This window comes from Rana temporaria, chromosome 5, assembly GCF_905171775.1.
Source record: "Rana temporaria chromosome 5, aRanTem1.1, whole genome shotgun sequence".
Lineage (NCBI taxonomy): Eukaryota > Metazoa > Chordata > Amphibia > Anura > Ranidae > Rana > Rana temporaria.
This window is the reverse complement of record NC_053493.1, coordinates 414,501,258-414,617,750: the sequence shown is the minus strand read 5'-3', so window position 1 is coordinate 414,617,750 and position 116,493 is coordinate 414,501,258. Positions and strand designations below refer to the sequence as shown.

Sequence of the window (116,493 nt, the reverse complement as noted above, 5' to 3'; positions counted from 1 at the left end):
GTCGCTTTAACTGACATTTGCGCGGTCGTGCGACGTGGCTCCCAAACAAAATTGACGTCCTTTTTTCCCCACAAATAGAGCTTTCTTTTGGTGGTATTTGATCACCTCTGCGGTTTTTATTTTTTGCGCCATAAACAAAAAAAGAGCGACAATTTAAAAAATATATATATATTTTTTACTTGTTGCTATAATAAATATCCCAATTTTTTAAAAAAAAAAATATTTTTTTTTCTCAGTTAAGGCCGATACGTATTTTTCTACGTATTTTTGTAAAAAAAAAAAAATCGCAATAAGCGACTGGTTTGCGCAAAAGTTATAGCGCCTACAAAATAGGGGACAGAATTATGATTTTTTTTTAATTCTTTTTTTTTTTACTGGTAATGGCGGCGATCTGCAATTTTTATTGGGACTGCGATATTGCGGCGGACGTATCGGACACTTTTGACACAAATTTAGGACCATTCACATTTATACAGCGATCAGTGCTATAAATATGCACTAATTACTGTATAAATGTGACTGGCAGTGAAGGGGTTAACACCAGGGGGTGAGGAAGGGGTTAAATGTATTCCCTGGGTGTGTTCTAACTGTGTGGGGGGAGGGGACTGACTGGGGGAGGTGACCGATGCTGTGTCCCTATGTACAAGAGACACAGATCGGTCTCCTCTCCTCTGACAGCACGTGGAGCTCTGTCACCTGCTGTGTCACCGCCGATCGCGTGTACCCGGCGGACATCGCGGCCGCCAGGTACACGCATCGGCTCTTCAGCGATGCGCCGGGACAGTGTTTACCCGCTGCGCGCCACCCAGTGGCGCTCGCGGGTTATGCTTTTAAAAAGACGTCCAAAGACGTCCACTTGGCACTTGAGAGCCGCGCTGTTGACGTCTTTTGTCAATAGCGCGGGTCTGAAGTGGTTAAAGTATAACCAAAGGCAAATTTTTTTTTTTGGTGTTAAATTAGTAATGTGGGTGAATAGCCGTTCTGACATGGCACCACATCCCATAATGCAGAACATGTGAAAAAAAGGATGCGTTTTTCTGGATATTTTTGTTGTTATTTTGTCTCTCCGACCAATAAAATGATAGACTGATCGTTTCTTTGCCAGTGGGGCAAACGTACAAACTCAGCAGGGGATCGAAATACTTATTCCCCTCACTGTACATGCACGTTGATACATTTTGTACACCTTAAGGTGCATTTTTTATGATGTGTTTTTACATGCACTTTTCTGTATTTTTTATACATGTATTATTATGTCTCAGTCTTGTTGATTTTATGGAATAATCAAAATTAAAACCTTGTTGTCTCTTTCTGTTACTACATGCGATTTCCCTTTTGTAAAAACTGCTATATGTGCGTTTCTCTTCACTCCATTGGCCAGATTCACGTACGGCGGCTTAAAGTTGTGCGGGCGTAGCGTATGCAATTTACGTTACACCGCCGCAATTTAGAGAGGCAAGTGCTGTATTCACAAAGCACTTGCGTCCTAAGTTACGGCGGCGTAGCGTAAATGTGCCGGCGTAAGCGCGCCTAATTCAAATTGGGAAGAGGTGGGCGTGTTTTACGCCAATAAGGCATGACCCCACGTAATTGACGTTTTTGAACGTACGGCGCATGCGCCGTCCGTGGACGTAACCCAGTGCGCATTGCTCCAAATTACGCCGCAAAGACTCATTGGTTTCGACGTGAACGTAAATTACGCCCAGCCCCATTCACGGACGACTTACGCAAACGACGTAAAAATTTCAAAATTCGACGCGGTTCCGACGTCCATACTTAACATTGGCTGCGCCATCTTACGTAAACGGCGTATCTTTACTGCGACGGGCGAGCGTACGTTCGTGAATAGAGGCGTATCTCGCTGATTTACATATTCTAGGCGTAAATCGGCGTACACGCCCCTAGCGGCCAGCGTAAATAGACAGCTGAGATACGACGGCGTAGGAAGACTTACGGCACTCGTATCTTAGCAACATTTAAGTGTATCTCAGTTTGGGCATACGCTTAAATGTAGGACGGCGCGGATTCAGAGTTACGATGGCGTATCTACTGATACGCCAGCGTAAATATATATGAATCTGGCTATATTTGTGCAAGGGGTAGGGTGTGTGGGTAATAGTCACATGTTTCCCCATTAACCAGTTGACCTCTGGAAGATTTACCCCCCTTTATGACCAGGCCCAGGGCCGCCATCGGGGGGTACAGGCAGTACACCTGTAAGGGGCCCGGATGGCAACCCCCCCTTTTTTTTTTTATAATTTTTTTTATATATATATATATATATATATATATATATATTTATTAACCACTTAAGGACTGCTTAACGACAATATACGTTGGCAGAATGGCACCGCTGGGCACAATCACGTACCTGACTGTATAAAGTCCAGCGGTGGGTCGCAGGCCCGCGACCCGGTCCGAAGCTCCGTGACCTCGGCCGCGGGACTCGCGAACCCGATCGGCGCTAGAGTCCCGCGATCGGTCCCCGGAGCTGAAGAACGGGGAGAGGTGTGTGTAAACTCGGCTTCCCCGTTCTTCACTGTGGCGGCGTCATTGATCGTGTGATCCCTGATATAGGGACGCACAGTCAATGACGTCACACCTACAGCCCCGCCCCCCTACAGTTGTAAACACACATGAGGTCACACTTAACTCCTTCAGCGCCCCCTTGTGGTTAACTCCCAAACTGCAAATGTCATTTTCACAATAAACAATGCAATTTAAATGCATTTTTTGCTGTGAAAATGACAATGGTCCCAAAAATGTGTCAAGTGTCCGAAGTGTCCGCCATAATGTCGCAGTCATGAAAAAAAATCGCTGATCGCCACCATTAGTAGTAAAAAAAAAAAAAATTTATAAAAATGCCATAAAACTATCCCCTATTTTGTAAACGCTATAAATTTTGCGCAAACCAATCGATAAACGCTTATTGCGATTTTTTTTTTACCAAAAATAGGTAGAAGAATACGTATCGGCCTAAACTGAGGAAAAAAAATATGTTTTTATATATTTTTGGAGGATATTTATTATAGCAAAAAGTAAAAAATATAGAATTTTTTTCAAAATTGTCGCTCTATTTTTGTTTATAGCGCAAAAAATAAAAACCGCAGAGGTGATCAAATACCACCAAAAGAAAGCTCTATTTGCGGGGAAAAAAGGACGCCAATTTTGTTTGGGAGCCACGTCGCACGACCGCGCAATTGTTAGTTAAAGCGACGCAGTGCCGAATCGCAAAACCTGGCCTGGGCATTTAGCAACAAAATGGTCCGGGGCTTAAGTGGTTAAATGACCCCTCCGGCGTATTTTATGCTAAAAAACTACGCGTTTTGTCGGGGCAAATCGCGGGACAAAACGCCGCAATTTGTCGCGGCAAATCGCGGTACAATACGCCGCGTTCAGGTGTGAATGCAGCCTTAAGGTCAGGTTGCTTGGCTGGGTGTTGGCTGCCCGTGCAACGGAGTGAAGTGCGTGAGGCGACGTGCCAAAAAAATACCTGAAAGTGGGAGGAGTTTCCCACCCCTGCGTGAGTATGTCTGGCGCGGAAGAGTCTGGATTGCTTGATAGTGGAGAGAAGATCGGTTGCAGTCATGTCGGCGTATCCATCGCCATCGGAGAGGCTGAGGCCTACTATGTCTCGGGCTGGAGCTAGTGCGAATCCTGCACCCACCGGAGCCTTGTTGACGGATACAGGTATAAACTTTCTCTACTCTCATCCATCACCCTGGACGGCGAGGTAACATGCCGCCCAAAAATATCCAGCAGCTCCTTCGGGGGCAGTGCTACAAGTACATGGATTGAAAACTGGCTTCAAGGGCGAGTTCAGAGGGTGGTGATAAATGGGAAGTACTAGTTAGAGCGAGAGCAATAATTCTAGCCCTGGACCTCCTCTGTAACTCAAAACATGCAACCTGTAGAATTTTCTAAACGTCGCCTATGGAGATTTTAAAGGGTAAAAGTTTGACGCCATTCCACGAGCGGACGCAATTTTGAAGCGTGACATGTTGGGTATCAATTTACTCGGCGTAACATTTTTTTAATAATATTGGTAATATTCTTCTTCTGATCACTAATATTATTAAGCGCATTTATATTTATTATACTTTTAATAATATTGGTAATATTCTTCTTATTATTACTAATATTATTACGTGTATTCATATTTATTATAATTTTAATAATATTGGTGATATTCTTCTTCTTATCACTAATATTATTAAGTGCATTCATATTTATTATACTTTTAATAATATTGGTAATATTCTTCTAACATTAATATTATTATTATTATTAAGTGCATTTATATTTATTATACTTTTAATAATATTGGTAATATTCTTCTTCTTATTACTAATATTATTACGTGTATTAATATTTATTATAATTTTAATAATATTGGTAATATTCTTCTTATCACTATTATTAATAAGTGCATTTATATTTATTATACTTTTAATAATATTGGTAATATTCTTCTTCTGATCACTAATATTATTAAGCGCATTCATATTTATTATACTTTTAATAATATTGGTAATATTCTTCTAACATTACTATTATTATTATTATTATTATTATTATTATTATTATTATTAAGCACATTTATATTTATTATACTTTTAATAATATTGGTAATATTCTTCTTCTTATCACTAATATTATTAAGTGCATTCATATTTATTATACTTTTAATAATATTGGTAATATTCTTCTAACATTACTATTATTATTATTATTATTATTATTATTATTATTATTAAGTGTATTCATATTTATTATACTTTTAATAATATTGGTGATATTCTTATTATTATCACTAATATTATTAAGTGCATTCATATTTATTATACTTTTAATAATATTGATAATATTCTTCTTATTATTACTAATATTATTACGTGTATTCATATTTATTATAATTTTAATAATATTGGTAATATTCTTCTTCTTATCACTAATATTATTAAGTGCATTCATATTTATTATACTTTTAATAATATTGGTAATATTCTTCTTATCGCTAATATTATTACATGTATTCATATTTATTATACTTTTAATAATATTGGTAATATTCTTCTTATTATCACTAATATTATTAAGTGCATTCATATTTATTATACTTTTAATAATATTGGTAATATTCTTCTTATCACTATTATTATTAAGCGCATCCATATTTATTATACTTTTAATAATATTCTTCTTATTATCACTAATATTATTAAGTGCATTCATATCTATTATACTTTTAATAATATTGGTAATATTCTTCTTATTATTACTAATATTATTACGTGTATTCATACTTAGTATAATTTTAATAATATTGGTAATATTCTTCTTCTTATCACTAATATTATTAAGTGCATTCATATTTATTATACTTTTAATAATATTGGTAATATTCTTCTTATCACTATTATCAATAAGTGCATTTATATTTATTATACTTTTAATAATATTGGTAATATTCTTCTTCTCATCACTAATATTATTAAGTGTATTCATATTTAATATAATAATAATAATAATTATAATAATATAATTCATATTCATTTATAATATTAAATAAAAATAAAACGAATCAAACATACAGAATTATTACATGTTATTAATATTATACTAAATATAAAATACAGCATTATCTATGAATAACCATAATGACCATAATAACCATAATGAATTTAAATACAGATTGAAGCAGCTGCAAGCACAGACACAATTTTCTCAGTGCTGGTCATGTGACCTGCAGTCTCAAAATAGTAAACAAGCACTATGATGTCACTGTGGTAACATGACCTGCAGCTGGTAAATAGCAGTGCAGGGGGAGGAGCTGTCAGTTGACATTTGGTCTTCACAGCAGAAGCATCTCTCTTGCAGAGCTCCTGACTGATAGATTCGTATTTCATCACATTATCTCCAGTGATTGGAATTGAGAGTCGATTGATTGATTGGCATTAATTGTCTGATCTATTATCAGTAATTGACATTTCCTGTCAGTTATTTTCTTCAAGCAAAAATGAGGAACGAAATCCTCGCCGTGTTTTTTTTTCTGTTGGTTCCTTGGGAACTAAACAGAAGAAATACCGTCATACAATCCCAAGAGGTCCGCATGGATCAGGAGGAGGGGATTGTGGAACCAACACAGAAGCCAGCGGAGATTCCGCTGATTTTTAAAATCCTTTACCCATGGGCTGTACCCAGAGATGTCGTCAGAGGGGCCCCAGAGACCCGCATGGAGGAGCACAGAAATTTAATCGGAGGGTCCCCAGAGACCCGCATGGAGGAGGAGGAAGAGATTGTGGAAACAACACCACAGCCAGCAAAGATTTCCCTGATATTTAGAATCTTGTACCCATGGGCTGTCCCCAGAGATGTCGTCAGAGGGGCCCCAGAGACCCGCATGGAGGAGGAGAACATGAAGAGGACGGTGCAGCCAGTGGAGGAAATGGTAAGAGGAATTGAAAACGACCGTCCAGAACCCATCAGCTGGTTTTTATTCCTGACCCGTCCTCCATTCTGGTTTAGCTGGGCAGTCCTGATCTGTGCTCTCATTCTGAAGTACGCCCTGCGCCAAAATTACCCGGCCAGAATATTAGGACGCTATTTGATGTTCCTGCAGCTGAGCGGATTCGTTTATCTACTGATCGATATCTGGAACAGCAGGGGGACATCCTTTGAGAATCTAATCCTACCCCTGCTTATAAATGCAGGTGATTGGTACCAATGGGTGGTCGCCGGGCTCTGGTCAGTCTGGTCCAAGGGGTGGGTGGCCTTAGAGAACACAGTCCCACCCCTGCTTATCGATATTGTTACTGAGCACCAGTTAGAATGCTTTCTGGGGCTTATCACCATGCTGGTGGTACTGCTCCTAATATTTTTCAAGCCATTCTACCGACTGCTCCGACCAACAAGTGAGAATGTGGAGAGCACCATGGAGGATCACATCAGTGCTTACCAATGGGATTTCTGCCGGCCAGTGAAGAAGCGCAGGCAAACCAATTACCTATGTGCCCTGCTACAGCGGCGAATGAAGAGAAGTAAACCACGAATGGCGGTCGAGCGCAAAAATATATTTTTAGAAAAGCGTGCCATCATCCCATCAAATGCCGCAATCATTCCACCAACAAGTGACGTCATTCTACCAGCAAATGCCGCCATCATTCCACCAACAAGTGATCTCACTCTACCAGCAAATGCCGCAATCATTCCACCAACACGTGACGTCACTCTACCAGCAAATGCCACCATCATTCCACCAACAAGTGACGTCATTCTACCAGCAAATGCCGCCATCATTCCACCAACACGTGATCTCACTCTACCAGCAAATGCCACCATCATTCCACCAACAAGTGATCTCACTCTACCAGCAAATGCCGCCATCATTCCACCAACAAGTGACGTCACTCTACCAGCAAATGCCGCCGTCATTCCACCAACACGTGACGTCACTCTACCAGCAAATGCCGCCATCATTCCACCAAAGAGCAAAAATGGAGAGAGTGCTATGGAGGTGACCGGCTCTTCCATTCCCAGAGTCGCACCTCATAGGGTTAACATCTGGGATAGCATACGGGCTTCATGCCGGCCAATGAAAAAGCGCAGGCCGACCAAAGTGTTTAGGGATAGGGACATCATTCCAACAGGTGTCACACCTCCTCAGGATTGCCTACGTGCCCCGCTACGCCGGCAAATGAAGAGATGTAAACCACCAATGGTGGTCATGCGCAAATTTTTCTTCCCAGGAAAGAGGAAGCGCAGGCCAACCAAAATGTTCAAAGATGGCGACATAATCCCAACGAGCGATGACATCCTTCCAACAAGAGAAAATGCAGAGAGCACCATGGAGGAGACGGACTTTCCTATTCCCAGAGTCGCACCTCCTAGGGATCACATCCGTGCTCACATACGGGATTTATGCCGGCCAATGAAGACGCGCAGGCCAACCAAAGCGTCTAGGGATAGCATCATATTCCCACCGAGCGATGACATCCTTCCAACAAGTGAAAATGTGGACAGCTCTATGGAAGAGACTGACGTTCCTGTTTCCAGAGTCGCACCTCCTCGAGCTTCCTTTCGTGCTAGGCTAAGCCAGCGAATAAAGAAGCTCAAAACAAAAATGGTGGCCGGGCAGAAGAAAATCTTCCCACGAAAGAGTGACATCACCCCACCGAGTGATGTCATCATTCCACCAACAAGCAAAAATGCAGCGAGCGCTACGGAGAAGACGGCATTCCCCATTCCCAGCGTCGCACCTACTAGGAATAACACTAGGCCCTGTAGTGATGAGGTCCTTCCAACCAAATACAGAGTGGACAGAGCTACAGAAGAGACCGACGTTCCCATTCCCAGTGTCGCGCCTCCTCGGGATCACAGCAACGTCATCCCACAGAATGGTGGTCGCCTCTCATTACCGAGTTCCCTTATGTCACCAGTGACTGATGACATCAATATGCTATTGGATTCCAGCATTAGTCAACAAAAGGCAACACTGGCTGTTGATCCCAATGTGGAAACTCGTAGTAATCAGACCCGTCTTCACCTACGGGAATTATTCCGGCTAGTGAAGAAGCGCAAGGCAACCAAGGAGGACCGCCAGGAGTCTTAAACCGGATCTTTACTTTTCATTGCCTCTCGGGGGATCAGGAAGGAATTTTTTTCCCCCTGCTGTAGCAAATTGGATCATGCTCTGCTGTTTTTTTTTGCCTTCCTCTGGATCAACTGTGGGTATAGAATTGGGTATATAGGATTGTACGATATTTTTTTATCTTATTTTTTTATGGTTGAACTGGGTGGACTTGTGTCTTTTTTCAACCTGACTAACTATGTAACTATAGCGCTCCAGCGCTATGGTGTCCTGGAGCCACTGCCAGCTTTGGTCAAGTGGCTTCCAGGTACCAATCTCTGGCCGATTTAATTGGCTGGGCCAACATGACGTCAGACGTGGGAGTTCAGATGTCTCGGCATTGCCGGAGTTGTGTGTTATATTATAAATGGTGCAGTGTTAGTATAGTGTGTTATTATAGTGTGTTATTGTAGTGCAGTGTTAGTATAGTGTGTTATTGTAGTGCAGTGTTATTACATTGTTAGTCGAAAAAGGACACAAAACCATCCAGTTCAACCATAAAAAAAAATTATTGTACAATCCCATATACCCAATTCCATACCCACAGTTGATCAAGAGGAAGGCAACAAAAAAAAACCAGCAGAGCATGATCCAATTTGCTACAGCAGGGGAAAAAATTCCTTCCTGATCCCCCGAGAGGCAACCAGATTTTCCCCGGATGAACTTTATCTATAAATGTCAGTACTCAGTTATATTCTGTACATTTAGGAAAGTATCCAGGCCTTTCTTAAAGCAATCTACTGATCTGGCCAGAACCACCTCTGGAGGGAGTCTGTTCCACATTTTCACAGCTCTTACTGTAAGGAAACCTTTCCGTATTTGGAGATGAAATCTCTTTTCCTCTAGACGTAAAGAGTGCCCCCTTGTCCTCAGTGTTGACCGGAAAGTGAATAACTGAACACCAAGTACACTGTATGGACCTCTTATATATTTGTACATGATGATCATATCCCCCCTAATTCTCCTCTTCTCAAGAGTGAATAGATTTAGTTCTTCTAATCTTTCCTCATAGCTGAGCTCCTCCATGCCTCTTATCAGTTTGGTTGCCCTTCTCTGCACTTTCTCCAGTTCTCCGATATCCTTTCTGAGAACTGGAGCCCAAAACTGAACTGCATATTCCAGATGAGGTCTTACTAATGATTTGTACAGGGGGGGGGGGGCAAAATTATATCTCTGTCTCTGGAGTCCATACCTCTCTTAATACAAGAAAGGACTTTGCTCGCTTTGGAAACCGCAGCTTGGCATTGCATGTTATTATTGAGCTTATGATCTACCAAAACCCCCAGATCCTTCTCCACTACGGATCCCCCCAGATCCTTCTCCACTACGGATCCCCTCAGATCCTTCTCCACCATGGATTCCTCAGATCCTTCTCCACTATGGATCCCCCCAGATCCTTCTCCACTACGGATCCCCCCAGATCCTTCTCCACTACGGATCCCCTCAGATCCTTCTCCACTACGGATTCCCCCAGATCCTTCTCCACCATTGATTCCCCCAAATCCTTCTCCACTACGGATCCCCCCAGATCCTTCTCCACTACGGATCCCCCCAGATCCTTCACCACTACGGATCCCCCCAGATCCTTCTTGACTACGGATCCCTCCAGATCCTTCTCCACTACGGATCCCCCCAGATCCTTCTTGACTACGGATCCCTCCAGATCCTTCTCCACTACAGATCCCCCCATATCCTTCTCCACTACGGATCCCCCAGATCCTTCTCCACTACGGATCCCCCCAGTTGTACTTCCCGCTAGTATGTATGATGCATATTCTTAGCCCCCAAGTGCATAACTTTACATTCATCCACATTAAACCTCATCTGCCACTTAGTCGCCCAATTAGACAGAGCATTGAGGTCGGCTTGTAAATTGGCGACATCCTGTAAAGACGTTCTTCCACTGCATAGCTTGGTGTCATCTGCAAAGACAGAAATGTTACTTTTGATCTCAGACCCAATATCATTTATAAATATATTGAAAAGTAAGGGTCCCAGCACTGAACCTTGGAGTACACCGCTGATAACATTGGACCATTCAGAGTAAGAATCATTAACCACGACTCTCTGAATTCTGTCTTTCAGCCAGTTTTCTATCCATTAGTATAGTGTGTCTTTCTTTCTTTTTCTTTCCTTCTCTCTCTCTCCTTTCATCTCTTTCTTTTATTTATTTCTCTTTCTTTCTCTCTCTTTCTCCACCCCTCTATTTCTTTCCTTCTTTTTTTTTTTTTTTTTTCATTTCTTCCTTTCTTTATCCCCCACCCATTTCTCCCTTCTTTCTCTTTTTTTCTTTCTCTTTCTTTCTCTCCCTCCATATTTCTTTCTTTCTCCCTCCATCTCCCTCTTCCTTTATTTATTCATTTATTTTTTCTCTCTCTCTCTCTCTCTCTCTCTCTCTCTCTCTCTCTCTCTCTCTCCCCCCATCCATCAATCTTTCTTTCTTTCTTTGTTTTTTCCTCCATCTCTCTATTTCTTTCTGTCTGTCTTTCTCCCTTCATCTCTTTTTCTTTCTCCCTCCATCTCTCTCTTTTTCATTCTCCCTCCATCCTTTTTTTCTCCCTATTTCTTTCTCCCCCTATCTCTCTCTTTCACCCCCATCTTTTTTCTTTCTTTCTTCCTCCATCTTTCTTTTTTTTCTGTCTCCATCTCTTTCTCCTTCCATCTCTGTATTTCTCCCTCCATCTCTCTCTCTTTCTTTCTTTCCCCCTCCATCCATCTCTCTCTCTCTCTTTCTTTCCCCCTCCATCCACCTCTCTCTCTTTCTTTCCCCCTCCATCCATCTCTCTCTTTCTTTCCCCCTCCATCTCTCTTTCTTTCCCCCTCCATCTCTCTTTCTTTCCCCCTCCATCTCTTTCTTCCTTACTCCCTCCATCCCTCTTTCTCTCTCCATCTCTTTCTTCCTCCACCTCTTTTTTTTTTCTTTCTCCCTCCATCTCTCTTTTTCTTTCTCCCTCTTTTTTTTTCTCCTTCCATCATTCTTTCTTTCTCCATCTCTCTCTTTCACCCCGTCTCTTTTTTCGCTCTCCCCCTATCCCTCTTTCTTTCCTTCTTTTTCTCTTTCTTACTTTCCTTATTTACCTCCCTCTCTCTTTCTTTTTTCCTTCCCTCTCTCTCCCTCCATCTTTCTTACTTTTTTTCCTTCCCTATCTCCCTCCATCCCCTTCTCTTTTTCTTTCTTTCTTACTTTTTTTCCCCTCCATGCTTTATTTTTTTTCTATTTCCTTCTCTCTCTATCTTTATTTCCATCATCTCTGAGCTCTGTTGGACATCACTGATGTACCCCGATCAGCGGGGGCGGGCCTTATAGAACAGAGGCCGTATTTGGGCAGCAAAGAGGCTTAGTGGTTAGCCTTGCAGCACTGGGGACCTTGGTTCCAATCCTGACCAGGACACTATCTCCATGGAGTTTGCATGTTCTCCCTTTGCTTGCGTGGGTTTCCTCCGGGTTCTCCGGTTTCCTCCCACACTATAAAAGACATGCTACTCTCTCTCTCCCTTTCTTTCTTTCCATCATCTTTGAGCTCTATTGGACATCACTGATGTACCCCGCTCCGTGGGGGCGGGCCCTTTTGAACAGAGGCCGCATATGGGCAGCACAGAGGCTCAGTGGTTAGCCTTGCAGCACTGGGGTCCTTGGGTCAAATCTGCATGGAGTTTGCATGTTCTCCCTGTGCTTGCGTGGGTTTCCTCCGGGTTCTCCGGTTTCCTCCCACACTATAAAAGACATGCTACTTTTTGCGTTGGTGGTGCAGTGGTGAGCATAGCTGCTTTCTAAGCAGAAGACTCGGGTTCGATTCCCGGCCAACGCCATCCCCAAGAGATCTGCCTCACCTGCTAAGTGTATTGAGTTCCCAGGGAGGAAGTGCTATAAAAATTAAGTGTTAAGTATATATGAACGGTGAATTTTTTTTTTAACAACTTAAGGACCGCCTACCGCCGATATACGTTGGCAGAATGGCACGGCTACCTGTACTTGATTGTTAAATGCCCAGCCGTGGCCCGCAACCCGGTCCGAAGCTCCGTGACTGCGGCCGCGGGACCCGCGGACCTGATCGCCGCCGGAGTCCCGCGATCAGTCCCCGGAGCTGAAGAACAAACCTTCCCCGTTCTTCACAGTGGCGCTGTCATTGATCGTCTGTTCCCTGATATAGGGAACGACGATCAGTGACGTCACACGTCCAGCCACGCCCCCCCTACAGTTAGAAACACATATGAGGTCACACTTAACCCCTTCAGCGCCCCCTAGTGGTTAACTCCTAAACTGCAATTGTAATTTTCACAGTAAACAATGCATTTTTATAGCACTTTTTGCTGTGAAAATGACAATGGTCCCAAAAATGTGTCAAAATTGTCCGATGTGTCCGCCATAATGTCGCAGTCACGGAAAAAATTGCTGATCGCCGCCATTAGTAGTAATTAGTAGTAAAAAAAAAATTATTAATAAAAATGCAATAAAACTATACCCTATTTTGTAAACGCTATAAATTTTGCGCAAACCAATCGATAAACGCTTATTGCGATTTTTTTTTTTATACCAAAAATAGGTAGAAGAATACGTATCGGCCTAAACTGAGGAAGAAAAAGGTTTTTAGATATTTTTGGGGGATATTTATTATAGCAAAAAGTAAAAAATATTGCATTTTTTTCAAAATTGTCGCTCTATTTTTGTTTATAGCGCAAAAAATAAAAACCGCAGAGGTGATCAAATACCACCAAAAGAAAGCTCTATTTGTGGGGAAAAAAAGGACGCCAATTTTGTTTCGCAGAAACGTTGCACGACCGCGCAATTGTCAGTTAAAGTGATGCAGTGCCGAATCGCAAAAAGGGGCAAGGTCTTTTACCTGCATATTGGTCCGGGTCTTAAGTGGTTAAACCAAAACAAATGAAGTGAATGTGTCATATGTTTGTATGGATTTAATTAAACATTTTTTGAATAACAGATTTATTACACGTGGATGTGATTGTTTTGTGGTCCCCTTTTCAGCCAGTAGGTGGAGCACTCGGCTCCTTTTCAGGTATTTTCTAGGCTCTCCTTCACTTCTCCCAGCTTCCTACCACCCTGTCATCCTTATCCTCCTGTACCGAACTGCCAGCTTCCTACCACCCCATCCATCATCTTCATCCCCTGCTGTACCCTTCTGCCAGCTTCCTACCACCCCTGTCATCTTCATCCCCCCCTGTACCCCACTGCTTCTTACCACCCCACCCCTATCATCTTCATCCCCTGTACCCCACCATCTTCACCTCCCTGTACTCCACTATCAGCTTCTTACCACCCCACCTCTGTCATCTTCATCCCCTGTACCCCACTGCCAGCTTCCTACCACCCCACAACTGTCATCTTCATCGCCCGTACCCCACTGTCAGCTTCCTACCACCCCACCCCTGTCATCTTCATCCTCCCATACCCCTCTGCCAGCTTCTTACCACCCCACCCCTGCCATCTTCACCCCCGAACTCCACTGCCAGCTTCCTACCACCCCACCTCTTCACCCCCCGTACCCCTCTGCCAGCTTCCTACCACCCCACCCCTGTCATCTTCATCCCCTGTACCCCTGCAATCTTCACCTCCCTGTACTCCACTATCAGCTTCCTACCACCCCACCCTTGTCATCTTCATCCCCCGTACCCCACTGTCAGATTCCTACCACCCCACTCCTGTCATCTTCATTCACCCCATACCCCTCTGCCAGCTTCCTACCACACCACCCCTGCCATCTTCACCCCCCCATTCCCCTCTGCCAGCTTCCTACCATCCCACCCCTGCCATCTTCACTGCCCTGTACTCTGCCAGCTTCCTACCACCCCACCCCTGCCATCTTCACCCTCCTGTACTCCACTGCCAGCTTCTTACCACCCCTGTCATCTTCATCCCCCCCCCACATACCCCTCTGCCAGCTTACCACCCCACCCCTGCCATCTTCACCCCCCCTCGTACTCCCCTGCCAGCTTCCTACCACCCCACCTCTTCATCTTCATTCCCCCGTACCCCTCTGCCAGCTTCCTACCACCCCATCCCTGTCAGTCATCCCCCCTGTACCCCTCTGCCAGCTTCCTACCACCCCACAGTTTGAAATTGTGCAATTTCAGCTGAACTCCCACAGTTTCTAACCCACATTCAGTGTGAACGAGGGCTCAAGCCTGATAGCCGAATGGTTTCTATGCAGAGGCTGCACCAGATTTTGCACTCTCCAGTAAAAAAAAACCCACAGAGACGTTCTAAAATCTTGTGGAAAGCCTTCCTAAATGGGGGCCATTATAGATGCAAGTCGGGGGGGGGGGGGAGCATTAACATTAATGGCTGTGGCTTTAGAATGGAAAGTCCATAGAGGTGTGATGGAGGGGTGTTCACAAACTTTTGGCCCTATAGTGTAATTTCTGTATTTAAAAAAAAAAAGTAAAAATAAAAGTGCAAGCAGAGCGGCTGCGCCCGCATTTTTGCTACATTCCGTTTTGTCATACATACCCTTAATAAACTCTTTTTTTTTTGCTATATTGAAATCTTTGTGCAATTTCCCTATTGTATTTTATTTCTTTCAGTTTTTAATAAAAAATATATATAAAATAAGGAAATCGCACAAAGATTTCAATATATCATGCCGTTACATAATCCAATTATTTTCTGAAAAATCTCGGCCTTAAAAAAAAAAAAAAAAGTTTATATGTTGTGTAACCATGTGCAGGGCCGCCATCAGGGGGGTACAGGCAGTACACCTGTAAGGGGCCCGGAGGTCCCCAGGGGCCCGGATGGCAACCCCCTTTAAAGGTCCGGAGGTTCCCAGGGGCCCGGAGGCCCACAGGGCCCCAGATGGCAACCCCCTTTTTTTTAATTTATTTTTTATAAAAATATATATATATATATATTTTTAATATTTTTATTTAATTTTTTATTAAAAGGGACATGTTTTATTTTTATAGGGGTCCGGAGGTTCCCAGGGCCCGGATGGCAACCCCCTTTTTTTTTTTTTTTTTTTATATAATTATTTTTTTTTTTTTTTTTTTTTTGTTAAAGGGCCAATATTTTTTTTTTTCGGGGGCTGGAGATCCCCAGGGCCCCGGATGAACACCCCCCTTTTTTTTATAAAAAAAAAACTTTTTTTTATATATCTTTATATTTCTTTTATTTTTTTATTTTTGTATATATATTTTTTTATAAATGTTTATTTTTTTTTTATATATTTTTTTTTTTATCAAAGGGCCCAGAGGTTTCTTTTTTTTTATTAAAGGGCCCAGATGGCAACCCCCCTTTTTAAAAATAAATAAATATATATATTTTATATATTTTTTATTTCTTTTTTTCTTTTTATTAAAGGGCCCAGAGGCCCCTTTTTTTAATATATATTTTTATTTCTTCTCTTTTTGTAAAGGGTCCCCCCGCTTCTTAATTCGCGGCAGCCCCCCCTTCTGAATTTCAGGCGGCAGCACCCCTCCCCCCCCCCCCCCCCCGGTTCTCTGCTCCAGGAGGGCCCATGCCTGATGGCGGCCCTGACCATGTGGCTTGTTCTGATTTTGAAATATATTAGGCTTGTCACAGTCTACAACTTCAAAAATGTTACAAATGATTTTACCTTTTAATTGGTTGAAAAGATTAGATAAATAAAACATTGTGAGACTCAAAAAAAAAATTAAAAATAAAAGTGCAAATAAAGACAAGACAAATGGCGATTTTTTTTTTACCAGTTTTATTATAAAACAAAATCTTAACATTCTACAAAAAGGTGTGCAATGTATATTCACATCAGAATTCTTTTGTATAGAGGAACCTGGCTATAGAGACAGGCAGGATAGTCACCGGAGGACCGCGGTCTCTCCCCATTGGATTGGCTGCTCTGCTGTGTTGCGTTTAAAACTGAAACACTTTAACCACTTTAAGTGTCTCTTTAAGGCCCAGCCGTAGGGTACGAAGACCCGCGGACCCGATTATGCAGGTTAAGAACCTTGCCCCTTTTTGCAATTCAGCACTGCGCCGCTTTAACCGACAATTGCGCGGTCGTGCGACGTGGCTCCCAAACAAAATTGGCGTCCTTTTTTCCCCACAAATAGAGCTTTCTTTTGGTGGTATTTGATCACCTCTGCGGTTTTTATTTTTTGCGCTATAAACAAGGGACACTATTCCTCCCACTGACACCAATGATGTGGCACAATTCTTTCCACTGATACCAATGAAGGGACACTATTCCTCCCACTGATACCAATGATGGGGACACTATTCTTCCCACCGACACCAATGATGGGGCACAATTCTTTCCACTGACACCAATGATGGGGACACTATTCCTCCCACTGACACCAATGATGGGACACTATTCCTCCCACTGACACCAAGGATAGGGCACTATTCCTCCTACTGACACCAATGATGGGGCACTATTCCTCCCACTGACACCAATGATGGGGACACTATTCTTCCCACCGACACCAATGATGGGGCACAATTCTTTCCACTGACACCAATGATGGGGACACTATTCCTCCCACTGACACCAATGATGGGACACTATTCCTCCCACTGACACCAAGGATAGGGCACTATTCCTCCTACTGACACCAATGATGGGGCACTTATTCCTCCCACTGAAACCAAGGATAGGGCACTTATTCCTCCCACTGATACCAATGATGGGGCACAATCCCTCCCACTGATACCAATGAAGGGACACAATCCCTCCCACTGATACCAATGATGGGGACACTATTCCTCCCACTGACACCAATGATGGGACACTATTCCTCCCACCGACACCAATGATGGGGCACAATTCTTTCCACTGACACCAATGATGGGACACTATTCCCCCCACTGACACCAATGATGGGACACTATTCCTCCCACTGACACCAATGATGGGGCACAATTCTTTCCACTGACACCAATGATGGGACACTATTCCTCCCACTGACACCAATGATGGGACACTATTCCTCCCACTGACACCAAGGATAGGGCACTATTCCTCCTACTGTCACCAATGATGGGGTACTTCTTCCTCCCACTGAAACCAAGGATAGGGCACTTATTCCTCCCAATGACACCAATGATGGGGCACTTATTCCTCCCACTGACACCAATGATGGGGCATTGTTTTTTCCCCCCACCGATGTTGGAACCTTTCCTACTCTCTATAACCACAGTCCAGCCCCCCCCCCCTAAAGTCTGAAGATCCGTAAACTGTCTCTTTTTGGTTTTTGAAAGTTTGGAGACCCCCAATATAGAAGATTTGCCATTTTTAAAATGAACTGGTCACCAACCTGGTCAACTCAGATCCTGCATAGGATAGAAATATACAAAGTGGAGCTCATCACCGATCACCGAGGACCTATTCTCCCTATACGGTGCAATTGTGAATGGACGTGGCATGCATGCTTCTGTAGTCACCATTCTTTATTCCATAAAAGATCAGCTGTAGGGAGACCACAGGCAAGAGTGGTTACTAATTATTTGCCCCCTGTCTGGCTTTTTTGGGCAGAGTTCAGTTAGTGCGGGGGTATCTTCAGACTTTAGGGGGACAAGAGTGGCATCAATAGTATAAGTGGGAGAAATGCTGCCCCACCACTGGCGTCAGTTGAGGATGGAACGGTGCCCCACCACTGGTCATCAGTCGCAGATGGAACGGTGCCCCACCACTGGTCGTCAGTCGAGGATGGAATGGTGCCCCACCACTGGAGCCAGTTGAGGATGCAACGGTGCCCCACCACTGACATTAGTTGAGGATGGAACGGTGTCCCACCACTGGTCGTCAGTTGAGGACGGAACGGAGCCTCACCACTGGCGTCAGTCGAGGATAGAACGGTGCCCCACCACTGGTCGTCAGTCGAGGATGGAATGGTGCCCCACCACTGGAGCCAGTCGAGGATGCAACGGTGCCCCACCACTGACATTAGTTGAGGATGGAACGGTGTCCCACCACTGGAGCCAGTCGTGGATGCAACAGTGCCCCACCACTGACATTAGTTGAGGATGGAACGGTGTCCCACCACTGGTCGTCAGTTGAGGATGGAACGGAGCCTCACCACTGGCGTCAGTTGAGGATAGAACGGTGCCCCACCACTGGTGTCAGTTGAGGATGGAACGGTGTCCCACCACTGGTGTCAGTTGAGGGTGGAACGGTGTCCCACCACTAGTCGTCAGTTGAGGATGGAATGTGCCCCACCACTGGCATCAGTCGAGGATGGAACGGTGCCCCACCACTGGCGTCAGCCCGTCATCTACTTCAAAAAAGCCCTCTCCCATGTCCTAGCCCTCTCCTTATGCGGGGGTGTCCAACAGCCCATTACCACCCTAGATAAACATTTCTGTAGCTGCTGGAGAACAGGGAAGGGGAATACTATAGAACAGGGGTTCCCCAACCCCCAGCGGCAGGCAGAGCAAGCAAAACCTGCACTACCACCCTCCAACCAGATGGTGGGCAAACCCCCCCCCCCCCCCCCACATTCTCTTTATTCCTACTGGCTCCCTACTACAAAGTTCTCAGAACAAGACAAATTCAGATACTTAGACTGATTTATTTGAAAAAAAATACATTTAATAAATGTTTAATTAATACAGAGCTGCAATAGTTGGGGTTGCTTTAATACCTGCTCCTGGAGTTAAGCTTTAAACAAGAAAAAATAAATAAAAAAAAATTATATTATATACTCAGCACTTTGTCCTGATTTTATGTTTGTGGATTAGGGCCAACATGGGTGACTGCACACCCCCATCTCTACCGCTATCCGACTACGCTGTTCTGAAGTAGAATTGATGAGAGGCGATTAATAGTGTTTTCAGCACCAGGCGATTGCCCAAGGCCTGTGCCGCCACAATAAGTGCACAGGGAGGGGGCGTGTCACAGCAGAGCGGGGGCAGAACTAATCTCAAGTTGAGCTCCACTATAAAACGTGCGGTCAATAAACATGGAGGGGGCAGAACTAACCTCAAGCTGAGCTCCACTATAAAACGTGCGGTCAATAAACATGGAGGGGTCGTGTCACAGCAGAGCAGGGGAGTGTCACAGTGAAGGTGATTGATGGAAGCAAGTTCGCTCAGTCTGAGCGCCACAATAAATGTGCTGTCAAACATGGAGTGGGCGTGTCACAGCAGAGCAGGGGGGTGTCACAGTACAGCGGGGGAAGAACTCATCTCGGTCTGAGCTCCGCAATAAATGTGCTGTCAAACATGGAGGGGGCATGTCATAGCAGAGCGGGGGAAGAACTCATGGTTTGAGCTCCACAATAAATGTGGAGGGGGCGTGTCCCCTCAGAGCGGGGGAGTGTCTCAGTGGAGGCGATTAATGGAAGCAGGTCTGCTCAGGCTGAGCTCCACAATAAATGTGCTGTGAAACATGGAGTGGGTGTGTCACAGCAGAGCGGGGGCATCACAGTGTCCCATCTGGACAGAATTTCCTTCTGTAACACTCGCGTATGAAATTGCGCATATGGGACGTCAACTGCCTTTGGGATGTCAACTGCCGCACCGCAGCCCGAAGGGTCTGCAACTTCTCCACAGGGAGAAAAACTTTTGCCTCAGAATCAACCCCAGATACACTAGGCGTTGAGTCGGTACCATTACTGACTTCTGAGTGTTCAGTACCCAACCAAAGTGTCGGGGGGTTTAAAAAGGTTATAGACACGCTCACCTCTAATTCTGAGCTTGAAGTGGCCCTCAGAAGAAGATCGTCCAAGTAGCCCACGATAGCGATGCCACGTTGTCTTAGTAGGGCCAAAATTGGGGCAAGCACCTTGGTGAACACCCTTGGATGCCGATGCCAGGCCAAAGGGGAGAGCCACAAATTGATAGTGGTCTTCCCCGACCGCAAAATGCAGACATCTCTGATGCCTGGTGCATATGGGGACATGCAAATAGGCGATCTCCAAGGATGCCAGAAAGTCCCCCGGCTGGACGGCAGTAACGAAATACCGAACCGATTCCATCCGGAATCTTTGTACCTTCACAAAGCAATTGAGGGCCCAGAGGTCCAGGATTGGACGAACGCCCTCCTTCTTTGGTACTATGAACAGATTCGAGTAAAACCTCTGAAACCGTTCCTGTACTGGGACAGGAATAACCACCCCGCGTTTCAGCAGGTCTTGAACTGCCCCAAGTAGGGCTTCCCAAAGAGTCGGCTGTAGCTGGAGGTTGGAGGGGAAAAATCTGTTTGGTGGGCAAGATAGAATTCCTGTCTTGTACCCTGAAGAAATGACTTCGCAAACCCACCGGTCGGGGACCTGAGATGTCCATTGTGTCGCGAATTTGCAAAGACGTCCCCCCACCCGAGAGATGGGTGGGGGCAGACCTTCATGCAGACGTAGATTTGCGAAACCGGGGACGTCTCTGTCCCTGACCAGGCCCTTTATCGGCCTGTGGTCTTTTACCTGCCGCACTGGGCGCGGTGAAGAAGGGTCCTTGCCTACGACATGGCTCCTTCTCCTTTTTGGATTGTGGGAGCAACGTGCTCTTACCTCCTGTGGCATCTTTACTAATGTCATCCAGGGAAGCTCCAAAAAGTCTGTCGCCCTTAAAGGGCCAATCCATCAGGGCTTTCTTGGAAGATTGGTCGGCAGACCAATTTTTTAACCAAAGCAGACGGCGTAACACCACCGCATAGCTTAAGGCTCTGGCCAGCAGAGGAATAGTGTCCAAGGCTGATTCGCAAACAAATTTTAGGCCCTGTACCAGTTAGTCAGCTAGAACTACCTCGTCCGGAGAAGCCTGACGTGCTTTAAACCCATTGTGCAGCATCTTTGTCCATTCAGTGAGTGTCTGAGACACCAGGGCCCCAACTATCGTTGGAAGCACAGCCGAACCCACTACTGTGTACAGGTTGCGGGTGACCGCCTCAGCCTTCTTGTCTGCAGGGTCCTTGAAGCCAGGCGCCCCCTCCACCGGTATAGTGGTTAGCTTGTTTAGTCTGGTCACAGGAGGGTCCACTATCGGGGGCGAGGCCCATTTTTTCAAGAAACTCTCTTCAAGAGGGTAACGCACCGCTAGATTGTTAGGGACTGAAAAAACCTTCTGTGGTCTGTCCCACCCCTTGTATAAAAGTTTGTCTATGTAAGACACACAAGGAAACACCTTAGCAGTGCGGGTCCGCCTTACAGAACCCAAAAGGGACCGGCTCTTCTGTTGCTTCTGCAGACCCCTCTATTTTTAGAGTGTCTCGCACTGCGGTGATAAGGTCACCCCAGTGATAAGGTCACTGCTGTGATAAGGTCACACCCGAGACCTTGTAACACTAACGAGTCACATGACACCGGGGAGGGAAAATTGCTAATTGGGACCCAATTTTGACATTTTCACTTAGGGGTGTACTCACTTTACTTGGCAGTAGTTTAGACATTAATGGCTGTGTGTTGATTTATTTTGAGGGGACAGCAAATTGACACTGTTATACAAGCTGTGCACTCACTACACAACATTGTAGCAAAGTGTCATTTCTTCAGTGTTGTGTGTCACATGAAAAGACAGAAGAAAATATTTCCAAAAATGTGAGTGTGGGGTGTACTTACTTTTGTGAGATACTCGGCCCAGATTCACAGAGAGCAAGGCGCACATTACGTCGCCGTAGGGCAAACACTGTACGCTACGCCAACGTAGCGCGGAGAGGCAAGCATTGCATTCAGCAAGCCAGTGCTCCCAACGCTGCACCAGCGTGGCGTGGGTTTCGAAGTCGCACGCCGGCGTAGGTTGAAGTGGGCGTGAACCCATGCAAATGAGGCGTGACCCCATGCAAATGATGGGCCGAGCGCCAGACAGGTACGTATCACAAACTGCGCATGCGCCGTGACGTGGACGCAAGCACAGCACCCCCATGCGCTTGCTCACAGCCACGCCGGCACAACTGCCTAAGCTACGCCGGATCACTGCGTACGGCGTGAACATAACGTACGCCCAGCCAGACACACGTCCAACGCACAATACGCCGGCATGTGTTCCCTGGTGCAGACCTGTGCATGTCTGTTACTAGGTTGCACCTCCTTTATGGGGAATAACTTTACACCGGACGTACAACTTACGCGCATCTCGCGTAGCATGCGATGGGCACACGCACGTTCGTGAATCGCCGTATTACCCTCATTTGCATGTTTGAATGGCTAATCAATGGGAGCAGTCCCATGCGTCCAGCCTAAATGTGCGCCCACCCTACGCCGGCGTGTGCAAGCTACGTCGGCGGGGTGTAGCCTGTTTTTAGGCGCATATTAGTTTGTGGGTCTGGTGCACACATACGCCGGCGCACATTTGCACTTACATCGGCGTAACGTGTTATACGTCGGCGTAAGTGCTTTGTGAATCTGGGCCTATATGTATAAGAATGCTCTTCATATGATATACCCAAAGCGATTACCAATATTAACCGAATGTATAGGTACATACATCTCCTGTGGTATGGCTCTTTGTTAACATGTGTCAGGAGAGGGTTAATATCAAATGGAACCCTGCCGAAATTTTGGCGATTGGCCCCACCTAGTGAAGCTAGTGGTCTCTGCGTCATACCGCTATAAAAAAATTATTGTAACAAGTTGGATCAGCTCTGATGAAGGGGACTTGTCTCTGGAAACGCGTCAACTTTCCAACTACAGTGATTTGGATATCCACCATGCTGGGGTTGTGATTTGATATGCTTTGATCTTCTCATGTTTTGGGCTTTTTAATAAATTAAAGAAGGTGTTGGAGGTAATGCACTAGGTGTTTGCACCCACCTTTGTTTTTAGTTTTTTCCAGTGCTTTGGTGTTTCACCGCTCAAGGAGAGCAGCATCGTTCTAAACATTACCAATGTACCATTGGATGTGAGACGGAATGAGCGGTGAGGCTTAATTTGAACCACTTTGTATATATATATATATATATATATATATATATATATATACACAAAATTGAAATATTTATCCATTTAACCACTTGCCGCCCCCGCTATAAAGACAGCTACAGCGTGGGCTTAAATTGCCGGCAGAGCGCCCATGTACGTCCTCCCGTTCTCACGTCAAGAAAAAACAGTAACCAGCATCTGTTTACTTCTGTCACTGACTTATAGCTAAGCACATGGTAAAGGGCCTGCTGTGATTGGCCCTTTGTCCGATCTATGATTAGCCGAGTCTCATTAACACCATCCCGAATCTTGCCCGAGTCTCATGGGCTTGGCGATCACAGAGCACGCGGGAGGCGTGAGAACGGGAGGACGTACATGGGCGCTCTGCCGGGAATTTAAGCCCACGCTGTAGCCGTCTTTATAGCAGGGGGGCGGCAAGTGGTTAAATGGATAAATATTTCAATTTTATATATTTATATAAGTGGTTAAATATTTAAATGTTATATATATATATGTATACAAAGTGGTTCAAATTAAGCCTCAATGCTCATTCCATCTCACATCCAAAGTTGCGGCTTGTGTTAGAGGGACATCTTAGCTCCCGAATTTGCTGCAAATCAGTGCCACCTATCAGAGCCACTTATTAGTGCCCATCAGTGCCTCATCATCAGTGCTCATCAGTGCCCATCAGTGCCACCTATCAGTGGCCATCAGTGCCATCTATCAGTGCTGCCTAATAATGCCACCTATCAGTACCGCCTAATAGTGCCTATCAGTGCAGTATGTCAATTTACCAGCCTCTTCCTTTCCTGAATTAACACAGTTACCCAGATTCAGAAAGACTGGCTTAACTTTGAGGCGGCGTAGCGTATCGCATATACGCTACGCCGCCGTAAGTCAGAGAGGCAAGTGCTGTATTCACAAAGCACTTGCCTCCTAAGTTACGGCGGCGTAGCGTAAATGGGCCGGCGTAAGCGCGCCAAATTCAAATGATGAACAGGGGGGCGTGTTTTATGTTAATGACTAGTGACCCGACGTGATTGACGTTTTAAACGAACGGCACATAAAAATTTCAAAATTCGACGCGGGAACGACGTCCATACTTAAAGCGGGAGTTCAGTTTTTTACATTAGATTGATGCTCATTTTGTCAAGGGGAATCAGGTGGGTTTTTTTTAATCGAAGCAGTACTTACCGTTTTAGAGATACATCTTCTCCGCCGCTTCCGGGTATGGGTCTTCGGGAGCGGGCGTTCCTATTTGATTGACAGCCTTCCGACAGGCTTCCGACGGTCGCATACATCGCGTCACGAGTAGCCGAAAGAAGCCAAACGTGGGTGCGGCTCTATACGGCGCCTGCGCACCGACGTTTGGCTACTTTCGGAAAATCGTGACGCGCTGTATGCGACCGTCGGAAGCCTGTCAATCGCTTAAATTTACGATGGCGTAGATTCAGAGTTACGCCAGCGTATCTACTGATGCGCCGGCGTAACTCTACGTGAATCTAGCTAATAGACTGATCGCTACCAATCACACATTGTGATTATTTGGGGGTAGGCTGTCAGGTTGGCTGTATGAGGCCCTGGGCCAGATTCACAAAGAGATACGACGATGTATCTACAGATACACCATCGTATCTCTGACTTACACTGGTCCTATCTATGCGCCTGATTCATAGAATCAGTTACGCATAGATAGGACTAAGATCTGACAGTGTTACACTGTCGGATCTTTTTTTCAATTTAAAAATGGCGCCGGGGGCGTTCCCGCTGATTTACGATAAATAATATGTAAATCAGCGAGATACGCAAATTCACGAACGTACACGGACCCGTCGCAGTGTTCTTACGTCGTTTCCGTAGCGGTTTTCCCGTCGTATACTTACCCCTGTTTTTAGCAGGCGCAGCCAATGTTAAGTATAGCTGGCGTTCCCGCGTTGAATTTGAATTTTCCGACGTCGTTTGCGTACGCCGATTCACGAACACGCGCGTCGCAAGTCCCGCTCACGTCGAAACCACTGACGTCCTAGTGACGTCAGTGGGAGCAATGCACGCCGGGAAATTCCCCGGACGGCGCATGCGCATTTAAATCGGCGCGGGAACGCACCTGATTTAAATAGTACACTCCCCTAGCCGCGGAATTTGAATTCCGCCGGGGGATTTAGGATCCGCCGTCGCAAGTTTGGAGGTAAGTGGTTTGTGAATTAGCCACTTGCCTCCTAAACTTGCGGGAGCGGATCTTAATTCACGTAGATCGAGCGGATCTATAGATCCGCTGAGCTACGTGAATCTGGCCCCCTGTGTTTTTTTTAACAGCAGCCCTGTTCTGTTGGGAAGGTTTTTCCTCACTTCCTGTCAAGAATAACAGGGAAATCTCTCCAGCTGGGTTCACACTACTACACTACTTTCATCCTACTTTGCTCTGTGTTCAATGTTTCCCTATGAGAGCGTCTTGTAGCGTCCTACACAAGTCGGTCCGACTTTGAAAATGCTCCCTGTACTACTTTTGGTCCTACATTGATCCTACTTCAGGGCCATTGAGTATCATTGAAGTCGGACCAAAGTAGTATCCTGTTCATGAAAGTAGGATGGATGTAGGACCAATGTAGGATCAATGTAGGACCAATGTAGCAGAGCAAAGTAGGATGAAAGTAGTGTAGTAGTGTGAACCCAGCCTCCAACAGCAACACAAATTCATTGGGGTTGATTAACTAAAGCTGGAGGGTGCAAAATCTGGTGCATCTCTGCATAGAAACCAATCACCTTCCAGCTTTTTTTGTCAAAGCTTAATTGAACAAGCTGATGCTAGAAGCTAATTGGCTACCAGGCTCAGCTGCACCAGATTTTTCCATCTCCAGAGTTAGTAAATCGACCCCAGCGCAGGGTATGTACTGACAATGTTTTCATTGCTGTCTGTGCCCTCCTGTCCCGGTGACACCCTGTTGGAAGGCAACATGAGTTAATATAACAGTTGTGGAATTTCGCTTCCTGGTTCATACAGCCAGATGGCCCCAAGTTGTAAGGACATTCAAAGCTTTGAAACATATCAGAATCTGCATAGCAAGAGGGCATGGCTCCAGCCCACCTGGTGTGATGATACAAGCTTCAAAGAGAGCAGTGATGATGATGATTGATGACAAAGTTGGCCCAGGGCTCATGGAGATGATATGGGCAATACTGCCACCTAGAGGCTAATGCAATATATTACAAGGACTATCTTTGGCAAATACCTCATTGGACAAGATGCAAGTGGGGGTGGTTATGAGTGGGAGTGTGTGTTCGAGTAAAAAGCACACAAATAGCCAGATTCAGAAAGACTTAGGCTGGCGTATCAGTAGTAAATACGCCAGCCTAAGTCTGAATGTGCGCCGGCGCTAATTTAAGCGTATTCTAGTAACCAGACACGCTTAAATTAGGCTCAGATACGAGCGGCGTAAGTGTCTTACACCCTCGTATCCTAAAGTGTAATTTTTAGGCTGACCGCTAGGTGGCGCTTCCATTGCGGTCGGCGTAGAATATGTAAATCACTAGATAAGCCTATTCACAAACGTACGCCCGGCCGACTGGGCAGCACAGTGGTGCAGTGAGTAGCACTTTCACCTAGCAGCAAAAGGGTTGCTGGTTCGAATCCTGACCACGACACCATCTGCCTGGAGTTTGCATGTTCTCCCTGTGCCTGCGTGGGTTTCCTCCCACACTCCAAAGACATGCTGGTAGGTAAATTGGATCTTGTCCAAATTGGCCCAGTATATATATGTATATCTGTGTGTATGACTGTATGTCCCTAGCGTGTCACGATCCTATGGGGTAAAATGACCGCACCAGCCAAACAGACTCTGGCTGGAAAAAGCGCCCAGAGGTGATTCAGTTCGCATGAGTAGCGCTATACAAGTCATTCATTCAGATACGCCGTTTACGTAACGCATTATCAGGCCTGTAGTTATTCCATCAAATAGCTGGAATAGTAATGTTAAGTATGGCCGCCGTTCCCGCGTCGAAATTTTAAAATTTTACGTTGTTTGCGTAAGTCGTCCGTGAATAGGGATTTACATCATTTACGTCCACGTCAAAATCAATAGGACCGTGCGGCATACTTAGCCGCAATGCACACTGGGATATGTAGGCGGACGGCGCATGCGCCGTTCCAAAAAAACGTCAATCACGTCAGGTCAAACAAAATTAACATAAAACACGCCCCCTCAGCCTATTTTGAATTAGGCGCGCTTGCGCCCGCCCCATTTACGCTACACCGCCGTAACTTAGCAGGCAAGTACTTTGTGAATCAGGTAACTTACGGCGGCGTAGTGTAAATGCCATACGCTACACCGCCGCAACTATGCGCTCGCTATCCTGAATCTAGCTAATAGAATGAGTTCTGCCTCTTCCATTGCAGGCCTGTGCATGAGCCTGATAGCTCTCTCTTTCTATCATCTTGAGGCCTTGCTCTGGATGCTAGCTCGGGCCTAAACCATGAGGCCCAGACTCTCCTGCCATCTTGAGCTCAGCCCATGGGGAGTCTACCTAGAGGAGGCGATAAGTATCTTTGATGATTGTTGTTATTCAGAGTGTCGTGGTTAATGATTCATACTCTGAATGGTCTAAGGTTATCAGTAGTGTACTCCAAGGTTCAGTGTTGGGACCCTTATGCCCTGTACACACGATCGGTTCGTCTGATGAAAATGGACCGTTTTCATCGGACGAACCGATCGTGTGTGGGCCCCATCAGTTTTTTTCCCATCGGTGAAAAAAAATAGAACCTGTTTTAAAATTTTCGTATGGTTAAAAAACCGATAGAAAAAAACGATCGTCTGTGGGGAAATCCATCGGTCAAAAATCCACGCATGCTCAGAATCAATTCGACGCATGCTCGGAAGCATTGAACTTCATTTTTCTCGTCACGTCGTGTTTTACGTCACCGCGTTGGACACCATCGGATTTTTAACCGATGGTGTGTAGGCAAGACTGATGAAAGTCAGCTTCATCGGATATCTGATGAAAAAATCCATCGGTTCGTTTTCATCAGACGAACCGATCGTGTGTACAGGGCATTACTTTTTAATATCTTTATAAATGATATCAGGGATTAGATGAAAAGTACCATTTCTGTCTTTGCAGATGACACCAAGCTATGCAGTGGAATAACGTCCTTACAGGATGTCTCCAATTTACAAGCCGACCTCAATGCTCTGTCTAATTGGGCGACTATGTGGCAGATGAGTTTTAATGTTGATAAATGTAAAGTTCTGCACTTGGGGTCTAAGAATATACATCATACATACTAGGGGGAGTACAACTGGGGGGATCCGTAGTGGAGAAGGATCTGGGGGTTTTGGTAGATCATAAGCTCAATAATAACATGCAATGCCAAGCTGCGGTTTCCAAAGCGAGCAAAGTCCTTTCTTGTTTTAAGAGAGGTATGGACTCCAGAGAGAGAGATATAATTTTGCCCCCCCCTGTACAAATCATTAGTAAGACCTCATCTGGAACATGCAGTTTTGGGCCCCAGTTCTCACAAAGGATATTGGGGAACTCTAGAAAGTGCAGAGAAGGGCAACCAAACTGATAAGAGGCATGGAGGAGCTCAGCTATGAGGAAAGATTAGAGGAACTGAATTTATTCTCTCCTGAGAAGAGGAGAATAAGGGGGGATATGATCAACATGTACAAATATATAAGGGGTCCATATCGTGAACTTGGTGTTGAGTTATTCACTTTACAGTCAACACAGAGGACAAGGGGGCACTCTTTACGTCTAGAGGAAAGTAAGAGCTGTGAAAATGTGGAACAGACTCCCTCCAGAGGTGGTTCTGACCAGCTCAGTAGATTGCTTTAAGAAAGGCCTGGATTATTTCCAAAATGTACAGAATATAACTGGGTACTAACATTTATGGGTAAAGTTGATCTGGGGAACATCCGATTGCCTCTCGGGGGATCAGGAAATAATTTTTTCCCCTGCTGTAGCAAATTGGGTTTTTCGCCTTCCTCTGGATCAACTGTGGGTATAGAATTGAGTATATGGGATTGTATGACATTATTATTGTTATTATTTTTATGGTTGAACTGGATGGACTTGTGTCTTTGTTCAACCTAACTATGTAACTATACATGTTGTAGATATCTGCTGTTTAGTGTGTGATATTCCTATTTTCTTGGGAAATAAATGTAACATTGCTTACTAAGCAGCTGTGTTTGTTATATCATTGTGCTTATCTGACTCTTTAGATTAGCCAAGTTATAGGGATAGGCAATTAATACTTATAGCTATATAGGTTACAGTAGAGTGTATATTCTTGCGTATTTACTTAACACCCCCATCCACTTTTTCTTTTATGGGTGTCACACGGACAGGAAGTGAGGTTAAAAAGAGGGTTATGTTTTGCCCCTTTATACAAACGCTGCTTAGTAATAATCATAAAAACTAGTGCATAACAAAACTCACAAATAAAACTTCACTTTAGAAAAGTCAAGAGTTTATTAATATTAAAGTAGATAAAAAAAGTAACAAGAGACAGTATAGAAAATATTGCGTTGTACAGTGTTAGGTGGCTGACACATTGATGAGCTCTACTTTCTAAAATTTCCGTTTTTTAACCTCAACAATGCCACTAAAATAAAAACCGTTGAAGTTTTTTTTTTTTTGTCATTCAGAGTATCAGACCTAACACAACACAGATTGTGGATGGAATAACCTGACCACGTTGGAAGATTAAGAGCATCCTACAATAATTACACACAGGGGTTGATTTACTAAAACTGGAGAGTGCAAAATCTGGTGCAGCTCTGCACAGAAAGCTTCAGCTTCCATTTTTTTTTATTATTGAACAAGCTGAAGTTAGAAGCTGATTGGCTTCCATGCATAGCTTCCCCAGATTTTGCACTCTCCAGTTTTAGTAAATCAACCCCAAAGTTTGGATCTGGCTGGTACATAGTGCAGAACAAATGTTTATTAGAGATCAGACCCAGCTGACCTTTTGCAAGCTCAAGTAATCCGCTAATTATGTATTTTCTGAATATAAAATGGCTCCACAATATTAATTTACTATGACCCTTCCAGTAGACATGTGCACACTGAAATATTTTGTTTCGGAATTTCCTTTTCGTCCAAAAAATAAATGTATTTTGTTACTTCCGAAATTCGTTTTTATTTATTTTGTTTTGTTAAAAAAATGCATTGGTTCAAAAATCCGAATGAATTAAGGTCGAATCTGTCAATTGAAGGCTTATGGTGTCTGTCGAATGTTCTAAGAAGATTTGATGAAGCAGCTGTACAACGCCGCAATCGTACATTTCCAGTTGAATGCTCCGCCCACAAGCTATAGTAGAATTCTAATGTTGTATGACGAGTAATAATTATATTTATTAATTATTATTACTAGTCAACCAACATGAGAATTCTTCTATAGCCTGTGGGGGGAGCATTTGACCATAAATGTCCGTTTGCCGCGATCGTATGTTTTTAGCTGCTTCGCAGAATATTCATGTCTCTATAATGTCGAATCTTTTCTCTCTATGTAGAATAATCTTGGACTAATAGAGTTAGGTTAGGCACATTCGACCACAGGTTCGATAGACACAGATCGATATTGTCACTGTCATGTCGAATCGTCTATCTATATCGAACTGTTGTCGCAACGAAACAAAAATAAAGCATTTTTTATGTCGGATTTTTCGGATTTCGGATTCTGCACGTAGTTATCGTTTTGTTAAAACGAAGGCAAAAATCCCCGAAATTCGGACGAAAACTAATGCACATGTCTACCTGCCAGTTCCAATTGTGACCCTGAAGAAAATGCGTATTGAGGTATTAGAGGAGACAAGTCCATCAGCTGGTATAATTGCACTTAAAGAAACCCTAACGGAACCCAAAGGGACATGGACAAAGTTAAGTAAAACCCCAGAAATCGAATCTTCCCCACAGAGATTCCGAGAGATGACATGCACATGCTTTAGGGCACCACCATTCATTAGACCGAGTCACTGCTTCGAACAGCTTCAAGCGTTAAACTTGATGTTCCGGGATTTTTCCTCTGTCTCTTTTATGATGGTGGTAATTTTTTCGAAGATTTGTTCCCAAGTTATGGTGCCAGATTCGTACTGCTGAATAAGCTCCTTTCTTTTCTCTTCTGTGATGTACTCTGAATGAAGGAGCTCCCACAGAGAATGCGATTCACCTTCTAGTTTGAATCCTCCAATGTTTACCTGGACTCTTACAGATTTCAGGAAGGTAGCCGTGTCTGGTTTTTGGGAAACTACAGTAACAGTTTTAGACGATGAACCACTCAGCGTTGCAATAATTCCGTTAATGGTGAGAAAGTACTTCTTGAGGAGCTCTAGACGCATAGCTTTGGTGATGCTTTTGGATTGAAGTAGGTCCCACAATGGAATGCTTTCTCCTGTAAATTCGCTGCTGGAAATGGAGACAGTAAATGCCTGAAGTGACTTTGTAACTGGTTCTGGAATGGACTCAAGGCTTAATTGTTCGGTTTTTAGTGTGACCTTTTGGCGACTTGCGATCTGGACACTGGTTTTCTCAGCTTCCATGAGAAGTTGCATTATCCTCTTCATGAGATCTTGAAGCCCACTGGCACCAGTCTCATACCCTCCTATGAGTTCATTCCTGGTATCGCCGGTTATGTATGAAGAGTGCAGAAGATCCCAAAGGGAATATGTCTTACTTGGCTGTTGACCCACTGTCACATCGACTTCTACTGACTGGAGTAAATTTTGGGTCTCTGCACCTTTGTTGGCTTGTGCAGATTCTTGGCTGGTTGAGGAGCTCTCGAGACTTTGGGCAATGGAGACTTCTGTTGCATTTCCCTTGACAATGTTGGTGCAAACGCTCATGACTTCTCTAACAGAAAACTTGTAAGTTTGTAGCAGCATGTTTCTAGTCTCCGCAGGTAAATTTTGGCTATGCAAGAAATCCCATAAAGAAATACTGCCTGCTTCAGATGGATGTCTTGATAGGTTACTTGGAATCACTTTTAATGCTTTTTGTAGCTGGTCTTCTGAAGGCCAATGTGATGTCTCATCTGAAACTGATAGTACCGTGTGCTCCTGAACAATCATTGTCTTCCTTGATTGCATCTCTGTTTTTTGTATCAAGCCTAAAACAATATTGATAATTTCTTCGATCGTCAGTGTTTGGGACTTGAACTTTTCAATCAATTCTTCTCTTTTATCTTCAGGAATATATTTGGAATGGAGCAGGTCCCAGAGTGACATCGCTTTTTCATGAAAGTCCCCGATGGAGATTTCTATTTTTACAGACAGGAAAGATTTTCTAATGGCTTTAATTTCTGGCGATAGTTTTTCTTCTTTCTCTGTATTATCTGTCTCAGTAATTATGGTAACAAGAATGGTAATAAGTTCCTCAATAGTCAAGGTGCCAGCACGGTATTTTTTCAGGAGCTCTTGTTGCTTTTCTACTAAAATATACCGAGAGTAAAGAAGATCCCAGACAGAAATGTTTTTCCCTTGAAATTCCCCAACTGAAATTTGAACAGCTTTAGCCTGAAGAGCTGATTTGATTTTTAGATCTTCCTTTATAGCAGAGGCATCTTTTACATCTAGCATATACAGTCCTGTCTCTGGATCTTGGACACATCTTTGGATTAGCTGCAGATAAGTGAGGTTCTCATGAGTGTTGGGATCAAAGAATCCCTTTGTATCATCAGACGGATCTGAGAGGATCTGGTTCATTTCTTCATCAAAGTACCCACGTTTGTATGCAACCCCCACGGGTACACGATGGCTGTGTATGGGATCGATAATTCCACCAGTGGCAATCTGGGCTTCCAGGAGACGTATGCCATGATCCTTAACAATTAGATCTTTCTTCATGGCCTGGAAGAGAGAGATCTTCCCATCAGTGTAGGGGTCATTATAGCCAGTGACTCCTCTTTCTGCAGACAGAAGTTTTCCATGTACGTCATGCCCAATCAGTCCTGCAGCTAAGGCCTCATCTACAGAAAGCTTTTTGTTCTGAATAGGATCAATCACATATCCTGTAGCAGCCTGTGCTTCAAGCAGTATCAAAGCTGTTCCGGGTCTCAGTATACGTTTCAACATGGCATTGTAGATGCTCAGCTTTTCTTTTTTGGAAGGATCAGTCTTTGATGTAATAAACACTCCAGCAATGCTACTAGATCCTTCAAGATATTTTTTCACAGAGTCCATCTGAGTGACCTCTTCTACAGTCTTGTTGCCCTGAGTCAGTTCATCCAGAGTTTTCTGGTCTATGATTTCTGATTGATGCAGTTCAGAGGCCGTCACCTGCCGACGGAGACCCTTAAACTTTAATTCACGTCTCTTTTCTGTCTCTTCGATTATTGTGATAATGATTTTTAAAATCTCATCGGCTGTTAAGGTTCTCAATTTGTATTTTTCAAGTAGTTCATTTCGTTTCTCCTCAGTGATATACTTTGAATAGAGAAGGAACCAGACAGAAACATTTTGACCTTTGAATTCTCCAACTGTGACCTCCGTGAGCTTCAGCTCCAACTCCTGTTGTATCTCTTTCTCTCTTTTGATTCTAAGACTCTCTTCAGTTTCCTCGATTATTGTAATAATTATTCTTATAATCTCTTCCTCTGTTAAAGACCCCAGTTTGAATTTTTTAAGCAGTTCAGTTCTTTTTTCCTCTGTGATGTACTTAGAGTATAGAAGGAACCATAAAGAAACATTCTGCCCTTTGAATTCTCCAACATTGACTTTAGTGAACTTCAGTTCAAATTTCTGTTGAATTTCTCTCTCTGCTTGTATTTGCTGGGTGTGTTCAGTCTCTTCGATTATCGTGATAATTATTCTAAAAATCTCATCCTCTGTTAAGGACCCGAGTTTGTATTTCTCAAGTAGTTCAATTCTTTTTTCCTCTGTAATGTACTTAGAGTAGAGGAGGAACCATAAAGAAACATTCTGTCCTTTGAATTCTCCAACATTGACTTCATTGAGCTTCAGTTCCAGTTTCTGTTGAATTTCTTTCTTGGCTTGTATTTGCTGGGTCTGTTCAGTCTCTTCAATTATTGTAATAATTATTCTTAAAAACTCTTCCTCTGTTAAGGACCCCAGTTTGTATTTCTGGAGTAGTTCGGTTCTTTTTTCTTCTGTGATGTACTTGGAGTAGAGGAGGAACCATAGAGAAACATTCTGTCCTTTGAATTCTCCAACATTGACCTCAGTGAGCCTCAATTCCAACTTTCTTTGAATTTCTCTCTCTGCTTGTATTTGCTGGGTCTGTTCAGTCTCTTCAATTATTGTAATAATTATTCTTAAAAACTCTTCCTCTGTTAAGGACCCCAGTTTGTATTTCTGGAGTAGTTCGCTTCTTTTTTCTTCTGTGATGTACTTGGAGTAGAGGAGGAACCATAGAGAAACATTCTGTCCTTTGAATTCTCCAACATTGACCTCAGTGAGCCTCAATTCCAACTTTCGTTGAATTTCTCTCTCTGCTTGTATTTGCTGGGTCTGTTCAGTCTCTTCAATTATTGTGATAATTATTTTTAAAATTTCTTCATTTGTTAAGGTTCCAGATGCATACTTTTCCAGAAGTTCCCTTCGCTTCTCCTCAGTGACATATTTTGAATGGAGAAGGAACCACACTGAAACATTCTGTCCTTTGAATTCTCCAACACTGACCTCCGTCAGTTTCACTTCCAATTTCTTTTCAACTTCTTTATCTGCTTTTATTTTTTCTGACTGTTCAGTCTCTTCAATTATTGTAATAATTATTCTTAAAAACTCTTCCTCAGTTAAGGACCCCAATTTGTATTTCTGGAGTAGTTCAGTTCTTTTTTCCTCTGTGATGTACTTAGAGTAGAGGAGGGACCACAAAGATACATTCTGTCCTTTGAATTCTCCAACGTTGACCTCAGTGAGCCTTACTTCCAATTTCTGTTTAATTTCTCTTTCTGCTTGTATTTGCTGGGCTTGTTCAGTCTCTTTAATGATTGTAATAATTACTCTTAAAAACTCTTCCTCAGTTAAGGACCCCTTTTTGTATTTCTCAAGTAGTTCAGTTCTTTTTTCCTCTGTGATGTATTTGGAGTGGAGGAGGAACCACAAACAAACATTCTGCCCTTTGAATTCTCCAGTACTGACCTCAATGAGCCTCTTTTCCAATTTTTGTTGAATTTCTCTCACTGATTGTATTTTCTGGGGCTGTTCAGTGAGCTTAACATCTAATGCTTGTTGAATTTCAGTGTCTTTATTGGTCTCTGATTCATCAATTAAGGAAGCAATTGTTTGCTTTAAATTTTCCACAATGAACTTATGTTTGGTAAGCTGGTCATTACGCATGTCCTCAGGGAGATAATTGGAATGGAGTGCACCCCAAAGTGAAATTTTCTGCTCTTGTTGTTGGCTGGTTTTAATATTGACCACAATTGCATTTAAGGCTTTTTCAAGTTCATCTGTGGCTATTATTGACGTTTCTCCTGGCTTTGGAATGGTGGCCTGATTAATGGTGACTGTGATGATTCTAACTATCTCTTCTAGTGTCAAGACACCTGAGAAATACTTCTGTAAGATGTCTTCCTTTTTGGTTACTTCTATATGCTCAGAGTTGAGAAGGTCCCACACAGAGACCTTCTGACCCTGGAGTTTGCCCTTGGTAATCTCCACAAGCTCAGACTGGAGAAGGCTCTTCTTCTTATTTTCTCCTGTAATATCATGGACTGCTTCTTCTAGGCTAAATCCATTTACATTCTGGCTACTATGCTGTTTTTCCCATTCTTCAATGGCTGATTGAATACTTGAAATAAATTCCTCTACTGTTATAGTCTTTGAGTTATACTTATTCAGAAGTAGCTGTCTCTTTTCTTCTGTGAAATACTTGGAGTAGAGAAGTTCCCAGGAGGACACAGTTTGTCCTTTATATTGCCCAACTTTAATTAGAATAGTTAGTGACTGCAGACTAGTCTTTTCAGCTAAGGCAGCTTGTTTGTCTTTCATGGTCAGCATGTACAATCCTGTATCTGGCTCTTGAACACATCGGCCAAGTAACTGCAAGTAGGTGAGGTTTTCGTGAGTGTTGGGATCAAAGAATCCCTTTGTGTCATCAGTTGGATCCGAAAGTACCTGGTTCATCTGTTTATCAAAGTAACCCCGTTTATATGCCACTTCCACTGGGACTCTGTGACTGTGTACTGGGTCAATGATGCCCCCGGTGGCAATCTGGGCCTCCAACAAACGGATACCATGATCTTTTACAATAAGGTCTTTCTGAATGGCTTGGAAAAGGGAAATTTTTTCACTAGTATATGGGTCATTGTAGCCAGTTACTGCTCTTTCTGCAGATAGAAGTTTTGCATGAAGTTCCTGGCCTATTAAACCAGCAGCTGCAGCTTCGTCTACTGACAGTTTTTTGTTGCTCACAGGGTCAAGAATAAATCCAGTGGCAGCCTGAGCTTCCAGAAGAACGAGAGCTGTTCCTGGTCTTAGGATGTTCTTCAACATAGCATCATAAATGCTCATCTTATTTTTCTTTGAAGGATCTTTAGGGGATGGAACCAGTACTCCAGCTATACAGCTTGTTCCCTCCAAGTATCTTTTCACACTTTCCATTTGAGTCACCTCCTCTACGGTCTTCTGTCCTTGAGCCAACTCTCTTAGCGTATTCTGGTCAATAATTTTTGACGAAAGCAGTTCAGATGCAGAAACTTGTCTTCTGAGGCCCTTAAATTGCAAACTCTTACTGTGTTCCTCTGTCTCTTGTATTATTGTTGTGATAATCTTGATAAGCTCATCAATGTTGATTGCGCCAGATTTAAACTTCTCAAGCAGCTCACATCTTTTCTCGTCTGAAAAGTACTTGGAAGTTAGTAGGGTCCACACTGAGTATTTTTGACCTTTGAACTCGCCTTCTGTTACTTCAATCTGGGTGGTCGCCACAGTGCTAAACATTTCATCCGTCAAATTGCAGTCTATTACAACGTGAGATGGGATGCCCCTATAATCACCGTATTCAATGGTCTGAATAACAAGTTGTATTATGTCTTTAAGAGTTAGCTTGTAGTTCCCGAGCAGCTCTTGTCTTTTTTCATCTGAGATGTATCTGGAGTGTAAAAGGTCCCACACAGAAACCTCCCGCCCAGCATACTCTCCTTTTCTAACATGGATATTGATGCTTTGCAAAGCTTTCTGAATCTCATCTTCTTGTAATGAAGGTTCAGGCTGTATCTGCTGCTGTACTGATATGACTGAACGTTGAGAGGCCCCTTCAGTTTTAGATTCAGTAATGGTTGTAATGAGAATCCTTATCATTTCTTGTATGGTCAGAGTTCCATTGTTATATTTTTCCAACATTTCCCTTTGCTTCTCTTCGGTGATATAATGAGAATTCAGAAGCTCCCACACAGATGCATATTCTTTAAAGTCTCCTATAGACACGTCCACCTTTTCTGATTTCAGCAAAGTCTCTTTATCTGCTGATGCTGTTGTCAATGGTATGGTTCCAGTAATAAGTTTGATAATGATAGTAATAAGTTCATCAACAGATACGGTTTCTGAACTGTACTTTTTCAACAGCTCTTCTCGTTTCTCTGTGGAAATAAACATGGAATTCAGATGCTCCCAGATGGAAATGTTTTTGTCTTGCATGGGAGTCTGTTGGACCCTAATATGTTTTGTTCTTAGAATAGTCTCTTTCCCAGTCTGGGTAGATGGAACTTTATTTACATTCACATCCAGCAAATACAGTCCAGTCTCTGGATCCTGGGCACATCTTTGGAGCAACTGCAGATAAGTGAGGTTCTCATGAGTGTTGGGATCAAAGAATCCCTTTGTGTCATCAGAGGGATCTGAGAGGATCTGGTTCATTTCTTCATCAAAGTATCCACGTTTATATGCAACCTCCACGGGTACACGATGACTGTGTACAGGATCAATAATTCCACCAGTGGCAATTTGGGCTTCCAGGAGACGTACGCCATGATCCTTAACAATGAGATCTTTCTTCATGGCCTGGAAGAGAGAGATCTTCTCACCAGTGTAGGGGTCCTTATAGCCAGTGACTCCTCTTTCTGCAGACAGAAGTTTATCATATATGTCATGCCCAATCAGTCCTGCAGCTAAGGCTTTCTCTACAGAAAGCTTTTTGTTCTGAATAGGATCAATCACAAATCCCGTAGCAGCCTGTGCTTCAAGAAGTATCAAAGCTGTTCCGGGTCTCAGTATACGTTTCAACATGGCATCGTAGATGGTCAGCTTTTCTCTTTGGGAAGGATTAGTCTTAGATGTAACAAACACTCCTGCAATGCTGCTGGATCCTCCAAGATATTTCTTCACAGAGTCCATCTGAGTGACCTCCTCTACGGTCTTGCTGCCCTGAGTCAGGTCATCCAAAGTTTTCTGGTCTATGATTCCCGACTGGAGCAGTTCAGAGGCCGTCACCTGCTGACGGAGACCCATAAACTTTAATTCAGACCTCTTTTCTGTCTCTTCGATTATTGTGATAATGACTTTTAACATCTCATCAGCCGTTAAGGTTCCTGATTTGTATTTTTCAAGCAGCTCATTTCGCTTTTCCTCAGTGATGTACTTGGAGTAGAGCAGCGACCACAAAGAAACATTCTGTCCTTTGAAGGTTCCTGTGTTGATCTCCGCAGACTTTAATTCCAATTGTTGTTGGATTCCTGTTCCAGCTTTAATTTCAACATTCTCAATTAATCCAAGGATTCTCTGTTTAAGTTTTTCTATGGCAGCTTGGTGTTTTTGTAGCTGGGTGTTGCGGCTATCATCTGAAACATATTTAGATTGGAGCACTTCCCAGAGAGACACTCGTTTACTCTGAAACTCTTCTGCCTGTACGTGAACAGTAAAAACTGTTAAGGCTTTGTGGTCTTCATCTGTATCTGGTTCTACATATTGTTTTAGTTTAGGAACAAAGCCAATATCATAAACTTCTTTTTTCTCTATGGTCACATCTCTCTTAATTTCTTCGGTAATATCTTGGACTGCCACTTGCAGGCTAGCACCATCCACAGTTTGGCTACTGCTCCGTTGTTCCCATTCTTCAATGGCTGATTGAATACCTGAAATAAGTTCCTCAACTGTTATAGTCTTTGATTTATACTTATTCAGAAGTAACTGTCTCTTTTCTTCTGTAAAATACTTGGAGTGGAGAAGCTCCCAGGAGGACGGAGTCTGCCCTTGATACTGTCCAACTTTAACTTGAATAGTTAGTGACTGCAGACTAGTTTCAAAGGTCTTTTCTGCTAAGATAGCTTGTTTGTCTTTCATGGTCAGCATGTACAATCCTGTATCTGGCTCCTGAACACATCGGCTAAGTAACTGCAAATAAGTGAGGTTTTCGTGAGTGTTGGGGTCAAAGAATCCTTTAGTGTCATCAGATGGATCTGAAAGTATCTGGTTCATCTCTTCATTAAAGAAGCCACGCTTATATGCCACTTCCACTGGGACTCTGTGGCTGTGTACTGGGTCAATGATACCCCCGGTGGCAATCTGGGCCTCCAGTAAGCGAATACCGTGATCTTTTACAATGAGGTCTTTTTGCATGGCTTGGAAGAGGGAGATCTTGTCACCAGTATATGGGTCTTTATAGCCAGTTACCGCTCTTTCTGCAGAAAGAAGTTTTGCATGAAGTTCATGGCCAATTAGACCAGCAGCAGCAGCTTCGTCTACTGACAGTTTTTTGTTGCTCACAGGATCAATGATAAATCCAGTGGCAGCCTGAGCTTCGAGAAGAACAAGAGCTGTCCCTGGCCTCAGGATGTTCTTCAACATAGCGTCATAAATGCTCATCTTATCACTCTTTGAAGGATCTTTAAGAGATGGAACCAGTACTCCAGCTAGACAGCTTGTTCCCACCAAGTATCTTTTCACACTGTCCATTTGAGTCACCTCCTCTACGGTCTTCTGTCCTTGAGCCAACTCTCTCAGTGTAGTTTGGTCAATAATTTCAGATGTAAGCAGTTCAGATGCTGTAATTTGTCTCCTAAGGCCTTTGAATTTCAATTTTTTGCTATGTTCTTCAGTCTCTGTTATAGTAGTGGTGATAATTTTGATAAGTTCATCTATACTTAGTGTGCCAGAATTAAACTTCTCGAGTAGCTCTCGTCTTTTCTCCTCTGAAAAGTATTTAGAGTTCAGAAGATACCATACAGAAAGGTGCTGACCCTTGAACTCTCCTTCAGTTACTTCAATCTGCACGGTCTGCACAACATTGTAAACTTCCACTTTCAAATTGTACTCAGTTTTGAATCTGCTCTGATCTACTCTGATAGAATGCACCACCAGTTCCATGATGTCTTGGACAGTCAGTTTGTATTCTTCTATAAATTCTTGTTTGGTATCTTCAGGAATATATTTGGAATTGAGCAGATCCCACACAGAAACTTCTTGTCCAGCATACTGACCTTTTGTGACTGGAATACTGATGTTTTGTAACGCCTTCTCAATCTCATCATCTTGTACAGAATGATCAAGTTCCACAGGCTTCCCATCCGGTACAGCTACACTCTTCTGGACCACCTTTGTTGTTTCTGTTTCTGTAATGATGGTGATGAGAATTGTGATAATTTCTTGTACGGTCAGAGTCCCAGACTGTATCCTTTCTAATATTTCCTTTCGTTTCTCTCCAGAGATATAACGAGAATTCAGGAGCTCCCAAACAGAAATGCTTTGTCCTTTGAAGTCGCCCACAGACACGTTCACCTTTTCCGACTGGAGCCAAGTCTGGGTTTTAGCTACTTGCTCAGCGGAGTCTGTGGTGTCAGCTTGAGACACTGTTGTACTGGCTTGAGATAATATTTGCTCTTTTTCATTAACGACTTTAATAGTTATGGCCAGAATTTCCTCGATGGTCAAAGTACCAGCTTCAAATTTCTTCAGTAGCTCCTCTCGCCTCTCAGCTGTGAAGTATTTCGAGTTGAAAAGCTCCCAGATGGAAACACTTTTTCCTTGAAACTCTCCGATGGCAATCTGAATAAAACTGGATTGTAATTTATTTTGGACCTGTGTTGGGGAGAACTTGCTGTCTTTAAGCTCCAGCATATACAATCCAGTGTCAGGGTCTTTGACGCATCTCTGGAGCAGTTGCAGGTAGGTGAGATTCTCGTGAGTATTTGGGTCAAAGAAACCTTTTGTGTCATCAGTGGGATCTGAAAGAATTTGGTTCAGTTCTTCATTAAAATAGCCCCTCTTATAAGCCACTTCCACGGGGACACGGTGGCTGTGTACCGGGTCTATTATGCCACCAGTAGCAATCTGGGCTTCCAGTAGGCGTATACCGTGCTCTTTTACAATTATATCTTTCTGCATGGCTTGGAACAAGGACATTTTTTCACCAGTGTAGGGATCATTGTAGCCTGTAACTCCTCTTTCTGCAGACAGAAGTTTCTCATAAATTTCATAGCCAATCACCCCAGCTGATAACGCTTCATCAACTGAAAGTCTACGGTTTTGTATGCTGTCAATAACAAATCCTGTAGCGGCCTGGGCTTCCAGAAGAACCAGTGCTGTTCCAGGCCTTAGAACACGCCTCAGCATGGCATCATAGATATTAACCTTTTCTTTTTTGGTGGGGTCAAGTTTTGAAGGGATAAGCACCCCTGCAATGCAGCTGGTGCCTTCAAGGTATCGTCTAATGGAATCTATTTTTGCTACTTCATTCACTGTCTGCAAGTCCTTCTTTAAACCATCAAGAGTCTCTTGGTTGATAATTTCAGCATCAAATAATTCTGCAGCGGTCACCTGCTTCCTCAGTCCCTGGAACCAGATGTCGTTTTGACCCTTATCATTTTCTTCAATGACTGATGTGATGACACTTACAATGTCTTTAAGTCCTGAAGAAATTTTGGTTTTATATAACTTGAGGATCTGCTTTCGTTGTTCTTCAGAGATATAGGTGGAGCTCAAAAGTTCCCAAAGGGAAATATCCTGACCTTTGAACTTGCCACTGTTCATTTTTACAGTGGTTTCTTGCAGGAGCTTCTTGGTTGGCTCATCAATGTAGAAGTAATCATCACGCTTTTCAGTCAGTGGAAGCAAATAAAGTCCAGTTTTTTTGTCTTTGACACATCTTTCGAGCAAGTTTTTATATGTAATTCTTTCATGTGTGTTGGGGTCTACAAATTCTTTCTTTCCAGAATCTGAGATGAGAAGGTAAAAGTCTTCATCCAGATAAGCCCTCTGGTATGCTATATGCAATGGAATTCTATGGCTTAAAACTGGGTCTACAACCCCTCCAGTCGCCAGTTGGACGTCAAGGAGAGAAATTCCTAGCCCTTTGGGCACAATTTCTTTCTTGATGGCTTGGAAAAGAGAAATGATTTTCCCAGATTCTTTATCTGTATATCCAGTAACTGCCTTTTCAGCAATTTCAAGCTGTTCTTGAACATCAGAGTTAACTAGACCTTGGGACACTGCATTGGGAAGGGAAAGCACTTGATTTTTGATGGGGTCAATAAGATGGCCAGTGGCAGCTTGGGCTTGAAGAAGAATCAAACCAATGTCTCTAGATAGGATTCCTCTACTTACAGCTTCATAGATACTTAGTGTTTCATTGGTAGGTAGAGATAAAACTCCAGCAATGCAACTTGTTCCTTTCAAGTATCTTCTAACAGAATCCAGTTCGGAGACAGCTTCCACAGATATTTTGCCTTCTTTCAGGTCACTTAAGGTTTTTCGGTCAATTATGTCTGCATTGAACAAATCAGTGGCACTTACTTCTCCACGAATTCCTTTCAGTTTTAGGCTACTGCTCGAAAATTCATATTCTTCTATAACTGTAGTGATGCTGGAGATTAGCTGCTCTACGGTGAGTACCCCCAAGATGTACAGTCTAACAAGTTCTCTTCTTTTTAGGTCTGTGATATAATGAGAAGTGAGTATTTCCCAAATAGACACAGTTTGATTGGCATATCTTCCAAATTGAAGTCTAATGGTTCTTGACTGTAAGTCAGCTTTCATTTTGTCAGTGATATAGAAGTAGTTTTCACCTCTCTTTACAACCTGTAACAAATACAACCCAGTTTCGGGATCTTGGATACACCTTTCTACTAGCTGCAGATAAGTAAGGTTCTCGTGAGTATTGGGGTCAAAGAAACCTTTAGTATCATCGTTGGGATCTGACAGAATTTTGTTCATTTCCTCATCGAAGTAGCCTCGTTTGTAGGCTACTTCTACAGGGACTCTGTGGCTGTGGACTGGGTCAATAATGCCACCTGTGGCAATCTGAGCTTCCAGCAGACGAACACCATGGGTCTCAACTATGAGATTTTTTTGCATGGCTTGAAACAAGGAAATCTTCTCCCCACTAAATGGATCTTTATACCCCGTCACGGCTTGTTCTGCAGACAGCAACTTGGCATGTACTTCGGACCCTATTAGACCCTGAGCAAATGCTTCTTCAACTGACAGCTTCGCATTCTTAACTGGATCAATTATAAAGCCTGTGGCTGCCTGGGCTTCTAAGAGTACCAAGGCAGTACCAGGCCTCAAAATGCCTTTCAGCATTGCCTCATAAATACTCATCTTTTTGTTTGTGGCCTGAAGAAGAACACCAGCAATACTATTTGTTCCTACCAAGTAACGTTTAACAGCGTCCATTTCTGTCACTTCATCTATGGTCTTTTTTCCCAGGTTCAGCTCATCCAGAGTTTTCTTGTCTATGACGTCAGACTGGAACAGGTCACTTGCAGACACCTGCCTCCGAAGACCTTTGAACTTGATCTGTGTACTTGTTGCCTCAGTTTCCTCAAAGATGGTGGTGACCGTCTTTATGATTTCCTGTAAAGCTTCAGAGCTGCTGGTTTTGTATTTAAATAGGATTTCTTTTAATTTATCTGCACTGACGTACTCCGAATTTAGAAGCTCCCAGAGAGACACGGTTTGGCCTTTGAACCTTCCTGCATTGACAGTAACTGTAAATGATTTGAAAACATCAATGAAATGTCCTTCAGCATAAAAAGCTGCAGTCTCCGAAAGAGCCAGAAGCAGCGAGCCTGTCTCTGGGTCGGTGTAGCATCTCTGTTTTAGTTGCTCATAGCTCACTTTTTCTTTGGTGTTTGGATCAACGTAGACTTTCAGGTCTGCTGTTTGTTTGGATATTTCTTCGTCCAGAAAGCCCAATTTATATGCCAGCTGTATCGGTACAAAATTACAATGAAGAGGATCAATTATTCCACCTGCAGCCAACTGGGCTTGGAGGAGTGGAACACCTTCTTTCTCTGATATCAGTTTCTTCTGGATTGCCTGACCTAGAGATATTTTGTTTCCTGTGTAAGGGTCGGTGTATCCACTTACCGCACTTTCTGCGGTCAAGAGTTTTTCATGAAGTTCAGGGCCTACGACCCCAGTTTTCACTGCACTGTCAACTGTATACTTTTCATTCTTTACTGGATTTATAATAAATCCTGTTGCAGCTTGGGCTTCTAGAAGCCTTATGGCATTGGCAGGAAGAAGTAATTTTTTTTCCAATGCCTGATAAATGCTCAACTTTTCCTTTGTAGATGGCAGGAATACTCCAGAGATGGAACCGGTGCCCTCTAGACTTTTCTTCACTTCAGCTAACTGAGAAATCTCCTCAACAGACTTGAGGCCCTGAACAAGTTCATCAAATGTTTTCTGTGTAATAATACCTAAGTCTAAGAGCCATACAACTGGGACGGGACCTCTAAGTCCTTGAAAATTAATGTGAGTTGTCCTTTTTATTTCATGAATTCTGACTATTTGTAGGATTTCAGTGGTCAGTTCCTGAAGGCTTAGTTTCTTAGCTCTAAATTTTTCCAGGATTTCAAATTGCTGTTCTTCAGTAAAATATCCGGAATGAATCAGTTCCCAGACTGTGATGTTTCTCTCTTCGATCCTAGCAGTCTTCAAGAGCTGTCGGACTTCTTCATCAGAATATAAATTTATTACTGGAACCTCTGCAAAATCTTGGGGCAATGGAAGCAAATGGAGACCAGTTGATTCATCTTTTTGGGACCGACTGAGAAGTTCGGAGTAAGTGACTTTTTCTTTGGTAGTTGGGTCATAGAATGTTTTTATGTCATCTGTAGGGTGAGAGAGATCTTTAAGTAGCTCCTCGTTAATATAGCCATGCTTCTTGGCTACAGAATCTTTAAGGTGGAAGCCATGTATTGGATCAATGACTCCTCCAGTAGCTAGCTGGGCCTCGAGAAGCTGTTTGGCATGCTTTTCTTCAATAAAACCTCTCTTCATGGCTTGGAAAAGGGAGATTTTCTTCCCTGAAAAGGGATCTGTGTAACCTGTTACAGCTTCCTCTGCGTAAGCAAGTCTCTCATAAAACTGTGGATCGACAACAGCTGCTTTGAGAGCCTCATCAACTGAGAGTTTCAGGTTACTGACCGGGTCCACTATGTGTCCGGTAGCAGCCTGAGCCTCTAATAACGGCAAGATGGTGCTAGGCAGCAACATTTTATTTTTTATTGCTTCGTAAAAACTGAACTTCTGATTGGAGGGTTGGATAATGACTCCACCGAGGACACCAGACCCTTGCAAGCTCTTCTTAACTGTGTCGATTTTAAACACATCCTCCACTGTCACTTTTCCTTCTAGGATTTGCTCAAATAATTCTTTTTCAATGATCTCATATTCCAACAGCTCATGAATGTTCACTTGTCCCCTTAATGTGGGAACGCGGATTTCTGTCCATTTCTTTATTTCCTCTTCGATGATGATGATAATTTGTTCGAGGGTCAACTTTTTCAGTCTAAACTGCTCTAACAGCTCTCTCCTTCTCCACTCACTGAAGTACTCGGAGTTGATGAGGAACCATGCGTTTACTGTTTGCCCATGGAATCTTCCATATCTGACATAAATATCCACATTTCTGAAAGAATTCCTGATGTGGTCATTAATATTGAATTGTTGCTGCTTGCTAACCAAGGGTAGAAGACAAAGGTTAGTTGATGGCTCTGTAATGCATTTCTCTTTCAGCTGTAGATAGGTGAGGTTTTCATGTGTGTTTGGATCAAAGAATCCTTTTGTGTCATCGCTTGGATCTGAGAGTATTAGATTCATTTTTTTGTCAAAATAGCCTCGCTTGTAGGCAACTTCGACTGGGATTCTGAGGCTGTTTATTGGGTCGATAATGCCGCCAGTGCCAATCTGGGCTTCGAGAAGCCTAACGCCGTGTTCTTTGACAATTAAGCCCTTGTTCATTGCTTGAAACAGGGAAACTCTTTCACCTGTGTATGGATCTTTGTATCCGGTAACTGATTTTTCTGCTGACAAAAGTTTTTCGTAGTACTCAGGACCAATAATATTTGCCTTGAGGGCATCTTCCACTGAATACTGCTTGTTTTTCACTGGATCAATAATATAACCTGTTGCTGCTTGTGCTTCAAGGAGAATCAAGGAGGTCCCTGGTCTTAGGAAGCCTTTTCTCTTTGCTTGGTAGATGCTGATCTTTTCTTGGGTATCTGCTAGGATTAATCCACCGATGCTTCCAGTACCTTGCAGGTATTTCTTGACCGTGTCAATGCTTCCCACATCCTTTGCGGAAGCTTCACCTTGCTGCAGTTTATCAAACAAGTTCTTGTCAATAATTTCTGACTCCAGCAGTTGGCCGGGAGTTATGGATTCTCTAAGGCCTTTAAACGTGACTTTGGTGGAGGATACCACTTGCTTAATCTCTGCTTCGACTTTTTTAGACAGTTCTTCTACTGAAAGACTTCCAGCTTTATACAGGTTGATGAAAGATTGTCTTAATTCAAAGCTGAAATATTCTGAGAAAAGGATTTGCCACAGGGAAACAAGATGTCCTTTAAACTTGCCAAATGTAAGAGTCAGTTTTATTCCATCTAAAATCACTTTGGTTTTATAATCTATAAATGAATGTGCGGTTTTCTGTGCATCCTGTGTGTTATCAAATACAGGAGTCAGGTAGAGCCCAGAGTGAACATCGATAACGCTCCGTTCCAGCAGTTGTTCATAGGTAACATTTTCTTTTAAGTTTGGATCGAAAAATCCCTTAATGTCATTGGTTTGAGTGAGCAAAACTTTATTTGTATCTTCATCAAAGTGACCACGTGCGTAAGCCACCTCCACTGGAACACGGTGCTTTTTTGATGGATCAATGATTCCACCTGTGGCAAGCTGGGCGTTCAGAAGATGGATGCCATGATCTTTTGTAACAAAACCCCTCTTTATTGCCTGGAACAATGAAAGTTTCTCTCCAGAAGAGGGATCTTTGTAACCTGTGGCTGCCTTTTCAGCGAACAGAAGTTTTTCATAAAGCTCAGGTCCTAGCAAGCCATTTTTCACTGCATCGTGCACAGAAAATTTCAAGTTCTTGACAGGGTCTATCAAATATCCAGTGGCGGCCTGGGCCTCAAGGAGAGCTATGGACGTTCCTGGCATGAGAAGATGTTCCTTGAATGCTTGGTAAATGCTTATTATTTTATTGGCTGAAATATCTGCCACTCCAGCAATTAAGCCAGTTCCCTGAAGATAGCGCTTCACGCTCTCCTGTTCAGCAACATCTTGGACGGATAGTTTTCCTTGCTGGAGGCTTTCAAATGTTGCCTGGTCAATGATATTAGAGTTCAGTAACTCATTGCTTGTAACCTTTCCCCTTATACCATGGAAGGCAAGTTTCAAAGGAAAGAAGTATGCGTTTGAGTCTGGATCAAATGTGGCTCTCGATCTAAGTTCCTGATAAGTAACCCAGTCATTAGTGTTGGGATCCAGGAAACCACGATTTATGGATAACAGTTGTGCCGTATCTTCATCCAATAAACCTCGTTTATAGGCGGTTTCCAAAGGGACATGAAAACTGTGGAATGGATCAATAATGCCTCCTGTTGCAAGCTGGACTTGAAGAAGATTAAGGCCCAAGTTTCGATCAATCAGCTCTTTTTTTATTGCTTGAAAGAGGGAAATGTTTTTCCCAGTGTATAGATCGTTAAACCCAATGACCGCTCGTTCAGCAATCAGTAGCTTCTCCTTGAGGTCAAATCCCACCACTCCTTCTTGAACAGCTTCGGTGACAGTGAAAGTTTTTTTCTTCTCTGGATCTATGATGAAGCCTGATGCTGCTTGAGCTTCCAACAAAGCAACTGCATAATCAATTGGAAGAAAGTTTCTCTTCAAAGCCTGATATATACTGATTTTCTCCTTTGTGCTTTCTACGTGTACTCCTCCTAGGCTCGGCAACCCATTTAGATACTGCCGGACCTCTTGCAGTTCTCCCAACTTATGTATGGTTTGTTTGCCTTCTCTGATTTCATCATACTGAACCTGAGTAATTATGTTGGCTTTGAACAATTGCTCCAAATTGACGGACTTTCTCAGACCCTGTAGACTTTCCTGTAGAGGGAGAAGTACCAGTCCAGTCTCTGAATCTGTGAAGCTTTTAGATAGAAGCTCCTGAAAGCTAGAGCCTTCCTTTGTATTGGGATCAGCATAACAGCTTGATAACTCTGATGGCCCAGTAAGCGTTTTGAACAAACTTTCGTCTATGTAGTTAAGTTTCAAGGCTTCGGAAATTGGTACTCTGCTTCCAGTCACGTAATTGATGATTCCACCAGTTGCTATTTGGGCTTGTAGAAATCGCACTGCGTCCTTTTTCTCAACCAGACCTTTTTTAAATGCTTGAAAGAGAGATATTGTTTCTTCTTTGTATTTGTAGCCTGTGGCTGCACTATTTGCCAGCAGCAGCTTTTGTTGATACTCCGGCCCCACAATGCCTTGTTGAATAGCTGCTTCTACAGTCAGTTTTTGATTGTTCAATGGATCGATGATATGGCCAGTAGCAGCTTGGGCTTCCAACAGAGCCAAAGCCACCTCCTCGGAAAGAAGATTTTTCTGTAGGGCTTGGTAAATGCCCATTTTTTCCTTTGTCAGAGACACGGAGAAGTCACCAGTGCTTGGAGTGACTTTAATGGGTTCAGTATCTTTATCCTGGTGGCATACAGCCTTGTGGTGGCCTACAGACCCATGAATGTGACTGGTGGCATGGTGGCCTACAGAACCATGAATGTGAGTGATAGCTTGGTGGACCTCGGCTCCACCGATGTGGCCGGTGACTTTGATTTGTTCATCAGCTTTCCCCTGGTGGCATACAGCCTTGTGGTGGCCTACAGCCCCATGAATGTGAGGGGTGGTGTGGTGGCCTACAGCCCCATTAATTTGAGTGGTGGCATGGTGGCCATCGGCTCCACCGATTTGGCTGGTGACTTTGATGGGTTCATCAGCTTTCTCCTGGTGGCATACAGTCTTGTGGTGGCCTACAGCCCCATGAATGTGAGGGGTGTCGTGGTGGACTACAGATCCATGAACATGAGTGATGGCATGGTGGACTTCGACTGCACCGATGGGGGCGGTGACTTTGATGGGTTCATCAGCTTTCTCCTGGTGGCATACAGCCTTGTGGTGGCCAACAGCCCCATGAATGTGAGGGGTGGCGTGGTGGCCCTCGGCTCCACCAATGTGGGCGGTGACTTTGATGGGTTCATCGGCTGTCTCCTGGTGGCATACAGCCTCGTGGTGACCTACAGCCCCATGAATGTGAGGGGTGGCATGGTGGCCCTCGGCTCCACCGATGTGGCCGGTGACTTTGATGGTTTCATTGGCTTTCTCCTGGTGGCAAACAGCCTTGTGTTGGCCTACAGCCCCATGAATGTGAGTGACACCGTGGTGGCCCTCGGCTGCACTGATGTGACCAGTGACATGAAGACCCCCGGACGCATGATGGCCATGAGAACTGGACTCTTGATGGCTGTGAGAACTGGATGAATGTGAGAACTGCTGAAAACCTTGTAAAAAGTGAGTTTCAACCTTGCCGACCGTCTCTTTCACTGTGTGAGAAACCTTGTTCTGCTTCTCGTGTGCGTGATGACCTTTGCGCTCCATTATTGTGGCCTGTGACAACTTTAATCCACACTCTTGCCAGACTTTTTTTCAGATTCTGTTAAAAAAACAAGAAAAAGAAAAAAGAATAAAGATTAGCTTTGTGTATAGCAGGTGTACACTGCAACAATAAATATTCATCTGCATCCTACCAGATAATTGTCACACAGTTTTAGCACGCCACCCCGTGGCAAACTGGATACTGTGATCCTTGGCAGAGGTAAATTGCAATAAATTATATTTATAGTCTTGAGATTTGCATTATATTTACATAGGAAGCAAAGCCCGATAAAGGAAATAAAAGGAAAAAAAGGAAGGGAAAGAAAAAAAACATGAAAAGGAAAGAAAAAGAAAAAAACATAAATAGAAAGGAAAGGAAAGAAAAAAAAATGAAAGGTTAAGGAAAGGATAGGAAAAAGGAATGGAAATGATTTGAAAGGAAAAAACTGAAATGAAATGAAAGAAAAAAAAAACACGAAAAGGAAAGGAAAGAGAAAAGAAAAGGAAACGATAGAAAAAAATGAAAAGGAAAGGAAATAATAATAAAAAAAAAACATAGAAAGGAAAAAAAAAGGTAAGAAAAGGAAAAAAAAGGAAAGAAATGAAAAGGAAAGGAAGGACGAAAAAATGAAAAAGAAAGGAATGAAAGGAAAGGAAAGGAAATGATAGAAAAAATATGAAAAGGAAAGGAAATGAAAGAAAAAAAACATGACAAGGAAAGGAAAAAAGGAAAGAAATGGAAAAAAAGGAAAGGGAAGAAAAAAATGAAAAGAAAATGGAAAGGAAAGAAGAAAAAATGAAAAAGAAAGGAATGAAAGGAAAGTAAAGGAAAGGAAATGATAAAAAAAATTAAAAGGAAAGGAATGGAAAGGAAATGAAAGAAAAAAAAACATGACAAGGAAAGGAAAAAAAAAAGGACAGAAGAGGAAAGAAAGGAAAGAAATGAAAAGGAAAGGAAAAGAAAGGAAATAAAAAAAAATGAAAAGAAAAAGGAAAGGAAAGAAAAAAAACGAAAAGGAAAGGAATGGAAAGAAAAGGAAATTAAAAAAAAAAACATGAAAAGAAAAGGAAAGAAAAGGTGAGAAAAGGAAAAAAAGGGAAGGAATTAAAAGGAAAGGAAAAGAAAGGAAAGAAGAAAAATTAAAAGAAAAGGAGAAAGGAAAAAAAACATGGAAAGGAATTATTATTATTATTATACAGGATTTATATACTGGAAAAAACATAAAAAGGAAAGGAAAGAAAAAAAAGAAGATTAAAGGAAATAAAAATAAATAAAATGAAAAGGAAAGGAATTGGAAGGAAAGGTAATTACAGTAAAGAAAAAAAAACATGAAGAGGAAAGAAAAGAAAAAAGAAGATTAAAAGAAATAAAAAAAATGAAAAGGAAAGGAAAGTAAAAAAATGAAAAGGAAAGGAAAGTAAAAAAATGTTGGGGAAAAAAATGTATAAAGAGAAAAAAAAAGAAAAAATAATTAAAAAGAGAAGAAATAAAAGAAAAAAAAAACATGAAAAGGAAAGGAAAAAGAAAATGAAAGGAAAGATAAAAAAATGAAAAGGAAAGGAAAAAGAAAAGGAAAGGAAAAAAAAAAATGAAATGAAAATAAGCCCAAGAAATAAACACACATCGCCTCGATTTATAAAACTTTACAAAAAACGTATTAGTATATGAGTTAAAAGCATTCCAAAAAATCAAATGTATAAATATCATCCCTGAAAAGGCGCTATTTCCTGCTAAGCCCCATTAATCATATACATACGATATGTTGCACGTGTTCAAAAAAGTTATTATCATCTGTGTGGAATATTGTTATAGGGTAGAGCAAAAACGCAGGAGGATAATAGTAGGTTCCAACGCGTTTCACAATTTTAATGCTTCATCAGGAGACCAACAAACATAATATATTATGGTGCGTGTAGAGACACATCCAAATAACAGGGGGGGGGGTCTGGTATTTCGCAGGGACAGGGCTTAGGAAAGTCATTGTCAATGGAAAACCAAAACTCTGCTCTGTTTGATTGGACGTCTATATCTTATTGCAGGATTAAGCTGCCTGTGGACGGTGCCAAGTCAGCAGGTGACCATATTGCCCAGACAGGCTGAGTCTGGGGGGTGGCATCTAAAATAGAACACTGTGAATGAACGATCAAGTGACAAACAGATCAAAGAGCAGCGGAAGCATATAGACAGCTGCTGGATATCCAATCAGATGCAGCAGCTGTTTGGATGTTCTGACAGCGGCCGACGCTGCTTCCAAATCACAATAGCCTAGCAGGGGGGGCATTCATCCATCCACGTTGTATGGCATGGAGGAATCTGTTAGATTTCATTTACTCTGCCCGCCGGCTGAACAAAATAATTATATCACTATTAGATTGTAAGCTCATATGACCAGGACCCTCTTAACCACTTGCCGACCGCCGCACGAACATTTACGTCGGCAGAATGGCGCGGACAGCCAAATGGGCGTACCGGTACATCCCTTTAAATGTGCCACCTTGTGGGCGCACGCGCGCCCCTGCCGCGAGCTCCGTGACCGTGCCCGCAGACTCAATGTCCGCCGGTGTCCCGCGATCGTGTCACGGAGCTGAAGAACTAGGGGATGCCTGTGCAAACAAGACATCTCCCTGTTCTGCCTAGTGACAGGACACTGATATACTGTTCCCTGTCATCGGGAGCAGCGATCAGTGTCATGTGAAAGTAAGCCCCGCCCCCACACAGTTAGAGTCGCTCCCAAGGACACACTTAACCCCTTCCTAGCCCCCTAGTGGCTAACCCCTTCACTGCCAGTGTAATTTACACAGTAACCAGTGCATTTCTATAGCACTGATCGCTGTATAAATGTGAACGGTCCCAAAATAGCGTCAAAAGTGTGTCCGTCGCAATGTCGCAGTCACGATAAAAAACGCTGATCGCCGCCATTACTAGTAAAAAAAAATATTTATAAAAATGCCATAAAACTATCCGCTATTTTGTAGACACTATGGGCCAGATCCATGAAGACTTACGACGGGCGTATCAGTAGATACGCCGTCGTAAGTCCGAATCCCCGCCGTCGCAACTTTAAGCGTATTCTCAAACTGAGATACGCTTAAATGTTGCTAAGATACGGTCGTCATATCTTAACTGCATATTTACGCTGGCAGCTAAGGGCGTGTACGCTAATTTACACCTAGAATATCTAAATCAGCTAGATACGCCTATTCACTAACGTACGCCCGGCTGTCGCAGTTAAAATACGCCGTTTATGCAAGGGGTTTTCAGGCGTAAAGATAAACCACCAAAAACATGGCGCAGCCAATGTTAAGTATGGACGTCGGAACCGCGTCAAATTTTTCAAATTTGACATCGTTTGCGTAACTCGTCCGTGAATGGGGCTGGCCGTAATTTACGTTCACGTCGAAAGCATGACGATTTGCCGACGTCATTTGTAGCATGCGCACTGGGATACGTCCACGGACGGCGCATGCGCCGTTCGATCGAAATGTCATTTACGTGGGGGTCACAGTTAATATATATAAAACACGCCCACATCTTTGTCATTTGAATTCCGCGCCCTTACGCCGACACATTTACGCTACGCCGCCGTAACTTTAGACGCAAGGGCTTTGTGAATACAGCACTTGCCTCTCAAAGTAGCGGCGGCGTAGCGTAACTACGATACGCTACGCCTGCCTAAAAATACGTCGCGCTACGTGGATCTGGCCCTATAAATTTTGCGCAAACCAATCGATAAACGCTTATTGCGATTTTTTTTACCAAAAATAGGTAGAAGAATACGTATCGCCCTAAACTGAGGAAAAACTTTTTTTTAAAAGATTTTTTGGGGATATTTATTATAGCAAAAAGTAAAAAATATTGCTTTTTTTTCCACAATTGTCGCTCTATTTTTGTTTATAGCGCAAAAAATAAAAACCGCAGAGGTGATCAAATACCACCAAAAGAAAGCTCTATTTGTGGGGAAAAAAGGACGCCAATTTTGTTTTGGGAGCCACGTCGCACGACCGCGCAATTGTCAGTTAAAGCAACGCAGAAAGGGGCCCCGGTCATTGGGCAGCCAAATCCTTCGGGGCTGAAGTGATTAACCTTTGTATATTATTGTACTGTATTGTCTCCCTTTATATTGTAAAGCACTGCACACACTGATGACACTATATAAATCCTGTAGAATAATAATAATAATATCAGTGTAAGGCCAGCTTTGATCTGATGTAGTACTGTGAGTTGAGCACTGGGTGGCGCTGGCTGATCAATGTTGGATGGATGGCATTCCCATCCCTCTATTGGCATTCCTGTCTACAATAATAACGCGGATTTAAAGGCCAAGTCCACCCTTGTAATGAAATGCAATGTGCAAGGAAGACGCCGCGGTATAAAGACAATCACTGTGCAGCTTTAAAATGGGAAGTTTAATTTAAAGTGCGAAGCTTTAAAGTTTTTTTTTTTTTTTTAGTTTTGGACAGAGTGGAGGTGGATTAGAATATCGGATGGCCCGCCCACCAGCCCGCAATGTAGACGGGCAGCCCATGCATGCAAAGGCAAAGCTCTGTACTGGTGCGTCGTTGCCTGCTTCTGCGCACGCAAGACCCCCCCCCCCTCCCAACGCCGACACTTAGTCTGTAAGCAAGTCCCAGCCAGTGATTCATGGCCAGGACCTGCTGATCGGCTGTGTCCAATCGCAGCCCAGAGCTCTGTATTGACAATCACCACAGGGCTCTGTACAGAGAGGGAACGATTCCAAGAGCAACACCCGACATGTTTCGTCCTATTGGACATCATCGGGGGTATGATGATGTCTATTAGGACGAAACATGTCGGGTTATGCTCTTGGAATCGTTGTTTACACTCCACTTTAATTACAAGCTTGTTTTATCAAATTTGCTGTAAGTGTAAACCCCCATCAGCACCCATCAAATGCAGCCTCACCAGCGCCCATCAATGCAGCCTCACCAGCGCCCATCAATGCAGCCTCACCAGTGCCCATCAAATGCAGCCTCACCAGCACCCATCAAATGCAGCCTCACCAGCGCCCATCGAATGCAGCCTAACCAGCGCCCATCAAATGCAGTCTCACCAGCGCCCATCAAATGCAGTCTCACCAGCGCCCATTAAATGCAGTCTCACCAGCGCCCATCGAATGCAGCCTCACCAGCGCCCATCAAATGCAGCCTCACCAGCGCCCATCAAATGCAGCCTCACCAGCGCCCATCAAATGCAGTCTCACCAGCGCCCATTGAATGCATCTTCACCAGCGCCCATCAAATGCAGCCTCACCAGTACCTATCAATGCAGTCTCACCAGTACCCATCCATGCAGCCTCACCAGAGCCCATCAATGCAGCCTCACCAGTGCCCATCAATGCAGCCCCATCAGCACCCATCAATGCAACCTCACCAGCGTACACCGAATGCAGCCTGCCAGTGCCCATCAATGCAGCCTCACCAGCGCCCATCCATGCAGCCTCACCAGCTCCCATAAAATGTAGCCTCACCAGCGCCCATTCATGCAGCCTCACCAGCGCCCATCAAATGCAGCCTCACCAGCGCCCATCAAATACAGCCTGCCAGTGCCCATCAATGCAGCCTCAACAGGTGACACCCGCTAGAGGGATGACACCATCCCGTTTTTTTTTTTTAGCTGACATGCCCAGCCTACCCTGTGCCACCCCAGCCTGCTCTGTGCCACCCCAGCCTGCTCTGTGCCACCCCAGCCTGCAGTGTACCACCCCAGCCTGCTCTGTGCCACCCCAGCCTGCCCTGTATCACCCCAGCCTTCCCTGTACCACCCCAGCCTGCCCTGTACCACCCCAGCCTGCCCTGTATCACCCAGCCTGCCCTGTACCACCGCAGCCTGCCCTGTACCCCCCCAAACAGCCCTGTACCACCTCAGCCTGCCCTGTACCACCCCAAACAGCCCTATACCACCCCAGCCTGCCCTGTACCACCCCAGCCTGCCCTGTACCACCCCAGCCTGCCCTGTACCACCTCAAACTTTACCATGCCACCCCAACTTGCCCTGTGCCACCCTAACTTGCCCTGTACCACCCCAATCTGCCCTATGCCACCATAACTTGCCCTGTACCACCCCAACCTGCCCAATGCCACCCTAACTTGCCCTGTACCACCCCAACCTTTCCCATGCCATCCCAACTTGCCCTATGCAACCCTAACTTGCACTATACCATCCCAACCTGCCCTGTACCACCCCAACCTGCCATGTACCACCCTAACTTGCCCTATACCACCCCAACCTGCCCTATGCAACCCTAACTTGCCCTATACCACCCCAAACTACCCTATATCACCCCTACATGCCCTATACCACCTTAACCTGTCCTATACCACCCCACTACGCCAACCTGCCACTATACCACTCTATACTACCCTAACCTGCCACTATACTGCCCTATACTATCATTTACAGGGGCTGGTTTGGGGTGCGCCCCGTGCCCGTGCACTGCCTGCTTGGTGCTGGGCAGCCTAGACAGAGGGGGGGGGGGGTGACACCATGTTTTACCGCACCGGGTGACACCAACCCTAGTGACGCCACTGCTGGAAGACATCTATCTCGACACAGATGACAGATCTTCCGACTCTGATTCACCCCTCCAGCTCTGCCACGGTATATGTGAGTGATATTATCTCTGCGTCTCATTATACACAGGATGCCAGGCCTGGGCGGCGCCCCCATGAGCGGTTCAGTCATCGCCTCTTGTGACTCTATATATAGTAATAAGTTATGTAAATTACGAGGAGGACAGACGGTGTGATGAGCGGCGGTTGGGTGTGACGCGTCCGTTTCGCCGCCGTACGTGCGCAGCCGGGGGAAAGTGATCATGAGGATAACAGATATTTACATTTAATGAAAGCCCGGCTTCCCACAATGCACTTCTGCTTTTCATATTAAAAAAAAATTAAAATGACGCAACGCGGGGAGAATTGCGCCATCCTCTCAGGTCACGTACGCCGTACTTATCCAATCCAAGGGCGCCAGACTCGGAAGTCACACGCAGCATGCTTCCATGAGGTGCCTTCACATTAACATTGACTTGTGTGGGGAGGAGAAGCAGCCCAGAGATGAATGCCTGCCGGTTAGGCCTACAGACAGGGCTGCCGATAAGACAGTACAGCCGGCCCTCCTGTAGTGGGCCCGGGCCCTATCTGTTCAAAAGGGGGGGCCCTGGTCAGCTGCTGAGCAAGAGTGCCAGCTGTACTGTCTTTCTGCGGACACCGGTCCTCTTATGTCTCCCCCTGCAGCTCTGCCAGCTTCTCCCCCCCCCCCCCCTGCACTGCATGCGCGCCCCTTTCATCTGCTGCCCGGGCCCCCCCTGGTGTGCCCCTTTATCCCCACAACGCTCCCGGCTTCCCTCCTCTCCCGCTGGCAGCTGCTGCGGGCACACAGGTGAATGTCATTTACTAGACATTTTCTTTCCTGAATGAACACAGCGAGCGATTGGTATCAATCACCATTGTGCCCATTCATCACTGACGCATAGTAGACTGTGTTCACTATGCTTCAGTTTGTGAATGAGCAGGAAGCCTCCGAGCGCTTCCTATTCATTCATCTGAGCAGCTGAGGCTGAGAGAAAGGGACTGATAGATAAATCTATGTTCTCAGTCACTTTTCGGCCGGGGGGGGGCATATTAGGTAGGCTGCCCAGCACCACCAGAGAGAGAGCCACGCTGTTTAGTGTCATAGTGTCACCAGAGAGAGTCACGCTGCTCAGTGCCACCAGAGAGAGAGTCACGCTGCTCAGTGCCACCAGAGAGCCACACGCTCCGTGCCACCAGAGAGAGAGCCACGCTGCTCAGTGCCACCAGAGAGAGAGCAACGCTGCTCAGTGCCACCAGAGAGAGAGCGAAGCTGCTCAGTGCCACCAGAGAGAGAGCCACGCTGCTCAGTACCACCAGAGAGAAAGCCACGCTGCTCAGTGCCACCAGAGAGAGAGCCACGCTGCTCAGTGCCACCAGAGAGAGAGCGACGCTGCTCAGTGCCACCAGAGAGAGAGCAACGCTGCTCAGTACCACCAGAGAGAAAGCCACGCTGCTCAGTGCCACCAGAGAGAGAGCGACGCTGCTCAGTGCCACCAGAGAGAGAGCCACGCTGCTCAGTGCCACCAGAGAGAGAGCCACGCTACTCAGTGCCACCAGAGAGAGAGCGACGCTGCTCAGTGCCACCAGAGAGAGAGCCACGCTGCTCAGTGCCACCAGAGAGAGAGCGACGCTGCTCAGTGCCACCAGAGAGAAAGCCACGCTGCTCAGTGCCATCAGAGAGAGAGAGCCACGCTGCTCAGTGCCACCAGAGAGAGAGAGACACACTGCTCAGTAACAACAGAGAGAGAGTCATGCTGCCCAGCACCGCCAGAGAGAGAGGCACGAGGGCTCAGTGCCACCAGAGAGAAAGTCACACTGCTCAGTGCCACCAGAGAGAGAGAGAGCCATGCTTCTTAGTGCCACCAGAGAGAAAGCCACACTGCTCAGTGCCACCAGAGAGAGAGAGACACGCTTCTCAGTGCCACCGGAGAGAGAGTAACGCTGCCCAGCACCACCAGAGAGAGAGCCATGCTTCTTAGTGCCACCAGAGAGAAAGCCACGCTACTTAGTGCCCCCAGAGAGTCACGCTGCTCAGTGCCACCAGAGAGAGAGTCACGCTGCTCAGTGCCACCAGAGAGCCACACACTCCGTGCCACCAGAGAGAGAGCCACGCTGCTCAGTGCCACCAGAGAGAGAGCAACGCTGCTCAGTGCCACCAGAGAGAGAGCGAAGCTGCTCAGTGCCACCAGAGAGAGAGCCACGCTGCTCAGTACCACCAGAGAAAAAGCCACGCTGCTCAGTGCCACCAGAGAGAGAGCCACGCTGCTCAGTGCCACCAGAGAGAGAGCGACGCTGCTCAGTGCCACCAGAGAGAGAGCAACGCTGCTCAGTACCACCAGAGAGAAAGCCACGCTGCTCAGTGCCACCAGAGAGAGAGCGACGCTGCTCAGTGCCACCAGAGAGAGAGCCACGCTGCTCAGTGCCACCAGAGAGAGAGCCACGCTGCTCAGTGCCACCAGAGAGAGAGCGACGCTGCTCAGTGCCACCAGAGAGAGAGCCACGCTGCTCAGTGCCACCAGAGAGAGAGCGACGCTGCTCAGTGCCACCAGAGAGAAAGCCACGCTGCTCAGTGCCATCAGAGAGAGAGAGCCACGCTGCTCAGTGCCACCAGAGAGAGAGAGACACACTGCTCAGTAACAACAGAGAGAGAGTCATGCTGCCCAGCACCGCCAGAGAGAGAGCCATGCTTCTTAGTGCCACCAGAGAGAAAGCCACGCTACTTAGTGCCCCCAGAGAGTCACGCTGCTCAGTGCCACCAGAGAGAGAGTCACGCTGCTCAGTGCCACCAGAGAGCCACACACTCCGTGCCACCAGAGAGAGAGCCACGCTGCTCAGTGCCACCAGAGAGAGAGCAACGCTGCTCAGTGCCACCAGAGAGAGAGCGAAGCTGCTCAGTGCCACCAGAGAGAGAGCCACGCTGCTCAGTACCACCAGAGAAAAAGCCACGCTGCTCAGTGCCACCAGAGAGAGAGCCACGCTGCTCAGTGCCACCAGAGAGAGAGCGACGCTGCTCAGTGCCACCAGAGAGAGAGCAACGCTGCTCAGTACCACCAGAGAGAAAGCCACGCTGCTCAGTGCCACCAGAGAGAGAGCCACGCTGCTCAGTGCCACCAGAGAGAGAGCCACGCTACTCAGTGCCACCAGAGAGAGAGCGACGCTGCTCAGTGCCACCAGAGAGAGAGCCACGCTGCTCAGTGCCACCAGAGAGAGAGCGACGCTGCTCAGTGCCACCAGAGAGAAAGCCACGCTGCTCAGTGCCATCAGAGAGAGAGAGCCACGCTGCTCAGTGCCACCAGAGAGAGAGAGACACACTGCTCAGTAACAACAGAGAGAGAGTCATGCTGCCCAGCACCGCCAGAGAGAGAGGCACGAGGGCTCAGTGCCACCAGAGAGAAAGTCACACTGCTCAGTGCCACCAGAGAGAGAGAGAGCCATGCTTCTTAGTGCCACCAGAGAGAAAGCCACACTGCTCAGTGCCACCAGAGAGAGAGAGACACGCTTCTCAGTGCCACCGGAGAGAGAGTAACGCTGCCCAGCACCACCAGAGAGAGAGCCATGCTTCTTAGTGCCACCAGAGAGAAAGCCACGCTACTTAGTGCCCCCAGAGAGTCACGCTGCTCAGTGCCACCAGAGAGAGAGTCACGCTGCTCAGTGCCACCAGAGAGCCACACACTCCGTGCCACCAGAGAGAGAGCCACGCTGCTCAGTGCCACCAGAGAGAGAGCAACGCTGCTCAGTGCCACCAGAGAGAGAGCGAAGCTGCTCAGTGCCACCAGAGAGAGAGCCACGCTGCTCAGTACCACCAGAGAAAAAGCCACGCTGCTCAGTGCCACCAGAGAGAGAGCCACGCTGCTCAGTGCCACCAGAGAGAGAGCGACGCTGCTCAGTGCCACCAGAGAGAGAGCAACGCTGCTCAGTACCACCAGAGAGAAAGCCACGCTGCTCAGTGCCACCAGAGAGAGAGCGACGCTGCTCAGTGCCACCAGAGAGAGAGCCACGCTGCTCAGTGCCACCAGAGAGAGAGCCACGCTGCTCAGTGCCACCAGAGAGAGAGCGACGCTGCTCAGTGCCACCAGAGAGAGAGCCACGCTGCTCAGTGCCACCAGAGAGAGAGCGACGCTGCTCAGTGCCACCAGAGAGAAAGCCACGCTGCTCAGTGCCATCAGAGAGAGAGAGCCACGCTGCTCAGTGCCACCAGAGAGAGAGAGACACACTGCTCAGTAACAACAGAGAGAGAGTCATGCTGCCCAGCACCGCCAGAGAGAGAGGCACGAGGGCTCAGTGCCACCAGAGAGAAAGTCACACTGCTCAGTGCCACCAGAGAGAGAGAGAGCCATGCTTCTTAGTGCCACCAGAGAGAAAGCCACACTGCTCAGTGCCACCAGAGAGAGAGAGACACGCTTCTCAGTGCCACCGGAGAGAGAGTAACGCTGCCCAGCACCACCAGAGAGAGAGCCATGCTTCTTAGTGCCACCAGAGAGAAAGCCACGCTACTTAGTGCCCCCAGAGAGTCACGCTGCTCAGTGCCACCAGAGAGAGAGTCACGCTGCTCAGTGCCACCAGAGAGCCACACGCTCCGTGCCACCAGAGAGAGAGCCACGCTGCTCAGTGCCACCAGAGAGAGAGCAACGCTGCTCAGTGCCACCAGAGAGAGAGCGAAGCTGCTCAGTGCCACCAGAGAGAGAGCCACGCTGCTCAGTACCACCAGAGAGAAAGCCACGCTGCTCAGTGCCACCAGAGAGAGAGCCACGCTGCTCAGTGCCACCAGAGAGAGAGAGCGACGCTGCTCAGTGCCACCAGAGAGAGAGCAACGCTGCTCAGTACCACCAGAGAGAAAGCCACGCTGCTCAGTGCCACCAGAGAGAGAGCGACGCTGCTCAGTGCCACCAGAGAGAGAGCCCCGCTGCTCAGTGCCACCAGAGAGAGAGCCACGCTGCTCAGTGCCACCAGAGAGAGAGCGACGCTGCTCAGTGCCACCAGAGAGAGAGCCACGCTGCTCAGTGCCACCAGAGAGAGAGCGACGCTGCTCAGTGCCACCAGAGAGAAAGCCACGCTGCTCAGTGCCATCAGAGAGAGAGAGCCACGCTGCTCAGTGCCACCAGAGAGAGAGAGACACACTGCTCAGTAACAACAGAGAGAGAGTCATGCTGCCCAGCACCGCCAGAGAGAGAGGCACGAGGGCTCAGTGCCACCAGAGAGAAAGTCACACTGCTCAGTGCCACCAGAGAGAGAGAGAGCCATGCTTCTTAGTGCCACCAGAGAGAGAGCGACGCTGCTCAGTGCCACCAGAGAGAGAGCAACGCTGCTCAGTACCACCAGAGAGAAAGCCACGCTGCTCAGTGCCACCAGAGAGAGAGCGACGCTGCTCAGTGCCACCAGAGAGAGAGCCACGCTGCTCAGTGCCACCAGAGAGAGAGCCACGCTGCTCAGTGCCACCAGAGAGAGAGCGACGCTGCTCAGTGCCACCAGGAAGAGAGCCACGCTGCTCAGTGCCACCAGAGAGAGAGCGACGCTGCTCAGTGCCACCAGAGAGAAAGCCACGCTGCTCAGTGCCATCAGAGAGAGAGAGCCACGCTGCTCAGTGCCACCAGAGAGAGAGAGACACACTGCTCAGTAACAACAGAGAGAGAGTCATGCTGCCCAGCACCGCCAGAGAGAGAGGCACGAGGGCTCAGTGCCACCAGAGAGAAAGTCACACTGCTCAGTGCCACCAGAGAGAGAGAGAGCCATGCTTCTTAGTGCCACCAGAGAGAAAGCCACACTGCTCAGTGCCACCAGAGAGAGAGAGACACGCTTCTCAGTGCCACCGGAGAGAGAGTAACGCTGCCCAGCACCACCAGAGAGAGAGCCATGCTTCTTAGTGCCACCAGAGAGAAAGCCACGCTACTTAGTGCCCCCAGAGAGTCACGCTGCTCAGTGCCACCAGAGAGAGAGTCACGCTGCTCAGTGCCACCAGAGAGCCACACGCTCCGTGCCACCAGAGAGAGAGCCACGCTGCTCAGTGCCACCAGAGAGAGAGCAACGCTGCTCAGTGCCACCAGAGAGAGAGCGAAGCTGCTCAGTGCCACCAGAGAGAAAGCCACGCTGCTCAGTGCCACCAGAGAGAGAGCCACGCTGCTCAGTGCCACCAGAGAGAGAGCCACGCTGCTCAGTGCCACCAGAGAGAGAGCCACGCTGCTCAGTGCCACCAAAGATAGAGCGACGCTGTTCAGTGCCACCAGAGAGAGAGCCACGCTGCTCAGTGCCACCAGAGAGAGAGCGACGCTGCTCAGTGCCACCAGAGAGAAAGCCACGCTGCTCAGTGCCATCAGAGAGAGAGAGCCACGCTGCTCAGTGCCACCAGAGAGAGAGAGACACACTGCTCAGTAACAACAGAGAGAGAGTCATGCTGCCCAGCACCGCCAGAGAGAGAGGCACGAGGGCTCAGTGCCACCAGAGAGAAAGTCACACTGCTCAGTGCCACCAGAGAGAGAGAGAGCCATGCTTCTTAGTGCCACCAGAGAGAAAGCCACACTGCTCAGTGCCACCAGAGAGAGAGAGACACGCTTCTCAGTGCCACCGGAGAGAGAGTAACGCTGCCCAGCACCACCAGAGAGAGAGCCATGCTTCTTAGTGCCACCAGAGAGAAAGCCACGCTACTTAGTGCCCCCAGAGAGTCACGCTGCTCAGTGCCACCAGAGAGAGAGTCACGCTGCTCAGTGCCACCAGAGAGAGAGTCACGCTGCTCAGTGCCACCAGAGAGCCACACGCTCCGTGCCACCAGAGAGAGAGCCACGCTGCTCAGTGCCACCAGAGAGAGAGCAACGCTGCTCAGTGCCACCAGAGAGAGAGCGAAGCTGCTCAGTGCCACCAGAGAGAGAGCCACGCTGCTCAGTACCACCAGAGAGAAAGCCACGCTGCTCAGTGCCACCAGAGAGAGAGCCACGCTGCTCAGTGCCACCAGAGAGAGAGCGACGCTGCTCAGTGCCACCAGAGAGAGAGCAACGCTGCTCAGTACCACCAGAGAGAAAGCCACGCTGCTCAGTGCCACCAGAGAGAGAGCGACGCTGCTCAGTGCCACCAGAGAGAGAGCCACGCTGCTCAGTGCCACCAGAGAGAGAGCCACGCTGCTCAGTGCCACCAGAGAGAGAGCGACGCTGCTCAGTGCCACCAGAGAGAGAGCCACGCTGCTCAGTGCCACCAGAGAGAGAGCGACGCTGCTCAGTGCCACCAGAGAGAAAGCCACGCTGCTCAGTGCCATCAGAGAGAGAGAGCCACGCTGCTCAGTGCCACCAGAGAGAGAGAGACACACTGCTCAGTAACAACAGAGAGAGAGTCATGCTGCCCAGCACCGCCAGAGAGAGAGGCACGAGGGCTCAGTGCCACCAGAGAGAAAGCCACACTGCTCAGTGCCACCAGAGAGAGAGAGACACGCTTCTCAGTGCCACCAGAGAGAGAGCGACGCTGCTTAGTGCCCCCAGAGAGCCACGCTGCCCAGCACCACCAGAGAGAGAGCCACGCTACTTAGTGCCCCCAGAGAGAAAGCCACAGAAGGTTTTTCACCTTAATGCATAGAGAGAAGCTCCTTAGGTGATGACATTGTTTACCTTTCCCCTCCATCCATCCCAAAAGTCTGGGCTTCGGATTGAATCCTTTCAGCACCGGACTGTCCCGGGCGGCACAGCATTCTGTTACATTGTACACAGCCTGGATAATAAAGGGTTATACGGGGGTGGGGGGGGGGGCGGCACGCTCGCCACACTTTATTGGCAGGTGAAGGGTTACCCTGGCGTGTGATTGGCTTGCAGACTGGCAGAGAAGGGGTTACCCATCACATTTTGCTGCGAGGTTGGCGTTGTTGACTCTCGCCTGCATGACAGGTGACCGGGCGACATTCCTGGGCATCCATGGTGTGACAACGCCCACATAACTGACACGCTATGGATGGGGGTGGGGACAGCCGGGGCAGAAACGCAGCACAGCGCTTCTTACAGTGTGCAGTTTCTGGCTGGAAGACGTCCAGCATCATCTAACCCTTTCCTCCCCAGCCTGACGGTCCCTGGCCCCGCCCCTTTCATTTATTGGATTTCAGTTCTTTCAATCAGGGAGGCTCAGCATCACCTGTGGGTGTTACCTATGCCTGTCTAGGAACGCCCACTTCTCCAACTGACACCCGCCCACCAAGGCTTGATATTTGCATAACTCCTCCCAAGGGCTCTGCTAAAGAGTACGGGGGGAGGGGCTCTGATGTCATACAATGGCTGCAGATCGATCAGACCTCATACAATGGCTGCAGATCGTTTGGACCTCATACAATGGCTGCAGATCGATCAGACCTCATACAATGGCTGCAGATCGATCAGACCTCATACAATGGCTGCAGATCGTTTGGACCTCATACAATGGCTGCAGATCGATCAGACCTCATACAATGGCTGCAGATCGATCAGACCTCATACAATGGCTGCAGATCGATCACAGACCTCATACAATGGCTGCAGATCGATCAGACCTCATACAATGGCTGCAGATCGATCAGACCTCATACAATGGCTGCAGATCGATCAGACCTCATACAATGGCTGCAGATCGATCGGACCTCATACAATGGCTGCAGATTGATCACAGACCTCATACAATGGCTGCAGATCGATCGGACCTCATACAATGGCTGCAGATCGATCAGACCTCATACAATGGCTGCAGATCGATCAGACCTCATACAATGGCTGCAGATCGATCAGACCTCATACAATGGCTGCAGATCGATCACAGACCTCATACAATGGCTGCAGATCGATCAGACCCCATACAATGGCTGCAGATCGATCAGACCTCATACAATGGCTGCAGATCGATCACAGACCTCATACAATTGCTGCAGATCGATCAGACCTCATACAATGGCTGCAGATCGATCACAGACCTCATACAATGGCTGCAGATCGATCAGACCTCATACAATGGCTGCAGATCGATCAGACCCCATACAATGGCTGCAGATCGATCAGACCTCATACAATGGCTGCAGATCGATCACAGACCTCATACAATGGCTGCAGATCGATCAGACCTCATACAATGGCTGCAGATCGATCAGACCTCATACAATGGCTGCAGATCGATCAGACCTCATACAATGGCTGCAGATCGATCAGACCTCATACAATGGCTGCAGATCGATCAGACCTCATACAATGGCTGCAGATCGATCACAGACCTCATACAATGGCTGCAGATCGATCAGACCTCATACAATGGCTGCAGATCGATCAGACCTCATACAATGGCTGCAGATCGATCAGACCTCATACAATGGCTGCAGATCGATCAGACCTCATACAATGGCTGCAGATCGATCAGACCTCATACACTGGCTGCAGATCGATCGGACCTCATACAATGGCTGCAGATCGATCGGACCTCATACAATGGCTGCAGATCGATCGGACCTCATACAATGGCTGCAGATCGATCAGACCTCATACAATGGCTGCAGATCGATCACAGACCTCATACAATGGCTGCAGATCGATCAGACCCCATACAATGGCTGCAGATCGATCAGACCTCATACACTGGCTGCAGATCGATCGGACCTCATACAATGGCTGCAGATCGATTGGACCCCATACAATGGCTGCAGATCGATCAGACCTCATACAATGGCTGCAGATCGATCAGACCTCATACAATGGCTGCAGATCGATCAGACCTCATACAATGGCTGCAGATCGATCAGACCTCATACAATGGCTGCAGATCGATCAGACCCCATACAATGGCTGCAGATCGATCAGACCCCATACAATGGCAACAGATCGATTGGACCCCATACAATGGCTGCAGATCGATCAGACCTCATACAATGGCTGCAGATCGATCAGACCTCATACAATGGCTGCAGATCGATCAGACCTCATACAATGGCTGCAGATCGATCAGACCTCATACAATGGCTGCAGATCGATCAGACCTCATACAATGGCTGCAGATCGATCACAGACCTCATACAATGGCTGCAGATCGATCAGACCTCATACAATGGCTGCAGATCGATCAGACCCCATACAATGGCTGCAGATCGATCAGACCCCATTCAATGGTTGCAGATCGATCACAGACCTCATACAACGGCTGCAGATCGATCACAGAACTCATACAATGGCTGCAGATCGATCGGACCTCATACAATGGCTGCAGATCGATCGGACCCATACAATGGCTGCAGATCGGTCAGACCCCATACAATGGCTGCAGATCGATCAGACCTCATACAATGGCTGCAGATCGATTATACCCCATACAATGGCTGCAGATCGATCAGACCCCATACAATGGCTGCAGATCGATCAGACCTCATACAATGGCTGCAGATCGATTATACCCCATACAATGGCTGCAGATCGATCAGACCTCATACAATGGCTGTAGATCGATCAGACCTCATACAATGGCTGCAGATCGATCACAGACCTCATACAATGGCTGCAGATCGATCAGACCTCATACAATGGCTGCAGATCGATCAGACCTCATACAATGGCTGCAGATCGATCAGACCTCATACAATGGCTGCAGATCGACCAGACCTCATACAATGGCTGCAGATCGATCAGACCCCATACAATGGCTGCAGATCGATCAGACCCCATTCAATGGTTGCAGATCGATCACAGACCTCATACAACGGCTGCAGATCGATCACAGACCTCATACAATGGCTGCAGATCGATCACAGAACTCATACAATGGCTGCAGATCGATCGGACCTCATACAATGGCTGCAGATCGATCGGACCCATACAATGGCTGCAGATCGGTCAGACCCCATACAATGGCTGCAGATCGATCAGACCTCATACAATGGCTGCAGATCGATTATACCCCATACAATGGCTGCAGATCGATCAGACCCCATACAATGGCTGCAGATCGATCACAGACCTCATACAATGGCTGCAGATCGATCAGACCTCATACAATGGCTGCAGATCGATTATACCCCATACAATGGCTGCAGATCGATCAGACCTCATACAATGGCTGCAGATCGATCACAGACCTCATACAATGGCTGCAGATCGATCAGACCTCATACAATGGCTGCAGATCGATTATACCCCATACAATGGCTGCAGATCGGTCAGACCTCATACAATGGCTGCAGATCGACCAGACCCCATACAATGGCTGCAGATCGATCGGACCCCATACAATGGCTGCAGATCGATCAGACCTCATACAATGGCTGCAGATCGATCAGACCCCATACAATGGCTGCAGATCGATCAGACCTCATACAATGGCTGCAGATCGATCGGACCTCATACAATGGCTGCAGATCGATCAGACCTCATACAATGGCTGCAGATCGACCAGACCTCATACAATGGCTGCAGATCGATCAGACCTCATACAATGGCTGCAGATCGGTCACAGACCTCATACAATGGCTGCAGATCGATCAGACCTCATACAATGGCTGCAGATCGATCAGACCTCATACAATGGCTGCAGATCGACCGGACCCCATACAATGGCTGCAGATCGATCAGACCTCATACAATGGCTGCAGATCGATCAGACCTCATACAATGGCTGCAGATCGGTCAGACCTCATACAATGGCTGCAGATCGATCAGACCTCATACAATGGCTGCAGATCGATCACAGACCTCATACAATGGCTGCAGATCGGTCAGACCTCATACAATGGCTGCAGATCGATCAGACCTCATACAATGGCTGCGGATCGACCAGACCCCATACAATGGCTGCGGATCGATCAGACCTCATGCAATGGCTGCAGATCGATCAGACCTCATACAATGGCTGCAGATCGATCAGACCTCATACAATGGCTGCGCATCGATCAGACCTCATACAATGGCTGCAGATCGATCAGACCTCATACAATGGCTGCAGATCGATCAGACCTCATGCAATGGCTGCAGATCGATCGGACCTCATACAATGGCTGCAGATCGGTCAGACCTCATACAATGGCTGCAGATCGGTCAGACCTCATACAATGGCTGCAGATCGGTCACAGACCTCATACAATGGCTGCAGATCGATCAGACCTCATACAATGGCTGCAGATCGATCAGACCTCATACAATGGCTGCAGATCGACCGGACCCCATACAATGGCTGCAGATCGATCAGACCTCATACAATGGCTGCAGATCGATCAGACCTCATACAATGGCTGCAGATCGGTCAGACCTCATACAATGGCTGCAGATCGATCAGACCTCATACAATGGCTGCAGATCGATCAGACCTCATACAATGGCTGCAGATCGATCACAGACCTCATACAATGGCTGCAGATCGGTCAGACCTCATACAATGGCTGCAGATCGATCAGACCTCATACAATGGCTGCGGATCGACCAGACCTCATACAATGGCTGCGCATCGATCAGACCTCATACAATGGCTGCAGATCGATCAGACCTCATACAATGGCTGCAGATCGATCAGACCTCATGCAATGGCTGCAGATCGATCGGACCTCATACAATGGCTGCAGATCGGTCAGACCTCATACAATGGCTGCAGATCGGTCAGACCTCATACAATGGCTGCAGATCGATCAGACCTCATACAATGGCTGCAGATCGGTCACAGACCTCATACAATGGCTGCAGATCGATTATACCCCATACAATGGCTGCAGATCGATCAGACCTCATACAATGGCTGCAGATCGACCGGACCCCATACAATGGCTGCAGATCGATCAGACCTCATACAATGGCTGCAGATCGATCAGACCTCATACAATGGCTGCAGATCGGTCAGACCTCATACAATGGCTGCAGATCGATCAGACCTCATACAATGGCTGCAGATCGATCAGACCTCATACAATGGCTGCAGATCGATCACAGACCTCATACAATGGCTGCAGATCGGTCAGACCTCATACAATGGCTGCAGATCGATCAGACCTCATACAATGGCTGCAGATCGACCGGACCCCATACAATGGCTGCAGATCGATCAGACCTCATACAATGGCTGCAGATCGGTCAGACCTCATACAATGGCTGCAGATCGATCAGACCTCATACAATGGCTGCGCATCGATCAGACCTCATACAATGGCTGCAGATCGATCAGACCTCATACAATGGCTGCAGATCGATCAGACCTCATACAATGGCTGCAGATCGGTCAGACCTCATACAATGGCTGCAGATCGATCAGACCTCATACAATGGCTGCGCATCGATCAGACCTCATACAATGGCTGCAGATCGATCAGACCTCATACAATGGCTGCAGATCGATCAGACCTCATGCAATGGCTGCAGATCGATCGGACCTCATACAATGGCTGCAGATCGGTCAGACCTCATACAATGGCTGCAGATCGATCGGACCCCATACAATGGCTGCAGATCGATCAGACCTCATACAATGGCTGCAGATCGATCAGACCTCATACAATGGCTGCAGATCGATCAGACCTCATGCAATGGCTGCAGATCGATCGGACCTCATACAATGGCTGCAGATCGATCACAGGCCTCATACAATGGCTGCAGATCGATCAGACCTCATACAATGGCTGCAGATCGATCGGACCTCATACAATGGCTGCAGATCGATCACAGACCTCATACATAGGCCCGGAAAGGTAGAACATCTCTGATACATTCGTCGCCCGCCTGCTACATTCCACACACCAGCTGCAAAAACGATAAAAATCCCCGGTGACGGGCCGCTCCCCGCTGAGCTATGGAGAGCAGAGCAGAGCATGCTGGGACCTGCCCGGCAACACGCAGCCTAACCTGGACACGAGGAGGCCCATCTGATTGGTCAGGAAGATGGATGGTGAGATAACGAGGACACCGGAGTAATATCACTGGCCCGGATTCAGGTACATTTGCGCATTTTTTATACCCCCGCAAATTTACTGCGCTGCCCTCGATTCACGGAGCAGCAGCTCCGTAAATTGCGTGGGCGCGGCGGCAAAATTCCCCGGCGTAAGCGCGCGCAATTTAAACGATCCCGTAGGGGGGCGGGAATCATTTAAATTAGGCGCGTTCCCGCGCCGATCGTAGAGCGCATGCTCCGTCGGGAAACTTTTTCCGGCGTGCATTGGCGGCAAATGACGTCGCAAAGGACGTCATTTGCTTCAAAGTGAACGTGAATGGCGTCCAGCGCCATTCACGAATCACTTACGCAAACTACGTCAATTTGAAATTTCGCGACGCTGGAACGACGGGTATACGTAACATTGGCTGCTCCTGCCCCTGCTAATAGCAGGGGCAGCCTTACGCCAAAAACGCCGTACGGAAACGACGCAAACTGCGTACGCAGGGCTCGCGTAACGTTGTGAATCGGCGTTAGTATGCAATTTGCATACTATACACTGAGCACAACGGGAACGCCACCTAGCGGCCATCGCAAGAATGCAGCCTAAGATATGCGGGCATAAGAGCCTTATGCCGCGCATATCTTAGGCTGCAGTCGGCGTAACGAGGTTCCTGAATCAGGAGCATTCGTTACGCTGGCGCAAGTAAGCAATTGCGCTGCGTAACTTATGGTTACGCAGGCGCAATTGCTTCTTGAATCCGGGCCACTAAATATTAGTAAAAGAAGGAGTAGTAGATGCCTGGAATGGACTGTCAGCAGAGGTAGTGGGCGTGATAACAGTAAGGGCCCCTTCACCCCTGATTGGTCTAGTGACGCACGCACTTTACGTGACGTGATGACGTGCATTGCGTCAAGGCAGCCTATTCATTTGAATGCATTTTAAACCCGCCCCTGCTGGCTGCACACATATATAAGGAAACGCGGGGGCGGGCTTTAATGATGTGCCACCACCTACAGTTGCGCCTCCTTTTAAAAATACAATTAGGCCCAGATTCTTAAAGGGCTTACGACGGCGCCACGCCATGTTTGCCGTCGTAAGTCCTAATCTGGGCCGTCGTATCTACGCGACTGATTCTTAGAATCAGTTACGCATAGATAAGCATTAGATCCGACAGGCGTAAGGCTCTTACGCCGTCGGATCTTAACTGCATTTTTGTTTTTTGGCCGCTAGGTGTCACCACCGTTGTTTTCCCCATCGAGTATGCAAATTAGCTAGATACGCGAATTCCCGAACGTACGCGCGGCCGACGCAGTGAAGTTACAACGTTTATGTTAGGCTTGTCCCGGCGTTAAGTTGCCCCTGGGTATATGAGGCGCAGCCAATGTTAAGTATGGCCGTCGTTCACCGCGCCGAAACTTGTAAATTTACGTCGTTTGCGTAAGTCGTCCGTGAATGGGGCTGGACGCCATTTACATTCACGTCGAAACCAATGACGTCCTTGCGACGTCATTTGGAGCAATGCACCCTGGGATATTCTTCGGACGGCGCATGCGCAGTACATTCGGCGCCCCCTACCCGTACTCCACGCCCCCTACCCGGCTTATTTGAATTAGGCGGGCTTGCGCCGGGTGATTTACGTTACGCCGCCGCAACTTTACAGGCAAGTTCTTTGAGAATAAAGCACTTGCCTGTAAAACTTGCGGCGGAGTAACGTAAATCAGATACGCTACGCCCGCAGAGTTTAACGCGATTCTACGAGAATCTGGGCCTCTGTATCTGTGTATAAAAAGTCAATGAGATGGTCGGCTCTCACGTAGATGCACTGAGCATTCTAGAAACTGAGCCACGAGGAGCAGAAAAGAACTGTCAAAAGACCTGCGTAACAAGGTAATGAAAATGTATAAGGATTAAAAAGAGATATAAAAAGACATCCAAAGCCTTGAATATGCCAGTCAGTACTGTTCAATCATTTATTAACCACTTCAGCCCCCCGGACCATTTGGCTGGCCAAAGACCGGGCCACTTTTTTTAGCGATTCGGCACTGCGTCGCTTTAACTGACAATTGCGCGGTCGTGCGACGTGGCTCCCAATTTCCGAAATTTTCCCCCACACATAGAGATTTATTTTGGTGGTATTTGATCACCTCTGCGGTTTAAATTTTTTTACGCTATAAACAAAAACAGCGACAATTAAAAAAAAAATAACGCAATATTTTTTTACTTTTTGCTATAATAAATATCCCCCAAAATATATTAAAAAAAACATTTTTTTTCCTCAGTTTAGGCCGATACGTATTCTTCTACATATTTTTGGTAGAATAAAAAAAAAAACGCAAAAAGCGTTTATCGATTGGGGAGCCGAAAAGTGTCAAAAGACCTGCGTAACAAGGTAATGGAACTTTATAAAGATTAAAAAGGATATAAAAAGATATCCGAAGCCTTGAATATGCCAGTCAGTGGCAAGATCTTCATCTTGCCACTGACTGGCATATTCAAGGCTTCGGATATCTTTTTATATCTCAGAAAATACTGTCAGACAACTTCCATTCTTCTGCATGAAAGCTGCCCATTGGACGGTCCTTGATAATGACCCTAAGTACAAGGCCAAGTTGTCCCTCCAGTGGTGACAGCAGAAAAAAATTGAAGGTTCTGGAGTGGCCGCCACAGTCTCCTGACCCTAATATCATCTTTATAAAGTTCCATTACCTTGTCACGCAGGACTTTTGACAGTTCTTTTCTGCCTATAACGACAAGAATACCATCCCAACTGTGAAGCATGGTGGCGTCTTACTGAGGTTTTGGGGGATGTGTGAGCTCTAAAGGCATGGGGGGAATCTTGTGAAAATATACGGCAAGATGAAGGCAGCCTGTTCTCAGAAAATACTGGCAGACAATTTCCATTCTTCTGCATGAAAGCTGCACATGGGACGGTCTTGAACTTTCCACATGACAATGGCCCGGATTCAAGAATCAATTGCACCCGTGTAACCATAGTTACACAGCGCAATTGCTTACTTGCCCCGGCGTAACGAATACTCCTGATTCAGGAACCTCGTTACGCCGACAGCAGCCTAAAATATGCGCGGCATAAGGCTCTTATGCCCACATATCTTAGGCTGCATTCTTGCGATGACCGCTAGGTGGCGTTCCCGTTGTGCTCAGCGTATAGTATGCAAATTGCATACTAACGTCGATTCACAACGTTACGCTAGCCCTGCGTACGCAGTTTACGTCGTTTCCGTACGGCGTTTTTCGCGTAAGGCTGCCCCTGCTATTAGCAGGGCCAGCCAATGTTACGTATATACCCGTCGTTCCCGCGTTGCGAAATTTCAAATTTACGTAGTTTGCGTAAGTGAGTCCAGCGCCATTCACGTTCACTTTGAAGCAAATGACGTCCCTGCGACGTCATTTGCCGCAATGCACGTCGGGAAAGTTTCCCGACGGAGCATGCGCTCTACGATCGGCGCGGGAAAGCGCCTAATTTAAATGATTCCCGCCCCCTACGGGATCATTTAAATTGCGCGCGCTTACGCCGGGCATTTTGCCGGCGCGCCCACGCAATTTACGGAGCTACTGCTCCGTGAATCAAGGGCAGCTCAGTCAATTTGCAGGGGCGCAGGGCAAAAAACGTTGCCCTGCGCCTCCGGTAAAAAAAGCGCAATTGTACCTGAATCTAGCCCAATGACCCTAAGCACAAGGCCAAGTTGACCCTCCGGTGGTGAAAGGTGAAGGTTCTGGAGTGGCCATCGCACTTTGCAGAGCTCACTGAGAGCTGATTGGAGGGAAGAGACACACACACACACACCCCTTCTCACAGCACACAGGAACAGAGCTGAGGCTATCAATCATAGGCTGTGTGCTGGAGCTCCCTCTCCTTTTTTCACATCCCCAGGTTCTAAAGGGCGCTGTATAAAAAAAAGAGACTCTGTAACATACTCCATGCAGACCCCCCAGAGGCCCTGTACAGGCGGATCTCTACACTCACACACACCTCGTCACTCCCCAATAGCAGAGCACAGGGACTCCATTATGTGTTCCAGGAATGTGAAGTGGTTTTGGGTCCGGCCGCACTCCTCGCCGCCGTCCTAGACGCACAGACATACCATTGCACACCTATTGTATTATCACCTCCCTCCGCTCTCATACCTGTGTACAGGAGAGGAGACATTCTTCCAATCCTCCCTCTGGGCCCATTTATCTGCTGATAGTTGTGTCATCACATATCATAGAAGGCGAGGATAACTACAACTCTTCTGAAAAATGCTCCACCCCTTTCCCCGCCCAGTAATTTACTTTATTTTTAATTTTTTTTACAGTAAAATAATTATTTTTTAAAAACGAACACACTGATCAAATACACTCATCGGCCACTTTATTCAAATTAACCACTTCAGCCCCACGGAGGATTTGGCTGCCCAATGACCGGGCCATTTTTTTTTACGATTCGGCACTGCGTCGCTTTAACTGACAATTGCGCGGTCGTGCGACGTGGCACCCAAACAAAATTGGCGTCCTTTTTTCCCCACAGATAGAGCTTTCTTTTGGTGGTATTTGATCACCTCTGTGTTTTTTATTTTTTGCACTATAAACAAAAATAGCGCGACAATTTAAAAAAAAAAAATGCAATATTTCCCCCCAAAAATATATATAAAAAAATATTTCTCAGTTTAGGCCGATACGTATTCTTCTACCTATTTTTGGTTAAAAAAAACATACTGGGCTAGATTCACATAGATCCGCGTGATCTATGTGATTTAAGATCCGCCGCCGCAAGTTTGAGAGGCAAGTGGGTAATTCACAAAACACTTACCTCCAAACTTGCGGCGGCGGATCGTAATTCCCCCGGCGGAATTCAAATTCCGCGGCTAGGGGAGTGTACTATTTAAATCAGGCGCGTCCCGGCGCCGATTTAAATGCGCATGCGCCGTCCGCAAATTTTCCCGGCGTGCATTGCTCCCAATGACGTCGCTAGGACGTCAGTGGTTTCGGCGTGAGTGTAACTAGCGACGATCGGGTTTCTGAATCGGCGTACGCAAACGACGTAAAAAAAAAAAAATTTGACGCGGGAACGACGGCTATACTTAACATTGGCTGCGCCTCATAGAAGCAGTGGTAAGTATACGCCGGGAAAACCGCTACGTAAACGTTGTAACAAACTGCGTCGGGCCCGCGTACGTTCGTGAATTGGCGTATCTCGCTGATTTACATATTAATCAGCGAGAACAGCGGCCATTTTTAAATTGCAGTTAAGATCCGACGGTGTAACACAGTTACACCTGTCGGATCTTAGGCATATCTATGCGTAACTGATTCTATGAATCGGGCGCATAGATACGACCGGCCGGACTCAGAGATACGACGGTGTATCAGGAGATACGCCATCGTATCTCTCTCTGAATCTAGCCCAATAAGTGTTTATTGATTTTTTTATTTATTTTTTTATAAATATGTACAATTGTGAATAAAAAAATTTTTTACTCTCAATATCCTGTATATTTTGGAATACTATTAGTGCCTTAACCACTTAAGACCCGGACCTTTAGGCAGCTAAAGGACCCGGACAGTTTTTGCAATTCGGCACTGCGTCGCTTTAACTGACAATTGCGCGGTCGTGCGACGTGGCACCCAAACAAAATTGGCGTCCTTTTTTTCCCCCCACAAAGAGAGCTTTCTTTTGGTGGTATTTGATCACCTCTGCGGTTTTTATTTTTTGTGCTATAAACAAAAATAGAGCGACAATTTTGAAAAAATTATATATTTTTTACTTTTTTCTATACTAAATATCCCCCAAAAATATATAAGAAATTAATAAATTTTTGTCCTCAGTTTAGGCCGATGCGTATTCTTCTACATATTTTTGGTTAAAAAAAAAATCGCAATAAGCGTTTATTGAGATGGTTTGCGCAAAAGTCATAGGGCCAGATTCAGAAAGCTTTTACGCCGGCGTATCTATTGATAAGTTAAAAGATGCGCCGTATTCTGGAACCTAGATACGCCTGAAATCTGGCTTCAGCCGACCGACGTAAGTCTCCTACGCCGTCGCATCTTGGGTGCATATTTACGCTGGCCGCTAGGGGCGCTTCCATTGATTTACGCGTCAAATATGTAAATGACCTAGATACGCCGATTCACGAACGTACTTGCGCCCGTCGCAGTAATCTACGCCGTTTAGGTAAGGCGTACGTCCGGCGTAAAGTTATCCCACCTAAAACAGGGGTAAGTCATGTTAGGGTATGGATGTCGGAACAGCCGTTGTATTTTACGTCGTTTACGTAAGTCGTACGTGAATGGGGCTGGGCGTAGGTTACGTTCACGTCGTACGCATTGAGCCGTCGTTTCTTAGGGAGTATTTGCAACGTGATTCTGAGCATGCGCGCGCATGCGCCATTCGTTCGGCCATTCATTTACATGGGGTCACGGTTAATTTTATGAACTATGGCAAAGATACAGAAATATCCATTACAGCCAATGATATCCTATGGAAGTGATGGGGAACCTTGGTACCCCAGATGTTTTGGAACTACATTTCCCATGATGCTCAGGCACTCTGCAGTGTAGTAGAGCATCATGGGAAATGTAGTTCTGGGATGCCAAGGTTCCCCATCACTGCCCTAGTCATCATGGTATCAATGTCAGAATATTCACCATTGTATAATGATATGGAAACAAAAAATGGAGATAAATGGACAGCCGCACTCCAGGGAAACTTAAAAAAGTAGTATTTTATTCATAAAAACGGGACATGCAAATTAAAAAAATACAGTCACAAGAAGGGACAGCCGACGCGTTTCGCACACTGTTAGTGCTTAGCGGTGATCCCTCTTTCCCTTGTATAATGATATGGGTATGCCAATGAAATAAGACATATTCACTATGGAAGTGATACTGGATTATTCACCACATGGCAATGATATGGAAACATTTGCTATTGCAATTAAATGGATCAGTTCTCTATGGCAGTTATAAGAACGTATGTACCATTGGCGGTTATAGGCAGTGGCGGCTGGTGCTCAAAATTTTTTGGGGGAGCAAAAAAAAATCAATTGCCGCCACTGTGCCCATCAAACGCAGCCACTGTGCAAAAAAATTGTCGCCACTGTGCCATAAAATTGCTGCCACTGTGCCATGCCATCAAACACAGCCACTGTGCCATCAATTGTCGCCACTGTGCCATCAATTGTCACCACTGTGCCCATCAATTGTCACCAATGTGCCATGCCATTGTCGCCACTGTGCCATGCCTTTGTCTCCACTGTGCCCATCAATTGTCGCCAAAACGCAGCCACTGTGCCACGCCACTGTGTCTATCGATTGTCGCCACTGTGCCATGACAAACGCAGCTACTGTGCCATGCCAATGTTGCCACTGCACCCATCAATTGCCGGCCAGTTTCCACCTAAAATGCCGCCAGATTGCCCCAAAATACCGCCAGATTGCCCCCCACCCATAGGGATACATGTACCATGGAGGTGATAGGGATACATGTACTATGGGGGTGATAGGGATACATGTACCATGGTGGTGATAGGGATACATGTACCATGGTAGTGATAGGGATACATGTACCATGGTGGTGATAGGGATACATGTACCATGGCGGTGATAGGGATACATGTACCATGGCAGTGATAGGGATACATGTACCATGGTGGTGATAGGGATACATGTACCATGGTAGTGATAGGGATACATGTACTATGGTGGTGATAGGGATACATGTGCCATGGAGGTGATAGGGATACATGTACCATGGTGGTGATAGGGATACATGTACCATGGTAGTGATAGGGATACATGTACCATGGCAGTGATAGGGATACATGTACCATGGTGGTGATAGGGATACATGTACTATGGTGGTGATAGGGATACATGTACTATGGTGGTGATAGGGATACATGTACTATGGTGGTGATAGGGATACATGTACCATGGTGGTGATAGGGATACATGTACTATGGTGGTGATAGGGATACATGTACTATGGTAGTGATAGGGATACATGTACTATGGTGGTGATAGGGATACATGTACCATGGTAGTGATAGGGATACATGTACTATGGTGGTGATAGGGATACATGTACTATGGTAGTGATAGGGATACATGTACTATGGTGGTGATAGGGATACATGTACCATGGTGGTGATAGGGATACATGTACTATGGTGGTGATAGGGATACATGTACCATGGTGGTGATAGGGATACATGTACCATGGTGGTGATAGGGATACATGTACTATGGTGGTGATAGGGATACATGTACTATGGTGGTGATAGGGATACATGTACTATGGTGGTGATAGGGATACATGTACTATGGTGGTGATAGGGATACATGTACTATGGTGGTGATAGGGATACATGTACCATGGTGGTGATAGGGATACATGTACCATGGTAGTGATAGGGATACATGTACTATGGTGGTGATAGGGATACATGTACCATGGTAGTGATAGGGATACATGTACTATGGTGGTGATAGGGATACATGTACTATGGTAGTGATAGGGATACATGTACTATGGTGGTGATAGGGATACATGTACCATGGTGGTGATAGGGATACATGTACTATGGTGGTGATAGGGATACATGTACCATGGTGGTGATAGGGATACATGTACCATGGTGGTGATAGGGATACATGTACTATGGTGGTGATAGGGATACATGTACTATGGTGGTGATAGGGATACATGTACTATGGTGGTGATAGGGATACATGTACTATGGTGGTGATAGGGATACATGTACTATGGTGGTGATAGGGATACATGTACCATGGTGGTGATAGGGATACATGTACTATGGTGGTGATAGGGATACATGTACTATGGTGGTGATAGGGATACATGTACCATGGTGGTGATAGGGATACATGTACCATGGTGGTGATAGGGATACATGTACTATGGTAATGATAGGGATACATGTACTATGGTAGTGATAGGGATACATGTACCATGGCAGATATAGGGATACATGTACCATGGTGGTGATAGGGATACATGTACTATGGTAATGATAGGGATACATGTACTATGGTAGTGATAGGGATACATGTACCATGGCAGATATAGGGATACATGTACCATGGTGGTGATAGGGATACATGTACTATGGTAATGATAGGGATACATGTACTATGGTAGTGATAGGGATACATGTACCATGGCGGTGATAGGGATACATGTACCATGGCAGTGATAGGGATACATGTACCATGGTAGTGATAGGGATACATGTACTATGGTAGTGATAGGGATACATGTACTATGGTAGTAATAGGGATACATGTACTATGGTAGTGATAGGGATACATGTACCATGGTAGTGATAGGGATACATGTACCATGGTAGTGATAGGGATACATGTACCATGGTAGTGATAGGGATACATGTACTATGGTAGTAATAGGGATACATGTACTATGGTAGTGATAGGGATACATGTACTATGGTAGTGATAGGGATACATGTACTATGGTGGTGATAGGGATACATGTACCATGGTGGTGATAGGGATACATGTACTATGGTAGTGATAGGGATACATGTACTATGGTGGTGATAGGGATACATGTACCATGGTGGTGATAGGGATACATGTACTATGGTAGTGATAGGGATACATGTACCATGGAAGTGATAGGGATACATGTACTATGGTAGTGATAGGGATACATGTATCATGGTAGTGATAGGGATACATGTACTATGGTGGTGATAGGGATACATGTACCATGGTAGTGATAGGGATACATGTACTATGGTGGTGATAGGGATACATGTACCATGGCAGTGATAGGGATACATGTACCATGGTGGTGATAGGGATACATGTACTATGGTGGTGATAGGGATACATGTACCATGGTAGTGATAGGGATACATGTACTATGGTGGTGATAGGGATACATGTACCATGGTGGTGATAGGGATACATGTACCATGGTGGTGATAGGGATACATGTACCATGGCAGTGATAGGGATACATGTACCATGGCAGTGATAGGGATACATGTACTATGGTGGTGATAGGGATACATGTACCATGGCAGTGATAGGGATACATGTACTATGGTGGTGATAGGGATACATGTACCATGGTGGTGATAGGGATACATGTACTATGGTAGTGATAGGGATACATGTACTATGGTGGTGATAGGGATACATGTACCATGGTAGTGATAGGGATACATGTACCATGGTAGTGATAGGGATACATGTACTATGGTGGTGATAGGGATACATGTATCATGGTGGTGATAGGGATACATGTACTATGGCGGTGATAGGGATACATGTACCATGGTAGTGATAGGGATACATGTACTATGGTGGTGATAGGGATACATGTACTATGGTGGTGATAGGGATACATGTATCATGGTGGTGATAGGGATACATGTACTATGGCGGTGATAGGGATACATGTACCATGGTAGTGATAGGGATACATGTACCATGGTAGTGATAGGGATACATGTACCATGGTAGTGATAGGGATACATGTACCATGGCAGTGATAGGGATACATGTACCATGGTAGTGATAGGGATACATGTACTATGGTAGTGATAGGGATACATGTACCATGGTAGTGATAGGGATACATGTACTATGGTGGTCATAGGGATACATGTACTATGGTGGTGATAGGGATACATGTACCATGGTAGTGATAGGGATACATGTACCATGGCAGTGATAGGGATACATGTACCATGGTAGTGATAGGGATACATGTACCATGGTAGTGATAGGGATACATGTACTATGGTAGTGATAGGGATACATGTACCATGGTAGTGATAGGGATACATGTACTATGGTAGTGATAGGGATACATGTACTATGGTAGTAATAGGGATACATGTACTATGGTAGTGATAGGGATACATGTACTATGGTAGTGATAGGGATACATGTACCATGGTGGTGATAGGGATACATGTACTATGGTAGTGATAGGGATACATGTACTATGGTGGTGATAGGGATACATGTACCATGGTGGTGATAGGGATACATGTACTATGGTAGTGATAGGGATACATGTACCATGGAAGTGATAGGGATACATGTACTATGGTAGTGATAGGGATACATGTATCATGGTAGTGATAGGGATACATGTACTATGGTGGTGATAGGGATACATGTACCATGGTAGTGATAGGGATACATGTACTATGGTGGTGATAGGGATACATGTACCATGGCAGTGATAGGGATACATGTACTATGGTGGTGATAGGGATACATGTACCATGGTGGTGATAGGGATACATGTACTATGGTGGTGATAGGGATACATGTACCATGGCAGTGATAGGGATACATGTACTATGGTGGTGATAGGGATACATGTACCATGGTGGTGATAGGCATACATGTACCATGGTAGTGATAGGGATTCATGTACCATGGCAGTGATAGGCATACATGTACCATGGTAGTGATAGGGATACATGTATCATGGTGGTGATAGTGATACATGTACCATGGTGGTGATAGGGATACATGTACCATGGTAGTGATAGGGATACATGTACCATGGTGGTGATAGGGATACATGTACCATGGTGGTGATAGGGATACATGTACCATGGTGGTGATAGGGATACATGTACCATGGTAGTGATAGGGATACATGTACTATGGTAGTGATAGGGATACATGTACTATGGTGGTGATAGGGATACATGTACCATGGTGGTGATAGGGATACATGTACCATGGTAGTGATAGGGATACATGTACTATGGTAGTGATAGGGATACATGTACTATGGTGGTGATAGGGATACATGTACCATGGTAGTGATAGGGATACATGTACCATGGTGGTGATAGGGATACATGTACCATGGTAGTGATAGGGATACATGTACTATGGTGGTGATAGGGATACATGTACCATGGTGGTGATAGGGATACATGTACCGTGGTGGTGATAGGGATACATGTACCATGGTAGTGATAGGGATACATGTACTATGGTAGTGATAGGGATACATGTACTATGGTGGTGATAGGGATACATGTACCATGGTAGTGATAGGGATACATGTACCATGGTGGTGATAGGGATACATGTACCATGGTAGTGATAGGGATACATGTACTATGGTGGTGATAGGGATACATGTACTATGGTAGTGATAGGGATACATGTACCATGGCAGTGATAGGGATACATGTACTATGGTGGTGATAGGGATACATGTACCATGGTGGTGATAGGGATACATGTACTATGGTAGTGATAGGGATACATGTACTATGGTAGTGATAGGGATACATGTACCATGGCAGTGATAGGGATACATGTACCATGGTGGTGATAGGGATACATGTACCATGGCAGTGATAGGGATACATGTACCATGGCGGTGATAGGGATACATGTACCATGGCAGTGATAGGGATACATGTACTATGGTGGTGATAGGGATACATGTACCATGGTAGTGATAGGGATACATGTACCATGGTAGTGATAGGGATACATGTACCATGGCGGTGATAGGGATACATGTACCATGGTAGTGATAGGGATACATGTACTATGGTGGTGATAGGGATACATGTACTATGGTGGTGATAGGGATACATGTGCCATGGTAGTGATAGGGATACATGTACTATGGTGGTGATAGGGATACATGTACCATGGTAGTGATAGGGATACATGTACTATGGTGGTCATAGGGATACATGTACCATGGTGGTGATAGGGATACATGTACCATGGTAGTGATAGGGATACATGTACCATGGCAGTGATAGGGATACATGTACCATGGTAGTGATAGGGATACATGTACTATGGTAGTGATAGGGATACATGTACTATGGTGGTGATAGGGATACATGTACCATGGTAGTGATAGGGATACATGTACTATGGTGGTCATAGGGATACATGTACCATGGTGGTGATAGGGATACATGTACCATGGTAGTGATAGGGATACATGTACCATGGCAGTGATAGGGATACATGTACCATGGTAGTGATAGGGATACATGTGCCATGGTAGTGATAGGGATACATGTACCATGGTGGTGATAGGGATACATGTACCATGGTGGTGATAGGGATACATGTACCATGGTAGTGATAGGGATACATGTACCATGGTGGTGATAGGGATACATGTACTATGGTAGTGATAGGGATACATGTGCCATGGTAGTGATAGGGATACATGTACTATGGTGGTGATAGGGATACATGTACCATGGTGGTGATAGGGATACATGTACCATGGTAGTGATAGGGATACATGTACCATGGTGGTGATAGGGATACATGTACTATGGTAGTGATAGGGATACATGTACTATGGTAGTGATAGGGATACATGTACTATGGTGGTGATAGGGATACATGTACCATGGTGGTGATAGGGATACATGTACTATGGTAGTGATAGGGATACATGTACTATGGTGGTGATAGGGATACATGTACCATGGTGGTGATAGGGATACATGTACCATGGCAGTGATAGGGATACATGTACCATGGCAGTGATAGGGATACATGTACTATGGTGGTGATAGGGATACATGTACCATGGCAGTGATAGGGATACATGTACCATGGTGGTGATAGGGATACATGTACCATGGCAGTGATAGGGATACATGTACTATGGTGGTGATAGGGATACATGTACCATGGTAGTGATAGGGATTCATGTACCATGGCAGTGATAGGGATACATGTACTATGGTAGTGATAGGGATACATGTACTATGGTGGTGATAGGGATACATGTACCATGGTGGTGATAGGGATACATGTACCATGGCAGTGATAGGGATACATGTACCATGGCAGTGATAGGGATACATGTACTATGGTGGTGATAGGGATACATGTACCATGGCAGTGATAGGGATACATGTACCATGGTGGTGATAGGGATACATGTACCATGGCAGTGATAGGGATACATGTACTATGGTGGTGATAGGGATACATGTACCATGGTGGTGATAGGGATACATGTACTATGGTAGTGATAGGGATACATGTACTATGGTGGTGATAGGGATACATGTACCATGGTGGTGATAGGGATACATGTACCATGGTGGTGATAGGGATACATGTACCATGGCAGTGATAGGGATACATGTACCATGGTGGTGATAGGGATACATGTACCATGGTGGTGATAGGGATACATATACCATGGTGGTGATAGAGATACATGTACCATGGTGGTGATAGGGATACATGTACCATGGCAGTGATAGGGATACATGTACTATGGCGGTGATAGGCATACATGTACCATGGTAGTGATAGGGATACATGTACTATGGTGGTGATAGGGATATATGTACTATGGCAGTGATAGGGATACATGTACCATGGTGGTGATAGGGATACATTTACTATGGTGGTGATAGGGATACATGTACCATGGTGGTGATAGGGATACATGCACTATGGTGGTGATAGGGATACATGTACCATGGCAGTGATAGGGATACATGTACCATGGTGGTGATAGGGATACATGTACCATGGCAGTGATAGGGATACATGTACCGTGGCAGTGATAGGGATACATGTGCCATGGTAGTGATAGGGATACATGTACTATGGTGGTGATAGGGATACATGTACCATGGTAGTGATAGGGATACATGTACTATGGTGGTGATAGGGATACATGTACCATGGTGGTGATAGGCATACATGTACCATGGTAGTGATAGGGATTCATGTACCATGGCAGTGATAGGCATACATGTACCATGGTAGTGATAGGGATACATGTATCATGGTGGTGATAGGGATACATGTACTATGGTGGTGATAGGGATACATGTACCATGGTGGTGATAGGGATACATGCACCATGGTGGTGATAGGGATACATGTACCATGGCAGTGATAGGGATACATGTACCGTGGCAGTGATAGGGATACATGTGCCATGGTAGTGATAGGGATACATGTACTATGGTGGTGATAGGGATACATGTACCATGGTAGTGATAGGGATACATGTACTATGGTGGTGATAGGGATACATGTACCATGGTGGTGATAGGGATACATGTACCATGGCAGTGATAGGGATACATGTACCGTGGCAGTGATAGGGATACATGTGCCATGGTAGTGATAGGGATACATGTACTATGGTGGTGATAGGGATACATGTACCATGGTAGTGATAGGGATACATGTACTATGGTGGTGATAGGGATACATGTACCATGGTGGTGATAGGCATACATGTACCATGGTAGTGATAGGGATTCATGTACCATGGCAGTGATAGGCATACATGTACCATGGTAGTGATAGGGATACATGTATCATGGTGGTGATAGGGATACATGTACTATGGTGGTGATAGGGATACATGTACCATGGTAGTGATAGGGATACATGTACCATGGTGGTGATAGGGATACATGTACCATGGTGGTGATAGGGATACATGTACCATGGTGGTGATAGGGATACATGTACCATGGTAGTGATAGGGATACATGTACTATGGTGGTGATAGGGATACATGTACCATGGTAGTGATAGGGATACATGTACCATGGTGGTGATAGGGATACATGTACCATGGTGGTGATAGGGATACATGTACCATGGTAGTGATAGGGATACATGTACCATGGTAGTGATAGGGATACATGTACCATGGTGGTGATAGGGATACATGTACCATGGTGGTGATAGGGATACATGTACCATGGTAGTGATAGGGATACATGTACTATGGTAGTGATAGGGATACATGTACTATGGTGGTGATAGGGATACATGTACCATGGTAGTGATAGGGATACATGTACTATGGTGGTGATAGGGATACATGTACCATGGTAGTGATAGGGATACATGTACTATGGTGGTGATAGGGATACATGTACCATGGTAGTGATAGGGATACATGTACTATGGTGGTGATAGGGATACATGTACCATGGTAGTGATAGGGATACATGTACTATGGTGGTGATAGGGATACATGTACCATGGTAGTGATAGGGATACATGTACCATGGTGGTGATAGGGATACATGTACCATGGTAGTGATAGGGATACATGTACTATGGTGGTGATAGGGATACATGTACTATGGTAGTGATAGGGATACATGTACTATGGTAGTGATAGGGATACATGTACCATGGCAGTGATAGGGATACATGTACCATGGTGGTGATAGGGATACATGTACCATGGCAGTGATAGGGATACATGTACCATGGCGGTGATAGGGATACATGTACCATGGCAGTGATAGGGATACATGTACTATGGTGGTGATAGGGATACATGTACCATGGTAGTGATAGGGATACATGTACCATGGTAGTGATAGGGATACATGTACCATGGTGGTGATAGGGATACATGTACCATGGTGGTGATAGGGATACATGTACCATGGCAGATATAGGGATACATGTAGCATGGTAGTGATAGGGATACATGTACCATGGCGGTGATAGGGATACATGTACCATGGTGGTGATAGGGATACATGTACCATGGTGGTGATAGGGATACATGTACCATGGTGGTGATAGGGATACATGTACCATGGTAGTGATAGGGATACATGTACCATGGCAGTGATAGGGATACATGTACCATGGTAGTGATAGGGATACATGTACTATGGTGGTGATAGGGATACATGTACTATGGTGGTGATAGGGATACATGTACTATGGTGGTGATAGGGATACATGTACCATGGTGGTGATAGGGATACATGTACTATGGTGGTGATAGGGATACATGTGCCATGGCGGTGATAGGGATACATGTACTATGGTGGTGATAGGGATACATGTACCATGGCGCTGATTAGTGCCTATATATCCCTTACATAAAAAGGGTGTGGTCTTGTGTCTCAGTGCAGACATCTGTGCTGCCTCAGCGTTTGGATTGTAATAATAATAATAATAATAGCACATTGTGCAGTATTTATAGACAGACAAGTCTTAAAATGTTATAAGCAATGATGATGTCATGTCATCGGGCGGCAGTGCGGGCGCTCTGCTTTGAAATCACATGACTGCATTGTGGGCGATGACCTCATAGAGTCTTCACTCACTGTGACTGACATTGGCGCCCCAGGGTGCGATGGTTGCAACATTAGGTCACATGACCCTAAAAAAAAGGGAGTGCTGGCTTTCCATAGTGAGCAGACAGGTACATTTTGTTGTAATACCCCTCCGTCCTTTCCTTACTGCCCCTACCCCCTCTATAATAACCCTACCCTCATCTTTCATACATCTATTTCCTCCCTATTACCCCAACGTCTCCCTAATACTCCTACCAACTCTTGAATATCACCACCCCTAATAGTCTTACCCTCTTCTTAATACCCTACCCTCTACCTAATACCCCTACCTATTCTTTAATGTCCCTACTCGCTCCCTAATACCCCTTCACCCTCCTTAGCTTTTCTAATTACTACCTTATTACCCCTACCTCCTCCATAATGTCCCTACCGCTTTGTAATACCCCCTACTCCTCCCTAATACTCCTACCAACTCTTGAATACCCCCACCCCTAATACTCTTACCCCCTCCCTAATACCCTTACCCTCTCCATAATGTTCCTTGCCCCTTCTTCATACTCCTTCCCTCTTCCTAACACCTCTACTAATTCTTTGATGTCCCTACTCGCTCCCCAATACCCCTACACCCTCTTTAGTTTTCCTAATTTCTACCCCTACCTTCTCCATGATGCCCCTACCCCTATTTAATTCCCCCCTGCTCCCTCTCTATGCCTCATACCCTTTCCCTAATGTCCCTACCCTCTTAATAATAGCCCTCCAACCTCCTAATGTTCCACCCCTTTTTTTTTAACCTTTTCTTTCTACATGATACCCCTACCCCCTCCCTAATATCCCTTCTTGTTCCTTAATGTCCCAACTCTCTCTCCATTACCCCATACCCCTTCCTTGATGCTTCCTACTTCCTCCTTAGCACCCCTACATCCTCCATTATGTCCCTACCTTGATACCCCTACTCCATCTTTAATATCCCTATCCTCTCCCCAATATGGCTTCCCCCTCTTCAATGTCCCTCCCCTCTCCCTAATATCCCTCCACCTCCCTAATACACCTACTTTATCCCTAATTCTTCTCCACCTCCTTGTTACCCCTATGATCTCCCTATTGTTCCTACCCCCTCTATAATAGACCTAACTCTCTTATCAATAAATTCCTCTCTAGTACCCCTACCATCTTTCTAATTGTCTCTACCCCCTCCCTAACACCCCCAACATCCTTGCCTAATGTCCCCACCCACTTACTAATACCCTTTCCCTGATACCTTATTTCCTCCCTAATATCCCTACCATTTTCCTAATGTCTCAAATCCCTCTCTAACACCCCAACATCCTTCCCTAATGTCCCCATCCACTTCATAATAACCCCACCCTTTCCCTAATACCCTAATTCCTCCCCTTATACCCCTACCATCTTCCTATTATCTATACCCCATCCCTAACACCCCAACATCCTTCCCTAATGTCCCTACCCACTTACTAATACCCCCTACCCTTTCCCTACTACCCAATTCCCTCACTAATACCCCTACCATTTTCCTAATGTCTCTAAGCCCTCCATAACACCCCAACATCCTTCTCTAATGTCCTGTCAGGGCTGGGCTCTTAGCCCTCCCTTCTCAGTGCACAGGTTGCTCAGCTGTTGGATAATTGATAGCACTCATAGTTCCACAGTGGCTCACCTGGTGATCATTTCCTGCTCATCAGCCAGCCCCTTCTGGCTATTTAAACTGCCTGGTTCATTCCTTCCATGCCTTCGCCTTGGTCAAACATATCTGGAGACTCTCTGCTTTGTTCCTGTTGAAGACTTGCCTGGCTGACGTCCCTTCTTGTTCCTGATCCTGTCTGCTGCCTCCGACTAGGCTGATCTCTGGCTTCCTGATTTACTGGCTTGTTCTGACTACCCGCTTTGGCTACCGTACCCTGGCTATGTTTTGACTACGTTTACTATTTGTACCATTTTTTTAACATTATATTAAAAGGTGTGATTTTAACTGCATTTTCTGTTTCCGTCTGATTCATGATTCTTGACATGTTCCTATGCACTTTCTAATACCCCCTACCCTTTCCCTATTACCCTATTCCTTCCCTAATACCCCTACCATTTTCCTAATGTCTCTAAGCCCTCCCTAACACCCCAACATCCTTCCCTAATGTCCTGTCAGGGCTGTGCTCTTAGCCCTCCCTTCTCAGTGCACAGGTTGCTCAGCTGTTGGATAATTGATAGCACTCATAGTTCCACAGTGGCTCACCTGGTGATCATTTCCTGCTCATCAGCCAGCCCCTTCTGGCTATTTAAACTGCCTGGTTCATTCCTTCCATGCCTTCGCCTTGGTCAAACATATCTGGAGACTCTCTGCTTTGTTCCTGTTGAAGACTTGCCTGGCTGACGTCCCTTCTTGTTCCTGATCCTGTCTGCTGCCTCCGACTAGGCTGATCTCTGGCTTCCTGATTTACTGGCTTGTTCTGACTACCCGCTTTGGCTACCGTACCCTGGCTATGTTTTGACTACGTTTACTATTTGTACAATTTTTTTAACATTATATTAAAAGGTGTGATTTTAACTGCATTTTCTGTCTCTGTCTGATTCCTGATTCTTGACATGTTCCTATCCACTTTCTAATACCCCCTACCCTTTCCCTATTACCCTATTACTTCCCTAATACCCCTACCATTTTCCTAATGTCTCTAAGCCCTCCCTAACACCCCAACATCCTTCCCTAATGTCCTGTCAGGGCTGGGCTCTTAGCCCTCCCTTCTCAGTGCACAGGTTGCTCAGCTATTGGATAATTGATATTACTCATCGTTCCACAGTGGCTCACCTGGTGATCATTTCCTGCTCGTCAGCCAGCCCCTTCTGGCTATTTAAACTGCCTGGTTCATTCCTTCCATGCCTTCGCCTTGGTCAAACATATCTGGAGATTCTCTGCTTTGTTCCCGTTGACTTGCCTGGCTGATGTCCCTTCTGGTTCCTGATCCTGTCTGCTGCCTCCGACTAGGCTGATCTCTGGCTTCCTGATTTACTGGCTTGTTCTGACTACCCGCTTTGGCTACCGTACCCTGGCTATGCTTTGGCTATGTTTACTATTTGTACCATTTTTTTACCATTATATTAAAAGGTGTGATTTTAACTGCATTTTCTGTCTCCGTCTGGTTCATGATACCTGACATGTTCCTACCCACTTTCTAATACCCCCTACCCTTTCCCTATTACCCTATTCCTTCCCTAATACCCCTACCATTTTCCTAATGACTCTAAGCCCTCCATAACACCCCAACATCCTTCCCTAATGTCCTGTTAGGGCTGGGCTCTTAGCCCTCCCTTCTCAGTGCACAGGTTGCTCAGCTGTTGGATAATTGATAGCACTCATCGTTCCACAGTGGCTCACCTGGTGATCATTTCCTGCTCATCAGCCAGCCCCCTCTGGCTATTTAAACTGCCTGGTTCATTCCTTCCATGCCTTTGCCTTGGTCAAACATATCTGGAGACTCTCTGCTTTGTTCCCGTTGAAGACTTGACTGGCTGACGTCCCTTCTTGTTCCTGATCCTGTCTGCTGCCTCCAACTACGCTTATCTCTAGCTTCCTGATTTACTGGCTTGTTCTGACTACCCGCTTTGGCTACTGTACCCTGGCTATGTTTTGATTATGTTTACTATTTATACAATTTTTTACCATTATATTAAAAGGTGTGATTTTAACTGCATTTTCTGTCTCCGTCCTATTCACGGTTCCTGACATGTCCCTATCCACTTACTAATACCACCACCCTTTCCCTAATACTGGTTTAAAGTCATCCCGCATTTTCAGTTCTAGCTTTCTTTCTCTTCTTACAGAAGTTGCTATGAACACGGCCTCTCTGGAAGTACAGTGAGGTCACGGCTACTTTTCGATACCTAACTATAGGAAAACAGGTGTGAAATCTCTGGAGGGACGGGCGGAGGCGTCAGTTACATTTCACCATAAATCGATTACATCAGTGTAAAATATTCCTAGATCTGGGCCGGGCTACTGCCATTGCCAGAGGAGACTATTCACCTCTCAGAGCAAGAATCTATAATATGACAAGAATGAGATGACACAACATGAGATCAACAGCATGGAACATGAAACTCGAAAATCCAGATTGGAGCGGATCACACAGCGAAATGACACTGGTAATCCGCATCTTAATCATTTATTATAATCCAAGCCTGGGACCGAACCTTCAGCCTGACCCTGGCAGTTAAGCCTGACTCTTGCCCTTAACCCCGTCATTCAGAATAACACCTGACATTGACCTCAGGCTGTAACACCATCAGTACAACATCCCTTGAGATATGTACAGTGAGCTCAGTGACCTGCTTTGGCCTTATGCTTATCCATCCCAGCATTGATGTAGGACCCCCTTCCTTGGTCAGTGTTATAGGAGCCCTTATCTTTCACGACAAGAGGTCAGAAGAAAAAGACAACATGTTTCGGGGACCCAAAGCTCCCCCTTCATCAGAACTTGTGCTGGTAGTGACTGGATGGTTAGAACAGCTACCTAAATCCACATTACCTTATATCCTTACTAATATTGCCCAACATTATATCCAATCATTGCCAGCATAAGCCCTGATGAAGGGGAAATTTTGGGACCCCAAAACACATTGGATTTTCTGATTAAGGGGTATTGCCTCACTTGAAATGTTTAGAGTGTAGGGGTGGGTACCATCATCCCGTAGTTAGACAATGGAAAAAGGGGGCGGGTTAATAGGGGCCCAAGTATTGCCCAATAACACCTGTGATATTTGAAGGACTATCTCGGTACCCAGAAGATAAAACTGTAAACATTTATTAAGAAAAAATACGTAAAATACCAAATCAGCAAGACAATAGTAGCATTGTTGTAGGTAATTGTGTTACATAGAGAAACAAAGATCCCAACTGGTAGGTGGGAGCACAATGATGTAGGTAAAGACGTGGTCCTCAAATTGTTTCGCGACGTAAGTCGCTTCTTCAGGAGGAGTCAACCAAAACATCTAAAGAGAGATACAATCTCGTAGTTACAATATAAAAAAACTGATGAAAAACAGTATGTAGCCAAGCTAACAGTAAACCTTTGGTTTTGGAGTATTAAAAGCACTGGTGAGCTACGCTTGCTTTTAATACTCCAAAACCAAAGGATCGTTCTCTACCAACTGGGGGATCCTTTAGGCCTCCTAAGATAGTCTGGGGAATACGCAAAGGATGAGAATGCCACAAATCTGGAGTCCAGTAGACCTTTATTTTTCTTGACGAGAGGAAAAAGCCAACACGTTTCGGCACTGGTGAGCTTCGCTGGCTTTTAATACTCCAAAACCAAAGATTCATTTCCAATCAATTACATAGTTGGTCAGGTTGAAAAAAGACACAAGTCTATCCAGTTCAACCATAAAAAAAATAAAAAATATCGTACAATCCCATATACCCAATTCTATACCCACAGTTGATCCAATTGCCAGGCAAAGCCCTAATGAAGGGGGTTTGAACCCCCAAAATATGTTGGCTTTTTCTTATGAACAGAAAATCTATATTCCAGTCTTAAGAGCCTTCTCTCTATCAGCCAGAGGATCCCCGAGAGACACTGAAGTGGTCTAGAGATCATCCAAAGTTCGAGACACAAATCTGGAGTGAGTCCAGTAGAACCTTACTTTTCATGACGAAAGGGCAGAAGAAAAAGACAACGGGCCAGATTCACGTAGGGAGCGCGTATTTGTGAGCGGGCGTAACGTATCCTATTTACGCTACGCCTCCGCAACTTTGACAGGCAAGTGCAGTATTCTCAAAGCAAAGTTGCGGCGGCGTAGCGTAAATAGGCCGGCGTAAGCCCGCCTTATTCAAATATGGAACATGTGGGCGTGTTTTATGTTAATGTATTGTGACCCCATGTAAATGACGCTTTTTACGAACGGCGCATGCGCCGTCCGTGAAAGTATCCCAGTGCGCATGCTCCAAGTTAACCCGCAAAAAGCCAATGCTTTCGTCGTGAACGCAATGACGCACAGCCCTATTCGCGAACGACTTACGCAAACGACGTAATCGCCGGAGAATTCGACGCTGGCCCGACGTCCATACTTAACATTGGCTGCGCCTCATATAGCAGGGGTAACTTAAGCCTAACGTAAACGGCGTATCTGTAATGCGACGGCCGGGCGTACGTTCGTGAATTGGCGTATCTAGCTGATTTACATATTCTAGGCGTAAATCAGCGTACACGCCCCTAGCGGCCAGCGTAAATATGCAGTTAAGATACGACGGTGTAGGCGACTTACGCTGGTCGTATCTTACAAAAATTCGGGCGTATCTGATTCTTTGAATCAGGCGCCAAGATACGACGCCTCAGACTCAGAGATACGACGGCGTAGCTGGAGATACGCCGTCGTATCTCCTACGTCAGGGATAAGCAATTAGCGGACCTCCAGCTGTTGCCAAACTACAAGTCCCATCATGCCTCTGCCTCTGGGTGTCATGCTTGATGCTGTCAGAGTCTCGCTATGCCTCATGGGACTTTGGTAACAGCTGGAGGTCCGCTAATTGCATATCCCTGTCCTACGTGAATCTGGGCCAACATTTTTCAGGGGCACGAGTACTGTGTTGACAGTAATTGGAAAAAATATTGGACAATATTTGTATGAATATAAAATAGGGTAATGTTAAATAGGGTCGCCTAGTCACTGCCTGAGGAAGAGGGTTTTGAGGCCCTGAAACATGTTGGCTTTTTCTTCTGACCTCTTGTTATGAAAAGTAAAGTTCTACTGGACTCAGTATCATTTGCATACTCTGCAGAGGCCCTCAGGGATCCCTCAGTTGAATAAAAGTTGAATTTCAAATTTGACTTTCTTCTATTCCTGGGTTTAGTGTTTAGGGGTGAGTCCGATGTTCGAGTTGAACAAGCTGTGTCTGTGTGTGTTTTTTTTTTTACAATTTTTGACACTTTTTTTGTGAAATGGTAGGGGTACATTGTACCCCGTTACCAATTCACATAGGGGGGGCGGGATCTGGGGGTCCCCTTTGTTAAAGGGGGCTTCTAGATTCAGATAAGCCCCCCGCCCGCATACCCCCACAACCACCGGGCAAGGGTTGTAGGGATGAGGCCCTTGTCCCCATCAACATGGGGACATCCTCCCCATGTTGAGGGCATGTGGCCTGGTACGGTTCAGGGGAGGGCGCTTTCTCGTCCATCTCTCTTTTCCTGTGGCCTGCCAGGTTGCGTGCTCTGATAAGGGTCTGGTATGGATTTTTGGGGGGAACCCCAAGCCATTTTTCTTTTAATTTTGGCGCGGGGTTCCCATTAAAATCCGTACCAGACCTGAAGGGCCTGGTATGGAATTTGGGGGGACCCCCCACTCTATTCTTTTTTTTTATTTTGGTTCCGGGTTCCCATTAATATTTATACCAGAACCAAAGGGCCTGGTAATGAACCTGGGGGGGGGGGGAACCGTGCCGTTTTTTTCAATGACTTTTATTTGTATTGCCGGGACCCAACAATTCATTATAGCTGCGAGTAGTTTTTAAATGACTTTTTTTCCTTTAGAAATGTAATTTTGTGCAGGGACTGTTCTAAACACGGGAAACGTTTGCTACTTTACAGGCATACTATAGACACCCTCCCAGGTACAAAAGATTAAAGAAATATTTCACTTTTATTGTTTCACTTTAAGCATTATTAACCACTTAACCCCCGGACCATATTGCTGGTCAAAGACCAGAGCACTTTTTGCGATTCGGCACTGCGTCGTTTTAACTGACAATTGCGCGGTCATGCGACATGGCTCCCAAACAAAATTGGCGTCCTTTTTTCCCCACAAACAGAGCTTTCTTTTGGTGGTATTTGATCAAAATGAATATTTTTTACTTTTTGCTGTAATAAATATCCCCCAAAAATATATAAAAAAAAAATAAATTTCCTCAGTTTAGGCCGATACGTATTCTTCTACATATTTTTCGTAAAAAAAAAATCGCAATAAGCGTTTATTGATTGGTTTGCGCAAAAGTTATAGCGTTTACAAAATAGGGGGTAGTTTTGTGGCATTTTTATTATTATTATTATTTTTTTACTAGTAATGGCGGCGATCAGCGATTTTTATCGGTACTGCGACATTATGGCGGACACTTGGGACACTTTTGACACATTTTTGGGACCATTGGCATTTTTATAGCGATCAGTGCTATAAAAATGCATTGGATTACTATAAAAATGCCACTGGCAGTGAAGGGGTTAACACTAGGGGGCGGGGAAGGTTAAGTATGTTCCCTGGGTGTGTTCTAACTGTAGGGGGGGTGGAATCACTAGGGGAAATGACTGATCGCTGTTCATACATTGTATGAACAGAAGGGGCCAGATTCTCGTAGATTGGAGTAAAACTGTGCGGGCGTAACGTATCTCGTTTACGCTACGCGGCCGCAAGTTTTACGGGCAAGTGCTTGATTCACACAGCACTTGCCTGTAAAGTTGCGGCGGCGTAGCGTAAATTCTCCGGCGCAAGCCCGCCTAATTCAAATGATCCAGGTAGGGGGCGTGGATCATTTAAATTAGGCGCGTTCCCGCGCCGATCGTACTGCGCATGCGCCGTCCCTAAAATGTCCCGACGTGCATTGCGCTAAATGACGTCGCAAGGTTTCGATGTTAACATAGATGGCGTCCAGCGCCATTCACGGACGACTTACGCAAACAACTTACTTTTTTAAATTTCGGCGCGGGAACGACGGCCATACTTAACATTGGTTGCCCCTCATATAGCAGGGGCAACTTTACGCGTCGCAAAAGCTACGGAAACGTCGTAAATTCACTGCGTCGACCGTGCGTACGTTCAGGAATCTCGTGGAAATAGCTAATTTGCATAGACGACGGGGAAAACGACGTCGGCGACACCTAGCGGCGGGGAAAAAAAATGCATCTAAGATCTGACAGCGTAAGAGCCTTACGCCTGTCAGATCTAATGGATATCTATGCGTAACTGATTCTAAGAATCAGTCGCATAGATACGCCGTTGCGCCGTTGTAAGCCCTTTGAGAATCTGGCCCACGATCAGCATTTCTCTCCCTGACAGGACCGGGGGTGTTCGGCTCATCCCTATTAGTGTTCCATCCCATGTGATGTAGAGGAGGAATTTCCAGGCACCTTCCTGCAAACTCTCCAAGTTATTTCAAAGGTCTTTAGAGATCCCACAATTGATAGAGAGTTGCCTCCAAAAGTTGGATAGCAGATTCGATTTTTTTTTTCTATTCCTTGGAACAAGCTCCTCCCCAATGTATCAGGCCAATCAGATGCAAGCCTTCCTTGAAACGTTGAGTTTTCATTGGTGATGCCTCAAGTTGGCTACCATGGGGCCAATCTCACTCGCATTCCTCTGCTTAATGAAGAAAATTCTTCTTGTAGAATTGTAGCATTCTGCTTATCCTCATAATGGAAGAGGTCATGTCTGGTATTGGAGGTCACTGGGTGATGGAGACCTGCATGGGGGAGGAACACTTGGAGGTCCTCCAACCCTCATCTACCAACACCCACCCTGACTCCCTTTTGTGACGCAGAAAAATTCCACTCAGACGGAATTCCTGAGCTTCAAAAAAAAAAAAGAAAAAGCACTATAACCATAATGGAAGAGGTCATGTCTGGTGTTGGAGGTCACTGGGTGACGGAGACCTCCATGGGGTGGAAAACTTGAAGGTCCTCCAACCTTCATCCACCAACGCCCACCCTTGACTCTCCTTCGTGACACATAATGGAAGAGGTCATGTCTGGTCATGGGCGTCCGGCTGAAATTTTTTCAGGGGGTGGGGGGTGCTTCCGCAGCGGCCAAACACATTTAACTCTTTCTTCAAACACGAGCAGGGGTTAAAAGTGCCCCGCTAGCGCAGCTAAAACGATGGTAAAGCGTCACTTTTTAGCGGCGCATTACCGATAACGCGGCCAGTTGGCAGTCTCAAATAGCTCTTGAGATAATTCAGCTTCACTCCATGCCCATATAAATATAGCCTAGAGATTGTACAGACCCCCCTTAAGCACAGACCCCCCTTCAGCACAGACCACTGCATTCAGCACAGACCCCCCATTCGGCACAGACCACTCCATTCAGCACAGACCCCCCCCCCTTCAGCACAGACGGACCTCCCCTCCCCCCATCCCATTCAGTACCTCAGATCAGCCATCAGCACGGCCGAGTCACAGCAGGTTCCCTCCCCCCTGTGTACACAGAAACACTGGAGGGGGAGGCGACTTCACTCTGCTCGCTGTGTCTGTGTGACATTCGGCCCGGGACCGCTCAGACAGCCCGCGGCCGCAAGACTCTTCAACACCTTCTCGATTTTACAGAGGGAGGTCAATTGCCCCCCCTTGCCCTATGGAGCGGACGGCCATGTGTCTGGTGTTCGAGGTCACTGGGTGATGGAGACCTGCATTGGGGTGGAAAACTTGAAGGTCCTCCAACCTTCATCCACCAACACCCACCCTTGACTCTCCTTCGTGACACAGAAAAATTCCACTCAGACGGAATTCCTGAGCGACAAAGCACTACAAATCCCAGAAGACTGCTGAGGGTGCACTGTGAGCCTTGTAGTTCTCTGACGCTATACAATGGAATTTACACTCGGATTACGTAGAAGAGGAAGCCAAACTATTCAGCCTTCTTCAACCTAAAACGGCGACTACCACTAGCACTTGGCGGCGTGAGCGGCCCATGTGCTCTGTACAGCGCCAAGGAATCTGTTGGTGCCATAAAATGATACTAAGGAACAGAGAAATCTCACCCAGAGTCCCAATAAAGTCTCATTTTATGGCTCTACGTTGGTAAAGTCTGTTTGGCTGAGATATCTTAGATCTGATATGGTCAGCAGCTGGCAAGAGCGGTGAGGGGGGCTGTGTGCTCAGGGGGTGGTGGGCAGAGTTAAGGCCCCCGGGAGTAAAGAGCATCGCCCAGAGTCAGAGGTGGTCACATTTTTTGGGGAGCAAAAACAAACTAAAAAAAAAAAAACATCAATTGCCACCACTGTGCCCATTAAATGCCACCAGTTTGCCCCCCCCCCCAACCAATTGCAGCTAGTTTCCCCCCAGCCTGGCACTTACCTTCCTCGGGTCAGCGCCATCCTCCTCCACGCTCCCTCAATGTTTTCTCCCATCCTCGATGTCGCTTCAGCCAATCAGGTGACCGGTTACCAGACCCGGTGCACCCGATTGGCTGAGAGGCGGGTCAGTATTAGGGAAGCGGTTCCCTAACACAGCACGGTTTATACAGGGAACGCACGGCCTGTGCGCCCGCTGTTTAACCATTTGGAAGCCGATTAGAACCCACAGGTTCTAATCGGGGAGCCTATTGGAGCCGCTGGCTCTGATAGGCACTTCCAAAACACGCCCACCGCTGTTATTCAGATGGCCGGTGACTTGTCGTTAAGGTTCCCCTATCGAGATGGTTCCTGTAAGGACTGCGCAGGCGCAATCCTTGCCGACGGAAATCTCCGAACCTCGGCCGGCATCCAGGATCATTCCTTAACATCCCTGTGGATTGGAGGATGTTAAAAAAAGAGCCAGGAGGCGGAGCGAGCCGTCCGAGCAAAGCGAGGACGTGAGGCCGACTGGCCACTTTCCTCAAATTCCACGTCGCCCTGGAAGCCGGCCGAGGTTTGGAGATTTCCGTCGGCAAGGATTGCGCCTGCGCAGTCCTTATAGGAACCATCTCGATAGCCGGAACCGTATCGTCAGATCACCGGCGCTCAACAGGGGGCCGGACACCTGAATAGGGGGCGGCAGCGGCGACAATAGATAGATTCACGCAATGCATGAATCTATCTATTGTTGATTGACGGGTGCAGGAGAGAGGGGGGGGGCTGCGCTCCTGCGCCCGCTATGGACGCACCGCCACTGCCTAGAATAGAATAGAGGTGACACATTGGCGGTGCGTCTATAGAGGGCGCTGGAGCGCCGCCCCCTCTGGCTCTCGCACCGCCATTGAAAATAACATAGATTTATGCATTGCATGAATGTATGTTATTGTCGCCGCTGCCGCTGGCGGCCGGACATAGAGCGCCGGCCACCTGAATAACGGCAGCTGGTTGGCTGTGCGGAAGTGCCTATCAGAGCCAGCGGCTTTCCGAGTACAGCCCTCAGCATCCGGAAGTTTATCCAGGGAACGTACAGGGGGTGCGTTCCTTGGATAAGACTGACAGGCGTCTCAGCCAATCAGGTTCACCGGTTCTGGACAATGGTAACCTGATTGGCTTGAAGCGTCATCGAGGGCGGGAGAAGACATCGAGGGACGTGGATGGCTGACTCCAGTAAAGGTAAGTGCCGGGCGGGGGGGGCATTTTACAGGGCACAGCGGCGAGGAAGGGCACAGTGGGGACAATAGGCACAGTGGGGACAATTGCCACAGCGGCATGAATGGGCACAGTGGCGACAATGGGCACAGTGTTGACAATTAAAGGGCACAGTGACATCAATGGGCACAATTGGCACAGCGGCATGAATGGGCACAGTGGCGACAATGGTCACAGTGTTGACAATTAAAGGGCACAGCGACATCAATGGGCACAGTGGGGACAATTGGCACAGCGGCATGAATGGGCACAGTGGCGACAATGGGCACAGTGTTGACAATTAAAGGGCACCGCGACATCAATGGGCATAGTGGGGACAATTGGCACAGCGGCATGAATGGGCACAGTGGAGACATTTAAAGGGCACAGTGACATCAATAGGCACAGTGGGGACAATTGGCAGAGTGGGGACAATTGGCACAACGGCATGAATGGGCACAGTGGCAACAATGGGCACAGTGTTGACAATTAAAGGGCACAGTGACATCAATGGGCACAGTGGCGACAATTAAAGGGCACAGCGACATCAATGGGCACAGTGGGGACAATTGGCACAGCGGCATGAATGGGCACAGTGGAGACATTTAAAGGGCACAGTGACATCAATGGGCACAGTGGCAACAATGGGCACAGTGGCGACAATGGGCACAGTGGTGACAATTGATGGCACAGTGGCTGCGTTTGATGGCATGGCACAGTGGTGACAATTGATGGGCACAGTGAGGCTGCAACTTTTTTCTTTTTTTCGTTTGCACCCCCCCAAACATTTTGTGCACCAGCCACCACTGAGGTGACACCAGTGCACAAATCTATCACAGACAGTCTCGTGTTTCAGGACCCCACGCGAATATCTTCATAAAGAGACGTATTTCCTGTGTGATAATCGCTGAACAATTCTATTGCTACGTTTTTGTTTCATTAGTTTTTTATTTTCGGGTGCCGTGTTGTTGGCGGATCGGGTGGAGTCCTGGCACCCGGGCTGTTTTCGCTATGTTAGCGGTTTATTGCTGCGTGTTGATCTTGGCCGGGTGGAGGCGGCTGGCGAGTCTGCAATTTGCTTCTATCATTATTATTATTATTTTTATTGCCGTGTGTAAATATCACGCAGAGCCGCAGACAAAGAGCGTAGGGGAGTGGTAACATTCATGGGGGGGGGGGGGGGGGGGGGGGGGGGGGGCTGGGCTCCGGGAACGATCGGTGTGTCTCTCTTCCTTTCTTTGATCCCATAATATTTCCTTCCCTACATCCCATACATTGCCCCCCCCCCCCCCACTCTTCTACATTAAAGGCCAACTCCAGCCAGAATGGACGTTTTCTGAACATTGCTGGGAAGGGTTAGAACCTCTGTCGGGTTTTTATTGCCAGTTTTTACTTCATTGCAGAGATTTCCCCTTATGTGTCCCAGTGACACCAGGACTAGAAATTAGAGTGAAGGGGGGGGGCACCAGGACTAGAAGTGAGAGTGAAGGGGGGGGACACCAGGAGTAGAAATAAAAATGAAGGGGGGGTCACAGGGCTAGAAATGAGAGTGAAGGGGGGGACACCAGGACTAGAAATTAGAGTGAAAAAAGGGGGGGGGACACCAGGACTAGAAATGAGAGTGAAGGGGGGGGACACCAGGACTAGAAATGAGAGCTAAGGGCGGGGGACACCAGGACTAGAAATGAGAGCTAAGGGCGGGGGACACCAGGACTAGAAATGAGAGCTAAGGGCGGGGGACACCAGGACTAGAAATGAGAGTGAGGGGGGGGGGGGCACCAGGACTAGAAATGAGTGTGAAGGGGGGGACACCAGGACTAGAAATGAGAGTGAAGGGGGGGACACTAGGACTAGAAATGAGAGTGAAGGGGGGACACCAGGACTAGAAATGAGAGTGAAGGGGGGGGGGACGCCAGGACTAGAAATGAGAGTGAAGGGGGGACACCAGGACTAGAAATGAGAATGAAGGGGGGGACACCAGGACTAGAAATGAGAGTGAAGGGGGGACACCAGGACTAGAAATGAGAGTGAAGGGGGAGACACCAGGACTAGAAATGAGAGTGAAGGGGGGGACACCAGAACTAGAAATGAGAGTGAAGGGGGGGACACCAGGACTAGAAATGAGAGTGAAGGGGGGGGAGACACAAGGACTAGAAATGAGAGTGAAGGGGGGGGACCAGGACTAGAAATGAGAGCGAAGGGGGGGACACCAGGACTAGAAATGAGGTTGAAGGGGGGGACACCAGGACTAGAAATGAGAGTGAAGGGGGGGAGACACAAGGACTAGAAATGAGAGTGAAGGGGGGGACACCAGGACTAGAAATGAGAGTAAAGGGGGGGACACCAGGACTATAAATGAGAGTGAGGGGGGGGACACCATCACTAGAAATGAGAGTGAAGGGGGGGACACCAGGACTAGAAATAAGAGTGAAGGGGGGGACACCAGGACTAGAAATGAGAGTGAAGGGGGGGACACCAAGACTAGAAATGAGAGTGAAGGGGGGGGCACCAGGACTAGAAATGAGAGTGAAGGGGGGGACACCAAGACTAGAAATGAGAGTGAAGGGGGGGACACCAGGACTAGAAATGAGAGTGAAGGGTGAAGGGGGGGCATTACTGAAGGGGGGGGTGTGTGTGTAGGGGCAGAGGACATTATTGGGGGGGGTGAAGGGGACAGAGGACATTATTGGGGGGGATGAAGGGGGCAGAGGACATTATTGGGGGGGGGTGAAGGGGGCAGAGGACATTATTGGGGGGGATGAAGGGGGCAGAGGACATTATTGGGGGGAGGTGAAGGGGGCAGAGGACATTATTGGGGGGAGGTGAAGGGGCAGAGGACATTATTGGGGGGAGGTGAAGGGGCAGAGGACATTACTGGGGGGGGGGTGAAGGGGGCAGAGGACATTATTGGGGAGGTGAAGGGGGCAGAGGACATTATTGGGGGGGAGGTGAAGGGGGCAGAGGACATTATTGGGGGGGAGGTGAAGGGGGCAGAGGACATTATTGGGGGGGTGAAGGGGGCAGAGGACATTATTGGGGGGGAGGTGAAGGGGGCAGAGGACATTATTGGGGGAGGTGAAGGGGGCAGAGGACATTATTGGGGGGAGGTGAAGGGGCAGAGGACATTACTGGGGGGGGGGGTGAAGGGGGCAGAGGACATTATTGGGGAGGTGAAGGGGGCAGAGGACATTATTGGGGGGGAGGTGAAGGGGGCAGAGGACATTATTGGGGGGGAGGTGAAGGGGGCAGAGGACATTATTGGGGAGAGGTGAAGGGGGCAGAGGACATTATTGGGGAGAGGTGAAGGGGGCAGAGGACATTATTGGGGGGAGGTGAAGGGGGCAGAGGACATTATTGGGGGGGTGAAGGGGGCAGAGGACATTATTGGGGGGGAGGTGAAGGGGGCAGAGGACATTATTGGGGGGGTGAAGGGGGCAGAGGACATTATTGGGGAGGTGAAGGGGGCAGAGGACATTATTGGGGAGGTGAAAGGGGCAGAGGACATTATTGGGGGGGGGTGAAGGGGGCAGAGGACATTACTGGGAGGGGGGTGAAGGGGGCAGAGGACATTACTGGGAGGGGGGTGAAGGGGGCAGAGGACATTATTGGGGGGGGGGTGAAGGGGGCAGAGGACATTATTGGGGGGGAGGTGAAGGGGGCAGAGGACATTATTGGGGAGGTGAAGGGGGCAGAGGACATTATTGGGGGGAGGTGAAGGGGCGGGGGGGTGTTGTTCGGCTCATCCCTGTCGGTGACCAATGAGGAGGACAGAATTATGACCTCAGTTGGAGACAAGAAGCCGGCCGCCCTTCGCATACCACGCGGTATGGCGACCGTGAGATCTCCGTTATCCCCGAGCTTAGTACATAAGCCAGCCAATCCCGTGCCAGGAACGTGGGAGACAACCAGCCTTGTGTGATTAGCGGCTCGTGCCGCGGCTGCTCGGGCACTCTATATACAGAGACTGTCCTCCTCTCCTTTCTAGACATCAGGATTCCTCCATTCTTTGTATCCCGACAATATTCAGCCAGGACACCATTCATGTGACCCCGAGATTCACCCAAAAAGTAATATTCTAGTTGGAGGCGGAGCCCGGCATGTCTCCGCCCCTCAGCTTTTCTACACTGTGGGGCAGGGCTGCTGATCAGGTGATACAGCCGGCCCTCCTGTAGTGGGCCCGGGACCCATCCGTTCAAAAGGAGGGCCGGCTGTATTACCTTATTGCTCCCCCTGCGGTGCCCCCCCTGCGGTGCTCCCCCCCCTGCGGTGCTCCCCCTGCGGTGCTGCCGGCTTCTACTTCTCTTTCTCCTGGTTTAGGATCTCTGCCCCTCCTACCTGTTGTCTCCCCCCCCCCCCCGTCCTTTCTCTGCCTCAGGGTTCTGTGTTCAGACCCCCCAACAGGGCACTTGATTAGGAATGGATCTACTGCTGAGGGAGGGGTCTATTGATTCTGGCTGCTGAGAGATCTATTGTTGCTGGCGGGGGGTCTATTGTCGGTGGAGGGGTATTTTGTTGCTGGAGGTTTATTGGGTCTATCGTTTGCTGGTAGGGGATCTGTTGTTGCTGGGGGGGGTCTTATGTCTTATTATGCTGGGGGGGGGGAGTCACTTGCTGCTGGAACAAATCTACAGTTGAGGGAGGGGTCTATTGATACTGGCTGCTCAGAGATCTATTGTTGCTGGGGTGGACCTATTGTTGCTGGCAGGGTATTTTGTCGCTGGGGGTGCCTATTGTTGTGGGGGTCTATTGTTTGCCTGGAAGGTCTATTGTTGCTGGTAGGGGATCTGTTGTTGCTGGGGGGGTGTCTTATGTCTTATTATGCTGGAGAGGGGGGGAGTCATTTGCTGCTGGAACTAATCTACTGTTGAGGGAGGGGTCTATTGATACTGGCTGCTCATAGATCTATTGTTGCTGGGTTGGATCTATTGTTGCTGGGTTGGATCTATTGTTGCTGGTGGGGTATTTTGTTGCAGGAGGCCTATTGTTGCTGGGGGTGTCCATTGTTGTGCGGGGTCTATTGTTTGCCTGGAAGGTCTATTGTTGCTGGTGGGGTATTTTGTTACAGGGGGGTCTATTGTTGCTGGTGGGGTTTTTTCTTACAGGGGGGGGTCTATTGTTGCTGATGGGATATTTTGTTACAGGGGGGGGTCTATCTTCCTTTGTATCTCTGTATTTTCTGTCTGAACAATGGGGTAGATTCGGGTACAGCTGCGCGCTCCTTACGGAGGCGCAGTGTACCCTTTTTACCCTGCGCCTACGCAAATTATTTGCGCTACGCTTCATTCATGAAGCAGTAGCCACGTAATTTGCGTGGGCGCTCTTCAAAAATGCCCGGCGTAAGCGCGCGTAATTTAAATGATCCCGTAGGGGGCAGGAATCATTTAAATTAGGCGCGCTCCCGCGCCGAGCGTAGAGCGCATGCTCCGTCGGGAAACTTTCCTGACGTGCATTGCGGCAAATGACATCGCAAGGACGTCATTTGCTTCCAAGTGAACGTGAATGGTGTCCAGCGCCATTCACGAATCACTTACGCAAACGACGTGAAATTCAAATTTGGCGACGCGGGAACGACGGGTATCCTTTAGCATTGGCTGCCCCTGCTATTAGAACTGGCAGCCTTACGCTAAACACGCCGTACGGAAACTCCGTAAATTGCGTACGCAGGGCCCGTGCAACGTTGTGAATCGGCGTTAGTATGCAATTTGCATACTATACGCTGAGCACAACGGGAACGCCACCTAGCGGCCAACGCAAGAATGCAGCCTAAGATATGCGGGCATAAGAGCCTTATGCCACGCAGATTTTAGGCTGCAGTCGGCGTAACGAGGTTCCTGAATCAGGAGCATTCGTTACGCCGGAGCAAGTAAGCAATTGCGCTGTGTAACCTATGGTTACACAGGCGCAATTGCTTCTTGAATCTGGGCCAATGTTTATAAACGATGTTACTTTGTATCTCTCTGTCTCCTGTCTGAACAATGTTTATAATCTAGAAGAGGGTGGTGGAATGTCGGCAGTGATGCTCAGATCACGTCTCTCCCTCATCACAGAGATCGGCGCCTGACACCAGTGTCACCACAAATCAGACTTAATGATGGAATTAGAAGAGTAATTAGATATGGAAATGGCAAGAAATGATTTATCAGGACGTGTGACACAAATACTTCCACCCTGAATATATTGGACAATATACAATGGGATCCCCTCTATCAGCTCCTCGGAGGCGGGGACTCTGCAGGTCACATGAGCGGTCTCCCCGTCCCCTGAGTTTCCTATAGAGAAGTATAATGTATGGCAGTGATAGACGGAGGCGTCTGCGCTACAGATCTTCTGTATACTGGTCACAGTCCCGGTGACATCACAGTTGGAATGAGATCAGGAATTCATATTTCTCAACGTTATTAATCACACGTTTCCGTGCCGATCGATGACAACGTCACGCCCTCCCCCGCTCCCAGCATTAACCAGTTCATGGAGCACAGCCGTTTCTACATTTTTACACCTCCTAGCACAAGTCCCTCCCATTCCCCCTTCTAGCATAAATCCCCCCACTCTAAATCCCACTCCCAGCACAAATCCCCCCCACTCTAAACCCCCCTCCCAGCACAAATCCCCCCATTCCCCCTTCTAGCATAAATCCCCCCACTCTAAATCCCCCCTCCAAGCACAAATCCCCCCATTCCGCCTTCTAGCATAAATCTCCCCACTCTAAATCCCCCCTCCCAGCACAAATCCCCCATTCCGCCTTCTAGCATAAATCTCCCCACTCTAAATCCCCCCTCCCAGCACAAATCCCCCCCACTCTAAACCCCCCTCCCAGCACAAATCCCTCCCATTCCCCCTTCTAGCATAAATCCACCCACTCTAAATCCCCCCTCCCAGCACAAATCCCTCCCATTCCCCCTTCTAGAATAAATCCCCCCACTCTAAATCCCCCCTCCCAGCAAAAATCCCCCCATTCCCCCTTCTAGCATAAATCCCCCCACTCTAAATCCCCCCTCCAAGCACAAATCCCTCCCATTCCCCCTTCTAGCATAAATCCCCCCACTCTAAATCCCCCCCTCCCAGCACAAATCCCTCCCATTCCCCCTTCTAGCATAAATCTCCCCACTCTAAATCCCCCCTCCCAGCACAAATCCCCCCATTCCGCCTTCTAGCATAAATCTCCCCACTCTAAATCCCCCCTCCCAGCACAAATCCCCCCCATTTTAAATCTCCCTCCCAGCACAAATCCCCCCAAAACCTTTCTAGCACAAATCCCCCCCTCACTCTAAATCCCCCCTCCCAGCACAAATCCCCCCATTCCCCGTTATAGCACAAATCCCCCCGCCCCCCAAATTTACCCTCCTAGCACAAATACCCTCCAATCATCCCTACCTAGCAAGACACCACCCCCCCCCCCCCCCCATAAAAAAGAATTCCCCTCCTAGCACAAATCCTCTTCTCCCACCTCCCCACCATATTCCTCTCAAATCACCTTTCCTAGCACCCCAATCCCCCCCCCCCAAAACAATTTCCGACTCCTGTTGCCCACCAAATTCCCCCACCCAACACAAGTCCCCTCCCCCCAATCACCTTGTGGTGCCCCTGCAACTCACGTTACCACATCTGCCCCCCCCCTGCTGAAATACCCCCTCCCAACACAAATCATTGCCCCCCCCCCAACTCACATGTTACCACAGTGCCGGGGGCAGCCACCCCTCCTGCCCCCCCCACCATAAATTCCCCAAATCACCTTTCCTAGCACCCCCCAAGTTCCTCCCCTAAAACGAATCTTGACTCCAATTGCCCACCAAATTCCTCCACTTAACACAAGTCCCCTCCCCCCAATCTCCTTGTGGTGCCCCTGCAACTCACATGTTCCCAGGGCAGCCGTCCCTCCTGCCCCCCCCCACCATAAATTCCCCAAATCATCTTTCCTAGCACCCCTACCCCCCCTAATTTCCCCTCCCAGAACAATCCTTGACCCCTGTTGCCCACCAAATTCCCCCACCCAACACAAGTCTCCTCCTCCCAATCTCCTTGTAGAGCCCCTGCCACTCACATGTTACCACAGTGCCCAGGGCAGCTGCCCCTCCTGCCCCCCCACCATAAATTCTCCAAATCACCTTTCCTAGCACCCCCCCCCCCCTAATTTCCCCTCCCAGAACAATCCTTGACCCCTGTTGCCCACCAAATTCCCACTCCCAACACAAGTCTCCTTCCCCCAATCTCCTTGTGATGCCCCTGCCACTCACATGTTAGCACAGTGCCCAGGGCAGCCGCCCATCCTGCCCCTCACCATAAATTCCCCAAATCACCTTTCCTAGCACCCCCCAAGTTCCTCCCCTAGAACAATTCTTGACTCCCGTTGCCCACCAAATTCCTCCACTCAACACAAGTCCCCTCCCCCCAATCTCCTTGTAGAGCCCCTGCAACTCACATGTTACCACAGTGCCCAGGGCAGCCGCCCCTCCTGCCCCCCCACCATAAATACCCCAAATCATCTTTCCTAGCACCCCCCAAGTTCCTCCCCTAAAACAAATCTTGACTCCAATTGCCCACCAAATTCCTCCACTTAACACAAGTCCCCTCCCCCCAATCTCCTTGTAGAGCCCCTGCAACTCACATGTTACCACAGTGCCCAGGGCAGCCGTCCCTCCTGCCCCTCCACCATAAATTCCCCAAATCATCTTTCCTAGCACCCCCCAAGTTCCTCCCCTAGAACGAATCTTGACTCCATTTGCCCACCAAATTCCTCCACTTAACACAAGTCCCCTCCCCCCAATCTCCTTGTAGAGCCCCAGCCAATCATACGTTACCACAGTGCTCAGGGCAGCCTCCCCTCCTGCCCCCCCACCATAAATTCCAGAAATCATCTTTCCTAGCACCCCCCCCCCCCTAATTTCTCCTCCCAGAACAATCCTTGACCCCCGTTGCCCACCAAATTTCCCCACCCAACACAAGTACCCTCCCCCTATCTCCTTGTAGAGCCCCTGCAACTCACATGTTACCACAGTGCCCAGGGCAGCCGTCCCTCCTGCCCCCCCACCATAAATTCCCCAAATCATCTTTCCTAGCACCCCTATCCCTCCCTAATTTCTCCTCCTAGAACAATCCTTGACCCCTGTTGCCCACCAAATTCCCACTCCCAACACAAGTCTCCTCCCCCCAATCTCTTTGTGGTTCCCCAGCCAATCATACATTACCACAGTGCCCAGGGCAGCCCCCCTTCCTGCCCCCCACCATAAATTCCCACCAATCATCTTTCCTAGCACCCCCCACCCCCCCTAATTTCCCCTCCCTGAACAATCCTTGACCCCTGTTGCCCACCAAATTCCCCCACCCAACAGAAGTAGCCTCCCCCAATCTCCTTGTAGAGCCCCTGCCACTCACATGTTACCACAGTGCCCAGGGCAGCTTCCCCTCCTGCCCCCCCACCATAAATTCTCCAAATCACCTTTCCTAGCACCCCCCCCCCTAATTTCCCCTCCCAGAACAATCCTTGACCCCTGTTGCCCACCAAATTCCCACTCCCAACACAAGTCTCCTCCCCCCAATCTCCTCGTGGTGCCCCTGCAACTCACATGTTACCACAGTGCCGGGGGCAGCTTCCCCTCCTGCCCCCCCCTCCTTATCCTGGCCCTGCTCTGCCATGTCCTTGTTCAGCTTCACTCCCTGATTACTGGGACACAAGTGATCATGTTAATCTTTTATCTCGTTAGAAGGCTGGTGGTGAAGAGATGACACAGGAAGCTGAATTGCTGCACCAAGAAATAAGTGTCCCCCCAACATTCCCTGCACTGATCCCCCCCTTCCCCTCCCTGATCATCAGCCAATCACACACAGGAGCCCCTGGAGCATATCCCCCCCCACCCCCCATACCTGTCACTACAAGAAGGGAAAATATTCCGGATCTCCTCCCGGGAATTCAGGAACTCTCAGATCTTACATTTCATATATATGAGAAATAAATAGAGAGGTGACCTTACCTGACTTTACTGCGGATGGCGGTCCCCGTCGGTGAGGCGGCACGGAGCGCAGGATGGAGCTGAGCGCAGGATGGAGCGGAGCGCAGGATGGAGCTGAGCGCAGGAATGGAGCCCGGACCTGTCAGGAAACTTTGAAGTGGGAAAGTGATTAGTACATGAGAGGAGTCACAATTCGTCACACATAATAATTACATTCTTTTCCTCTTTCATAATTAATTGCTCCGCCCCAAAAAACGAGAGTGTGCCAGAAACCACAAGAGGAGAATCGCAAGTGCGGAGGATGATACTAATGGGAAACGTTACCGCGGCCAATCAGAAGAGGCGCTGGGAGCGCAAACACAAATGTATACAGAGACGGGAAAATAGCAATTAACTGAAAGAGCTGAACTGAGAACAATTGTGGGCGGAGGACACCGAGGACAGTCACCGGGGAAACGAATCCTGTGTGTGTCCTGGCTTGGAGGTTACCTTTTTATATTATAATAACAATTATTATTATTATTATTATTATTATTATTATTAATTATTATTAATTATAATTATAATAGTAAATAATTATTTTTATTAATAATAATAATAATAATTATTATTATTATTATTAATAATATTTTTATCATTAATAATAATAGTAATTATTATTATTATTATTATTATTATTAATAGTAATAATAATTATTAATAATAATATATTACTATTAATAATAATAATAATAATAATAATTACTATTATTATTAATGATAAAAATATTAATAATAATTATTATTATTATTATTATTATTATTAAAAATAATTATTTACTATTATAATTATAATTAATAATAATTAATAATAATAATAAAAATAATAATAATAATAATAATAATAATTATTATTATTATTATTAATAATAATTATTATTACTATTAATAATAATAATAATTACTATTATCATTAATGATAAAAATATTAATAATAATAATAATAATTAATTATTATTATTATTATTATTATTATTATTAATATTATTATTATTAATAATAAAAATAATTATTTACTATTATAATTATAATTAATAATAATAATAATAATTATTATTATTATTAATAATTATTATTACTATTAATAATAATAATTACTATTATCATTAATGATAAAAATATTAATAATAATTAATAATAATAATAATTAATAACAATAATAATATTAATAACCTATTGCCACCCATGTAAAAAGCAAAAGGGTCAGCTTTAACCACTTAACCCCCGGAACCATATTGCTGGTCAAAGACCAGAGCACTTTTTGCGATTCGGCACTGCGTCGCTTGAACTGACAATTGCGCGGTCGTGCGACGCGGCTCCCAAACAAAATTGGCGTCCTTTTTTTCCCACCAATAGAGCTTTCTTTTGGTGTTATTTGATCACCTCTGCGGTTTTTAGTTTTTGCGCTATGCACAAAAATAGAGCGACAATTTTGAAAAAAATCTAATATTTTTTACTTTTTGCTATAATAAATATCCCCCAAAAACATATATATATAAAAAAACGTTTTTTTTTCCTCAGTTTAGGCCGATACGTATTCTTCTACGTATTTTTCGTAAAAAAAAAATCGCAATAAGCGTCTATTGATCGGTATGCGCAAAAGTTATAGCGTCTACAAAATAGGGGGTATTTTTATGGCATTTTTATTAATATATTTTTTTTACTAGTAATGGCGGCGATCAGCGATTTTTTTTCGGTACTGCGACATTATGGCGGACACTTCGGACACTTTTGACATATTTTTGGGACCATTGGCATTTTTATAGCGATTAGTGCTATAAAAATGCATTGGATTACTATAAAAATGCCACTGGCAGGGAAGGGGTTAACACTAGGGGGCGGGGGAAGGGGTTAAGTATGTTCCCTGGGTGTGTTCTAACTGTAGGGGTGGTGGCCTCACTAGGGGAAATGACTGATCGCTGTTCATACATTGTATGAACAGAAGATCAGCATTTCCCCCCCCTGACAGGACCGGGAGCTGTGTGTTTACACCCACAGCTCCCGGTTCTCGCTCTGTAACGAGCGATCGCGTGTGCCCGGCGGCGTGTGCCCGCCCCCCCCCCTCTTTGTATTGTTTTATTTTTATTTTCCCTCTCCTTTTCTCTCTCTCCCCCCCCACCTCCCCCTCTCTCCACCCCCCATCTCCCTCTCTCTTTATATCTTACTCCCCCATCTTCCTTAATTTCGACCAACACCACTATCTACTTCTCTCTTCTTCTCTTCTCTCTTCTCCACTCTTGAACTTTAGAAGAAAGAAAATAAGGGACCTGGGCTCAGAGACCCGGTATCCTACTAGACACAATTGCATGTACTTGTCCCCCCGGGAAGGAGGATATCTCCTGATGGCATCATACGCCCCATACAGGGGTAATGTTTAGACTACTGTTTGGGACAAGTACGACACTCCATTGTCAGGAGACATAGAAGCTGCATGTCATAATGTATCCTGTTGTTGGGCATGTCGTCCTCTTTGATATATCTTTTTATTTCCTGTGTTCCGTATATGGATTGTTGTATTACTACATGCATCTTTTGTACTGTATTGGCCCATTGGGCCCTATCCCTGTTATAAATAAAAAAATAAAAATAAAATGTTTTTTTTTTAAAAAAAAACAGTAAAGTTAGCCCAATTTTTTTTTTTTTTTTTTTTTTATGTGAAAGATTTTACGTGTTCTTTTTTCTAAGCAAAAAAAAAATAGTGATTCTCATTTTGGCCAGAATCGTGCAGCTTTAGGACACAGACAGCAATAAATGCGGACAGGGGGTCTAATCCCTCTCCAATCTACAGTGCCTTGCGAAAGTATTCGGCCCCCTTGAACTTTGCGGCCTTTTGCCACATTTCAGGCTTGAGCCTAGGTTCACACTGCTGCGAATTCAAAATCGCGGTAAAATGGTTTCGCGGCTGCGATTTTGCCGCGATTTCGGCCGCAATTTAATGTAAATTTGACGTCCCGAAATCGCAAAAAGTAGTGCAGGAACTACTTTTTTAAATCGCAGATGCTGCGTCGCACTGATTAGGACAGTGCCATTGCCGACAATTGCCACCAATTTGAGATGCGATTTGACATGTCAAATCGCATCTCAAATCGTTGAAAATCGTACCCAGTGTGAACCAGGGCTGAAACATAAAGATATAAAACTGTAATTTTTTTTGAAGAATCAACAACAAGTGGGACACAATCATGAAGTGGAACGAAATTTATTGGATATTTCAAACTTTTTTAACAAATAAAAAACTTTCAGTGCAGCAAACTCTCTCCAGAAGTTCAGCGAGGATCTCTGAATGATCCAATGTTGACCTAAATGACTAATGATGATAAATAGAATCCACCTGTGTGTAATCAAGTCTCCGTAAAAATACACCTGCACTGTGATAGCCTCATGCCGCGTACACACGGTCGTTTTATGCGATGTAAAAAAACGACGTTTTTAAAAACGTCAATTTAATTGACCGTGTGTGGGGGAAAACTTTGTTTTATGTCTTGTAAAAAACGACCAAAAAAAATTGAAGCATGCTTCAATTTTATGTGTCGTTTTTCAAAACGTCGTTTTTTACTTCACAGAAATTGACCGTGTGTAGCAAAAAACGTTGTTTAAAAAGACGTTTTTACACCCGCGCATGCCCAGAAGCAAGCTTCAATGGAAAAAGTGGTGAGAACGTAACCTCGCTTTGCTAGAACATTGTGAGAAAAACGATGGTGTGTAGGCAACTTCGTCTTTGAAAATTGAAGTTTCAAAAACGTCGTTTTTTACTTCACAGAAAATGTCGTTTTTTTTCATCACATAAAGTGATGGTGTGTACGGGGCATCAGAGGTCCGTTTAAAGCGCAGAGAGCATCATGAAGAACAAGGAACACACCAGGCAGGTCCGAGATACTGTTGAAGTTTAAAGCCGGATTTGGATACAAAAAGATTTCCCAAGCTTTAAACATCCCAAGGAGCACTGTGCAAGCGATAATATTGAAATGGAAGGAGTATCAGACCACTGCAAATCTACGAAGACCTGGCCGTCCCTCTAAACTTCCAGCTCATACAAGGAGAAGACTGATCAGAGATGCAGCCAAGAGGCCCATGATCACTCTGGATGAACTGCAGAGATCTACAGCTGAGGTGGGAGACTCTGTCCATAGGACAACAATCAGTCCCTGTATACTGCACAAATCTGGCCTTCATGGAAGAGTGGCAAGAAGAAAGCCATTTCTTAAAGATATCCATAAAAAGTGTTGTTTAAAGTTTGCCGCAAGCCACCTGGGAGACACAAACATGTGGAAGAAGGTGCTCTGGTCAGATGAAACCAAAAATCCAACTTTTTGGCAACAATGCAAAACGTTATGTTTGGCGTAAAAGCAACACAGCTCATCACCCTGAACACACCGGGATCCCCACTGTGAAACATGGTGGTGGCATCATGGTTTGGGCCTTCTTTTCTTCAGCAGGGACAGGGAAGATGGTTAAAATTGATGGGAAGATGGATGGAGCCAAATACAGGACCATTCTGGAAGAAAACCTGATGGAGTCTGCAAAAGACCTGAGACTGGGATGGAGATTTGTCTTCCAACAAGACAATGATCCAAAACATAAAGCAAAATCTACAATGGAATGGTTCACAAATAAAAACATATCCAGGTGTTAGAATGGCCAAGTCAAAGTCCAGACCTGAATCCAATCGAGAATCTGTGGAAAGAACTGAAAACTGCTGTTCACAAACGCTCTCCATCCAACCTCACTGAGCTCGAGCTGTTTTGCAAGGAGGAATGGGCAAAAATTTCAGTCTCTCGATGTGCAAAACTGATAGAGACATACCCCAAGCGACTTACAGCTGTAATCGCAGCAAAAGGTGGCGCTACAAAGTATTAACTTAAGGGGGGCTGAATCATTTTGCATGCCCAATTTTTCAGTTTTTTATTTGTTAAAAAAAGTTTGAAATATCCAATAAATTTCGTTCCACTTCATGATTGTGTCCCACTTGTTGTTGATTCTTCCCAAAAAATTACAGTTTTATATCTTTACGTTTGAAGCCTGAAATGTGGCAAAAGGGGCGCAAAGTTCAAGGGGGCCGAATACTTTCGCAAGGCACTGTATCTATAACTAAAAAAAGCCTTTAGTTATACTTTGGCATTCCCTGCGTTCCTTTGCTTATATTGGAAATCCTCTTCTGGGCGGAGCCGGTGTCAGAAGTGAAATCTCACATAAGTCGGTTGGATTGTTTTGTGGTTACTAAGAGTCTTGCACACAAATAGAAGATCCAGGGAGGTGTTTGCGGTGGATTCCCGCAGGGCTCCCTGCACATGTTGCCAGGATAATGAAGGATAATGAGGAATAATGAGGAATCAACGAGGGCCATAGAGACCTGGTGACCACATTCCAGAGGACGAGCGGCCACACAGGCCATTCCAGTACGGCAGGACTCAGATCCCTCTTTGCATTGGTGGTCAGTGGAGAAGGGTCCCTTACATTGGTTGTCATTAAAGAAGGGCTTCCTTAGATTTGTGGTTAGTGGAGAAAATCCTTCTTACATTGGTGGTCAAGACAGAAGGGTCCCCTATATTGAAAGTCAAGGAAGAATGGTCACTCGATGAATTCCCCCTTACAGTAGTGGTCAGCGGATAAGGGTCCCTTAGATTGGTGGTCAGTAGCGAAGATCGCTGTTGCACTGGTGGTCAGTGGAGAAGGTCCCTGTTACACTGGTGATTGGTAGAAAAGATCCCTCCTTTCATTGGTGGTCAGTGGAGACGATCCCTCCTCCTCACATTGGTAGTCAGTGGAGACGATCCCTCCTCCTCACATTGATAGTCAGTGGAGACGATCCCTCCTCCTCACATTGATAGTCAGTGGAGAAGATCACTCCTCAAATTGGTGATCAGTGATGAGTATCCTGTCTTACATTGGTAGTCAATGGAGAAGCCCCCCCCCCCTTATATTGGTATACAGTGGAGAAGGGCCCCCTTAGAATAGTGGTCCCAGGACAAGGTCCACCTTATATTGGTGGTCAAGACAGAAATGTCTCCTATATTGATAGTCAATGCAGAAAGGTCAGTAGATCCATTCCCCCTTACATTAATGGTCAGTGAACAAGGGCCCCTTAGATTAGTTGACAGTAGCGAAGATTCCATTTGCACTGGTGGTCAGTGGAGAAGATCTCTCTTCACATTTGTGGTCAGTGGAGAAGGGCCCCCTTAGATTAGTGGTCACTGTAGAAGGTCCACCTTATATTGGTGGTAAAGACAGAAGGGTCCCCTATATTGATGGTCCAGGCAAAGGGGTCCCTTACATCATTGGTTAGCGAAGAAGGGTCCCTTTCACTGGTGGTCAGTGGAGAAGGGCTCCTTTACATTGGTGGTCAAGACAGAAGGATCCATCACATTGGTTATCATCAGTGGAGAAGGGCTCCTTACAATGATGGTCAAATCAGAGGAGTCCCTTGAATTGGTTTTCTGTGAAGAAAGGCCCCTTACATTAGAGGTCAAT

General features: G+C 46.2%; 1 protein-coding gene and 1 non-coding gene across 2 annotated transcripts; one reads left to right on the top strand and one right to left on the bottom strand.

Annotated features, from left to right (window-relative positions):
* The first annotated feature begins 12,366 nt into the window (after window positions 1-12,366).
* Window positions 12,367-12,438, top strand: TRNAR-UCU. The gene has a single exon. It is a non-coding gene; the product is annotated as a tRNA-Arg (tRNA).
* Window positions 12,439-31,022: 18,584 nt separating this feature from the next.
* EPPK1 (epiplakin 1) lies at window positions 31,023-110,136 on the bottom strand. The gene is made up of 2 exons (XM_040355097.1): window positions 110,008-110,136; window positions 31,023-50,302 (listed from the first exon to the last, which is right to left on the bottom strand). Exon 2 carries the CDS (start codon window positions 50,245-50,247, stop codon window positions 31,402-31,404), a length of 18,846 nt encoding a protein of 6,281 aa, XP_040211031.1. The 5' UTR covers window positions 50,248-50,302; window positions 110,008-110,136; the 3' UTR covers window positions 31,023-31,401.
* Between the last annotated feature and the right edge of the window lie 6,357 nt (window positions 110,137-116,493).

Excerpts from the sequence above, each read along its gene's own strand:
- EPPK1 (XM_040355097.1), bottom strand. The coding sequence starts at position 50,247 with ATGGAGCGCAAAGGTCATCACGCACACGAGAAGCAGAACAAGGTTTCT.